Here is a 121,969-nt window from a genome sequence, read left to right on the forward strand (position 1 = left end):
AATACACCAGGGCAAAATACTGACAAAAACTTCGGAAAACAAATGCATATGCACGATCGTAAAAGCTAAATATAGAAACGGGAGGATACTGAACACGAGAATTATGAACAACTAGAAACATACAGCTGTTTTAAATTAAATCACTGTTTATTTATGTTTATCTATCGGCGATACTTCCTTCAAAAACATATATAAGTTTCCTTTCCCGCCTTTTTTTTTGATAAGCATAGTACATAAAACACATACATGCTTGTACTCGGGGCAGAAACGTGCAATTTGTTTTATACATATGCTTCGGCAAATCCGCCAAATTACTGACCTTTTTAATTGGATTGTGACGTCATCGACACTTTATTTATCTGTGCTTATGTTTGATTGGAATTGATGGCTGTTCAATTAAGCTTGCGTACCCCTAAAATATTTATAATATTTGTCCGTATTAGTCACAGACTCTTTATTATAAAATCACAGCAATAATTTCATGTTACCATAAAGTTCATTTTTATGTACAAGATTAGTTATTTGAAACTATTCATGGAAACCTAAGTAATTTTTAAAAAAAATTGTTTTAATAATTCAGAGCGTGGATGCCATATTGTTGGAACAGCCACTATTACTTTCTGCAAAGACATGCCAAGAAATATATCAGAGGAGTGCATGTACATTTCACTGTGGTGTTTGAGGCCCGATTCTCTCGTTGTAGTCGCAGGTTTGTCACCGAATTTGTGACAAAATTGTATCTAGTCCATGCAAGATGTCGTTTAGTCCAGAAATGGAACCCACCGACTGTCACGATTATTCGAATGCCAGCGGGGAAATTTCTGATGCAGGCACTCCGGGCAAGTTCCGACCGCTTGGAAGTTTTGACCAAGTTGGCGATGTTTTAGCGGCTGAGAAGCAGAACGGCGTCGACAAAGCCCCGGAAGAGGAATGCACGTCTGCCGCACTAGCTGTAGATGCACCAGAAAGTGATGATCGTCCTCAGACAAACGGAGAAGTCGAGGAAAAGGATGCCGAACAAAAGGATGTACACGAACAAGTTGAGGCCAGTGTAGCAACCATTGAGGCCGAACCAAGGCAGCAACTTGAAGATAAGATATCGGATGAGAGCCATGTCGAGGGGGCCAAAGAGGTAGGTGTAGACGTTGGTGATCTTGTCAATTCTTCCCCAGACGAAAAACAAAAAGGGGAAGGTAAAGTTGTTGAGGAGATTGTGGTTGACATGGAAACGGAACCAAAGGCCATGGCGCCGCCAGAAAATGGAACCCCACAGCAAAATGAAGCGACTGCAAAAAAGGCCAAGCGTAGAAGCTTTTTGGAGTCACTACATTTCCCGAAGTTTGACTTCTCACCAGGTCGTAGTAAACAGCATAGCATGGCCACCCAAACACCACATAACGATAAGGAGAGGGAGAAGGAATACAAGAAGGCTAAGGTTTTCAAAGAAAAGAAACCGAAAGAAAAAAAACAAAAACACAAGGATAAGAAAACGAAAAGCAGTGAACCCAAATCACCCGTCACATCAGAACCTGATACAGAGAAAAAAGATCTGGATGAAACAGATGAGGGAAAAAACAATGTTGATAGCAAAGATCTTTGTAAAGAAGAAGAGCCTGTAGAAGTTGCTAAGACAACAGATGATGAACCAGTATCATTGAATAATAAAGAGGAAGATATTTCTGCAATTGAATGGGATTTGGAAAAACAAATGAGGCTAGTTGAAGAAGAGTTTGCAAAACTAGATGAAGTCGCGGGAGACTTTTGTTTGGATGATGAACAAAGCAATGACGCACTCGCTACTACCCCAGAAAAAGATGATCAACCTACTCACATGGTGACGTTTGATGACAAAAAACCAGCAGAGGATGACGTCCCCAAAGACAAGTCTGTGCAGTTTCAGAAGCCAGAAGGTGGTGATGATGAAATTATCATGGCTGTTGTCGTGGAAAGAGAAATCATCCAGCCTGAGATGGCTCAAGTGCAGATTGAAAAACATGATACCTCCTCAACTAGTAGCATTAGTTCTGAGGAGAATAAAGAGACACCAGAGGTCACAATCAATGTTGAGGATACAGATGAAGATAAACAAAAGCCAGACACAGAGCCAGAAGCTGTAATAGTGGTACCTAGTACTAGCGATGTGAAAGCCACAGACTCATCAAAGGAGAAAATAAAAGAAGACAAGGGTAAAAAAAAGGAGAAGAAAGAAAAACAAAAGAAAATTCTGAAATCCAAGGATAGGAATAAAGATAAAAAGACAACCACTGAAACTGGTTTGGTAGTGGTTGGAAAAGATGAGAGGCCAATATCTGTGTCTAGTATCAGTACGGATGATACAAAAGAATCTAACACATCAAAAGAAGGTACATTAGAGAAAGGGAAGAAGAAGAAGGAAAAAGCAGTGAAAAAAAAGACACCGAAAGAGGAAAAGAAAAAGAAAGACAAAAAAGAAAAGGATGATAAGAAAGTGAAGGCACCTGTAAAAGAGGAGGCATCACATAGCAGTAAAGAGTCTGGAGAAACCAAGGAAGATCTTCCAAAGCCTGTTAAAGTACAAAAACGAGAGAAAAAGAAACCATCCAAGGAGAAAGAAAAAAATAGGAAATCTGTAATAGAAACTGGTTTGGTAGTAGTGGAAGTACCCAGTAAAGTGAGTGACGATCAAGTAGTATCATCAGGACGCATTGAAGCACCCAGTGACCAAGAAAATGTAGTAAGTGAGCCACAAAAGTGTGAGGAAGAAAACGTTATTGCTGTAGTCAGTCCAGATAAGGTAGATGAACAGGAAAAAATAGACGTCAGTGATCCAGAAAAAACTGCAGTAGTCGGTCCGGATGAGGTTGATAACCAGGAAAAAGCTGAGGTCAGGGAGCCAGAAAAAACGGAGGATGATAGCATTATTGCAGTAGTCATTCCAGATGAGATTGATGACCAGGAAAATATGGAAGTTTATGAGCCAGAAAAATTTGAGGAAGAGAAAATTATTGCCATAGTCCATCCGGAAGGAGTTGATGAACTAGAGAAAGTAGAAATCAGTGAGCCAGAAAAACCTGATGAAGAGAACCTTATTGCAACAGTTAGTCCAGATGAGGTTGATGACCAGGAAAAAGTGGATATCATTGAGCCCGAACAACTGGAAATCAGTGATCCAGAAAAACTGGAAATCAGTGAGCCAGAAAAACTGGAAATCAGTGAGCCAGAAGAAAACGTAATTGCAGTAGTAAGTCCGGAGGAAGTTGAAGACTTGAAGGAAATTGGTGAGCCGGAAAAAGAAGAAGCTGCAATTAAAGTAGTAAGTCCAGAGATTGACCAGGAAATAGTTGAAAAAGAAGAGCCAGAAAAAGTAGAAGTATTGCCAGTTAAAGTGGAAAAAGAAAAAAGAAAAATCAAGATACACAAAAAAAAGCACAAAGAAGAAAAGAAAAAAAATAAAGAAGAAAAGACGAAACCAAAAGAAGAAGAGAAAAAACCAAAAGAAGTTATTGAAACAGGGTTGGTTGTGGTCGATGAAGGTGGTCGACCTTTATCAATTACCAGTATTAATTCTGAAGAAATTACAGAGCATGATACAACAAAGGAGAGTCCAGATGCTGAAAAAGAGGAAAAACATAAAGAAAGCCCCAAAAAGAAAACAAAGGAAGGCAAAAAGGATAAAAAAGATAAGGCAGAGAAGAAAAAGAAGAGAAAATCACAACAAGATGACAAAGAGCAGGAAATTACAATAAAAAAAGAAATTATTGTAAAAGCAGAGGTTGAAGTTGAACCCAGTGAAGAACAGAAAAAAGAGAAACACAAAAAAATAGAAGCGAAAACTGAAAAGAAATCTCCAGATAAAAAAGAAGAAAAGAAAGGGAAAAAGAGGAAAGATAAGGAGCAAGCAACAAGTGAAAAAACTGAACATGGAAAAAGAAGAAAAGCCGAAAAAGACACACCAAAGAAGAAAAAAGATTCGTCATGGAAACTGAAACACAAAGAGAAGAGAAAAGCTGAAAAAAGTGCAGATGCTGAAAACCCAGCTTCACCAACATCTCCTACAAGCATCAGCAGCTTTGAAGATCCAGACGCTACCAAATCCGATGTTGACACCACACGATCTGACGATGAACTACGACCTCTAAGTATAACCAGCTTCTCCAGTGATACAGATCAGCCAACCACAGATGGGGAAACCTCACGTCCTGTAAGCCATGTGACTGTGCCTGAGGGTGGGGACCATCTTGTGAGTCCAGATGGAAGCCAGCCTGGAACTTGTAGCGACGATATTGAAATACGACCTCTCAGCCCGATCTCTATCTCTTCAGATTCATCAGTCCGTCCTGCTAGTCAAGTTATCACTGATGAGGAACTCAAAAAACCAGGTTAGCACATTTTTTTAAAATATAAAACTAATTATTTTTACTAATTTTGTAATTAATTCTTGTTTTTCCCAAGATTAGCGTATTTGCTCTGCTAGTACAGCTTGGTCTTACATAAATGACTGAGATATGCGTCTATACTCAGAATAAGTCATATTGTAATGACCCAGAATGCAATATATGCAAATTATTATTTATGTGCACTTCTATTGGAGTTGTATTTCTAATAGAACAAATATGGTAACATGATATAAACACTGATCTGATTTTATTTAAAAACAAAAGTTTGAAAATCTGTTTAAATAATAACACCTTTTTGTGTGAAAGTTATATGCCTACACTTCTTAGCATCATGATTGGTAGAATGATATATTTTAAATGTTACTATAGCAACCAATCTATTTGTGAATATTGTCAGACTTGGGTTCATATATGTTCCAAATATGTAGGATATATGTAGAACTTTTACACATAACTTTTTTTTTGGTTTCTGTCAGTTTTATAATAATTATTATGAGATTTGAAAGTATGAGGTTGACTGGTAACTTCTAAAAGTCAACGCACTTTACTGTCAGCAATGCTCTGGTCTGTCCATCTGTTTAAGTTAAGGTCCTTTAACTTAATAGATAAATTGAAGTTTGATTGTTTATTCATTTATAGTTTAGCTAGATGAGGTAGTTAGTTAATTTGCATAATTAATTTTAATAGCCATTTAAAAACTAAACTAAACTGTGACAAGGTATTCACCCTGTTTTTGATTGCAAAATATTTTTCAGATTACAGGTAAATTAACGCTTTGAAAATCATAATTTTTCTGTTCTGTTCTGCATATTTTTTTATAATCGTTTTCATAATTTTTAACCACATACATTGTAGTCATAGGTTTTTTTTGGCCACATCTGTATCATAAATTTTAAAAACAAAATATGAAAAAAATCCTGCAGGTTTAATTTATAAAATGTGATAAAAGTTCAAAGGTTAAAAAAAGGCAACAAAACAAAGATGATTGTGGGTAGTTACAGTTTGTATTAAAACTAAAAATTCAAATGATAATATTGTTTTCACACTGGACATATAATAACCCTAGATTTATGTTAATGCTATCCAGTTAACAACTAACCAATCACATTGGGTTGTTGCAAGACTAATTATTCATGCAGTTGGTATGAGAAGATTAAAATAACATAAGGTATTAACACATTGCAGGAAAAATATCATTTTATCAATGTTTTTTTTTTGGAAATGATTTTTTCGCAATTTGTTCATTCAAATTGTATATGGTAAATAAATTACAGTGTACAAATACAATATTTTTTTGGGGTAAAATCAGATATTATATTGTAAATACATTGTAATTATGTCAACAATTAAATATGAGCTTGTTTTTAAAACAATGACAAATTATGTCAGTTTTATTCCAAAATAAATGTAATCGCATGGCCATTGTAAATTTTCAACACTTTTTCTCAAAATTACTGTGATTTCAAAAATTTTATTTGTGCACATTCATGAAAGTCACTAAATATGCTTACTTGTGTTAGGGGCCTCAATGAAATATTCACTGCTACAATGTTCAACTTTTTTCCCCAAAAAATTGTTGTTTAGATTGTTAGGTCATTATTAGTAGTTCTGGTTTTCACAATCATAAGCATAAAATGGAAAAATTTGATCAAAATCCATCTGTAGTATTTCATTCTATCAGTTTGGTTTAACATTAACATTAAAGAAAATTACTGAAAAAGTACAAAAATTTACATAAAATTTTTTGAAGATAGAGTGAGTTGCCATTAGTTCCCAATATTGATGGCAGCTCCCTAAGTTATATTACAATACTTACTAGTCTCCTCAAGTAGGTGTTAATACTTTCTGCTCAAGTGATTTTGTAGGAGATGTGTAAACAGTTTATTGAACACTATAAACTAGACCATTAGTTATATTACATAATGCCCTGCAGAAATAATGATGTTATTTTTGTAATAGGTTTCTGTCAGAATTTTTGAAAAAACAAAAGTAATTTTTATGAAAAATTGAAATAAAAGCATATTTAAAAAAAAAATGTACACCTGCAAGTTTGGAAAACAAATTGACTAGAATGACTTTTTTTCTGGATTTTTGGCTGTAATTTACCAGGAAATTTATTGCTTTTTGAACAAATTACTGAGTCATACAGAGACTTTGCAGTGGCTGTTTGATTCATAACCAGGCAAAGTTGTTTACAGTTGTGTATATGTCATGTAAGGCCATTGTTACTTCCAAACAACAGTCTGTATAAAAAAAAAGTTATAATGTACTAATCTACTAACTTGATTGTAGTTGCATTGTTTTTGTTTACCGTATTTGATCTATTAGAACTGCATCTGCAATAAAAGTGCATATGGACTAAAAATTGCATTGCAGAATGCCACTTATTTTGACCAGGAGCACCTCTGTAATTGACATAAGCAAATGCACTAATAATATAGAAAATATATTACTGTAGAATACTTTATATTTGTTATTTTCCCTGATGGAATGATTCCGTGAAAATAAAATCCAGCGAATATACTTTTTTCCCTATACTTCACATTAAACTCATCAAAAATCAGTAAAAATAAATTCCATACAAAAAGCCTTTCCAGCAAAAATTAATTCCAGCAAAAATAAAATATTTCACAGTATATTATTTTATATGCATCTTATGCAACAGCTGCAGACGAATGTTTAACTTTCTGTGTTTTGCATGTGAACGAAACTATATATCAAGTCACACATTGAGTCACACAATGATTTGATATCCTGTGGTGCCATGGGTGTGGTTACTAACTTCAAGGGACTGTAATCTTGAAATTAAAAGCATTTCAGAAAGGATGTGGTGTTTGGAACAGGGCGATCAAATATATGTTTGGTAATTCGCCCACATCGCTGGAGTGGCTCATAAAGGATTTGGGGATTAATTTCACCAAAGTATGTTTCTGCGTGCAAGAAAATATAATGCAAATTGATCAGCTATTTCATTTCAACTTGTCAAATGTCTGCAGAAGTTAATTATGATGGACATTGGAGGTTGCGACAGGCATGATTTTTCAACCAATATGTCCGGCCCAATCAACTCGCTGTTTTTTTTGTTTTTTTTAATGAATAACATAATTTTGGTGCATTTTGTGCATTTTACATTTTTCTATCATATCACAATAATAAGGCCAGTTATGTGGGTTTATTTTTAAAAAGGTGACAAAGTTGCATTGGTGCTCGGTGATTTATGTCTCTATCAATAAGCCAGCTGATGTTGCATAATTTTTATCATGAAATGTTTAGAGTTATAGCAATCTTGTGTTATGTTCTATACTTGCTAAGGTTACCATAGTAACATCTGTAGTTGTATATGTTTCTATTCAGGCCTATAAACTGATAACAAAAATAAACTTTGCGTTTCCTGTTCCAATTATTGCTGTCAGTGACCTGTAGAGTATGATTGATAAAGCAGTTAGGGATGCCATTACTGGCCAAGAAATTCATTCAAGTTAAAGTAGGAAAAGTACAGGAGTGTGGTGGATACACACAAATGTTTGATCTATCCGTTTTAAAACTAATTTTAAAACTGTTTAGTTTTCTGTTTGATCCATCCGTTTTAAAACTAATTTTAAAACTGTTTAGTTTCTGTTGCTTTGTTGTGGAAAGACATTTTCGTCACTAGCTGTTTCGACATGTTGATGATTTTGTGAGGTTAGCACAAAAATTGTAATTAACAACCCTAGTGAATATCGCTAAGCATTTTAAAATAGTTCATGATTTTCCAAATTCACTAAAAAATTATTTCCAGTGAAATTAAAGTGGTCAATCCCTAAATCTTCCCGAAAATTATGTTTTGTTCATTTTAAAGTAAATAATGAATCAAAAAAGCATGTAATTTATTCAATGTTGTGATCACAAAATTAAGATTTCAAATTATGATTACATAATCTTTCAGATTTTCACTCACTGTTTGTATTCATGCATGAATGAAACACATGTTTCATGATTGGCTAGATTGGTATCGTCAGGTGACCGATGAGAGCCAATCACAGCCCATCTTCCTTTTGACTTTTATTCATTGAGCATTTCAAATTAAATTGAGCATTTTATAGCTTGATGACCTTGCTTTTCAATATATGACTTATTTTCAACAAAGACATGTCTGTCATTTGCATAAGCACTTGAAAATATTCGCCAGTTTTAATACATATCAAATCAATTTATTTATTTGAAGTTTACGGTTAATATACTTTAAAAGAATCGGAGATCTTTAATCATACTAACAGTTGAAAGCAGATGCAATATTAATATAGTAATTGTTATAAGCTTATCAATTACATTGTACACACTGAACCAATGTAACATGTTAGTAAAAAAAATGTTCAGATTATTTAAATTTCTTTAAAAATGTCTAATATATACTTTGTACTAAACAGATGTAATTTGATATTATAAGTCTGGGTTCTAATTGGGATGAAAAGGCTAAATTGCTGGAGTCTTGTACTTGAAATTGTTGGCACTTTAAGCAAGGTGATTTTTAGAATCACATTAGAGGCAACTGGGGGTCCATATTGTGTTAGCGGTCGAAATTCTGAGAAGATGACGGAAGTAAAGCTGTGCAAAATTTGTTTTCTTCACTTTGATTTGCTCTATTTTCTTTTACTCCAAAGATGTTGAATTTCCTGTAATTTTGTTTTTCCCATACTGTGGAATACTTTATTTTCGCTGGAATTAATTTTCGCTGAAAAGGCTTTTTGGGCGTTTTGCTTGGAATTTATTTTCACTGATTTTTTCATGAGTTTAATGTGAAATATAGGAAAAAAAGTATATTCACTGGATTTTATTTTCATGGAATCATCCCTTCAACGAAAATAACGAAAATAAATTCCAAGCGAAAATAAAGTATTTTACAGTAGTATGAAATACTATTTTTCCAAAGTTTCTACTTAGCAGTTTAGTTCTTGGGATGTCTAAGTTTTTTTTTTTTTTAATGCGTTTACCATATTGAAATTTTCGAGTCAGGTAGAGTTCATATGTCTAGAAATGTGCAGAGAGTTTAACTCCTGAGCCTGTGTCGTAATATTAGTTGTAATTTATGATTCCCACCCAAATCATGCGTAAGTAATGAGGCCACGATGTCATAAAAATAATTATTTGGTATTAAACCTGCAATTTTCAAATTTTTTTTTAGGAATTTTGGTCAAAATTTGTTGATTATGGAAAATTATGTCCATTTTGTCCAAATTAACCAAATTTTTTACATAGGAATTTGCAAAATGTTGAACTAAAATTTTGGGGGGATAAATTATGGTATTTACGGTGGTAGTGTATTCGTAATCGCTCCCAGTACATGAACTATGAGGTCAGATGATTTTAATTTAGTCTTCACTGGTCTACTAGGTTATTGTAATCAGTAAATTGGAACAGTATGCCTAAAGTTTCAACTTTTGACCTCCAAAACTTGTAAACAAATTGTTTAAAGTTTTTTAATGTGTGATAATATAGCCCGTTGTCAGTCAATTAAATATTACTGTGAATGAAACGTGCACGATTAAAACTGTCTCTGAGACTAAGTGGTGTTTTACTGAACTCAAAGTTAGATCACAAGTGAACCTGCATATATTTTTTCCAAAAATTTGAGCTTTAGGACAATGATAATGTCCATTTGGTCCAAAATTTACAACAAAATTACAGAAAAAATAAACATAAAAATGTTATTGCACTTTTCGCATTCAAAGTATAATATTAATAAAATTGATCATCAGCGGTGAGAGAGAGCAGTCAATATTTTTTCACCAAAAAAAAACAAGCACTTTTTACCCTAAAAAGCATTCAGAATGTATGGCATAAATGTTTTAGTTTGATTTTTTTCTTGAATTTGAAATTTTCAGCAGTACTGAACTGCCTAGTATAAAATAATTTGATTTAATTTCATTTTTTTATATGAGACTATCTTTTGTCAAAAATTTCATTTCAAATTTCTTTCGTCCAGATATGGAACAAATCCACTTTGAATATTTCAATGATTTCAAAGTACATATGCAAATAGAATTATCTCCTTAACTAATAATTTAAATTTGCATGAAGTCATAATTAATTAACTACAGAAGTTGAGACTGTAGCTAGAAAATTAAAATATAGAAAAAAATGCATGACTTTCTCCTGGGTTAGATTATTTCAACTCTCCTGTGTCAAAAGTCTATAAATATTTATGAATTGAAATCTGTTCTTAATAAATCTTCATCACAAATATGCCAGATAAAACATCTAAATAACACACATAGTTACACAGTCTGGTTCATCAAGAGTTTTGACGACATTATTCGCACTCGCACATTCTCCGAAGTTTAGGGGATTTCAAGACGTATACAAAACTAAGTATCGTGCAACTAAGTGGTTGGTTTTCAATACTGTTATTTGACGCTGGATCCAGCTAGTATCGGTTTACAATTAGACTATTTTTGCCTTTAAGTCGTGTACGTAGTCAAACACCGATCGTTGACTGGTACACATATCACTGGCATATCATCTTTTCCCCCCATACTCATTGATTATATCATTACGTGTTTAGTTTGTTGGGAAGAAAAAACGACACACATTACAAAGTGTTTCTGTATTGTTACGTGAATGAACTAGTATCATGTCGGAGAGCGGTTCTATCAGATGGCAAGGTAATCCAATTCTATTTCACTCTTAGCACAGCTGTGTACAGTAATTTATAAGGTCAGACCAGTGTTTAGTTGTAGACTCACTACTCTCATAAAAAAAAATCTTTATTCGTTTTTCCCTTAAACTATATCAAACCCAGCTTGACTTTCCAGATCTTAGAAATTACTTGGCATGTTTTTCTGTAAGGCCCAATCCTTCATACTTATTCACTATATTAACAGAGAGCACACATCCACAGCGAGTGGGACTCTTTGATTTCTAGGTATTTATATTCCATCAAGGGGTACCCATTACTTGCATTGAATGTACTGTGAATCCAATTAACCGTTACTGCATGTTAGTGTTAAATGAGACTGTTTTGTTATATGACCTGTACGTCTCTAGCCTGCTGAGTTATAAATTGACAGAATTAATAATAGAATATGAAGATATAACTGCATTCCTCAGTTTACCTCATGTTCATATTATGTCCAGAATTCTTTTTTCTTACTTTTCCCATAAGGTTAAAGGTCAAATGATTTTTTATTGTTGAGATCGCTAGAGGTTACCTCTCCAGACAGATTATAGCTTGCTTTTTTTTCCCATGGAATTTCCAATTGATGAGATTATATATTTTTTTTAACATCAACATGGTTTTTTTTTTGTGGCATCAACTTTTAAACTCATTTTTTCAACATGTACGTTAAGACAAGTTGTTACTATTTAGTTGTCCAAATGATAATTTTAATTGCTCCGGGATATCAAACTATCTTTAGTGTCAAGCTCTGCATGTCAAAGAGTTTGCAATTAATAATTTTAATTTGAATCATGCAGTTTAGAATAAGGGAAAAATTTACATCCCCACTGTGTATTATTAACCTTTTCACACCAGTTCCCTCTTTTCATCACAATTTCACAAAATAGTCCTGTTTATAGTCTGCACTTTCCATCAGAAGATTGAGACAAAAATAGCCAAATTTTTTCAGTAAAAATTGATTCAAATTTTTTCTGTTGGCTCCAAAATTAGGGTTCATTTTCAGAAATACTGAAGAATATAAGAAAAATGCATTAACATTTGGGCAAGAAAGTCTAGTGGTGAAAAAGTTAACACTGCTTACTGATTATTTGATCACCAAGAGAAATGATGGCCACAGATTCAAAAATATTGTAGACTGAAGCTAGCCTGCATTGAATGTTGGGATGTCTGAACGCCGAATCAACATAATTATCAATGTTATAATCACCCACGTTATTTTAGTGGTACTCCTAAATTCGATTTCAGGATTTTGTTATTAGATATGATTTCTTATGAATCTTCAAAAGCCAAAGGCCTAATGGTGGTTATCGGGTCAGGGAGATGTTTTCTGAGGAACATAAGAGGAAATTATGATAGAGCTGTTTTTTTTTTTAATTAGTTAAATTTAATGAGAATGCCTGTTTAGAAAAGTTTATAACTGATATGTTAGGAATGATTCAACTCAATTATTTCGTCATGATTTTTCATGCCAGTTTTGTTTTCAGTTAAATGAAGGTCAAAAGCCTATAAACAGCTGCATCCTGTAGTTTCAGTCAGTCATATAAGTTTCAGTATGGGGGGAGGGGGGTGAATTATACATATGACTTTTGTTTAAAAATAAAAGCATGTCATACTTATGGGATGTAATTTTTAAAATGGCACTCTATCCTACTGAGTGTTCTGGTAGAATGGTGTGCTTTTATTGTTAACTCTCTGTTTGAATCCCGGATACATTTGGGGTTGATATTAATTCCGGCTTCTTTATTTGGGGGTTGGTGTGTGGGCTTATTATACATATAGGGTAATTCATGACTCGCGCATTTCATTATAGTGTGGTTTCATTTCATGTGAACTCTATGAATAAATCAGTTGGCAACAGGATTTTGTCAAATTATAGTAGTCTAGTAAGGTCAAAAACCTAAAATAGATATCCTGCAGAATGTATCAAAAGCAAATAGTGACAAAGTTTTGGTTTAAAAATTGTGAAAAAGTAAATTTACCGTTAAAACATGGAGACATTGAGTTGATATGAAATATCAGGAAAAACTGATTATAGAAATGAACTGATGGTGATGTTCATCAAAAATCCTTGAAATTACAGATCTCATGAATTCTACAAAGTCGTTCATTAGATGATCAGCATGCAATGAAATGAAAAATACAATTTTGAATTTTTTAAAAATTATCAATTTGTTGAGAAAGTAATCTTTTACGGTCTGGTTCATGTGATGTGTTTTAATTTGAGTTGTATGAAGACTTTATATATACAAATTTATAAGAATTTATTAGTTGTACAAGTACATTTACACTTTGAATGTTAGGAATTAGCACATTTTTCTGTTTTTTCTTTCACCAAAATATAGTATAAGATTTTTGCCTGTTTTCATATTTTCTTTACATTTTTGATTATTTTTTTCCAAATGGTCGCAATCACTAATTGGCTACAATGTTAATCAAAATTTTAGAAAAATATGAAAAATTTAAGTGGATTTGATATTTGTGAATGGTGCCATAAATTGACTTGGGCACTTAAAGGATTAATTTGGAACAAATAGACTAACTGTAAAACCTTTTAAGTTCACAAACTTGGCGGAGAAACAATGAATTATTTTGTTGTTCTACATGAGGATTTAATTTAGCAAATTTTACTTATTAGTGAAAGGTGACAAAAGTATTCAGTCGATTTACGATGATGTGAGGGAAAGTAAATCTGTTCAAGTTATCTCCCATTCCTTAATGAAGGCATTGCCAGTCATAGATCAAGTCTATAAGGTCCCTGGGACCGCCACCTAATCATATCAAACCAAGTCTTCATTATACTTTCACTATAGTTGTGAATAGTGAACTGAATTATGATAACTACCAGCAGTGAGTTAGTAATTGTTTTTTTTGTAAAACTTCTGTTTTGCATTTATGATGTATACCGTATGTTGTTTCTAAAGCAAATGTATGTTCTATGATAATACCACATTGGGTACATGCATGTGTCATATTGTACTTCGTGTATTTTAATACTTTTATGCAGTCCCAATGGGTAGTCAGTTTTCACATTGGTTGCCAGGACAACTCCCAATGTCAACCCCTAGTGTAGTGTAAACTAGTTTGGTTTTTTTATTACCGCTCCTTGAATCTTGATTTTTATTGCAATTCTAGTCCAAATAATGATGAACCTAGGTTATCTGGACCAACCCCACCCAGTGTTCAATTTACCCAGTCAAATCGTTTAAGATCCACTGGATTTTATTTTCGTAATTTATAAATTACTTTCATATGAACATGTGCAATTACAGTAGAACTCTTTATTTGCAAAGCAAGTGAATATGTTCAAAATTGTGAGATGAAATCCCAGTTGAAACTAATGCCTTAACAGTGTTTGAATAATAGGGTTTCAGCAATCAGAATTGAAGGCTGAGTTGTTCCTTCTTCATTGCTATTTTTCTATAAGGTATTAAATATGTCATTTATCTAACTTTAATATTTGTAAATTTTTCACTTTTGGAAAAACCTTGACTCCTTTGACCATCATAGGCAACTTTTGACACCTTCGGGAAAAAAAACCCCAAACCTGCATAATGTTGTCTACATTTTTTCAAAACAATGTTGATCAAGACAAAGCCAGTGGGAAATTATTTTTATTTGATCCAAAATTAATGAAGAAATTACTGAAAAATACATAAACCCCTACAAAATGTTGAGCTAAAATACTGAGAAAAAATGGTTTCTTCAAAATGTCATCCAGAAAGTCTCAGGGAGTCTTCGTGTACTCGTCAAATTAAAGCAATAACTGCAATTTCAGTTCAGAGTAATTAATTAAAGCATAACCATGATACTGATTTTCACTGGGTTTAAATTTCAATTATTTACCATTTCAGGTATATTCTGTGGGTTTTAAATTAACGTTTTATCATTTAGACAATGTGTTCTATGCTAAATTTTACCTATTCACTGGGTTTTAATTTAGCGCATTTTCCAGTCAGCGAAATAAGCAAAATTAAAATGCAGTTAATAATTAATCCTTTTACAGTATTAAAGCATATGCCAAGACAATGAGATGTAAAATAAGTTATTACAAACATTGCTTAATTATTAATTCGTTAAAAAATGATAAATATAGTTGTGAAAAAGAATCCACAAGTTCAAGAACACTGAACAAAAGACTGACAAATCATGCACATATACCAAATAAACAACTGATTGGGTTACTCCTAACCGTTTGTTTGTAGGACTGTATCATCTTCATTCTCACCCAATGTAATGTGCTTACTGAAAACATTGCAACCATCTGTTTAAAGTTAGTAACATCTGCACAAATAACAGCAGCCTGTGGTATTGTTTTGAGTGAGTCTGTACTTGGTGAAAAACATATTGCATACCACATGTGAATGATGGATGAGTTGATTCATGGCGTAATTTAAAACAATTTTTTTCTGGTATTTCTTGTTTTGTTGCACATTTATCACAATGTTGGATGTACATGATGAGAGGCGATTCTTGTTTTGTTGCACATTTATCACAATGTTGGATGTACATGATGAGAGGCGATTCTTGTTTTGTTGCACATTTATCACAATGTTGGATGTACATGATGAGAGGCGATTCTTGTTTTGTTGCACATTTATCACAATGTTGGATGTACATGATGAGAGGCGATTCTTGTTTTGTTGCACATTTATCACAATGTTGGATGTACATGATGAGAAGCGATTCTTGTTTTGTTGCACATTTATCACAATGTTGGATGTACATGATGAGAGGCGATTCTTGTTTTGTTGCACATTTATCACAATGTTGGATGTACATGATGAGAGGCGATTCTTGTTTTGTTGCACATTTATCACAATGTTGGATGTACATGATGAGAGGCGATTCTTGATTTGTTGCACATTTATCACAATGTTGGATGTACATGATGAGAGGCGATTCTTGTTTTGTTGCACATTTATCACAATGTTGGATGTACATGATGAGAAGCGATTCTTGTTTTGTTGCACATTTATCACAATGTTGGATGTACATGATGAGAGGCGATTCTTGTTTTGTTGCACATTTATCACAATGTTGGATGTACATGATGAGAAGCGATTCTTGTTTTGTTGCACATTTATCACAATGTTGGATGTACATGATGAGAGGCGATTCTTGTTTTGTTGCACATTTATCACAATGTTGGATGTACATGATGAGAGGCGATTCTTGTTTTGTTGCACATTTATCACAATGTTGGATGTACATGATGAGAGGCGATTCTTGTTTTGTTGCACATTTATCACAATGTTGGATGTACATGATGAGAAGCGATTCTTGTTTTGTTGCACATTTATCACAATGTTGGATGTACATGATGAGAAGCGATTCTTGTTTTGTTGCACATTTATCACAATGTTGGATGTACATGATGAGAGGCGATTCTTGTTTTGTTGCACATTTATCACAATGTTGGATGTACATGATGAGAGGCGATTCTTGTTTTGTTGCACATTTATCACAATGTTGGATGTACATGATGAGAGGCGATTCTTGTTTTGTTGCACATTTATCACAATGTTGGATGTACATGATGAGAAGCGATTCTTGTTTTGTTGCACATTTATCACAATGTTGGATGTACATGATGAGAGGCGATTCTTGTTTTGTTGCACATTTATCACAATGTTGGATGTACATGATGAGAAGCGATTCTTGTTTTGTTGCACATTTATCACAATGTTGGATGTACATGATGAGAGGCGATTCTTGTTTTGTTGCACATTTATCACAATGTTGGATGTACATGATGAGAAGCGATTCTTGTTTTGTTGCACATTTATCACAATGTTGGATGTACATGATGAGAAGCGATTCTTGTTTTGTTGCACATTTATCACAATGTTGGATGTACATGATGAGAGGCGATTCTTGTTTTGTTGCACATTTATCACAATGTTGGATGTACATGATGAGAGGCGATTCTTGTAGAGAAATGCTATTTATTTTCTTGATTTTGAAATGATGAGTGTAATTTCCTCTTGGCTTCGGATCTTGTCAAAAATTATCCAGGCTTGTGAAAAATGACAAAAGGGTTATCTTTTCACCTCCAGTTCCTCTTTTCATCACAAATTCACAAAATAGTCCGATTTATAGTCTGCACTTCCCTTAAGAGGATTAGGACAAAAGTAGCCAAATTTTTTGAGTAAAAACTGAAAATTGACTCAAATTTTGTCAGTTGGCTCCAAAATTAGGGTTTATTTTTCAGAAATATTGACGAATATAAGAAAAAAGTGCTGACAAATTTGAGCGAGAAAGTCTGGTGTTGAAAAGGTTAAAGGTCGACTGTGTCCTACTTGTGAAAGGTGGTGTTGATTTGTTGAATGTTGGTGGTTGTCAGTAAAATGCTTTATTTATGTCGCTTGTTTTGCTTGTTCAGCGTGAACAAAATCTTTGTAAATGTCATCAAAACCAAAAATAACAAAGTCACACTGAATGAATTTGTTCAGTTTGACATAAAAAAAAATTGGATGAAGAAAGGAGTTTTTAATTTAAAAAAAGTTGTTCTTTGTCTACATTACTGCCTGAAAAAAAAAAAACTGTTGTTGATCCTTCTGGATGCTAAAAATTTACACTAACCAATCTAATAATGTTATAAATCAGTCATTTTCTGTGAAAAAATTACTTTGTGAACATAACTACAGGTAAATGCATGCATGGCAAAGCACCTTCACCTATTTCCATGGAAAATTATGTCTTTCTGGTCAAAAATTAACAGGGAAATTATTGAAAAATAAGGAAAATATGCAAAATGTTGCACAGAAATTATGGCGGGAAATATTATGGCGTTCAAACATTTATTTATTTATTTATATTTGCAGAAACCAAACAACCGAAGACTCATAAGTTCCGAACCTTTCCAAGAAGTAGCACTCCCAAGAAACCTAAGCGTAAAGATCGATATAAAGATCGACGAAGTTTAGACGCAGAAGATATAACTAGTTATATGGTGGAACCATCGATCCCGAAAAACCTACCTGAACCAGCTTCCAAACACCATAGAGTGGTCGTAGCTATTGACTTTGGAACCACATTTAGTGGATATGCCTACAGTTTCACCAACGATCCCGAGTATATTCATATTATGCGCAAATGGGAAGGCGGCGATCCTGGCGTGACTAATATGAAAACACCGACCACTCTACTGATGACCTCTGATGGACATTTCCATTCTTTTGGATTTAGTGCCCGTGATTTCTATCATGACCTCGACCACAGCGAAGCCAAGAAGTGGCTTTACTTCGACAAGTTTAAGATGACGTTACACACGAGCCAGGTAAGATTACTTTAATTTGCCTTTATCATGTGGCAGCCATTGCTGACCAATTTGCAATCCAAGCCTTGCCTTTAGATACCTTGCAATTATAAGATGTATATGATTCACCGCTAGTACTTTCCATCCATACAAAATTAAAACTTGGAATGCATATAGACAGTAATGGCACCCACAATTTGTTGGTTAATAGTATGATTCTTGATTGACACTGAGTGTGTTTAATTTCCTTCAAAGGCAAAGCTTTTTCAGTTTCACTATGTTTTAAGAACTTTCTTCAGTATTTTGCTAAAAAAACCTTTGGCATTATGCCAGAGGTTATTGAAAATAAACTGCATGTATTGTTACATCATTGTTTATAATCATTGTGTTTATTATCAATGATTAAATACAAAGTTTATAATTCCTGCTGCTTTCCGGTCCCCTTGTTTTGAAATTGGTTGACCACTGTTGTTTTTAGCCTGCAGCGAAAACATTATCTTCTGTCATTGCCCTGTTAGTGAAATCTTCTGTCATGTTGTATTTCCTGTATCCTGCATTTCCTGTATCGTGAAATACATTTGTTTCACTTGGAAATAAAATTAAGCGAATATACATTTTTTCCTAGATTTTATATTCAAAAATCAGTAAAAATAAATTCTATACAAAACATTCAAAATGTCTTTTCAGCGAAAATGAATTCCAGCTAAAGTAAAATGTTTTACAGTATGAGTATCGCTTAGTTACACTAATGTTCTAAATGTACTTACTAGTATTAATTTGTTAGTACTAACACTATGTGATTGTTGCAGTGGTAATTCTATGTTGCGTACGAGTGTGTTACACATCACTGTATCATTACACAATTACAAGCCACCCCCACCCCCCATGCATAGCAAATTAAAAACAGTGGACAGTTTTCCTTTCTATCTTATCTATGTCTTGTCTGTAAACATTGTTCTCTGTGAAACGTGTAAGAATTTTATAGATGGGCAAGGCGTTGACAGTTTCTTTATGTTCTTTACCCATACAAATAGATTCTCTTCATTTACAAGTAGATTTTCAAAATACTGTTTTCTTTCAATAATATGATTAAATAAAACAAAACATAACACGTAAACAAAAAATATTTTGCACAAACTAAATTTTACTGATTATACCATTCCTGTGCAAGTCCCCTTTTTCTCAGCTCCCTCTCATGATGTTCAGTAGGGGCCCCAATAAGGTTGATAGTCACAGCAATCTGGGTAATGTGATCCGAGTTGGATTAGAAGGAACTAGGAATTCTATAATGGTGTGTATGGAATGTTGTTGGAGCTGATTACAGATTGACGACACTTAATGATTGGTTCAACACCATAGGCTTGTGAGATAAAGAAACAAATTCCTGATTGCCATTATGTCTCTATAATGATTTGTATAATGTTTGCTTTTCCAATTTCTATGGTCTAAAAATAATCCTTTACATTTTAGTTTTAATTCACTGCTTTGCTTTGATCACTTATTTAGTATATCATTAAAATAGTTCGCAATTGTGAAATTATTATTGTTTAAAAATAAAATAATGAAAATTATTCACGGTAAAAGTTCCATTCATTATTGTTAATTTTATATTACATCTTGTAAATGCATTAATTATTCACTTTTTTACTGAAAATCCATAAATTTTAAAATCCAGCGATTATGATCAAATATCAAAATCGGGGAATTAATTACCAGTGAGGATTACAATTTTCACAGTAGATTGAAAATTCATATATTCTTCCTTAGAAAATGACTGAAAATAAAATCTGTTCTCACCAAATCTGAATGATCTGACAAAATAGTGAAAATAAATCACCAGAAAGTTTACTTAACATAACTTGATTCAAGGTTTCATAAGATGATGGTGAACAAGTGATGTGATATGTGTGGAAGATCTCGCATGAATTGAATAAGTCACACGAATTGTGAGATTCTCACAGAATCACACAACAAACTTATAAATGCCAATGCCTATGAGTGAGGTCATTGTTCGTCTTGTTCGTAGCTGTTTTTGCTAGAGTCCTTGCATATTTTCTAAACGTGTATACGTGTTTTGGAATACAGAGATAATCTTACTTGTTTGTGTTTATGCAACCAAACCTATCAAATCGTCCACTAATTCTGTGATGTAAAATGTTTGATTTGAATATTTTTGATTGACACGATTTTCAGTACTCATGGAGACTCACATTTTAATGGACTTTTTCTTCCAACATTGTGCTCTTTTGTAAAACTGAGATTGTAAGTAGTTTGAATCAAAGCTGATATTTTGAGATGGATCAGAATAATTTTTCACTTCATCTTTAAGCCTACATTTGATTACATATTTGCTCTATTTAAAGTTCATGAACTTTGGAACATTCTAGACTGTCTTCCATTCAATGGAATTGTTGATAATTTACATGATATTTTTCATAGTAACTGTAAATGTTTTCAATCCAGTGAAAGTGGCTGTAATACCTCTACTTGCGCCATTTTAAAGAAAAGTCACTGCTAACATGAACATTTTTTAAAACTTTGCTGAATTATTCTTTGTGATTGATGATTTTAGTAGTTCTTTATCATCAAAGAAACATAATTTTGACAATTGTTTTAATTTACTAGCTTGACTGCATGGGTTTTTCTAAACCGGGTAACAGGGGCGCACCACCCTGATACTCTCGGCTGGCGCCCTCTTACCGAATTGCCGATTAAACTTTAAAGTCATAAATATATTTCTTGGGCCGCGCACTTCCGCTCTGCCGTACAACATGAAATCTTTCTCAAATATATTTTTCTCTGAAAACGTCCCAGCAACACCAGCTGACAATGTGTCTGGACACCAAATACACGGAAATTACTCAAAAATATTTCAATGGCGATAGATACACCGTTAAAACAATGCAGAAACCTTCCGATATGGCGTTTCTAGGTCGATCCGCCATGTTGTTTCTGTGCTAGCTTGGCCGCTCCACTCCCTTGCCTGTGTGTGCTCCCTCTTGTTCATTTTTTCTAGAAAAACACCTGGACTGTAAATACTTAACTGGGATTTGACAGATAAAAACTGGCTGACATCAATATGTGAACATTTGTTGTGTGAGCTCTGCCTATACATATGTGCAGCTTTTGTCAACTTTTGGCACCAGCAACAAAATGATGTTGTATAGTCTGCTCCTCCACACATGAAATGTTGATAAAAATTAACAAACCTTTTGATCAAAAACTAAAAACAATATCTGAAACAGTTCATATGAACCAAAATGATGATGAAATTTATTAAAAACTTTACAAAATGTGAAAGTATTTGTACTGAATTTTGGATGCAAAAAACATCTGTCAGTCAAATGTAAACTGTTTGTATGTATTATAATATTGCAAAGAAATAGATTCTTGTGAAGCATATGATAGCATGAGTATTCAGAAAATAATTAATATGGCAGGTATAAGTTATGCGTGAGGCCAATCGGGCTTCTTGACAAATAAGAAATGGAAAATATTCTAGGAGAATCTGGCTCCAGGATAAATTTCAATTCTGTAAAAAAACTCTAGCAACAGTCAGCAGAAATTCATCTATTAGTCAATTTTAGTGCAGATTTTAACACCCATCTAAATGACTCTAATCCTTTTCTGAAATTCACTCATGCATGACAGATTATAAAAACTTTATTAGTTCAATTTAAAAATAAGGTAATTAACACATTAAATATGTACAACTATCTATTCTACTTTTTTGTACATTTGATAATATTTACAAAGAATTCATTACATTTTTGTAAAACCCACAGTGCTTGTTGAGTGAAGAGTGAACTTAAATGTTTTGACTATTGAGCTTATTTTATTATTTTTACAGCATTGTTGCTAAATCAAATCAATGTCTGTTTTTGAAAAACCTTCATGTTAGGAAGTTAGTTATGTTAGGAACTTTTATGTTGATCACACGACTATGTTAACCAAAATTCTTATGTTAACCACTTTTCTAAGTGATGTCTAACTTATGTTGATGTTTTGCTAATACACTTTGTTATTCTAATCACATATACTTTTAAAAACAGCCAAAGTAAAAATCCAAAACATGACAGACTCCTTGTATACACATATGAAGTGTGTGGTCCTTACTGAATAGCACTACAGGAGATCCAGTCATTCATTGACCAATCAAAGATAAAAGCTGACTCCCTATACAACTCTAAACTAATCACAGTTTCCAAAGACAAATAATTATGAGGTAGTAGCTACGTGCAGCAAATATGGTCAAATACATGAACTTGAAGTAGCAACAATTATATTTTAAAACCAACATCTTAGCTACATCTGGAATTGAGGACATTATGAATATAAGCAAAAACATAGCTAGAACATATGAGCTAAAGAGAGAGATTTAAAAGTATACACTCCAGAAAGTCAACTTTTGACTGCCATTATCATGAGTATCATCCACAAAATAGTACAACTTGGTATTTTTTCTTCTCAATTTTGAACTGACACTGTATTAACATATGGGAGGGAGGGGGTTTGAAATCGATGCAAATTACATAAACTATAGAAAGCTCATAATATTGTTCATAGCACACTATATTAAGATTCTGTGCCACGATTGGTCAATACATGGTCACATGGGTTATATAGATGAAATATTCCCTCTATGGGGATAGTTCAACAGACTATTCATCACTGCTTTTGCATGGCAGGCAGGGACAGACTTACAAAGTATTTAACAATGATTCACAACAGATTAAAACCCAATCACATTACATATGTATCTTATGAATCCTTATTCTTTTAGTATATTGTGTAATTACTGCATCAATGATGGCACCCCAGTAGGAGGCGTTGAGTGCGCAAGTAAAACTGAATGTTATGTGCTTCTACACTGTAAAATGTGTGTGGCAGAGATACTCACGGCTGTGTCTAAAAATAAACCTTATCAGTTACTGGGGGAAATGATATTGGCATGACCATGAACTTGGGGGTGTGCCAGGACTGTCTGTGATAATGATAATGAAGCTGCTGATGAAACAAGTGAGTTCAGTGGTACGTGCGAATGTGATGGGTACAGGAAAGTTTAGCTTCATTTATTGTAACTTTAATAATTATTATTTTTTAGCGCTTATAAGACTCTTGAAAACGTATTGACTGGACATGAGGACAATAGTCTATTTCCCTCTGAGGGATTTTGAGTTCCCCCCAAAAAGTAAGTCTACAACAGAAAATTGACTGATTTTGTGGAGGACTCAAAATCTCGAGGTGGAAATGGATATATACTATTGCCCAAATAAGGCCAGTCATTATAAGTTTTATATAACATCACATCAGGATTTTCATATCCTACTCAAATCAAGCACTGTATCGCCATAAGTTATAGTGTGCCGTAATTTTGCGATATTGAACTGGGTATCTTCATCCTACCATATTAGGAAATGCAAATTCCAAATATGGAGCAACTATGTGCCTCTAATAATAAAAACAAACATGACTGCCTCCAGGGTTTGACCGGACCCTGCACAAAGAAGTTTGCTAAATCTATTCTAAACGGTGTCCTCGTAATAGACTATTCAGAATGTATGTAATCCATATATTTTAGACACATAGCACTAGTCAATACAACATAATACAAATAAAAATAACAGTAATAATAGTTTTCCATATTCCGTTTTACAGTGTAGAAGCACATAACATTCAGTTTTACTTGCGCACTCAACGCCTCCTACTGGGGTGCCATCATTGATGCAGTAATTACACAATATACTAAAAGAATAAGGATTCATAAGATACATATGTAATGTGATTGGGTTTTAATCTGTTGTGAATCATTGTTAAATACTTTGTAAGTCTGTCCCTGCCTGCCATGCAAAAGCAGTGATGAATAGTCTGTTGAACTATCCCCATAGAGGGAATATTTCATCTATATAACCCATGTGACCATGTATTGACCAATCATGGCACAGAATCTTAATATAGTGTGCTATGAATAATATTATGAGCTTTCTATAGTTTATGTAATTTGCATCGATTTCAAACCCCCTCCCTCCCATATGTTAATACAGTGTCAGTTCAAAATTGAGAAGAAAAAATACCAAGTTGTACTATTTTGTGGATGATACTCATGATAATGGCAGTCAAAAGTTGACTTCCTGGAGTGTATACTTTTAAATCTCTCTCTTTAGCTCATATGTTCTAGCTATGTTTTTGCTTATATTCATAATGTCCTCAATTCCAGATGTAGCTAAGATGTTGGTTTTAAAATATAATTGTTGCCACTTCAAGTTCATGTATTTGACCATATTTGCTGCACGTAGCTACTACCTCATAATTATTTGTCTTTGGAAACTGTGATTAGTTTAGAGTTGTATAGGGAGTCAGCTTTTATCTTTGATTGGTCAATGAATGGCTGGATCTCCTGTAGTGCTATTCAGTAAGGACCACACACTTCATATGTGTATACAAGGAGTCTGTCATGTTTTGGATTTTTACTTTGGCTGTTTTTAAAAGTATATGTGATTAGAATAACAAAGTGTATTAGCAAAACATCAACATAAGTTAGACATCACTTAGAAAAGTGGTTAACATAAGAATTTTGGTTAACATAGTCGTGTGATCAACATAAAAGTATGATTAACACATGTAGTGTGTTAACGTAAGTGTGTGGTTAACATATGAGCGGTTAACTTAAAAGTATGTTAATATAAGACTATATATAAATGTATGAATAAAATAAAAAAATGTGATAAATGCATTGTTGACATAAGAATGGTTATCAAAACGTGTGTAAGTTTAAGGTTAACGTAAAAAGTATGTTAACGTAAGTGTATGTATTAACACAAAGGACTATACATGTATATTAACATAACAAGTTTAAAACAGATTTAACATAATTAGATAGCATAAACAGGCATGTGGTTAAAGGGCAGAGGTTGTCAAGTTCTGTTCGATATGGAACTCATGGTGAGTACACAATGCATGTAAAATACATTGTTTGTTTACATGAAATTGGAACACATGCTGCGTGACAACCACCGCCCTTTAAAATAAATCAAGTGTGCGCATTAGGAAAAAAACGTATATGCAAAATGAGCTCCCACCCTGTCTATCTCAGGGAGTGTTTTCTTGAGGGACAATTTCTAGTTTTTGTATGTGGGTTGCAAAAATAATATAATGTTACCATGTGTAATAACATCTGTCTCACAAATTGGGTGGGTCTCACATATTTTGAATTGCTTGTAGCTTTTTAAACACTGATAAATCAGTCATTCGTGGTGTTGGCATGTGACTTTCATAGCCTTAGGAATACTTAGTTGCTGAAATATAAATGTAGATCAATCGTAACTTTTAGTTTTAGGAGCAGGGCCATGTTTCAGTGTTGCCAGTTGCAATAAAAAAATAAACAAATAATTAAAATGTAAACTAAAATTTTGACTGACCAATGTGGCAACTCAAAAGTAAAAAATAGAAAAAAGAAAAATATTGTGGTTGTATACTTTACAGAGGATGTTCTATGGATGACGCAATTGTTACAATTGTGTGAAATCCATGAACAGTAAGGCGAGGGTAGCCGCTGGAGTGCTATCAGTAGATATAGGTTACCAGTTCATTTCAGAAATTGGTAGTGGAGTCAGAGCATATTTACAACACAAAATTTGATAGGTTAAAAAAAAATGTAGTAACAAACAAGCTGCTCTCTGATTGGTCAGAATGTTAGGTTTTAGGGTGTGTGTTGCTAATCAAGCACATTTTTATAACTACAAGGTTCGTTACCTCAAATTTTTTGATAAATGAGTTTTTCTGTTTAGCTCATCCAAATCTTAAAGTTGATATCAAACTTAGTTTACAAATTAAATTCAACCCACTAGAGAATTTGTAGTTTCTGGTGTTTTGATACATATTATCAAATTTCATTCCCAGTGGTAGAATTCAAAGCAGTCTCTGTAAGTCTGTCAGTCTGTAAATGTAAGTCTCTTAATGCACAAGTGCTAGATGAAATAGTTTGAAAAACAAAATGGTTGCTGTGGTCTTCAACTGTATTTGTAAAATGTATTTTGTTATAGTTATTGTACAAAGCATGTTCAGATTTTGTTCAATACGTCACAATCTCTTTATCCAAAGTTTGAACATGCGCGATAAGATGACCATTGTCATTTTGATACTTTCAAAAAATGTCTAAAATCAAGTTTTGTTAAATTTTACTGATTGATGATATACAAAACAACAGTAAAATATGATTTTCTGCTGAGCCAGCAAAAATAACGAAAATAGGTGAAATAAAAAGGAAAAAAAAAATGCATAGTAAAAAGGAAAAATTATACTGAAACAAATACCAGACAAAAAATACAAAAAAATTAATGGAATCCAGAGAGGAAAGCGGATACAAATGTATGCTGTGTATTCTCTAATGTTTATACATTGTTGTCATGGCAACCCTCATTACTTAACTTCTGACCTCCCCAGGTTAAAAATATTAAACTTTTAAACTCCAAGATGAGAATGCTTCTTTTGATCTTTTAGCTATTTTCCAAATATTCACGGTCAGAGGTCGCTGTCTGCCAATCACTCATAATCTTTGTTGACTTGCTTATTTCCAACCTTTGTTATTTTACTACTATTTTATCAGATACCATGTTTTGCCTTCCTGCGAAATATTTACGAGAAGTGTGAAGTTTCTCTCATTTATTTTAATCGTGGTAACTTTATGTTTGATAACTATAATTCTCAAATTTTCGAGTGCATGTTCTGTGTAAATGTCAGAACAGTGATCAAAGGTATCACATGCTGAAAATTATCTGAAAAAACAATCCCCACCTTAAAAAAATGTTGTGTCCTCTGTGTCTTGGAATTTTTGTTTCCGTTATTTCTTAAAAAGGCATAATCAGCAAAAAATTCATGACGATAGAATTTTTTCTCATAATTGATAAATTTTTGTTTACAATCTCATCAAGCTTAGTTAATTTTTTTTAATGAATTCAGAGAAAAATTATAAAAATATGAATTAATCTAAAACATGTAATATTGTGGTGAATTTTTCATTAAAATTCTCAAAGTAATAACAATATAAGTCAAACTTTGTTGTAGTCTGTGGGCTCTAAAATTAGCTGCTACTCTAGACAGATAGACAATATGCATTGTGGGCGTGTCTTGAACACATTCCAAAGATGGTGTACAACTACTAGTATCACAAACTAAAAAAATAAAGTGGATACAGTTTATCACTATAACCCCTTTAGAAACAACCCGGAGGCGATATTTACGATATTTGACCTAAAATCCAGATTCCTCAAAAAACAATATACTGTTATTGAATTTGGGAGTTACCAATTATATAGATGAAGGCAAGTTAGACACAAATTCCAACTATGCTATTATTTTTAGAATTTTTATTTATGGAAATGTTTTTTATTTATTTTTAATGACTGAGTTGATTGGTATGATGATGTTGTATGCTAGTGGGTGGGCAGTGGTAAAATAATCCATAGAGCTGATAGAAGCCATGTAGGGGGGCTTGTCTAAGGCAGACCAGTCTGTGATAATAAATGAAATGCTAATCTCCCTTGTATATGCTGTTTTGTTTTTAAAATTAAAAGTGTTGATTATTTTTATTTTATAATATTATATAGAATCATTAGTTCTGTTTATTTTTAAATCCTCAATACTTTCATATTTTTGCTAGATCTTATGAGGGTGTGGACCATTTGAGACATTTTTGCAATACTGTACTTATAAAGCAAAAAACAGGGTATTTGCTTTCTTATAAGCACATGTGCATACTACTATAAACTGCTTTTAATTTCATGAAAAACAAATTTTCACAAATTTCGCTAGTCACTGAAAATTGTGAAATTTGTTGGTATCGGTAGTAAAATTATCTTTACGGTCCTATGTCAGTGATTTTCGCAAAATGTTGTCTTTCCGAATGACATAGAATCCTGAATTCCCAAAAATTTTTATCAGTGAAAATTTACAAATTTACAGTATACTATTAATATACTATACTATTAATTACAATATACAATTAACCTACTAATATCTAATCCTTGGAATTTTACGGCCTTTGGTTAAAAACAAAATTTGGCAAAAATAACTGGCACTTTTTTCTGGTACAAAATTAAATGATTTTATATGATTCACCTTATTAGTGATGTTTATAATAGCAACAGTGTAATACCACATTAAATAAATAAAAAACAACATTAAATTGCCATTTTGTTGGCATTTAATTTACAGTTTTTTTTTTTCTCTCAAAAAAAATAATTTTATTGTTTATGTGTTTGAATTATTTAATGGCCATTGAATTGATTAGACTTTCGGTAATATATTTCAAAATGATTTTCAAAAATTGTTAATTCAATCTAAATTTGCATATACTGTATTTGCTCTATTGTGCGTATTTAAATTACATTGATATGGTCAAAATAGGTAATATTTTAATGATTCAATATACAACAAAAGCAATTTGGGTTTAATATTGGTGATGCGTTTCTATCAGAGCAACTATATATGGTACATATTTTTGACATACAATTATATGATTAACGAAATCTCACTTGTACTTGCACCTTGTTCATGTCAATCACCTTACGTTCATTTCAACTGTAGATTCATTACTATATATATAGTCCAATATAGTACAGTTGCAATGTCTTGAGAAAACAACCATAGTTCAAAGATCTCCCAATGGACCATACCACCTGTGGTCAAATACATGTTGAAAAATATTTGCTTCATGTTTTTTATTTGCTGCAGTAAGTATTCCGTCGGGTCAAAACTAGACCTGTGTTTGACCTGTTGCAGTGGGAATAGTTTACATCATAAATTTATGGACATTTTTAATGAAATATAAAGCTGTCTTCAACTATTTGGAAACTAGTCTCGCACTTAATGTAGTACCCCACAAGTTTTGTTCATAAAGGACATTCTACGGTCAAAACATAGGGTGTATGGTCAAAATATTGTAATTTTTATCGTGTCGTATCTTTGTAGATAAAAGGAAATGTGTATGAGGGGAAACAGTTTATCCTCATTCTTGTTGTAGATGAGAAATGCATTATGGGACCTTTCATTTCTCAGTTCAGAAACAAGGTATATTCAGTAAAACAGCTAGATGATGAGAAATGCATTGTGGGTACATTGTGAATATCAATTAATGCAAGGAATACCACGTATATAGTAGTGAAAATGTGAAGATGGTTTTTGTGTAATTAAAAAGTCAAAAAATAGAGGATTATGTGTTTCTCTTAACTGTCTGCAATGTCCATGGCCATTATTTTCCATGAAATACTTAACACAATTGACCAATGTGTTACCAAAAAAATATTAACATGTACAGATGTAAATATCACCTAGACAGCTAGTTATGTACAGATGTAAATGTCACCTAGGCAGCTAGTTATATACAGATGTAAATATCACCTAGACAGCTAGTTATATACAGATGTAAATGTCACATAGGCAGCTGGTTATGTGCACATGTAAATGTCACCTAGGCAGCTGGTTATGTACAGATGTAAATGTCACCTAGGCAGCTGGTTATGTGCACATGTAAATGTCACCTAGGCAGCTGGTTATGTACAGATGTAAATATCACATAGACAGCTGGTTATGTGCACATGTAAATGTCACCTAGACAGCTGGTTATGCACACATGTAAAAGACTCCTAGACAGTTATGTGCATATGTAAATATCATCTAGACAGTTATGTGCACATGTAAATATCACCTAGACAGCTGGTTATGTGCACATGTAAATATCACCTAGACAGCTGGTTATGTGCACATGTAAATATCACCTAGACAGCTGGCTATGTGCACATATAAATATTACCTAGACAGCTGGTTATGTGCACATGTAAATATCACCTAGACAGCTGGTTATGTTCACATGTAAACATCACTTAGACAGTTATGTGCACATACAAATATCACCTGGACAGCTAGTTATGTGCAATAGGAAGTTTAATTTTTGTTTATCAGTGGCCAGTGTCCTGGCATACTTGTATTACTCTTTGTTTGCTTAACACATTAAATGCCAAAGTAAACACAAAATAAATCGTGTAATTTTTTTCTTTATTTTTAAAGAATTTTGATCAAGATCTGTTGACAACATGAAATTATGTTTATCCGGTCCAAAATTAACAGAGAAATTGAAAAAAAAGTGTAATATGTTTCACAGAAATTTTGGCTTGGGGGTTAATGGGTGTATCAATATTTATTTCGGCAGAGTTACAATTTTCACTTTCCTGGGGAATTTTGAGCTTGTAACTTGGAGTAGTAAATCTAAAATATAGTTTGAAGGAAAATCACGATATTTTGTTGTGTATGTTGTTTTTGTTAGGATGATAACCCATAATATAAAGAGAAAAACAAAAAAATATGCATGGTGTTATCATTATGCTACGTGACTTTTGTCAAATTCCCAGAAGGTTGTTGACTTCAGCATGTGCACTTTTGACTTAACAGTAGTTGACGAACTCACTGTCATGCAGCGTGTCTGTGTTGTAATTTTGTCGCTCTCTGGTCATTAGATTTAAAACATTATTTTGCTGATGTTAAAGATAAGCGGGTGAACGAAAAACTATTTTTAGAATGTGATAGAACCATACAAGAACAACATTACTTCGTTATTGATGCTCTTCAGATTAAATTGTCACATAATGTCGTTGGCGAAGTTTGGAACCACAGCTCAGCTGTTAGCCAATCAGAAGGTGTTTATTAGTCGTTTAAACATCTGTAGTGATATTTTTTCAGTAAGAAGTATTGTGATTAGTTGGTGACCATTCTCACTATGAGAGATAGTGAATGTTCATATTTTGTGTGTGAATATTTCATTACTAGTATGATGTAATCACCTTATTTATTTGTAGTGATGATGAAATAATGTGTTATTGTTGTCTAAAATTAAAACACATAAAAACTAAGGACATGGTAAAGAAGTCTTTGGCTTATATTTATTTCATCAATGCTAGAAATGTTTTTTTTTTTAAAGTCATTCTAAATTCATCTCAATCCATTTTAATAATATGATTTTCCTCAGAAAAATGGAAATTTTTTTCTTAATTTTGGACCAAAATTGTCATGATTTCTCATTGAAAAATGTAAAAAAATTATGCAGATTTATTTATTTGAAAGGAGTAGTAGACCCCGTAAAATGGTTATGCAGAAAATCTGATATGCTTTCAAATTTTTCAAAATTTTGATTTAAAAATAGAAAATATTTATACCAATTTTTCTGAGCACTGATCGCTGTTGACATCTTGATAAATGCACAGTTCATTGCATTCCATACTTCAATTTCAACTGTGTTCAATGTTCAGAAAAGGGAGGAAAGTCAGCAAGTATTTCACTTTAATATATTTAAGTGAAGTAAAACTATTTGTAGAATATGAAAAAGAATCATACAAGAAAGAAATTACTTCGTTGTAGCTGCTCTTCAGACTTAATTATGCGTACAAAAAAAAGTAGGAAAGTCAGTAACACAAACTCTAGTTTGAACTTTGACCCGAATGACTTGTTTACGATAAAGTTTGATATAGGACTACATTCCTTGTTTTTGACAGCTATGGTCTGCATCTATGATTTAACCCAACCCTTCTTCTAAAAAGTGTGTCACATTTACTATAAATAAGAGCATCTTCATAATAACTTGCCTTCTTATGTTTGTCTTTGCTCAAACTTTCACATCTGTTGTATTTTTCCAAAAAGTGTTTATTCTTTTCACAATTGTTAATTTTGATGTATGATCAATAGTTTTTCTGTAGTTTAATTCAAAATTAACCCACAAATTTGAAAAATTTCACAATTTGGTTCAAAAATTCCAAAAATTTGTTTGAAAAGTTGTAGTCAATGTTGGTGAATTGTATAAATTTCTCATTGATAGTTTGACAGTTTTTAATAACTGCACTAAACAAAGGTTATTCATTTTGTAATGACATGTGTGGTATTTTAGTGACAGAAGCATTCCAATACAAATTCTTGTCATGGTTGACGGTCAAAGTCAGACAAATGTCAAGTCCGAGGAAAGAATTTTTTATAATGCAATTTGTGAGTGGTTGCACCAAGCAATGGTGGTTTTTCTGATATCAGAGTGTCATCAAAGTGACTTTACTTAATGCTGACTAAAAACTGACAATTTTTACAGAAAATTCTAGTTGCTGGTTGCCAGTCAGGTGCCTTGTATACGCAGTGAGTCACATTGCCATTTGCTTAAAGGGGAACCTTCCAAGCCCAGGGATTGCACCAAAAAATCATGGGACACTATTGTTTATGTTGTTTACAATGTTAATCTATCTTTTGTTATCCATTGTAATTTTAATCCAGAAAGTAAATTTGTTGTGAGATTAGGCTTAAATGGAGATGCCCCTTTAATTGTAACATTGCACAAATGCATAAGCATGATGAGCAATTAATTATTCATTGAGTTGCCTCATGTTGGGCAGTTACACAAGTACTTGTCTTGTCTTTGATGTTACATAATGGGTTACTAGGTGCCTGGCCTCAAAAATCACATTTTATAAAACAATCTTAGCCATTTGGGCACCAAATCTACCTTTTTCCACCATTCATAAAATAAAAAATATGTTACATTTTTCACTGATTTTTTTTCTGAAATTTTTTACCACCTACCGATAATAGAAAATTATGTCCATCGGGTTTAAATGATCAAAAAGAAATCATCAAAAATGTTGGCAAGAAAGAATTATGTAACGTTTGTAAATATGAATTTACAGAGAACTATACAAATTGCAAATATCTTCTTTGAATAGTTTGCCCTGGATAAAATCATTGTACATTTATAAAATCTGAAACAAAGTATTAAATGTCTGGTATTATGAGAAGTGACCATGGCGTTCCAGAAACCAGTGAAGGATGATGATCTTAAATTAGACACGTGTGCCAATCAGGCTTCACACTGGTTGGACTACTCAAAAGAACTATCTGTTATGCCCTGTGAATTGTTTTTCATTGGTGAATTGAGTTGAAATGGGAATGTGGTTAAAACCGTAAATGATGACACATGACAGGGTCTAAACCATGTTGCAACAGCTGTCTCCCATCTATTTCAAGTTCTTAACCTCTACCCTAAATGTGGTGGAATTCCAACCACACCTATCAAAGTGGGTCTAACAACAGGGAACATAATTGTTGATTAAGGACCTCGAAAATTACTAAAGTATATGTTTATTAACAATTACTGGTATTGAAGTTCAAGTTTATTAACCCAACTGCTGTTTCTAATATCTATTGTTTAAAAAGCTCCAGCAAGTAACAACTCATATTTTGCTGACATTCTGTCTCCAGTTACTATACAATTTTCTAATTCTGCTTTCATAGATATACAATGTATATTCCCAATATTAGAGAAGGACCCTCATTTTTACCCCGCCCAAATTTTATATATTTATTGGTACTATCTTTGTTAAGGTAGAAGCCTACTCATAATTTTTGTAAAAGTTGGTCATAAATTGCAATTTTTTCCCGGTTTCTTATGAAAAATCATGGAAGTATTTTCCCATAGCACAATAACATAGCATTCTTTTGTGTGTTGCTCCCAACTTTGTTAGCTCTGCTGCCGACTTTGTCGATCAGAGCTTATATATGAGTGATTGTCCAGTGTCGTCTGTGTCAACTTTTAACTTTTTCGACTTCTTCTTGAAAACTACAAATCTGATTGCTTTGATACTTGGTGTGTATGTATCCCGGGTAGACCTCACTTAGATTTGTTCATTTCATGATGATATCTTCAATTATTTAATTTTGATAAATATTTTTGTCATTTTTGGTAAAAAGTGACATTTTTGACTGTTTTGACAAGTTTGATGGCTTTGATAGGTACCTCATGTGAATTGATCACAGATTTGTTCATTTTGTCGTGATATTTTCAATTTTTTAATTGAAATGTTTATTGCTAACAGCACAGCTATCTCAGCTGAGAGGCTACTTGTTGAGTCAATATCCTCCTATTGCTATTGCCTGGAATACAATTTATTGCAAAACGAATAAATTCTGGATATTTGCATTATATGAGTAGGCTTCTATCTCAATTTTAGACATGGTCTGGTGACAAAAATTTCAACAAATAAACAAGCAGGAAAGAAACTCTTCTGTTATGGGTAGATCCTATTAGATTAATACAGTTAATATTTATTGACAATAAATAATAAATTGAAATAAAATGAAATTTTCATCAACATATGCTGTAAAAAAGAACAGATTATAAGACACTATTTTGTGGATGGCACCTGGCATTGACTTTGGCCTTCAGAGGATTGAAGTATAGTTAAAATATGCTGTATTTAAAATGCATTAACTATTCACTGGATTTTAATTTTGATATTTTTGCTAAATTAAATTAATGTGAACATGTAAAAAAACAATAAAACTCATTGTTTCTTTGACAAATTTTTGAAACTAGAACAGTGAATATACTCAAAACATCAAAATAGTGAAAATAAGTGTCAGTGAAAATAAATGGTTTTACAGTATTACCACAAGAGTACTAAATATCATGTACCACTACTACCACCCCTGTCAGTGCAAATAAATGGTTTTACAGTATTACCACAAGAGAACTAAATATCATGTACCACTACTACCACCCCTGTCAGTGAAAATAAATGGTTTTATAGTATTACCACAAGAGAACTAAATATCATGTAAACTCATAGTTGCTGTCGACATAGGAAGTAAAGTAAGCAAATAACACCGAATAAACGGCAAGGTAAAGACTATGTCTAATTATAGTAAACACGTACTGCGTGCGTGACTCGAACCGGCGCTCGCGTACGGCACCTAATCGCCTAGCTTCACGCCACTACACGTCTTCCCCTCGGCCACCGGGCATCCCCAAAAAAGGATGCTTAATAACCGAGCTTATTACGTGCAGAGAACATGAAACCCGTCCACGCGCCACGCGTGTGTGGCGCGGATCGCGTGGACGGGTTTCATGTTCTCTGCACGTAATAAGCTCGGTTATTAAGCATCCTTTTTTGGGGATGCCCGGTGGCCGAGGGGAAGACGTGTAGTGGCGTGAAGCTAGGCGATTAGGTGCCGTACGCGAGCGCCGGTTCGAGTCACGCACGCAGTACATGTTTACTATAATTAGACATAGTCTTTACCTTGCCGTTTATTCGGTGTTATTTGCCTAAATATCATGTACCACTACTACCACCCCTGTCAGTGAAAATAAATGGTTTTACAGTATTACCACAAGAGAACTAAATATCATGTACCACTACTACCACCCCTGTCAGTGAAAATAAATGGTTTTACAGTATTACCACAAGAGAACTAAATATCATGTACCACTACTACCACCCCTGTCAGTGAAAATAAATGGTTTTACAGTATTACCACAAGAGTACTAAATATCATGTACCACTACTACCACCCCTGTCAGTGAAAATAAATGGTTTTACAGTATTACCACAAGAGAACTAAATATCATGTCCCACTACTACCACCCCTGTCAGTGAAAATAAATGGTTTTACAGTATTACCACAAGAGTACTAAATATCATGTACCACTACTACCACCCCTGTCAGTGAAAATAAATGGTTTTACAGTATTACCACAAGAGAACTAAATATCATGTACCACTACTACCACCCCTGTCAGTGAAAATAAATGGTTTTACAGTATTACCACAAGAGTACTAAATATCATGTACCACTACTACCACCCCTGTCAGTGAAAATAAATGGTTTTACAGTATTACCACAAGAGAACTAAATATCATGTACCACTACTACCACCCCTGTCAGTGAAAATAAATGGTTTTACAGTATTACCACAAGAGAACTAAATATCATGTACCACTACTACCACCCCTGTCAGTGAAAATAAATGGTTTTACAGTATTACCACAAGAGAACTAAATATCATGTACCACTACTACCACCCCTGTCAGTGAAAATAAATGGTTTTACAGTATTACCACAAGAGAACTAAATATCATGTACCACTACTACCACCCCTGTCAGTGAAAATAAATGGTTTTACAGTATTACCACAAGAGAACTAAATATCATGTACCACTACTACCACCCCTGTCAGTGAAAATAAATGGTTTTACAGTATTACCACAAGAGAACTAAATATCATGTACCACTACTACCACCCCTGTCAGTGAAAATAAATGGTTTTACAGTATTACCACAAGAGAACTAAATATCATGTACCACTACTACCACCCCTGTCAGTGAAAATAAATGGTTTTACAGTATTACCACAAGAGAACTAAATATCATGTCCCACTACTACCACCCCTGTCAGTGAAAATAAATGGTTTTACAGTATTACCACAAGAGAACTAAATATCATGTACCACTACTACCACCCCTGTCAGTGAAAATAAATGGTTTTACAGTATTACCACAAGAGAACTAAATATCATGTACCACTACTACCACCCCTGTCAGTGAAAATAAATGGTTTTACAGTATTACCACAAGAGAACTAAATATCATGTACCACTACTACCACCCCTGTCAGTGAAAATAAATGGTTTTACAGTATTACCACAAGAGAACTAAATATCATGTACCACTACTACCACCCCTGTCAGTGAAAATAAATGGTTTTACAGTATTACCACAAGAGAACTAAATATCATGTCCCACTACTACCACCCCTGTCAGTGAAAATAAATGGTTTTACAGTATTACCACAAGAGAACTAAATATCATGTACCACTACTACCACCCCTGTCAGTGAAAATAAATGGTTTTACAGTATTACCACAAGAGAACTAAATATCATGTACCACTACTACCACCCCTGTCAGTGAAAATAAATGGTTTTACAGTATTACCACAAGAGAACTAAATATCATGTACCACTACTACCACCCCTGTCAGTGAAAATAAATGGTTTTACAGTATTACCACAAGAGAACTAAATATCATGTCCCACTACTACCACCCCTGTCAGTGAAAATAAATGGTTTTACAGTATTACCACAAGAGAACTAAATATCATGTACCACTACTACCACCCCTGTCAGTGAAAATAAATGGTTTTACAGTATTACCACAAGAGAACTAAATATCATGTCCCACTACTACCACCCCTGTCAGTGAAAATAAATGGTTTTACAGTATTACCACAAGAGAACTAAATATCATGTACCACTACTACCACCCCTGTCAGTGAAAATAAATGGTTTTACAGTATTACCACAAGAGTACTAAATATCATGTACCACTACTACCACCCCTGTCAGTGAAAATAAATGGTTTTACAGTATTACCACAAGAGAACTAAATATCATGTACCACTACTACCACCCCTGTCAGTGAAAATAAATGGTTTTACAGTATTACCACAAGAGAACTAAATATCATGTACCACTACTACCACCCCTGTCAGTGAAAATAAATGGTTTTACAGTATTACCACAAGAGAACTAAATATCATGTCCCACTACTACCACCCCTGTCAGTGAAAATAAATGGTTTTACAGTATTACCACAAGAGAACTAAATATCATGTCCCACTACTACCACCCCTGTCAGTGAAAATAAATGGTTTTACAGTATTACCACAAGAGAACTAAATATCATGTACCACTACTACCACCCCTGTCAGTGAAAATAAATGGTTTTACAGTATTACCACAAGAGAACTAAATATCATGTCCCACTACTACCACCCCTGTCAGTGAAAATAAATGGTTTTACAGTATTACCACAAGAGAACTAAATATCATGTACCACTACTACCACCCCTGTCAGTGAAAATAAATGGTTTTACAGTATTACCACAAGAGTACTAAATATCATGTACCACTACTACCACCCCTGTCAGTGAAAATAAATGGTTTTACAGTATTACCACAAGAGTACTAAATATCATGTACCACTACTACCACCCCTGTCAGTGAAAATAAATGGTTTTACAGTATTACCACAAGAGAACTAAATATCATGTCCCACTACTACCACCCCTGTCAGTGAAAATAAATGGTTTTACAGTATTACCACAAGAGAACTAAATATCATGTACCACTACTACCACCCCTGTCAGTGAAAATAAATGGTTTTACAGTATTACCACAAGAGAACTAAATATCATGTCCCACTACTACCACCCCTGTCAGTGAAAATAAATGGTTTTACAGTATTACCACAAGAGAACTAAATATCATGTACCACTACTACCACCCCTGTCAGTGAAAATAAATGGTTTTACAGTATTACCACAAGAGAACTAAATATCATGTACCACTACTACCACCCCTGTCAGTGAAAATAAATGGTTTTACAGTATTACCACAAGAGAACTAAATATCATGTACCACTACTACCACCCCTGTCAGTGAAAATAAATGGTTTTACAGTATTACCACAAGAGTACTAAATATCATGTACCACTACTACCACCCCTGTCAGTGAAAATAAATGGTTTTACAGTATTACCACAAGAGAACTAAATATCATGTACCACTACTACCACCCCTGTCAGTGAAAATAAATGGTTTTACAGTATTACCACAAGAGAACTAAATATCATGTACCACTACTACCACCCCTGTCAGTGAAAATAAATGGTTTTACAGTATTACCACAAGAGTACTAAATATCATGTACCACTACTACCACCCCTGTCAGTGAAAATAAATGGTTTTACAGTATTACCACAAGAGAACTAAATATCATGTACCACTACTACCACCCCTGTCAGTGAAAATAAATGGTTTTACAGTATTACCACAAGAGTACTAAATATCATGTACCACTACTACCACCCCTGTCAGTGAAAATAAATGGTTTTACAGTATTACCACAAGAGAACTAAATATCATGTACCACTACTACCACCCCTGTCAGTGAAAATAAATGGTTTTACAGTATTACCACAAGAGTACTAAATATCATGTACCACTACTACCACCCCTGTCAGTGAAAATAAATGGTTTTACAGTATTACCACAAGAGTACTAAATATCATGTACCACTACTACCACCCCTGTCAGTGAAAATAAATGGTTTTACAGTATTACCACAAGAGAACTAAATATCATGTCCCACTACTACCACCCCTGTCAGTGAAAATAAATGGTTTTACAGTATTACCACAAGAGAACTAAATATCATGTACCACTACTACCACCCCTGTCAGTGAAAATAAATGGTTTTACAGTATTACCACAAGAGTACTAAATATCATGTACCACTACTACCACCCCTGTCAGTGAAAATAAATGGTTTTACAGTATTACCACAAGAGAACTAAATATCATGTCCCACTACTACCACCCCTGTCAGTGAAAATAAATGGTTTTACAGTATTACCACAAGAGAACTAAATATCATGTCCCACTACTACCACCCCTGTCAGTGAAAATAAATGGTTTTACAGTATTACCACAAGAGAACTAAATATCATGTACCACTACTACCACCCCTGTCAGTGAAAATAAATGGTTTTACAGTATTACCACAAGAGAACTAAATATCATGTACCACTACTACCACCCCTGTCAGTGAAAATAAATGGTTTTACAGTATTACCACAAGAGAACTAAATATCATGTACCACTACTACCACCCCTGTCAGTGAAAATAAATGGTTTTACAGTATTACCACAAGAGAACTAAATATCATGTACCACTACTACCACCCCTGTCAGTGAAAATAAATGGTTTTACAGTATTACCACAAGAGAACTAAATATCATGTACCACTACTACCACCCCTGTCAGTGAAAATAAATGGTTTTACAGTATTACCACAAGAGAACTAAATATCATGTACCACTACTACCACCCCTGTCAGTGAAAATAAATGGTTTTACAGTATTACCACAAGAGAACTAAATATCATGTACCACTACTACCACCCCTGTCAGTGAAAATAAATGGTTTTACAGTATTACCACAAGAGAACTAAATATCATGTACCACTACTACCACCCCTGTCAGTGAAAATAAATGGTTTTACAGTATTACCACAAGAGAACTAAATATCATGTACCACTACTACCACCCCTGTCAGTGAAAATAAATGGTTTTACAGTATTACCACAAGAGAACTAAATATCATGTACCACTACTACCACCCCTGTCAGTGAAAATAAATGGTTTTACAGTATTACCACAAGAGTACTAAATATCATGTACCACTACTACCACCCCTGTCAGTGAAAATAAATGGTTTTACAGTATTACCACAAGAGAACTAAATATCATGTCCCACTACTACCACCCCTGTCAGTGAAAATAAATGGTTTTACAGTATTACCACAAGAGAACTAAATATCATGTCCCACTACTACCACCCCTGTCAGTGAAAATAAATGGTTTTACAGTATTACCACAAGAGAACTAAATATCATGTACCACTACTACCACCCCTGTCAGTGAAAATAAATGGTTTTACAGTATTACCACAAGAGAACTAAATATCATGTACCACTACTACCACCCCTGTCAGTGAAAATAAATGGTTTTACAGTATTACCACAAGAGAACTAAATATCATGTACCACTACTACCACCCCTGTCAGTGAAAATAAATGGTTTTACAGTATTACCACAAGAGAACTAAATATCATGTACCACTACTACCACCCCTGTCAGTGAAAATAAATGGTTTTACAGTATTACCACAAGAGAACTAAATATCATGTACCACTACTACCACCCCTGTCAGTGAAAATAAATGGTTTTACAGTATTACCACAAGAGAACTAAATATCATGTACCACTACTACCACCCCTGTCAGTGAAAATAAATGGTTTTACAGTATTACCACAAGAGAACTAAATATCATGTACCACTACTACCACCCCTGTCAGTGAAAATAAATGGTTTTACAGTATTACCACAAGAGAACTAAATATCATGTACCACTACTACCACCCCTGTCAGTGAAAATAAATGGTTTTACAGTATTACCACAAGAGAACTAAATATCATGTACCACTACTACCACCCCTGTCAGTGAAAATAAATGGTTTTACAGTATTACCACAAGAGAACTAAATATCATGTCCCACTACTACCACCCCTGTCAGTGAAAATAAATGGTTTTACAGTATTACCACAAGAGAACTAAATATCATGTACCACTACTACCACCCCTGTCAGTGAAAATAAATGGTTTTACAGTATTACCACAAGAGAACTAAATATCATGTACCACTACTACCACCCCTGTCAGTGAAAATAAATGGTTTTACAGTATTACCACAAGAGAACTAAATATCATGTACCACTACTACCACCCCTGTCAGTGAAAATAAATGGTTTTACAGTATTACCACAAGAGAACTAAATATCATGTACCACTACTACCACCCCTGTCAGTGAAAATAAATGGTTTTACAGTATTACCACAAGAGAACTAAATATCATGTACCACTACTACCACCCCTGTCAGTGAAAATAAATGGTTTTACAGTATTACCACAAGAGTACTAAATATCATGTACCACTACTACCACCCCTGTCAGTGAAAATAAATGGTTTTACAGTATTACCACAAGAGAACTAAATATCATGTACCACTACTACCACCCCTGTCAGTGAAAATAAATGGTTTTACAGTATTACCACAAGAGTACTAAATATCATGTACCACTACTACCACCCCTGTCAGTGAAAATAAATGGTTTTACAGTATTACCACAAGAGAACTAAATATCATGTACCACTACTACCACCCCTGTCAGTGAAAATAAATGGTTTTACAGTATTACCACAAGAGTACTAAATATCATGTCCCACTACTACCACCCCTGTCAGTGAAAATAAATGGTTTTACAGTATTACCACAAGAGTACTAAATATCATGTCCCACTACTACCACCCCTGTCAGTGAAAATAAATGGTTTTACAGTATTACCACAAGAGTACTAAATATCATGTACCACTACTACCACCCCTGTCAGTGAAAATAAATGGTTTTACAGTATTACCACAAGAGTACTAAATATCATGTACCACTACTACCACCCCTGTCAGTGAAAATAAATGGTTTTACAGTATTACCACAAGAGTACTAAATATCATGTACCACTACTACCACCCCTGTCAGTGAAAATAAATGGTTTTACAGTATTACCACAAGAGAACTAAATATCATGTACCACTACTACCACCCCTGTCAGTGAAAATAAATGGTTTTACAGTATTACCACAAGAGTACTAAATATCATGTACCACTACTACCACCCCTGTCAGTGAAAATAAATGGTTTTACAGTATTACCACAAGAGAACTAAATATCATGTACCACTACTACCACCCCTGTCAGTGAAAATAAATGGTTTTACAGTATTACCACAAGAGTACTAAATATCATGTACCACTACTACCACCCCTGTCAGTGAAAATAAATGGTTTTACAGTATTACCACAAGAGAACTAAATATCATGTACCACTACTACCACCCCTGTCAGTGAAAATAAATGGTTTTACAGTATTACCACAAGAGAACTAAATATCATGTACCACTACTACCACCCCTGTCAGTGAAAATAAATGGTTTTACAGTATTACCACAAGAGAACTAAATATCATGTACCACTACTACCACCCCTGTCAGTGAAAATAAATGGTTTTACAGTATTACCACAAGAGTACTAAATATCATGTACCACTACTACCACCCCTGTCAGTGAAAATAAATGGTTTTACAGTATTACCACAAGAGTACTAAATATCATGTACCACTACTACCACCCCTGTCAGTGAAAATAAATGGTTTTACAGTATTACCACAAGAGAACTAAATATCATGTCCCACTACTACCACCCTGTCAGTGAAAATAAATGGTTTTACAGTATTACCACAAGAGAACTAAATATCATGTACCACTACTACCACCCCTGTCAGTGAAAATAAATGGTTTTACAGTATTACCACAAGAGTACTAAATATCATGTACCACTACTACCACCCCTGTCAGTGAAAATAAATGGTTTTACAGTATTACCACAAGAGAACTAAATATCATGTCCCACTACTACCACCCCTGTCAGTGAAAATAAATGGTTTTACAGTATTACCACAAGAGAACTAAATATCATGTCCCACTACTACCACCCCTGTCAGTGAAAATAAATGGTTTTACAGTATTACCACAAGAGAACTAAATATCATGTACCACTACTACCACCCCTGTCAGTGAAAATAAATGGTTTTACAGTATTACCACAAGAGAACTAAATATCATGTACCACTACTACCACCCCTGTCAGTGAAAATAAATGGTTTTACAGTATTACCACAAGAGAACTAAATATCATGTACCACTACTACCACCCCTGTCAGTGAAAATAAATGGTTTTACAGTATTACCACAAGAGAACTAAATATCATGTACCACTACTACCACCCCTGTCAGTGAAAATAAATGGTTTTACAGTATTACCACAAGAGAACTAAATATCATGTACCACTACTACCACCCCTGTCAGTGAAAATAAATGGTTTTACAGTATTACCACAAGAGAACTAAATATCATGTACCACTACTACCACCCCTGTCAGTGAAAATAAATGGTTTTACAGTATTACCACAAGAGAACTAAATATCATGTACCACTACTACCACCCCTGTCAGTGAAAATAAATGGTTTTACAGTATTACCACAAGAGAACTAAATATCATGTACCACTACTACCACCCCTGTCAGTGAAAATAAATGGTTTTACAGTATTACCACAAGAGAACTAAATATCATGTACCACTACTACCACCCCTGTCAGTGAAAATAAATGGTTTTACAGTATTACCACAAGAGAACTAAATATCATGTACCACTACTACCACCCCTGTCAGTGAAAATAAATGGTTTTACAGTATTACCACAAGAGTACTAAATATCATGTACCACTACTACCACCCCTGTCAGTGAAAATAAATGGTTTTACAGTATTACCACAAGAGAACTAAATATCATGTCCCACTACTACCACCCCTGTCAGTGAAAATAAATGGTTTTACAGTATTACCACAAGAGAACTAAATATCATGTCCCACTACTACCACCCCTGTCAGTGAAAATAAATGGTTTTACAGTATTACCACAAGAGAACTAAATATCATGTACCACTACTACCACCCCTGTCAGTGAAAATAAATGGTTTTACAGTATTACCACAAGAGAACTAAATATCATGTACCACTACTACCACCCCTGTCAGTGAAAATAAATGGTTTTACAGTATTACCACAAGAGAACTAAATATCATGTACCACTACTACCACCCCTGTCAGTGAAAATAAATGGTTTTACAGTATTACCACAAGAGAACTAAATATCATGTACCACTACTACCACCCCTGTCAGTGAAAATAAATGGTTTTACAGTATTACCACAAGAGAACTAAATATCATGTACCACTACTACCACCCCTGTCAGTGAAAATAAATGGTTTTACAGTATTACCACAAGAGAACTAAATATCATGTACCACTACTACCACCCCTGTCAGTGAAAATAAATGGTTTTACAGTATTACCACAAGAGAACTAAATATCATGTACCACTACTACCACCCCTGTCAGTGAAAATAAATGGTTTTACAGTATTACCACAAGAGAACTAAATATCATGTACCACTACTACCACCCCTGTCAGTGAAAATAAATGGTTTTACAGTATTACCACAAGAGAACTAAATATCATGTACCACTACTACCACCCCTGTCAGTGAAAATAAATGGTTTTACAGTATTACCACAAGAGAACTAAATATCATGTCCCACTACTACCACCCCTGTCAGTGAAAATAAATGGTTTTACAGTATTACCACAAGAGAACTAAATATCATGTACCACTACTACCACCCCTGTCAGTGAAAATAAATGGTTTTACAGTATTACCACAAGAGAACTAAATATCATGTACCACTACTACCACCCCTGTCAGTGAAAATAAATGGTTTTACAGTATTACCACAAGAGAACTAAATATCATGTACCACTACTACCACCCCTGTCAGTGAAAATAAATGGTTTTACAGTATTACCACAAGAGAACTAAATATCATGTACCACTACTACCACCCCTGTCAGTGAAAATAAATGGTTTTACAGTATTACCACAAGAGAACTAAATATCATGTACCACTACTACCACCCCTGTCAGTGAAAATAAATGGTTTTACAGTATTACCACAAGAGTACTAAATATCATGTACCACTACTACCACCCCTGTCAGTGAAAATAAATGGTTTTACAGTATTACCACAAGAGAACTAAATATCATGTACCACTACTACCACCCCTGTCAGTGAAAATAAATGGTTTTACAGTATTACCACAAGAGTACTAAATATCATGTACCACTACTACCACCCCTGTCAGTGAAAATAAATGGTTTTACAGTATTACCACAAGAGAACTAAATATCATGTACCACTACTACCACCCCTGTCAGTGAAAATAAATGGTTTTACAGTATTACCACAAGAGTACTAAATATCATGTCCCACTACTACCACCCCTGTCAGTGAAAATAAATGGTTTTACAGTATTACCACAAGAGTACTAAATATCATGTCCCACTACTACCACCCCTGTCAGTGAAAATAAATGGTTTTACAGTATTACCACAAGAGTACTAAATATCATGTACCACTACTACCACCCCTGTCAGTGAAAATAAATGGTTTTACAGTATTACCACAAGAGTACTAAATATCATGTACCACTACTACCACCCCTGTCAGTGAAAATAAATGGTTTTACAGTATTACCACAAGAGTACTAAATATCATGTACCACTACTACCACCCCTGTCAGTGAAAATAAATGGTTTTACAGTATTACCACAAGAGAACTAAATATCATGTACCACTACTACCACCCCTGTCAGTGAAAATAAATGGTTTTACAGTATTACCACAAGAGTACTAAATATCATGTACCACTACTACCACCCCTGTCAGTGAAAATAAATGGTTTTACAGTATTACCACAAGAGAACTAAATATCATGTACCACTACTACCACCCCTGTCAGTGAAAATAAATGGTTTTACAGTATTACCACAAGAGTACTAAATATCATGTACCACTACTACCACCCCTGTCAGTGAAAATAAATGGTTTTACAGTATTACCACAAGAGAACTAAATATCATGTACCACTACTACCACCCCTGTCAGTGAAAATAAATGGTTTTACAGTATTACCACAAGAGAACTAAATATCATGTACCACTACTACCACCCCTGTCAGTGAAAATAAATGGTTTTACAGTATTACCACAAGAGAACTAAATATCATGTACCACTACTACCACCCCTGTCAGTGAAAATAAATGGTTTTACAGTATTACCACAAGAGAACTAAATATCATGTACCACTACTACCACCCCTGTCAGTGAAAATAAATGGTTTTACAGTATTACCACAAGAGAACTAAATATCATGTACCACTACTACCACCCCTGTCAGTGAAAATAAATGGTTTTACAGTATTACCACAAGAGAACTAAATATCATGTACCACTACTACCACCCCTGTCAGTGAAAATAAATGGTTTTACAGTATTACCACAAGAGAACTAAATATCATGTACCACTACTACCACCCCTGTCAGTGAAAATAAATGGTTTTACAGTATTACCACAAGAGAACTAAATATCATGTACCACTACTACCACCCCTGTCAGTGAAAATAAATGGTTTTACAGTATTACCACAAGAGAACTAAATATCATGTACCACTACTACCACCCCTGTCAGTGAAAATAAATGGTTTTACAGTATTACCACAAGAGAACTAAATATCATGTACCACTACTACCACCCCTGATCTACCAGAAGAGCTTTTTAAAAGGTTTCCATTTCTACTTAACCAAGCTGCCAAAGGGTGTTTAAAGTTTTTAAATCTCATACCAACATGGCTTTTAGCTTCATATTGTATTTTCTCTATTAGAAGCACATCTCCAGCAGTGGTCCATATAAACTAAAAATCTCATTGCCTGTACACTGAGTCATTAAAATATTATTTATTTTTACCATAGAGAAATCTATTCACTGGATTTTATATTCACTCATTCATCACTTCAGCGAATATTGCTAAAATAAAATCCAAGTGAAAATAAAGTATTTTACAGTAATATTTCAACGGTGCGTTTTATTCCTTTTACACAACCTGTGCTCTGAGTATCAATTTGTATGATCTTAAAGAAGTTTTACTGACATGTGGTTGCTTCAATGTGATATTTACAATCGAGTAATCGGATAGTGAAGGGTTTACATTAAGTCTGACATAATGTTATGGACCACCACTTTGTTCTACAATGATATCAACTGAGTTATGTTTATTCTTACATGACCCTGGTGTTTCTGCTTCCATTCATATCTGCTAGATCTCCAAATAACCTGCAGAGTTACTGATGACCTTAATTTTTTGTTGAGATTTGCCAAAAAATGAAAGATAATTCATGTATTCTCTTGTATGTGCACTTCTAGGGCTGCATGAAATATTAATATGTTTTTGTTTTATGGTAAACATGAAAACACTTCTTAATTATGAATATTTAATTTATCTTGACAATTTAACTAAGAAAAAACTTCAACATACAAGTAGGGTAGGTTGGATTTCTTCATTTTTCACTTAATAAAACCTATGATTAATATGATGTTTACAGTAAAGTCTTCCCCATTTTGGCCGAACTTCTGGACACTAAATTCAGTTTCATTGATATTGATCGATATTTTACTTTTTTTTCATGTTTGGCATTACATTTTGTGTGAAGTTGGTAGCAGAAGCTCACATACTTTTAACATATCTTCAAATTTATAAAATCTTTTAAGATCAACAAAAATGAGTCCAGTATCCTGTTTAAAACAAAGTAACTTTCCTCATCCTCATTTCTGTGTAATTATTATATCACTGCATAACCAAAAGTAAAATTCTACATTTTTTCTGTTCAAAAATACTTTAAACTAATAAAACATTAACTTTGTTAATTGGTAAAGGTCTGAATTGCAATACTACTTATCATAGATTAGTAGTTATCATGGAGTTATTCTCTGTAATTAAACACTGAACATTAAGACATTGTTTATTGGTGTCCTCTGTGGTGTTAATTAAGATAAATAAACCATTAAAACAAAAACCTTGTAAACAAGAAAATCATAGCTTTGTTACAATGACAGAAATTGATTGAAAATTTTCCATGTATTACACACAGTGATGCGCTCCAAAATGTTGTTATAATTGTCAAATCTATGAAACAAACATACAAAAAATATGAATGAGTATATACTGTAGAATACTTTATTTTCGCTTGGAATTTATTTTTGCTATTTTCGCTGAAGGGATGATTCCGTGAAAATAAAATCCAGCGAATATACTTTTTTTCCTATATTTCATATCAAACTCATCAAAAATCAGTGAAAATAAATTCCACACAAAACGCCCAAAAAGCCTTTTCACAAAAATTAATTCCAGCAAAAATAAAGTATTCCACAGTATGATGAAATAAATATGAAAGTAGCCATCAGTATCAAAAATTAATTTTTTTTTTTTTAGTTTTCTTCATAAGAATTCTGTCTATCATTGTGTTTGTCATTTCTTTGACGTTGCTGATTGTTGCACTAGACAGATGAGATCTTGGGTTGAATTCCTCGACCCCCACCCTGTGTGAGTGTACCACACAGACTCAATGGGGAGGCCAAAGCAACTTTCAGTGGTTTATTCACTGATGAGATGTTGGTGGTAACCTTGGTTACGGTGCTTATGTTTGGCCTCCTTTAGACAGCTAGAAAACATATTAATTATATTGCTGATTGAGAAAAGGCTGCATAGGAAGTATAAATTCAATCAAATTTGACATTTTTTGTAACATTTTTTTTTTAACTCACCCAGCAAATTCATGCTAAACAGGAGTTCTGTACCACCTTACACAGTTTGATAGAAACTGAAAAAAACAAACAAATTATTAAAAAAATGTAGAAACTTGAATAAGGATGTCACGGAAACTATAAGTATCACTTTGTTTTGCACCCTTCCCTGTGGTTTTATTGAAAAATGATAGCTTATAGAAGGACACTGTTTGTTTGGGCTAACACTGAGAAACCTGTCAAAATATGTCCTTAGTTTAAATATTTATTTTTAGTGGTACTAAATAGTTCATATCTAAACCTTGACTGTCATCTCACTAATTTGAATATGTTAATGAGCCAAACTGACCTTCAGTTGATTTAATCTCAATTTCTGACAACAGATTCTATGTCATACTTTACCCATAATCCTTTGCTTGAGAATCAAGATGGCTGACTACATTATACTGATGAAAAGTTGAAATATCTAGAGAATGAAAAGTGATAAAAAAACTGTAAATTGCATTCTCCTACATTTGTGGAGCTTTTTCTTGAGGGGTCATTATGAATTTCTTTATTAACTTTGAACCAAATGGACATAATTCAACATTTTCTACAAACCTTAATCACGATTTTTGAAAAAAAAATGAAAATAACTGTCAAAAATTCAATCTCATTCATGCACAATTTCTGATTTGTATATGTTCCACGATCTACATTGTTCTGAGATCTCAAGATATGTTTGAACCAGGGAACAAGACTCATCAAGACATCATCAAGACAGATAAAGTATTTCAATCTGAATACTATGCGTCTAAAAGGACATGCTTCTGTGGCATCCTCACCTAGGATCCTTTGGAGCAAGCGTGCCAGTTGTGGAACCATTCAAAAAGTGCACATCAACACCAAAAATAATTTGGTTGTGGCAATTCTTGTAGAATTACTGGTGGAAAGACTTTGACATTTGTCATCAGAACTAGTTGCCAGAAATAGAAAGAGGCAGACATAATAATATCCCTAGAGAGAGCCGTATTTGTCATTTGTGCCTGCAAGAAATTGATGATGAATATCATTTTTTACTAAAATGCACTGCATGGGACACAATCAGGAAAAAGTATCTTCCAAATGAGACACAACCCCCAAATTTGAATACTCTAGTACAACTATTAAGTTCCTCTAAAAGCCAAATCATTAACTCTTTGGCTCTATTTATTTATAAGTGTTTTTTAATCAAAGATCAAATGAGAATAACCTAATAAGCTTGTATGTATATATATATTAATATCCCCATCACATTATTATATAGGGCTTATATTATGTATTGACACACTCTTCATCTATATTTTCATACATATTTTGTAATGTAAATTTATTTCTTGTCAATAATTAATTTGCATGATTGTAATGGGCCGGAGGCCATTATACAATTAATAAAATTATTATTATTATCAGAACTAGTTGCCAGAAATGAAAGAATCTATGCCAGCCTGCATATGGCTTGAGGCATTTCCTCAATATATAAATATATATATATATAGGATAGAATGTTTAGAACAAGTTTATTATACTCTGTTGAATATTATTATAATATAAGAAGTTATTTGATAACATATGTTGTGTGAATTACAGAAATATAGTAATCTGTATTATGTATATAGTGGTGTCGCATCCATGGTAAAAATAGATAGGAGTCCAACTAATAACAGCAACCGTAGACTGATGTAATGTTGTCACTCCATGAAATCCACTCACTAATTGATGGACGTAGTTTTATGAACTGATGATGATCTACTTATTAAGCTACTTTTCAAATACTTTTTCAATATTGTTTGTTGCTACATACTATTTAACAAACAACACATGAAACATAAAAAGAAAAATGTATGCACTCATTGCTAAAGCCAATTTTGAATGACGATAAATTGATCACTCCGATAGTGACTGATACAAGGTCTTAACCTAGCACTGGAGTGGGTAAAAGGGACACAAAATTAGAAATGTTAGGATAACTGGATAACTAGGAAGATTTTCAAAATAATCATTTATTTTTCCAACCAAAATGTTGGTGTAACATTTTGCTTTTTTATGTATATTTCTATATTTTTTTGATAATTTTGAACATAATAGTATTTTAGTTACAGCTTTTGATCAAGATTTTGTGAAAATATGAACAAAATTTTGTGGGTGGATTTTGACAAAATTTGACTTTGGCATTCAAACAGTTAAACATTTTTTTTGATGATAAAAAAATAACCCATAGAATTATGGCCATATGGTAACAATGCCTCCTCCTATGTTATGTTACCATAGCAACCTTCTAATCCTTCATCTTTGATAAGAAGTTTTTGTGTTGCTTCTACACTCAAAATTCAGATTCAGATTCAGCAGCAAATACAGATATCTTTGATACAGATATCAGTGGTATTCACGGTCTATATTGATGAAGAGACAACAGCTGAAATGAAATCCAGTTATACCAGACTTGCTTATATAAATAGTTGATGCAGAAAAAAAATAATCATCTCATAGTATCAGGGAAAAATGATTTATTCATTGCTTTCTTAGCAAAGCCATTTCTGTCCATTCAACGTGACAAATGGGTAAACTAGACTGTTTTGTGTTATCTTGTCTTATTCATTAAATGGTGACACTGAATGTGTTGTGGTAGACTTGATGATACCCTAGTCAGTTACTACTGATGAGTTATTGGTGGTGAAGACAGTAACTTGGGTATGGTATTTTGGGTCATGGTCTCCTCTCAAGTTACATAATCTCAACACTGTACGTTTGTCATGATTGTAGGTATCACACCATCATTAGATGTACTCATGTGTCACTTACCCACAAATATATGGTGTTGTTTGCCGTATTATATATTAACCCTAGAGGCATGTCTATGATATAAGGGATATTTTAATGATCAAGTGTATGATATAAGGAATTTTGGAGTTATATGCGCTTCTATTAAATATATAATTCCCCCTCCCCTTCCAAAAAAATACTAGAACACAAAATATATACTTTTTAAAATTTACTTAAAAATAACACCTGATTCAATTTCTCCTTTCAACTTTCAAAAAAAAAAATTTTTTCAAAAATGTTAGTCAAGATATTATAAGTCAATATCAAATTATATTATATTTAGTAAAAAAAGGAACAAACTAATCATAATAAAAATAACATAAAAGTGTCCAAAATATTTCCCTAACAGTTTGCCGAGGAAAGGAAGTTCATGTAGATGATTTATTTGCACGAGTCTGCATGACATAAAAATGTGGACAGTTTGTATAAAGTCAATAAACTTTTTTTTTATTGGCAGAGCAGTCAATTGTTTGTCTGCTTGGTTAAAAATGCATATTTCATGAGTACCAGTTGTTGGCTGCTTAGCATAATTCATACCTTTTTTTCAAAGTGACAATTTTTCTAATCTTATATGGCAGCTTTTGCTTGACACTATATTGTATTTTAGTACCTCGTCTAGGCTGTCTAAGCTACAAATGCAGTTAATAGAATGTCAATCGGTTATGGTATTTCAGTTATGTTGTTATCGCCCAAAATATCATATTGGATTTCTGAAATATGAGCTATGAATCCTGTGCTGTGAATGACCAGGATATTTATCATATCTTATGTACTATCAGTTTTGTTGGTATCTTGGTGAATCATGTTGCCTCTAGGTGGCGCTTTTCTAGACAATATTGGCCTCTAGAGGATGCTGTTCTATGGAACACTCTTGCTATAATGAATGTACTGTAAAATACTTTATTTTTGCTTAGGAATTAATTTTCGCCATTTTTGCTGAAGGAATGATTCAGTGAAACTGATTTCCATACAAAACACCCAAAATGTCTTTTCAGCGAAAATTAAATTCAGCTAAAATAAATTATTTTACAGTATTTGTCCAGTGTGTACATGTCTCTCACACTCAATTAAACTCCCCACAGATGACAACATTTTCATGGTAGTTAGATTCTGATTTCAAAACCTACCTGGAGGTCGTTGACCCCTACTCTGGGTTTGTGTGCTTTAGAATCAATGGACAAAGCCACCAAGATTCATTCACTATTAATACAGATGCACCAAAGTCTCGCGAGAGCCATGAGACTTGTATTCACACTTCAAATAGTGTTCTAATCTCTTGTCATCACATCCATTGTTACTATGGTTACATAGGTCAAGGGAACAATGGACAAGACAACGAGAGAGAGTTAAATACTATAAAATGCACGAAAACTAAACTCATGGTGTCTCACTGTCAATGAGTTCTCGGCTGCCATTTTCTCTACGGTAAATTTTGCATTTTACAATTATTGTGGTCTCAATAACTTTATAAGGTATTAAACTTGAACATATTATTTGGCATTATAAAATTTTAACCATTTTGATATTTTTCTCAAATGCAAGTGCTTTTTTCCCCCCATTTAATTATGTATTATTACATAAATAAATTGTTTCTCTTACAGGATCTAAGCAACAAAACAGAATTGACAGCGGTGAACGGCAAAAGAAAGCCTGCGATAGAAGTGTTCTCCCATGCGCTACGTTTTTTCAAGGAACACGCCTTACAAGAACTGAACGATCAGTTGGAAGACCGGATAGAAAACGAAGACATAAGATGGGTGATAACAGTACCTGCCATTTGGAAACAACCTGCAAAACAATTCATGAGAGAAGCTGCATATAAGGTAAACAAAATAGACCATATGTGTGACCCTAAAAGGTCACACATCCTGGTACTTCTGGTGGTACAAATTCACTATAAATGAGAATTTGTTGATTTCATTTAAACAAATGTCTATTAACATATGTTGATAAAATATTTATTATGACAAAAATTAATGTATAAGATTCAAGATTATTGCTGTTATAGGACAATAATACCCCAAAATGACCAGGATGTGTGACTTTTAGTAGTCTGTGTGGGCACTCAATTCCATTCTATGAAATGCCCTCAGTGTTAAGAATAAAACTTATATTTGTTTTTATCTTGGAGAGAAACATAAATTTGGCATTTAGTATTATTTTCAATACAAGTTTCCGCCAATATTTTGGTGAAACATTTAAATGTATTTTTCTATATCTTCTCTATCTACCTTTTGATCGCCAGATATTTTTCCCGCCAAAAAATTTGACATAAATTTGTACCCATTTCACAAAATTTTCTTTGAATTTCAAATTAATTTTGAATCATACAAACAATATCTAACATTGGCTTTTAGTTTTTGATAACAATCTTTGTTAATTATCAACATTTCCTGTCAGAAGCAAACAGTACAGAAATATCTTGTGGATGGAACAAATAGGTGACAAGGACACTCAAAGATTTAATTTTGTTTTGATGGACAGAAATTGCAGTCAGCTGTAGGTCCTAATCATGAAAATAATAATGCAAAGATGGAAGGGAAAGGTATATTAAGGGAAAGATTTTGTCCGGCGTTGTCGTTGTTGTTGATTTTATGAAAAATAACAAATGTTCAAAAGTGTTGTTGAATTCTCTTTGTCATATTTTCTCTTACTATGTGTTTGTGTTTACACAAGTGTTTGTTTTAATGATACCCATTATATGTTGAATACAATTGTTGGTTTATTTGTTCTTCTATTGAATAAAACTTGGTATTTTCAGTAAATGATCTCTGTGACATGTCTTCTAAATGGTTCATATAAATATTAAAAAATGATATTTCTTCATTATGATTAATTGCAATCAAATCGGACTTTACAGAATGATTTCAAAGTTTACATTTTTCTTTATTTTTCATTTGTAGGCTGGTATCAGTTCCAAAGCTTTTCCAGAGCAACTCCTCATAGCACTGGAACCAGAAGCCGCGTCAATATATATCCGTAAGATGAAACTACATGAGATTATTCCAGACGAGAATAATCGACTTAGTCATTACCGTAGCGGTTGCCGCTTATCAATTGGACCAATCAATGTAGATTTCATGCATGGTAAGATTAATACCTATATTCATATTTTCAGCTAAATGTTATTTTGTTGTTAACATACTTCGTAATCCTTTCTACTGATTTTATTGAAAGGTGAGATCATTCCTGGGAATTTAACATAATAAATAGGGTTGACTAGATTCACAATGTTTTGGTTAATATGTGCTACGCATCAGCTATCAGCTTCTCAGTGATTTCCCACGGTCAAAACATTATTTTAGAGAAAATGTATCTGAAAACATGCAAAAATAGGGCATTTTCAGAACAATTTCTATTGAAACCATGTTTTAATAAAATTCATCAGAAATTCTAACAAGGAGTTTTTATAACTATATAATTTTTGCACTAAATACAACTAAACAAAATTGGAAGATTTGAAGAGCTCAAGATTTTATGATGATATGAGATGTTTCCGTGGAAATCAATAGAGAATGGCTCAAACATGTTTTACGCATGTTTAATTATAATTTCAGCTTGACTAAATACGAATTGTTAGAGTCAAGGAAATCTCTTTACTAATCTAACTCTTGACAAAGTCAACTTTTAGCTTTAATTTTTAAAAAAATTCTGATTAAGGGAAGAGTAGGAAATCAAACTCGCGGTTTACCGCGGTCATTACTGCGGTGGTGGTGGGTGCTCGCCGGTCGACCGCATTTTATGCAAATTTATGCATAGATTCCATGACCCCGGTTTACCGCGGTCGTGTGCGGTAGACTCGCATGGCAATTTACACCCTATTGTTAAGACTATGAATGGACACAATAGACTGGGAAACTAAAGGTTACTTGCCGCCAAGTTCAAATAATAAAAATCGAGTGGTACCAGGAGATTGGAAAAATCGTCTCTATTAGTTCGCAGAAGAACACTATTTTATTTTCACGAGTCTTGGTATAACATCGCAAAGCAACCCAGAATAATGTAGACCCCACATAATGTAAAATATTATCACATTATTTTGAATTTACATCATGTAGAGTCTCAGGATTTATTTTAAAAGATTAATGTTTCGCGTATACCAATATAATCGGGCGAAGTATAAATTCCAAGTGTAAAACACTCGAGAGGCCGCAGTTTACGTTACCTCGAGACTATGCACTAAGTAGGAAAAGGAAGCCGAAGTCGAAGAGAGAGTGTCACACACTTGGTGCTACAATATATACTACAACAACTGGGTGATCAGCGAAAAAAAGAGCGCACTTCTTGGCGAAACTGACTAATCTAATAAACCTTGGCCCAAGTTTAACCCCAAGTCACGCGCTGAACAAGTGGGTTGTTACCTTGGTGACCATTCGCGCTCCGCGCGTTGACCTTTTTCTTATACACATCCCATTACGCAAATTTTTACTGGCTCTGCATTGCCTACGTAAAAATTTTTACCGTTCTGGTTGTGAATATTTCACCATTGCCGACGTGATAATGCATTGCCTTCCTAATAATTACGCAAACTTATTTTCCATTGTTTACGTACTGGCTGTGAATATTTCAACTTTGCCGACTTGATAATGCGTTGGCTTCGTAATAATTGCGCAAACTTGTTTTTCATTGTTTACGTACTGGCTGTGAATATTTCAACTTTGCCGACTTGATAATGCGCTGCCTTTGCAATAATTATGCAAACTTATTTTTTATACCCCTGTCGACACCTCGAGTCAGGCTGCTATCACCCTTTCTATTTCAGTAATTGACGGTCTGTAGGTGTTAAGTTGTCACCTCCAACTGATTGAGCGGGCAATTAAATACGCGATAATACCAGACTTAGTTTTTCTACTTTAAAACTGACGGCAAAACACAATACAATCGTCCGGAGCCATCGAACTACGCGACTTAGTCGAAACCACGACTTACTGCCTCAGAGACGGGGCCACTGAATAACTGTTGTTGATAATGATATTGTAAACAAACATGCACACACAAAACATTAAAGCCAGAAAAGTCAAGTCAAGAAACAACATTTCAAATAATAATAATTATGGTTTGACATCTATATCATTTTGAAATAAACTAAATTTCATGTAAATAAAATCCATGCGTTACAATTTACTGTAATTTCAAACTCGGAGCAGCGTACTTTGAACGCAGAGTATTCGATTGCTTACATTTCGAGTGAAAAACAAAACAAAACAACGTCAGGTGCTTTTGAACTACGTGAGGTTGGCACAGTAACGGGCAATGACCTCAGTGGTTCACACGCAATGAAATTCTAATCGAGCCAGCTAGCGTTATCGTACGGTATCATAAACTCAATAATTATTCATTCAAAATGCCTTTCACACTCACGAGTACCATGGAACACGAACATGTAACAGAAAAATAACGTCTTTTGTTTAAAAAAGATTCTGTCAACCAAGAATACATGCGCAAGGCAAGATTTATGAAACGAAACAGAAAATAATCATGTCATTGTCAGTGCAATGGAGACAGCCTGACCTGTTTTGATTAGTTCGCCCGTTTCTCGTTTGCTGGCCATTTTTTCTGGAGTGTGACACAAATGGTGAACATGATACTGCCAAATCAATCAAGAACCAGGATACGGCTTGGATACGCTGAAACTTTGTAAATCGTCCTCTTTTCAATTGTAAACTTTATTCCAGTGTAATAAAGGTATACCTACATGTACCATGCAAAATTGTATCGCATCACTTTGGAAATTTACGCTAAATACATGTACTAAATACTAAACAAGCGCACATATCGTATTCATTTACAGCATCGATTTTAAAACAATGACTCGTGGAATCACAAAGAAACTGTTAATTACGTATTTCACACATTACCGAGGACCGCAGTAGAGACCGGTACAGCGGTAGAGACCCCTAATTATAAGCAGTCCGCGGCTCTCCCCGGCGTTCTGCGGTACACCGCGGTAATGACCGCGGTGCACCGCCCGTTTGATTTCCTACTCTTCCCTAAGACAGGTGATTATGAGTATTATGTTGATTTCGTTCATAATTAACAAACAAATTTTTAAAAAATACACTAAAATTTGGAAAGTATTACATAAAAAATTTGGAGGGGAAAATTCCAGCACTCAAAAGGTTAATGACATCCAACGACCTTCTGTTTTATTAGCAAAGACAAATATTATTTTTATTAGCTCCGCTGTCGACTTTGTCGAGCGGAGCTTATCATATGAGTGCTGGTCCGTCGTCGTCGTCTGTGTCACATGTTTTACTTTTTTGACTTCTTCTTGAAAACTACAAGCCTGAATGCTTTGATACTTGGTGTATATGTACCTTAGGTAGACCTTTCCTAGATTTGTTCATTTCATCATGATATCTTCAATTCTCTAATTTTGATGAATATTTTTGTCATTTTTAGTAAAAAGTGATATTTTCCACTTCTTGTTGAAAACCGCAAGTCTGATTGTTTTGATACTATACATTTTGTTCATTTTCTAATGATATCTTCTGTTTTTTAATTGAAATGTGCATTGCTAACAGTGGAGCTATCTCAGCCGAGAGGCTGCTTGTTCTTATATTCTTCAATATTTCTGGAAATGAACCCTAATTTTGGAACCAACAGAAAAAATTTAAGTCAATTTACCAAAAATAAATTGGCTATTTTTGTCCAAATGTTCTGAAGGAAAGTGCAGACTATAAACAGGACTATTTTGTGATGAAAAAAGGAGACTGGTGGTGAAAAGGTTAACAGCCTCAATGCTTGATATTTTACCATTCTTATTGACACAATTTCTGTCATTGTTGTGTTCAACTACATCACTCTATAAGAGATCACCTGATGTTCCTTTGGATCTATCGGGTCATCCAATTGGTTAGAATTGCTTTCCGTAATTTACATACTTATCATCAGCCAAACAAATTGTTAAGGTCCATGCTTATTTCAGTGACCATTATTTCACACAATTTTATATATTTGTAGGAACTAAGTACATGGTAGTAGATTGCGGCGGTGGCACCGTCGATATTACCGTACATGAACTGGAAGAGCATTTGGGAACACTAAAAGAGCTACATAAAGCCGCCGGTGGCGAGTATGGCTCCGTCAGTATAGACAAAGCTTTTGAAGATTTATTAGATGATATATTCACCAAAGAATTTCTTGACGAATTTAAGGTAATTACACAATTTTCACTGGTGACAGTTAGAATATTGTTAGTAAGGACAATTATCAAATCTGAAGGTGCATGGCTCTAATTAGATTTGCGTTGAAAACAAAATTCATCAGATTGTTTATTTCTACGATGGTAAAAATTCGTAACTATTTGAGCGCCAGAGTCAAATTTTGTCGCCATTTGCAAAATTAATAAACCCACATAATATTTTTTTCCAAAAATTATGATACATATTTTTAAGCGATAGAAAATTATGTCTATTTGGCCAAAATTAATTTTAGAAAAATACATACAAAATGTGGCTCCAAAAAATTGGGATGGGAAATATTCTGATGTTCTAAAAGTTAAAGCACCATGGTTGTTGTGTCACCTGAGAGACTGTGGACGTGATGACAGGACTTGCAATCCATGGGCTGAAGTGTTTGTTATCATTCTACGTTACTTCTAGCCATTGCTGCTGTTAAATTAAGTGAAAAATGACTAATTTTGATGTTGGAAATTATGATAAAATGGCTGAATAATATTGTTGGTAACAATCATAAGATCTTGCTTAACAACTGATAAATATAGAACTTGTGTAACCATAGAACGCTTCTCGGCATGAGAAATTGAACAAACACGGACAATAACAAATCTGTCAATCACATATGCATTTGTTGTAGGCTTATCATTTCATCATGAATCACTGACAGGGAAGATAAATACTGGAATGTAGACAAATTATGTCAGTGACACAAAAATTAAAATAAGTTTTTGATAACTGATTCATTTGTTGGAATCATTCATGCATATTCATAAGGCGATAAAGACGTGACAAGAACCATCAATATAAGTGCAATCTCTGATGTTTTGTTGATTCATTTCAGATGAAGCGACCAGCTGGTTGGGTAGATTTAATGATAGCCTTTGAGGCCCGTAAGCGTAACGCTAGTCCCTGGAAAAATAATCCATTGAACGTATCGCTACCATTTTCCTTCATTGATTACTATAAAAAATATACGAAAAATAGAACGGTAGAGATAGCAGTTAAGAAGTTCGGTGATAAAGATGTCACATGGTCATCGCAAGGTGAGTGGTGTTCTTGCATGTTGTGTGTTTGTTAATTTCAACTTTATTGCCGTAACGTCTCATTACGAGATATATGAAATAACAAATATCTTAATTAATGTGTTTTCATTTTTGTTATTTCTATTATTATTTATTATCTATTATTATTTATTATCATTGTTGAATATTTATTTCGTTAATTATTATTAATGCTGGTTTTTAGGCCAGATCTCATGAAATGTCTTGTTCCCAAAGTTCATGAAAAGAAAATTTCAGTGTCATGCTGATTTTGTATTTTTAATTTTATTATTTGGTTCAGTTGACAGAAATTTATATAAATAAGCAATATAACGATGTTGCCATAAAATTTCATCATCTCAGTTGCAATTTTGAAAAAAAAAGATAAATAACTAGGATTTGAGGAACAAGAGTTTATGTTAGTCTGGTTGATAGATTATTATTTGTTATTGTTTTATTTGCTTCTTTTTTTATTATTTATTTTCTCCTCCACTGTAGTCCTCTCTCCTCCCATCAAAAATCTTCTCATTTAGACATTATATAATATAAAAGATTTGGATACAATCAAAGTATATTCATAATTGAATTATTCCATGTTCAATTTATATTGTTTGTGGATCTGATAGTAACATGACAAAACTTCCTTCTTAATTTCACCTCCCCTCTCCTCCCAGTCAAGCCCCCCTGCCCCCCTATACATATTCCTAGTTGGTATCATAGTATTCTTCCAATTCATTATATCATTAGTTCTTATTCATGAATTTATTGTTGCTTTGACCTCATTTGACCTTTAATTCAGTAGACCCTTTCTTCATCAATCAAACCCTAAACTTTCCACTTTCCTGAGTATGTTTCAACCCATTTCTTTGATTATGTTTCGCTATTTTATTATATCATTTAAATTTATTATTTCAGTTATTCAACATAACATAAAGTGGCATAACAAAATAAATACTTAATATATCATAACAAAATACATAGCATAGCATAGCACAACATAGCACAGCATAGCATAGCATAGCATAGCATAGCACAGCATACCATCGCATAGCATAGCATCGCATAGCATAGCACAGCACAGCACAGCACAGCATAGCATAGCACAGCATAGCACAGCATCGCATAGCATAGCATAGCATAGCATAGCATAGCACAGCTTAGCATAGCATAGAATCGCACAGCATACCTTTGCATAGCATAGCATAGCATAGCATAGCATAGCATAGCATAGCACAGCATAGCATAGCATAGCATAGCATAGCATAGCATTGCACAGCATAGCATAGCATAGCACAGCATACCATCGCATAGCATAGCATCGCATAGCATAGCACAGCACAGCACAGCATAGCATAGCACAGCATAGCACAGCATCGCATAGCATAGCATAGCATAGCATAGCATAGCATAGCATAGCACAGCTTAGCATAGCATAGAATCGCACAGCATACCTTTGCATAGCATAGCATAGCATAGCATAGCATAGCATAGCATAGCATAGCATAGCACAGCATAGCATAGCATAGCATAGCATTGCACAGCATAGCATAGCATAGCATAGCACAGCATTGCATTGCATTACATCGCATAACATAGCAAAGCATAGCATAGCATAGCACAGCATAGCATAGCATAGCATAGCACAGCATACCATCGCATAGCATAGCACAGCATTGCATTGCATTACATCGCATAACATAGCAAAGCATAGCATAGCACAGCACAGCACAGCATAGCATAGCATAGCATAGCATAGCATAGCATAGCATAGCACAGCATTGCATTGCATTACATCGCATAACATAGCAAAGCATAGCATAGCACAGCACAGCACAGCACAGCATAGCACATCATAGCATAGCATAGCATAGCATAGCATAGCATAGCATAGCATAGCATAGCATAGCATAGAATAGCACAACATAACATAACATAACACTATTAAAACAACTTATAGATTTTTTGTGGTGGCAAATAAACATTAAATTTCTCTTTATTAATAAAAAGAAACTTTGTTCTTCTGTCACTCACCCTTCATACTAGTCATCTGAAAATAACCCTGTATAAACACTACTCAAATAAAAATGTAAAAATATGAAACAAAAATTTGTTTTTAATTTTCTTGGCATCATATCATTTTAACATTCTCATAAATTATGTCAGTTTATGCAATTAAGAATTTTGTAAAGCATAAAGAGCTGAATATGATACAGTAATTTGACAAACCAATTTTACATATTATAAGCAACAATAAATTTGTAATACAGCACTGATCAATTAAAATTGAAAAATCCAGAACTGATATTGTTTTGGTGAATTTGTTGTAGTATACCAACTGGGAATATTGTTTTTACTCCATTTAGAAGAGATTCTCTTTAATTTCAATCTTGAGTTCCAGGTATGCTTAGATTTACGCCCGAAGGAATGCGGCGACTCTTCTTACCAACCTTAGACCATATCCGACAAGAAATTGAGCTTGTCCTGCAGAAACCGAGTCTGGATCATGTTAACTATCTTTTCCTCGTTGGTGGATTTGCTGAATCACCACTCCTTCAGGAAGAAATCCGAAAGTCTTTCAAGGACAAGTTACGTGTCATTATTCCACAAGACGTGGGGCTTACGATATTAAAGGGAGCCGTACTATATGGCATTGATCCTAATGTTGTGCGTGTTCGACGATCTCCTTTGACCTACGGTGTGGGGGTTCTGAATAAGTTTATAAGGGGAAAGCACCCTGAGGAAAAGTTAATTGTTAAAGATGAGGTTGAGTGGTGTTCTGATATTTTCGATACGTTTACATTATGTGACCAACCGATAGCGGTTGGGGAGTTTGTTACTCGTAGCTACACACCGGCCAAGCCTAATCAGAAGTCAACAGTAATTAACATGTACTGCAGCGACAAGCAGCGGGTGCGGTACCTCACTGATGAGGGGGTTAAAAAGTGTGGTACCTTGCATATTGATATGTCTGATTCCACCTACATGCAGTTGCCAAGGAGACGGGAAATACAAATTACCATGTTGTTTGGGGATACAGAAATCAAAGTTAGTGCATTAGATGTTGCTACCGGCAACTGTGTGAAAGCCGATATTGATTTCTTTAAAAAATAATGAGTGTGAGATTTACTCCGAGTGAAAACCTAGAAGTTGAATAGAAACGCATAAATGTCGTTGGTGTTTGTTGTCCAGAATGAAAGATTAAAAAGTAAAAAAAAAGAAGAAAATATTGTTTTCAGACCATTGAATTTTTAAAAAGTTTAGCTGATTTGTTTTCTAAATGGCTACAAATAAATTACTGAGCACTGCATGTGGGTTCTTCTTGTTTTTTTTTTTTTCCACTCATAATTTTTTATGTAATGTTATATTTGAATGTAATGTTCATTGTTTTCTTGTGTGTGAGTTTACAAATTGTACGTCAAGTTTGAAGGCTCAGCGTATATATTCGTTTACTTATCTCAAGAGTTTCTGTGTGAAATTAATTCAATTGGCAATCTTATATTCAGGATAATAATGAATTGTGGGTTGTATGTTTCGATTAATCTACCGCACAATTTTTCGGTAGTTGGCATGCAATCCATTTCCAAACAAACTAAATTGCCAATGAATACTTCAAAAACAAAAATTATGAAATGGTATGATTGATGTGTGAGTAAGTGTTAAATTGAACAAGTTTAAAGTTTACCAAAGAAGTTTTTTTGGAAAAATTCCTATATAAATGAAAAAAAAAATGTCTTCAGTGTTTAAACTTTGTAGAGAAGTGTCTTTTTGAAACTCAAGGATTTAGTTATAACTTAAGCATGTAATGTAACATTTGAATATTGTATTGACGGAAAAGACATCGTTCCTGTAAAATGAAATTAGCTCTCACCAGTTTCAATGACAAGATGGCTGCTACTCTGCCAATTGCTTAACTGCAACTTTTATTTGTAAAAGCTGTCTAATTTCATAGTTTTTGAAGTCATTTTTAGAAACATATAGCAGTTTTAAATGCAATTTCATGTTGTAAAATCTATTGTATTCTAGTAATAGAATTATATAATAACTGTATTTTATTCAGTAAATGAATGAATGAAGGTTGATTTTTTTCAGCTTCTTTTTTTTTTTTCACCAAAAAAATCAAGAAGGTTAAATTTTCCAGTCTCTGTTGTAAGATTTGTAATTTGAAGGTTTTTTTTTCATGGACAAATTTTTTTTTAGTCTGCATGATTATGAGTGAGTTTGCTGAGAGATATTGTCGATGAGCAAGTGTTTCCCTTGAATTGCATTCTGGGTAATAAAATGGAATAACTTGCGTGCCCGCATGATACCCCCAAAATGAATAAGGCTCCTATAATGTTAGTGAAATCAGGCCATATTGATATTTATATATGTAAACCCTGCTGCTTTATTTCTTTAGAAACTATGTTATATGTATGAGTGTGTTCTGAACCAAAGCGTGTTCTATGTTTCATAGCCCTATTCTTGCTCTGTGCCAATCAAATGGTGACAGTTGTTGCTGCATATAATTTATTAAAACTCTCTTGTTTTGATCAAACACAATAAGTAATGCCCTCTCAGTTACTCCAAGGCATTAAGGTTATCGTGAGGCCATACAAGCTGGTTTCCTGAGAGATCGTTTCTTTTTCTGTTGGAAAATAATTCAGTGATAGAGCCATATACAAATTGCGATTGTTGTTACAAATCATCCCAGTGATCATGTGTGGTGTTTTGAATATTTCAATTACACTGTCTTTTTTGTTGTTACTGAGTTGCTCAGATACTCAAATAAGATTGTACCACAGTTCCTCTATAGATTGTAACATACTTGTATGTTAATTTGGATTGATGAATATTCAAATACGATTGTATCATACTTGTATGCTAATTTGGAATGTCACATGTCGGTCAGACACAGATTTTATTCATGTGTCAGGGCCAGCCATGTAACATGAATAAATGAGTGCCAAGTATGCAACTTATGTCTTCTCCAATAACATGAGAAAATGAATACTACAAATAATTTACAAGCAAATTACAAATATGTAACAACACACACAATCCAAACTCCATGAACACGACAGAAGTAAAATTGTTCAAATGTTCATGCACAGGTTCAAAACGCGCTTTTTTTTTTTGTATTAATATTTTTCTTCATCACCCTTGCTGCTCATAATAATTTATGATTTGTTTAAATTAAAATAACTTTCTTCAATAGTTTGATTTCTTAGATTGTTTCTGCCTTCATTGTTGGTTTGAATGTATGAACAAAATCGTCAGGTCCTTCTCTTTGCCATCCCAATTTTCAATTGTTTTCTGCACGCTAAATATAGTTACGTATTTTAGAATTTCATTTTTTCAATTCATTAATGTAAACATCTCAGCAATTAATGACGAGTAAAAAAATTGTTATATTCAAATATGTGTATGCATGTTTCATTTTCTTTCACTTCTCTGAAACTGCTGGTCAGATTAGTTTCATTTTGAATCAGCTAGACAGATTGCTTCTATAAATCATCATCAACCGATTCACAGAGGAGAGGGAGGCAAGGGGGGGGGGATAGCTGGTACAGGTTACAGGAAATATAAACATTTTTATTTAGGTATATTAAGGGAAAAATGTCTGTCTGCGTTGTTTTTGTTGTCATCGTCATTTATTAATAACGTGTGCACAATAACTTTACTAAATCTATTCCAAACTTTATCAAGCTTGATCACGTAATGCCACAGTATAAAATCTTCCCCTAGTTCGAAGGACAGATGTTCTGTGTGAAAATATCATGCAAAAATTGAGAAAGTAGTAAGTCAAAATCTGATAAAAAATTGTGACTGTTTCTACTACTGGTGATCAAAAGTCACTGGTCCCAGTGGGGATATGCATTGTTGTATGTGTTCAATGAAGTAAATCATTTATCTTGTAATCAATATCATTAATCCCTCTCCCAAATCCCATGGCAATACTAGATTGAGTTTCACAGGGTTTATTACACAGTCTAATACACATTTGCAAACATACCAAAAAAATACATATCTGAACAGAAAACAAGATGTCAGAAAATTGATATAAGCATTCCTCTGAATAACCCTTTGGGTGGCAAACTTTTGATAAGATCTATGGCTGATAGAAAATTATGTCTGTTTAGTCCAAAGTTATCAAAACAAAAATAATGCACTCCCTATTTGTTCAAATTTACATGCTATGTGTGTTGCACCTTGGTTCAATGCAGAATAGTACATTTGTGATTCAAGACCGAATTCATGGAAACCATACCTCCTCTGCAAATATTTTTGCAATTCTCTCCAAAAAATAAAATGTCCTTCACACTGTAGTCCAGACCTTTTAGTAGAGAGAAACATACAAATTTTGTGCCCTGAATCAACCCCTCCTCTTTTTCAGCTTTCAATATGAGCCATAAATTATACCCTCTTGCATGCAGATATGCTAACTCCAATATGTGCCAGAATTATACCCCCCTCACACAGAGATATGCTAATTTTATGTCCCCAATATGTGCCTGAATTATACCTCCTCACACAGAGATATGCTAATTTTATGTCTCCATTATGTGCCTGAATTATACCCCTCACACAGAGATATGCTAATTTTATGTCCCCAATATGTGCCTGAATTATACCCCCTCACACAGAGATATGATAATTTTATGTCCCAAATATGTGCCTGAATTATACCCCCTCACACAGAGATATGCTAATTTTATGTCCCCAATATGTGCCTGAATTATACCCCCTCACACAGAGATATGCTAATTTTATGTCCCCAATATGTGCCTGAATTATACCTCCTCACACAGAGATATGCTAATTTTATGTCCCCAATATGTGCCTGAATTATACCCCCTCACACAGAGATATGATAATTTTATGTCCCAAATATGTGCCTGAATTATACCCCCTCACACAGAGATATGCTAATTTTATGTCCCCAATATGTGCCTGAATTATACCCCCTCACACAGAGATATGCTAATTTTATGTCCCCAATATGTGTCTGAATTATACCTCCTCACACAGAGATATGCTAATTTTATGTCCCCATTATGTACCTGAATTATACCTCCTCACACAGAGATATGCTAATTTTATGTCCCCAATATGTGCCTGAATTATACCCCCTCACACAGAGATATGCTAATTTTATGTCCCCATTATGTGCCTGAATTATACCCCCTCACACAGAGATATGCTAATTTTATGTCCCCAATATGTGTCTGAATTATACCTCCTCACACAGATATATGCTAATTTTATGTCCCCATTATGTGCCTGAATTATACCCCCTCACACAGAGATATGCTAATTTTATGTCCCCAATATGTGCCTGAATTATACCCCCTCACACAGAGATATGCTAATTTTATGTTCCCATTATGTGCCTGAATTATACCCCCTCACACAGAGATATGCTAATTTTATGTCCCCAATATGTGCCTGAATTATACCCCCTCACACAGAGATATGCTAATTTTATGTCCCCAATATGTGCCTGAATTATACCCCCCTCACACAGAGATATGCTAATTTTATGTCCCCATTATGTGCCTGAATTATACCCCCTCACACAGAGATATGCTAATTTTATGTCCCCAATATGTGCCTGAATTATACCCCCTCACACAGAGATATGCTAATTTTATGTCCCCAATATGTGCCTGAATTATACCCCTCACACAGAGATATGCTAATTTTATGTCCCCAATATGTGCCTGAATTATACCTCCTCACACAGATATATGCTAATTTTATGTCCCCATTATGTGCCTGAATTATACCTCCTCACACAGATATATGCTAATTTTATGTCCCCAATATGTGCCTGAATTATACCCCCTCACACAGAGATATGCTAATTTTATGTACCCATTATGTGTCTGAATTATACCCCTCACACAGAGATATGCTAATTTTATGTCCTCATTATGTGCCTGAATTATACCTCCTCACACAGAGATATGCTAATTTTATGCCCCCATTATGTGCCTGAATTATACCCCCTCACACAGAGATATGCTAATTTTATGTCCCCAATATGTGCCTGAATTATACCCCCTCACACAGAGATATGCTAATTTTATGTGCCTGAATTATACCCCCTAGTACAGAGATATGCTAATTTTATGTCCCCAATATGTGCCTGAATTATACCCCCTCACGCAGAGATATGCTAATTTTATGTCCCCATTATGTGCCTGAATTATACCCCCTCACACAGAGATATGCTAATTTTATGTACCCATTATGTGCCTGAATTATACCTCCTCACACAGAGATATGCTAATTTTATGTCCCAAATATGTGCCTGAATTATACCCCCTCACACAGAGATATGCTTATTTTATGTCCCCAATATGTGCCTGAATTATACCCCCTCACACAGATATATGCTAATTTTATGTCCCCAATATGTGCCTGAATTATACCCCCTCACACAGAGATATGCTAATTTTATGTCCCCAATATGTGCCTGAATTATACCTCCTCACACAGAGATATGCTAATTTTATGTCCCCAATATGTGCCTGAATTATACCCCCTCACACAGAGATATGATAATTTTATGTCCCCAATATGTGCCTGAATTATACCCCCTCACACAGAGATATGCTAATTTTATGTCCCCAATATGTGCCTGAATTATACCTCCTCACACAGAGATATGCTAATTTTATGTCCCCAATATGTGCCTGAATTATACCCCCTCACACAGAGATATGCTAATTTTATGTCCCCATTATGTGCCTGAATTATACCCCCTCACACAGAGATATGCTAATTTTATGTCCCCAATATGTGCCTGAATTATACCCCCTCACACAGAGATATGCTAATTTTATGTCCCCATTATGTGCCTGAATTATACCCCCTCACACAGAGATATGCTAATTTTATGTCCCCATTATGTACCTGAATTATACCTCCTCACACAGAGATATGCTAATTTTATGTCCCAATATGTGCCTGAATTATACCCCCTCACACAGAGATATGCTAATTTTATGTCCCCATTATGTGCCTGAATTATACCCCCTCACACAGAGATATGCTAATTTTATGTCCCCATTATGTGCCTGAATTATACCTCCTCACACAGAGTTATGCTAATTTTATGTCCCCAATATGTGCCTGAATTATACCCCCCTCACACAGAGATATGCTAATTTTATGTCCCCATTATGTGCCTGAATTATACCCCCTCACACACAGATATGCTAATTTTATGTCCCCATTATGTGCCTGAATTATACCCCCTCACACACAGATATGCTAATTTTATGTCCCCATTATGTGCCTGAATTATACCCCCTCACACAGATATATGCTAATTTTATGTCCCCATTATGTGCCCGAATTATACCCTCTCACACAGAGATATGCTAATTTTATGTCTCCATTATGTGCCTGAATTATATCCCCTCACACAGAGATATGCTAATGTTATGCCCCATTATGTGCCTGAATTATACCCCCTCACACAGAGATATGCTAATTTTATGTCCCTATTATGTGCCTGAATTATACCCCCTCACACAGAGATATGCTAATTTTATGTCCCCAATATGTGTCTGAATTATACCCCCTCACACAGAGATATGCTAATTTTATGTCCCCATTATGTGCCTGAATTATACCCCCTCACACAGAGATATGCTAATTTTATGTGCCCATTATGTACCTGAATTATACCTCCTCACACAGAGATATGCTAATTTTATGTCCCATTATGTACCTGAATTATACCCCCTCAAACAGATATATGCTAATTTTATGTACCCATTATGTGTCTGAATTATACTCCCTCACACAGAGATATGCTAATTTTATGTCCCCATTATGTACCTGAATTATACCTCCTCACACAGAGATATGCTAATTTTATGTCCCCATTATGTACCTGAATTATACCCCCTCAAACAGATATATGCTAATTTTATGTCCCCATTATGTGTTTGAATTATACCCCCTCAAACAGAGATATGCTAATTTTATGTCCCCATTATGTACCTGAATTATACCCCCTCAAACAGATATATGCTAATTTTATGTCCCCATTATGTGTTTGAATTATACCCCCTCAAACAGATATATGCTAATTTTATGTCCCCAATATGTGTCTGAATTATACTCCCTCACACAGATATATGCTAATTTTATGTCCCCATTATGTGTCTGAATTATACCTCCTCACACAGAGATATGCTAATTTTATGTCCCCAATATGTGTCTGAATTATACTCCCTCACACAGATATATGCTAATTTTATGTCCCCATTATGTACCTGAATTATACCTCCTCACACAGAGATATGCTAATTTTATGTCCCAATATGTGCCTGAATTATACCCCCTCACACAGAGATATGCTAATTTTATGTCCTCATTATGTGCCTGAATTATACCCCCTCACACAGATATATGCTAATTGTATGTCCCAATATGTGCCTGAATTATACCTCCTCACACAGATATATGCTAATTTTATGTCCCCATTATGTGCCTGAATTATACCCCCTCACACAGAGATATGCTAATTTTATGTCCCCATTATGTGCCTGAATTATACTCCCTCACACAGATATATGCTAATTTTATGTCCCCATTATGTACCTGAATTATACCCCCTCACACAGAGATATGCTAATGTCATGTCCCCATTATGTGCCTGAATTATACCCCCTCACACAGAGATATGCTAATTTTATGTCCCAATATGTGCCTGAATTATACCTCCTCACACAGAGATATGCTAATTTATGTCCCCAATATGTGCCTGAATTATACCCCCCTCACACAGAGATATGCTAATTTTATGTCCCCATTATGTGCCTGAATTATACCTCCTCGCACAGAGATATGCTAATTTTATGTCCCCAATATGTGCCTGAATTATACCCCCCTCACACAGAGATATGCTAATTTTATGTCCCCATTATGTGCCTGAATTATACCCCCTCACACACAGATATGCTAATTTTATGTCCCCATTATGTGCCTGAATTATACCCCCTCACACAGAGATATGCTAATTTTATGTCCCCATTATGTGCCTGAATTATACCCCCTCACACAGATATATGCTAATTTTATGTCCCCATTATGTGCCTGAATTATACCCTCTCACACAGAGATATGCTAATTTTATGTCTCCATTATGTGCCTGAATTATATCCCCTCACACAGAGATATGCTAATTTTATGCCCATTATGTGCCTGAATTATACCTCCTCACACAGAGTTATGCTAATTTTATGTCCCCAATATGTGCCTGAATTATACCCCCTCACACAGAGATATGCTAATTTTATGTCCCCATTATGTGCCTGAATTATACCCCCTCACACAGAGATATGCTAATTTTATGTCCCCAATATGTGCCTGAATTATAGCTCCTCACACAGAGATATGCTAATTTTATGTCCCCATTATGTGCCTGAATTATACCCCCTCACACAGAGATATGCTAATTTTATGTCCCCATTATGTACCTGAATTATACCTCCTCACACAGAGATATGCTAATTTTATGTCCCCAATATGTGCCTGAATTATAGCTCCTCACACAGAGATATGCTAATTTTATGTCCCCATTATGTGCCTGAATTATACCCCCTCACACAGAGATATGCTAATTTTATGTCCCCATTATGTACCTGAATTATACTCCCTCACACAGAGATATGCTAATTTTATGTCCCCATTATGTACCTGAATTATACTCCCTCACACAGAGATATGCTAATTTTATGTCCCCATTATGTGCCTGAATTATACCCTCTCACACAGATATATGCTAATTTTATGTCCCCAATATGTGTCTGAATTATACTCCCTCACACAGATATATACTAATTTTATGTCCCCATTATGTGCCTGAATTTTACCCCTCACACAGAGATATGATAATTTTATGTCCCCATTATGTGCCTGAATTATACCCTCTCACACAGATATATGCTAATTTTATGTCCCCAATATGTGTCTGAATTATACTCCCTCACACAGAGATATGCTAATTTTATGTCCCCATTATGTGCCTGAATTTTACCCCTCACACAGAGATATGATAATTTTATGTCCCCATTATGTGCCTGAATTATACCCTCTCACACAGATATATGCTAATTTTATGTCCCCAATATGTGTCTGAATTATACTCCCTCACACAGAGATATGCTAATTTTATGTCCCCATTATGTGCCTGAATTTTACCCCTCACACAGAGATATGATAATTTTATGTCCCCATTATGTGCCTGAATTATACCCCCTCACACAGAGATATGCTAATTTTATGTCCCCAATATGTGCCTGAATTATACCCCCTCACACAGAGATATGCTAATTTTATGTCCCCAATATTTGCCTGAATTATACCCCCTCACACAGAGATATGATAATTTTATGTCCCCAATATGTGTCTGAATTATACTCCCTCACACAGAGATATGCTAATTTTATGTCCCCATTATGTGCCTGAATTATACCCCCTCACACAGAGATATGCTAATTTTATGTCCCCATTATGTACCTGAATTATACCTCCTCACACAGAGATATGCTAATTTTATGTCCCCATTATGTACCTGAATTATACCCCCTCACACAGAGATATGCTAATTTTATGTCCCCAATATGTGCCTGAATTATACCCCCTCACACAGAGATATGCTAATTTTATGTCCCCATTATGTGCCTGAATTATACCCCCTCACACAGAGATATGTTAATTTTATGTCCCCAATATGTGCCTGAATTATACCCCCTCACACACAGATATGCTAATTTTATGTCCCCATTATGTGCCTGAATTATACCCCCTCACACAGAGATATGCTAATTTTATGTCCCCATTATGTGCCTGAATTATACCCCCTCACACAGATATATGCTAATTTTATGTCCCCATTATGTGCCTGAATTATACCCTCTCACACAGAGATATGCTAATTTTATGTCTCCATTATGTGCCTGAATTATATCCCCTCACACAGAGATATGCTAATTTTATGCCCATTATGTGCCTGAATTATACCTCCTCACACAGAGTTATGCTAATTTTATGTCCCCAATATGTGCCTGAATTATACCCCCTCACACAGAGATATGCTAATTTTATGTCCCCATTATGTGCCTGAATTATACCCCCTCACACAGAGATATGCTAATTTTATGTCCCCAATATGTGCCTGAATTATAGCTCCTCACACAGAGATATGCTAATTTTATGTCCCCATTATGTGCCTGAATTATACCCCCTCACACAGAGATATGCTAATTTTATGTCCCCATTATGTACCTGAATTATACCTCCTCACACAGAGATATGCTAATTTTATGTCCCCAATATGTGCCTGAATTATAGCTCCTCACACAGAGATATGCTAATTTTATGTCCCCATTATGTGCCTGAATTATACCCCCTCACACAGAGATATGCTAATTTTATGTCCCCATTATGTACCTGAATTATACTCCCTCACACAGAGATATGCTAATTTTATGTCCCCATTATGTACCTGAATTATACTCCCTCACACAGAGATATGCTAATTTTATGTCCCCATTATGTGCCTGAATTATACCCTCTCACACAGATATATGCTAATTTTATGTCCCCAATATGTGTCTGAATTATACTCCCTCACACAGATATATACTAATTTTATGTCCCCATTATGTGCCTGAATTTTACCCCTCACACAGAGATATGATAATTTTATGTCCCCATTATGTGCCTGAATTATACCCTCTCACACAGATATATGCTAATTTTATGTCCCCAATATGTGTCTGAATTATACTCCCTCACACAGAGATATGCTAATTTTATGTCCCCATTATGTGCCTGAATTTTACCCCTCACACAGAGATATGATAATTTTATGTCCCCATTATGTGCCTGAATTATACCCTCTCACACAGATATATGCTAATTTTATGTCCCCAATATGTGTCTGAATTATACTCCCTCACACAGAGATATGCTAATTTTATGTCCCCATTATGTGCCTGAATTTTACCCCTCACACAGAGATATGATAATTTTATGTCCCCATTATGTGCCTGAATTATACCCCCTCACACAGAGATATGCTAATTTTATGTCCCCAATATGTGCCTGAATTATACCCCCTCACACAGAGATATGCTAATTTTATGTCCCCAATATTTGCCTGAATTATACCCCCTCACACAGAGATATGATAATTTTATGTCCCCAATATGTGTCTGAATTATACTCCCTCACACAGAGATATGCTAATTTTATGTCCCCATTATGTGCCTGAATTATACCCCCTCACACAGAGATATGCTAATTTTATGTCCCCATTATGTACCTGAATTATACCTCCTCACACAGAGATATGCTAATTTTATGTCCCCATTATGTACCTGAATTATACCCCCTCACACAGAGATATGCTAATTTTATGTCCCCAATATGTGCCTGAATTATACCCCCTCACACAGAGATATGCTAATTTTATGTCCCCATTATGTGCCTGAATTATACCCCCTCACACAGAGATATGTTAATTTTATGTCCCCAATATGTGCCTGAATTATACCCCCTCACACAGAGATATGCTAATTTTATGTCCCCAATATGTGCCTGAATTATACCTCCTCACACACAGATATGCTAATTTTATGTCCCCATTATGTGCCTGAATTATACCCCCTCACACAGAGATATGCTAATTTTATGTCCCCAATATGTGCCTGAATTATACCCCCTCACACAGAGATATGCTAATTTTATGTCCCCATTATGTACCTGAATTATACCTCCTCACACAGAGATATGCTAATTTTATGTCCCAATATGTGTCTGAATTATACCCCCTCACACAGAGATATGCTAATTTTATGTCCCCATTATGTGCCTGAATTATACCCCCTCACACAGAGATATGCTAATTTTATGTCCCCATTATGTGCCTGAATTATACCTCCTCACACAGAGTTATGCTAATTTTATGTCCCCAATATGTGCCTGAATTATACCCCCCTCACACAGAGATATGCTAATTTTATGTCCCCATTATGTGCCTGAATTATACCCCCTCACACACAGATATGCTAATTTTATGTCCCCATTATGTGCCTGAATTATACCCCCTCACACACAGATATGCTAATTTTATGTCCCCATTATGTGCCTGAATTATACCCCCTCACACAGATATATGCTAATTTTATGTCCCCATTATGTGCCCGAATTATACCCTCTCACACAGAGATATGCTATTTTTATGTCTCCATTATGTGCCTGAATTATATCCCCTCACACAGAGATATGCTAATTTTATGCCCCATTATGTGCCTGAATTATACCCCCTCACACAGAGATATGCTAATTTTATGTCCCTATTATGTGCCTGAATTATACCCCCTCACACAGAGATATGCTAATTTTATGTCCCCAATATGTGTCTGAATTATACCCCCTCACACAGAGATATGCTAATTTTATGTCCCCATTATGTGCCTGAATTATACCCCCTCACACAGAGATATGCTAATTTTATGTGCCCATTATGTACCTGAATTATACCTCCTCACACAGAGATATGCTAATTTTATGTCCCATTATGTACCTGAATTATACCCCCTCAAACAGATATATGCTAATTTTATGTACCCATTATGTGTCTGAATTATACTCCCTCACACAGAGATATGCTAATTTTATGTCCCCATTATGTACCTGAATTATACCTCCTCACACAGAGATATGCTAATTTTATGTCCCCATTATGTACCTGAATTATACCCCCTCAAACAGATATATGCTAATTTTATGTCCCCATTATGTGTTTGAATTATACCCCCTCAAACAGAGATATGCTAATTTTATGTCCCCATTATGTACCTGAATTATACCCCCTCAAACAGATATATGCTAATTTTATGTCCCCATTATGTGTTTGAATTATACCCCCTCAAACAGATATATGCTAATTTTATGTCCCCAATATGTGTCTGAATTATACTCCCTCACACAGATATATGCTAATTTTATGTCCCCATTATGTGTCTGAATTATACCTCCTCACACAGAGATATGCTAATTTTATGTCCCCAATATGTGTCTGAATTATACTCCCTCACACAGATATATGCTAATTTTATGTCCCCATTATGTACCTGAATTATACCTCCTCACACAGAGATATGCTAATTTTATGTCCCAATATGTGCCTGAATTATACCCCCTCACACAGAGATATGCTAATTTTATGTCCTCATTATGTGCCTGAATTATACCCCCTCACACAGATATATGCTAATTGTATGTCCCAATATGTGCCTGAATTATACCTCCTCACACAGATATATGCTAATTTTATGTCCCCATTATGTGCCTGAATTATACCCCCTCACACAGAGATATGCTAATTTTATGTCCCCATTATGTGCCTGAATTATACTCCCTCACACAGATATATGCTAATTTTATGTCCCCATTATGTACCTGAATTATACCCCCTCACACAGAGATATGCTAATGTCATGTCCCCATTATGTGCCTGAATTATACCCCCTCACACAGAGATATGCTAATTTTATGTCCCAATATGTGCCTGAATTATACCTCCTCACACAGAGATATGCTAATTTATGTCCCCAATATGTGCCTGAATTATACCCCCCTCACACAGAGATATGCTAATTTTATGTCCCCATTATGTGCCTGAATTATACCTCCTCGCACAGAGATATGCTAATTTTATGTCCCCAATATGTGCCTGAATTATACCCCCCTCACACAGAGATATGCTAATTTTATGTCCCCATTATGTGCCTGAATTATACCCCCTCACACACAGATATGTTAATTTTATGTCCCCATTATGTGCCTGAATTATACCCCCTCACACAGAGATATGCTAATTTTATGTCCCCATTATGTGCCTGAATTATACCCCCTCACACAGATATATGCTAATTTTATGTCCCCATTATGTGCCTGAATTATACCCTCTCACACAGAGATATGCTAATTTTATGTCTCCATTATGTGCCTGAATTATATCCCCTCACACAGAGATATGCTAATTTTATGCCCATTATGTGCCTGAATTATACCTCCTCACACAGAGTTATGCTAATTTTATGTCCCCAATATGTGCCTGAATTATACCCCCTCACACAGAGATATGCTAATTTTATGTCCCCATTATGTGCCTGAATTATACCCCCTCACACAGAGATATGCTAATTTTATGTCCCCAATATGTGCCTGAATTATAGCTCCTCACACAGAGATATGCTAATTTTATGTCCCCATTATGTGCCTGAATTATACCCCCTCACACAGAGATATGCTAATTTTATGTGCCCATTATGTACCTGAATTATACCTCCTCACACAGAGATATGCTAATTTTATGTCCCCAATATGTGCCTGAATTATAGCTCCTCACACAGAGATATGCTAATTTTATGTCCCCATTATGTGCCTGAATTATACCCCCTCACACAGAGATATGCTAATTTTATGTCCCCATTATGTACCTGAATTATACTCCCTCACACAGAGATATGCTAATTTTATGTCCCCATTATGTGCCTGAATTATACCCTCTCACACAGATATATGCTAATTTTATGTCGCCAATATGTGTCTGAATTATACTCCCTCACACAGATATATACTAATTTTATGTCCCCATTATGTGCCTGAATTTTACCCCTCACACAGAGATATGATAATTTTATGTCCCCATTATGTGCCTGAATTATACCCTCTCACACAGATATATGCTAATTTTATGTCCCCAATATGTGTCTGAATTATACTCCCTCACACAGAGATATGCTAATTTTATGTCCCCATTATGTGCCTGAATTTTACCCCTCACACAGAGATATGATAATTTTATGTCCCCATTATGTGCCTGAATTATACCCTCTCACACAGATATATGCTAATTTTATGTCCCCAATATGTGTCTGAATTATACTCCCTCACACAGAGATATGCTAATTTTATGTCCCCATTATGTGCCGGAATTTTACCCCTCACACAGAGATATGATAATTTTATGTCCCCATTATGTGCCTGAATTATACCCCCTCACACAGAGATATGCTAATTTTATGTCCCCAATATGTGCCTGAATTATACCCCCTCACACAGAGATATGCTAATTTTATGTCCCCAATATGTGCCTGAATTATACCCCCTCACACAGAGATATGATAATTTTATGTCCCCATTATGTGCCTGAATTATACCCCCTCACACAGAGATATGCTAATTTTATGTCCCCAATATGTGTCTGAATTATACTCCCTCACACAGAGATATGCTAATTTTATGTCCCCAATATGTGCCTGAATTATACCCCCTCACACAGAGATATGCTAATTTTATGTCCCCATTATGTGCCTGAATTATACCCCCTCACACAGAGATATGTTAATTTTATGTCCCCAATATGTGCCTGAATTATACCCCCTCACACAGAGATATGCTAATTTTATGTCCCCAATATGTGCCTGAATTATACCTCCTCACACACAGATATGCTAATTTTATGTCCCCATTATGTGCCTGAATTATACCCCCTCACACAGAGATATGCTAATTTTATGTCCCCATTATGTGCCTGAATTATACCCCCTCACACACAGATATGCTAATTTTATGTCCCCAATATGTGCCTGAATTATACCTCCTCACACAGAGATATGCTAATTTTATGTACCCATTATGTGTCTGAATTATACCTCCTCACACAGAGATATGCTAATTTTATGTCCCCATTATGTGCCTGAATTATACCTCCTCACACAGAGATATGCTAATTTTATGTCCCCAATATGTGTCTGAATTATACCTCCTCACACAGATATATGCTAATTTTATGTCCCCATTATGTACCTGAATTATACCCCCTCACACAGAGATATGATAATTTTATGTCCCCATTATGTGTCTGAATTATACCTCCTCACACAGAGATATGCTAATTTTATGTCCCCAATATGTGTCTGAATTATACCTCCTCACACAGATATATGCTAATTTTATGTCCCCATTATGTACCTGAATTATACCTCCTCACACAGAGATATGCTAATTTTATGTCCCCAATATGTGTCTGAATTATACCTCCTCACACAGATATATGCTAATTTTATGTCCCCATTATGTACCTGAATTATACCCCCTCACACAGAGATATGCTAATTTTATGTCCCCAATATGTGTCTGAATTATACCTCCTCACACAGAGATATGCTAATTTTATGTCCCCAATATGTGTCTGAATTATACCTCCTCACACAGATATATGCTAATTTTATGTCCCCATTATGTACCTGAATTATACCTCCTCACACAGAGATATGCTAATTTTATGTCCCCAATATGTGTCTGAATTATACCTCCTCACACAGATAAATGCTAATTTTATGTCCCCATTATGTGCCTGAATTATACCTCCTCACACAGATATATGCTAATTTTATGTCCCCATTATGTGCCTGAATTATACCCCCTCACACAGAGATATGCTAATTTTATGTCCCCATTATGTGCCTGAATTATACCCCCTCACACAGAGATATGCTAATTTTATGTCCCCAATATGTGCCTGAATTATACCCCCTCACACAGAGATATGCTAATTTTATGTCCCCATTATGTGTCTGAATTATACCCTCTCACACAGAGATATGCTAATTTTATGTCCCCAATATGTGTCTGAATTATACCTCCTCACACAGAGATATGCTAATTTTATGTCCCCATTATGTGTCTGATTTATACCTCCTCACACAGAGATATGCTAATTTTATGTCCCCAATATGTGTCTGAATTATACCTCCTCACACAGATATATGCTAATTTTATGTCCCCATTATGTACCTGAATTATACCTCCTCACACAGAGATATGCTAATTTTATGTCCCCAATATGTGTCTGAATTATACCTCCTCACACAGATATATGCTAATTTTATGTCCCCATTATGTACCTGAATTATACCTCCTCACACAGATATATGCTAATTTTATGTCCCCAATATGTGCCTGAATTATACCTCCTCACACAGAGATATGCTAATTTTATGTCCCCAATATGTGTCTGAATTATACTCCCTCACACAGAGATATGCTAATTTTATGTCCCCATTATGTGCCTGAATTTTACCCCTCACACAGAGATATGATAATTTTATGTCCCCATTATGTGCCTGAATTATACCCTCTCACACAGATATATGCTAATTTTATGTCCCCAATATGTGTCTGAATTATACTCCCTCACACAGAGATATGCTAATTTTATGTCCCCATTATGTGCCGGAATTTTACCCCTCACACAGAGATATGATAATTTTATGTCCCCATTATGTGCCTGAATTATACCCCCTCACACAGAGATATGCTAATTTTATGTCCCCAATATGTGCCTGAATTATACCCCCTCACACAGAGATATGCTATTTTTATGTCCCCAATATGTGCCTGAATTATACCCCCTCACACAGAGATATGATAATTTTATGTCCCCATTATGTGCCTGAATTATACCCCCTCACACAGAGATATGCTAATTTTATGTCCCCAATATGTGTCTGAATTATACTCCCTCACACAGAGATATGCTAATTTTATGTCCCCAATATGTGCCTGAATTATACCCCCTCACACAGAGATATGCTAATTTTATGTCCCCATTATGTGCCTGAATTATACCCCCTCACACAGAGATATGTTAATTTTATGTCCCCAATATGTGCCTGAATTATACCCCCTCACACAGAGATATGCTAATTTTATGTCCCCAATATGTGCCTGAATTATACCTCCTCACACACAGATATGCTAATTTTATGTCCCCATTATGTGCCTGAATTATACCCCCTCACACAGAGATATGCTAATTTTATGTCCCCATTATGTGCCTGAATTATACCCCCTCACACACAGATATGCTAATTTTATGTCCCCAATATGTGCCTGAATTATACCTCCTCACACAGAGATATGCTAATTTTATGTACCCATTATGTGTCTGAATTATACCTCCTCACACAGAGATATGCTAATTTTATGTCCCCATTATGTGCCTGAATTATACCTCCTCACACAGAGATATGCTAATTTTATGTCCCCAATATGTGTCTGAATTATACCTCCTCACACAGATATATGCTAATTTTATGTCCCCATTATGTACCTGAATTATACCCCCTCACACAGAGATATGATAATTTTATGTCCCCATTATGTGTCTGAATTATACCTCCTCACACAGAGATATGCTAATTTTATGTCCCCAATATGTGTCTGAATTATACCTCCTCACACAGATATATGCTAATTTTATGTCCCCATTATGTACCTGAATTATACCTCCTCACACAGAGATATGCTAATTTTATGTCCCCAATATGTGTCTGAATTATACCTCCTCACACAGATATATGCTAATTTTATGTCCCCATTATGTACCTGAATTATACCCCCTCACACAGAGATATGCTAATTTTATGTCCCCAATATGTGTCTGAATTATACCTCCTCACACAGAGATATGCTAATTTTATGTCCCCAATATGTGTCTGAATTATACCTCCTCACACAGATATATGCTAATTTTATGTCCCCATTATGTACCTGAATTATACCTCCTCACACAGAGATATGCTAATTTTATGTCCCCAATATGTGTCTGAATTATACCTCCTCACACAGATAAATGCTAATTTTATGTCCCCATTATGTGCCTGAATTATACCTCCTCACACAGATATATGCTAATTTTATGTCCCCATTATGTGCCTGAATTATACCCCCTCACACAGAGATATGCTAATTTTATGTCCCCATTATGTGCCTGAATTATACCCCCTCACACAGAGATATGCTAATTTTATGTCCCCAATATGTGCCTGAATTATACCCCCTCACACAGAGATATGCTAATTTTATGTCCCCATTATGTGTCTGAATTATACCCTCTCACACAGAGATATGCTAATTTTATGTCCCCAATATGTGTCTGAATTATACCTCCTCACACAGAGATATGCTAATTTTATGTCCCCATTATGTGTCTGAATTATACCTCCTCACACAGAGATATGCTAATTTTATGTCCCCAATATGTGTCTGAATTATACCTCCTCACACAGATATATGCTAATTTTATGTCCCCATTATGTACCTGAATTATACCTCCTCACACAGAGATATGCTAATTTTATGTCCCCAATATGTGTCTGAATTATACCTCCTCACACAGATATATGCTAATTTTATGTCCCCATTATGTACCTGAATTATACCTCCTCACACAGATATATGCTAATTTTATGTCCCCAATATGTGCCTGAATTATACCTCCTCACACAGAGATATGCTTATTTTATGTCCCCAATATGTGCCTGATTTATACCCCCTCACACAGAGATATGCTAATTTTATGTCCCCATTATGTGTCTGAATTATACCCTCTCACACAGAGATATGCTAATTTTATGTCCCCAATATGTGTCTGAATTATACCTCCTCACACAGAGATATGCTAATTTTATGTCCCCATTATGTGTCTGAATTATACCTCCTCACACAGAGATATGCTAATTTTATGTCCCCAATATGTGCCTGAATTATACCTCCTCACACAGAGATATGCTAATTTTATGTCCCCAATATGTGCCTGAATTATACCTCCTCACACAGAGATATGCTAATTTTATGTCCCCATTATGTGCCTGAATTATACCTCCTCACACAGATATATGCTAATTTTATGTCCCCAATATGTGCCTGAATTATATCCCCTCACACAGAGATATGCTAATTTTATGTCCCCATTATGTGTCTGAATTATACCCCTCACACAGAGATATGCTAATTTTATGTCCCCATTATGTACCTGAATTATACCCCCTCACACAGAGATATGCTAATTTTATGTCCCTATTATGTGCCTGAATTATACCCCCTCACACAGAGATATGCTAATTTTATGTACCCAATATGTGCCTGAATTATACCCCCCTCACACAGAGATATGCTAATTTTATGTCCCCATTATGTACCTGAATTATACCTCCTCACACAGAGATATGCTAATTGTATGTCCCCAATATGTGCCTGAATTATACCCCCTCACACAGAGATATGCTAATTTTATGTCCCCAATATGTGCCTGAATTATACCCCCCTCACACAGAGATATGCTAATTTTATGTCCCCATTATGTACCTGAATTATACCTCCTCACACAGAGATATGCTAATTGTATGTCCCCATTATGTGCCTGAATTATACCCCCTCACACAGAGATATGCTAATTTTATGTCCCCAATATGTGCCTGAATTATACCTCCTCACACAGAGATATGCTAATTTTATGTCCCCATTATGTGCCTGAATTATATCCCCTCACACAGAGATATGCTAATTTTATGTCCCCATTATGTGCCTGAATTATACCTCCTCACACAGATATATGCTAATTTTATGTCCCCAATATGTGCCTGAATTATATCCCCTCACACAGAGATATGCTAATTTTATGTCCCCATTATGTGTCTGAATTATACCCCTCACACAGAGATATGCTAATTTTATGTCCCCATTATGTACCTGAATTATACCCCCTCACACAGAGATATGCTAATTTTATGTCCCCAATATGTGCCTGAATTATACCCCCTCACACAGAGATATGCTAATTTTATGTACCCAATATGTGCCTGAATTATACCCCCCTCACACAGAGATATGCTAATTTTATGTCCCCATTATGTACCTGAATTATACCTCCTCACACAGAGATATGCTAATTTTATGTCCCCAATATGTGCCTGAATTATACCCCCTCACACAGAGATATGCTAATTTTATGTCCCCAATATGTGCCTGAATTATACCCCCCTCACACAGAGATATGCTAATTTTATGTCCCCATTATGTACCTGAATTATACCTCCTCACACAGAGATATGCTAATTGTATGTCCCCATTATGTGCCTGAATTATACCCCCTCACACAGAGATATGCTAATTTTATGTCCCCAATATGTGCCTGAATTATACCTCCTCACACAGAGATATGCTAATTTTATGTCCCCATTATGTGCCTGAATTATATCCCCTCACACAGAGATATGCTAATTTATGTCCCCAATATGTGCCTGAATTATACCCCCTCACACAGAGATATGCTAATTTTATGTCCCCAATATGTGCCTGAATTATACCTCCTCACACACAGATATGCTAATTTTATGTCCCCATTATGTGCCTGAATTATACCCCCTCACACAGAGATATGCTAATTTTATGTCCCCATTATGTGCCTGAATTATACCCCCTCACACACAGATATGCTAATTTTATGTCCCCAATATGTGCCTGAATTATACCTCCTCACACAGAGATATGCTAATTTTATGTACCCATTATGTGTCTGAATTATACCTCCTCACACAGAGATATGCTAATTTTATGTCCCCATTATGTGCCTGAATTATACCTCCTCACACAGAGATATGCTAATTTTATGTCCCCAATATGTGTCTGAATTATACCTCCTCACACAGATATATGCTAATTTTATGTCCCCATTATGTACCTGAATTATACCCCCTCACACAGAGATATGATAATTTTATGTCCCCATTATGTGTCTGAATTATACCTCCTCACACAGAGATATGCTAATTTTATGTCCCCAATATGTGTCTGAATTATACCTCCTCACACAGATATATGCTAATTTTATGTCCCCATTATGTACCTGAATTATACCTCCTCACACAGAGATATGCTAATTTTATGTCCCCAATATGTGTCTGAATTATACCTCCTCACACAGATATATGCTAATTTTATGTCCCCATTATGTACCTGAATTATACCCCCTCACACAGAGATATGCTAATTTTATGTCCCCAATATGTGTCTGAATTATACCTCCTCACACAGAGATATGCTAATTTTATGTCCCCAATATGTGTCTGAATTATACCTCCTCACACAGATATATGCTAATTTTATGTCCCCATTATGTACCTGAATTATACCTCCTCAAACAGAGATATGCTAATTTTATGTCCCCAATATGTGTCTGAATTATACCTCCTCACACAGATAAATGCTAATTTTATGTCCCCATTATGTGCCTGAATTATACCTCCTCACACAGATATATGCTAATTTTATGTCCCCATTATGTGCCTGAATTATACCCCCTCACACAGAGATATGCTAATTTTATGTCCCCATTATGTGCCTGAATTATACCCCCTCACACAGAGATATGCTAATTTTATGTCCCCAATATGTGCCTGAATTATACCCCCTCACACAGAGATATGCTAATTTTATGTCCCCATTATGTGTCTGAATTATACCCTCTCACACAGAGATATGCTAATTTTATGTCCCCAATATGTGTCTGAATTATACCTCCTCACACAGAGATATGCTAATTTTATGTCCCCATTATGTGTCTGAATTATACCTCCTCACACAGAGATATGCTAATTTTATGTCCCCAATATGTGTCTGAATTATACCTCCTCACACAGATATATGCTAATTTTATGTCCCCATTATGTACCTGAATTATACCTCCTCACACAGAGATATGCTAATTTTATGTCCCCAATATGTGTCTGAATTATACCTCCTCACACAGATATATGCTAATTTTATGTCCCCATTATGTACCTGAATTATACCTCCTCACACAGATATATGCTAATTTTATGTCCCCAATATGTGCCTGAATTATACCCCCTCACACAGAGATATGCTAATTTTATGTCCCCAATATGTGCCTGATTTATACCCCCTCACACAGAGATATGCTAATTTTATGTCCCCATTATGTGTCTGAATTATACCCTCTCACACAGAGATATGCTAATTTTATGTCCCCAATATGTGTCTGAATTATACCTCCTCACACAGATATATGCTAATTTTATGTCCCCATTATGTACCTGAATTATACCTCCTCACACAGATATATGCTAATTTTATGTCCCCAATATGTGCCTGAATTATACCTCCTCACACAGAGATATGCTAATTTTATGTCCCCAATATGTGCCTGATTTATACCCCTCACACAGAGATATGCTAATTTTATGTCCCCATTATGTGTCTGAATTATACCCTCTCACACAGAGATATGCTAATTTTATGTCCCCAATATGTGTCTGAATTATACCTCCTCACACAGAGATATGCTAATTTTATGTCCCCATTATGTGTCTGAATTATACCTCCTCACACAGAGATATGCTAATTTTATGTCCCCAATATGTGCCTGAATTATACCTCCTCACACAGAGATATGCTAATTTTATGTCCCCAATATGTGCCTGAATTATACCTCCTCACACAGAGATATGCTAATTTTATGTCCCCATTATGTGCCTGAATTATACCTCCTCACACAGATATATGCTAATTTTATGTCCCCAATATGTGCCTGAATTATATCCCCTCACACAGAGATATGCTAATTTTATGTCCCCATTATGTGTCTGAATTATACCCCTCACACAGAGATATGCTAATTTTATGTCCCCATTATGTACCTGAATTATACCCCCTCACACAGAGATATGCTAATTTTATGTCCCCAATATGTGCCTGAATTATACCCCCTCACACAGAGATATGCTAATTTTATGTACCCATTATGTGCCTGAATTATACCTCCTCACACAGAGATATGCTAATTTTATGTCCCCAATATGTGCCTGAATTATACCCCCTCACACAGAGATATGCTAATTTTATGTCCCCAATATGTGCCTGAATTATACCCCCCTCACACAGAGATATGCTAATTTTATGTCCCCATTATGTACCTGAATTATACCTCCTCACACAGAGATATGCTAATTGTATGTCCCCATTATGTGCCTGAATTATACCCCCTCACACAGAGATATGCTAATTTTATGTCCCCAATATGTGCCTGAATTATACCTCCTCACACAGAGATATGCTAATTTTATGTCCCCATTATGTGCCTGAATTATATCCCCTCACACAGAGATATGCTAATTTATGTCCCCAATATGTGCCTGAATTATACCCCCTCACACAGAGATATGCTAATTTTATGTCCCCAATATGTGCCTGAATTATACCCCCTCACACACAGATATGCTAATTTTATGTCCCCATTATGTGTCTGAATTATACCTCCTCACAGAGATATGCTAATTTTATGTCCCCAATATGTGCCTGAATTATACCTCCTCACACAGAGATATGCTAATTTTATGTCTCCATTATGTACCTGAATTATACCCCCTCACACAGAGATATGCTAATTTTATGTCCCCATTATGTGCCTGAATTATACCCCCTCACACAGAGATAAGATAATTTTATGTCCCCAATATGTGCCTGAATTATACCCCCTCACACAGATATGCTAATTTTATGTCCCCAATATGTGCCTGAATTATACCCCCTCACACAGAGATATGCTAATTTTATGTCCCCAATATGTGCCTGAATTATACCTCCTCACACAGAGATATGCTAATTTTATGTCCCCATTATGTGCCTGAATTATACCCCCTCACACAGAGATATGCTAATTTTATGTCCCCAATATGTGTCTGAATTATACCTCCTCACACAGAGATATGCTAATTTTATGTCCCCATTATGTGCCTGAATTATACCTCCTCACACAGATATATGCTAATTTTATGTCCCCAATATGTGTCTGAATTATACCTCCTCACACAGAGATATGCTAATTTTATGTCCCCATTATGTGCCTGAATTATACCCCCTCACACAGAGATATGCTAATTTTATGTCCCCAATATGTGCCTGAATTATACCTCCTCACACAGAGATATGCTAATTTTATGTACCCATTATGTGCCTGAATTATACCCCCTCACACAGAGATATGCTAATTTTATGTCCCCAATATGTGCCTGAATTATACCCCCTCACACAGAGATATGCTAATTTTATGTCCCCATTATGTGCCTGAATTATACCTCCTCACACAGAGATATGCTAATTTTATGTCCCCAATATGTGCCTGAATTATACCCCCTCACACAGAGATATGCTAATTTTATGTCCCCAATATGTGCCTGAATTATACCCCCTCCAAACAGAGATATGCTAATTTTATGTCCCCAATATGTGCCTGAATTATACCTCCTCACACAGAGATATGCTAATTTTATGTCCCCATTATGTACCTGAATTATACCTCCTCACACAGAGATATGCTAATTTTATGTCCCCATTATGTGCCTGAATTATACCCCCTCACACAGAGATATGCTAATTTTATGTCCCCAATATGTGCCTGAATTATACCCCCTCACACAGAGATATGCTAATTTTATGTCCCCATTATGTGCCTGAATTATACCCCCTCACACAGAGATATGCTAATTTTATGTCCCCAATATGTGCCTGAATTATACCTCCTCACACAGAGATATGCTAATTTTATGTCCCCATTATGTGCCTGAATTATACCCCCTCACACAGAGATATGCTAATTTTATGTCCCCAATATGTGCCTGAATTATACCCCCTCACACAGAGATATGCTAATTTTATGTCCCCATTATGTGCCTGAATTATACCCCCTCACACAGAGATATGCTAATTTTATGTCCCCAATATGTGCCTGAATTATACCTCCTCACACAGAGATATGCTAATTTTATGTCCCCATTATGTGCCTGAATTATACCTCACACAGAGATATGCTAATTTTATGTCCCCATTATGTGTCTGAATTATACCCCCTCGCACAGAGATATGCTAATTTTATGTCCCAATATGTGCCTGAATTATACCTCCTCACACAGAGATATGCTAATTTTATGTCCCCATTATGTACCTGAATTATACCCCCTCACACAGAGATATGCTAATTTTATGTCTCCAATATGTGTAGTTGTTCTGCTCCCATTATGAATTATATCCCCCTCCCAGAACAGATTTTCTGCCCCAATATGTGATGTTAATTATACCCCATCACAGACTATGAATATTAATTCTCTTGTAAAAAGATGTTCTGACCCCAATATAATTCTAAAACTTGTTTGTATTCAAAATAAATTATGACAATGCTTATGCAACAAACTATGATGAAGGAAATAATATTATAAAACAAAGGGCAAGGTCACCAGAGTTAAAGTATGTTTTTTTTAATGACAATGTCTTCTTCTTAAAAACTGCCATCCCAATTGCTGCTTTGATATGTTATATATAGGTTCATTGGGTGGTCCTCTATCAGATTTGTTCATTTTATGATGAAATCATTATTTCTCAAGTTTTAGTCCCTGTTTCAGGTGCAGTCAGACAAGGGGAGTATAGTTTTTATTTCCGGTTTCCGTTTGTGACAGATATCAATGAATCTTTGCAGGTTGATACACAAGTCTCTGTTGAATATGCATGTAACTGAGAGAACAAATGAGCATGCTCAGAATAAATAATTAGGTTAGATGGTAATGCTAGGGTTTTCAGTGATGTCATGACCTTGATCGGATTCAGTGAATGAAATGGACCACAATGAAATATCAGGTCACAAAATTGAAGATCAATGAAAACACTATGCAGATTATAAATTTTGTCGAGGCACAATGATACATGTGGTCTAAATATAACTTCAGTTGTCAGGCAGTAGATAAATGTGTCATACTATTACAAATCTCCGTGGAAACTGTAGAGGGGGGGGGGCAGGACTCCATTTTGATGGGAATTATAGTGATGATACTGAAAAAAACAGGTCCTAGTAATATACAAAGACCTGAATTAAAAAAGAAGTCAAGTTATTATTAAAGGTACATCAAGGTTTACTCAGATTTATGAATGCAGTTTCTTGAGCACGTATATTGGTGTATTTGCTCTATTAGAAGCACACGTGCTTATTGTAAATATATAGGAAAAATACCTTCAGCACATGGAAGTTTTTTGTAAGCGTTCAACAATCCGGCTTTCTAAAGCGTCTCTACAAACTTTACTGAAAGGCTTTGTAATTTTTTCAGGCAATTTTTATACTTTCAAAACAACTTTCTAAACTTTGAAGAAGCCTTTGTTCTCTTTTGATGTATTTTTTTGCTTCCAAATTTGTCTATGGCTTTCATGGTTTGTCATGAAATCGACTTTTCAAATTTTGCAGAAGCCTTTGTTTACTTTTCACTCAACTTAATCGCCTTTCAAACACACTTTGAAGATTGTTTACATTGCTTGGAATGATAATGATGTGGCAAGGTATAATGGTTATAATGCCCTCACCCTGATAATTATACCCAATTAATAGTTATTTCATTGAGGTTGTAGCCATAATGATACAAGTTTCATCATAAATCATAAATCACAGTATAGTTCACAAATCATAGTCAAGACGATCGCTAGTTTTATGACTTTTCACCTCCCAAAACGAATTTTGATTTCATGCTAGATAATTCTGCCACCTTCAAATGTTGATTTTCGAGTATTAGATTATTGGCAAATTCCACCTTTTCAAAGCAACTAATTTTGCTGACTTCAAATGCAACTCTCTGAACTCTCTGTTTTATTAATGTTCAGACGACTATACTTTTTTCAATAATATTCTTTGAACTTATCAGGCAACATTCTTGCCATCCCAATCGACTTTCTGAACTTTGCTGATGACTTTCTTGTTCGAACATTCTCACTTCCAAGGAAGATTTTCGAATTTACAGACAATTTTTATTACTTTCAAGGCACATTTTTTAGCTCTATAGAAACTTTTGTTTACTTTTCATGCCACCCCACCCCCATCTTTTAAAGCCACTTGTTTAAATTTGCAAAAGGCTTTCATGTCTGTTCAGACACATTTCTGTCATTCAAACAATTTTGTTTAACTTTGCAGACTGCTTATTTTGTTTAGATATATTTCTCATTTCACAACAGAACTTTCAGACAACCTGTGAGCCTTCTAACTCGACTTTTTGAACTTTTGAATGTGACTTTAGAAAATTTGCCACTTCTAAAGCAAATTTGTCTTCTTTAAAAACTACTTTTCTAACATTGCTGGTTTTGTGATGCCCAGAAAATATTATTCAATTCCAAATTTACTTTCGGAACTTTACAGAAGCTTCTGTTTACTTTTCATGCAACTTTCTCACCTACCAAGGCAACTCTTTCTGAACATTCCCTACATCTTTCATCGCTTTTTCAGGTAAATTTTCTTAAACATTGCAGACTTCTCAGGCAACTTTCCCACCTTTCAATTGTATATTCTAAACTTTGCTGATGGATGTCATATAATTTTAAGGTAACTTTTCCGCATGCCAAAGTTTGCCCACAACTTTCATGTCGTTTCAGGCAACTTTGTCGCCACTGAAGGCAATTCACAAACTATGCAGATGACTTTCATGACATTTTAGGCAACTGCATATTGGACTTTTTGTGACTCTTCAGACATCATCATCAAAGGTATATATTAAACCTAAACTAAGTGACATATTTCCTTATATTGACTTCATTATGATTCATCTGCTTACTATTTCTAATCCTTTTTCAGCTCTATGATTATTGAAAAAGTATGAGTTTTTGCTTTACTAACGTGGTGATCACAAATCACTACTCCAAATCGTCGTGTAGTGATTTTTAAGAACTAATGAGTGCCAAACAAGTAATTTAATTTAATGATCTGTTACAGAATTCATTATCTGTAAGTGACCCCAATTAGCCATAATTGACATGTGGTTTGTTGTGGAAGTGTGAATATTTCAGCTTACATCAAAGTAAATCACACCAAATTATTTCTTATTATGGCAGTGGTTATCTAGATATTGGTTAAATATCATACACGGCAAGAATAATTTTATGATTCATCGAGTCTGGCACACGTTTGATTGTACTGACTGAGTTATACATTTCAAAAGCTGAGAACAAATTAAACATAATCTCCTACACAAATCGCTGCATATGTAAATACATGGAAGCTGCTAACATATGAAGTGAACCAAGCAAATAACACAAGCGTTGAATGAACTATATTAATCGCGCGTGTTTATGTTATCTATCACAACATGCTCGAAATATACATATGAACATTTCTGTTTACAACTTTTTTTTTAATCCGTACCATACGAAACGTGTGAGTTTTGGCCATTCAGCTCACAAGCTAAATCGATAGAATAAACAGCGTGTGCTATATCACCCAATTGACCCGAGTGCGTTTTACAATATCTATGTTTGTCGAGCTGTTCGCAATATAATATTATTTCAGTTGTATTCCGAGGAAAGCTTAAATTCGCAAATGTATCCTTTATGTAAACTCTACTAATTTGTATCTGAAAATTTCCAGAGCCCAGAGATTATTATATTACCAATGCATTTACAACATTACATAGATTGGGGTAGCTTCAATTTATTTCATATTATAGTTACATCACATACTCTACTGTTATGTGACTGAATTGCCATGTACACATTTTATATATACACGTCTAACTTTCATACACTATTAACATGGCCATATTAGTTATGCACATCACATTCCCAGAGATCGATTCCAAACTAATCATTGCCTTTTAGAGCTATATTTTAAAGTTATGATAATAAAAATATAATCTCCCGCACAAGCCGCTCCACATGTAAACAAACGAAAGCTGCTAACATACGAAGTGAAATAAGTATTTAACACAAAATATCCGTCAAAAATAATTTGTTGTTAAAATCAGAACAAACGCCTATTTTTTATTCGCATGTGTTTATGTTATCTGTCGTAGCAGACGCGAAATAGAGTGAAATACACAGTTATTAATATCATGGTGTTTATATACAATGTTGGCTTACAACCAATGAATGAGTAAGGAAAGACACTATACTCTCGTACACATTTGATTGTACTAACTGAGTTTTAAATTTCAAAAATTGAGAACAAATTAAGTTTGAAAGTGTGTATTATATCATCCACTTGACTCGATTCAAAAGTACATTCGCCAAATAATCACCCAATTATTAGTACACTCAAACGGAAAACATAAAATTATTTCAAAGCATCAACATCTTTTGGCCACTGTGGAACACAGTTCATGGTGAACTTTAAAGGTAGTAGTATATATATAAAACACATTTATTAATGTGTATGTTATTTTTTCTTTAGAGCAACTTAAAGACAATATTTTATACTAATATTCTTATTTCAAAAAAAAATATTATCGATATGTGAGTGCAGATTTATTTTTATGGCATGTCTGTGTTTACTATTTTTCACATCTTCTCAAGTTAAAAAGAATCATGGTCACTTGAAGCAATGCATAAGATTTCATTTGAATAAAGTTCATAAATATTACCACCTTGTGTCAAAAAGAGCAGTGTTCGATAGTAATTTTATTATTTTTGATAAAAAAAGATTACAAAATACCAGATCTATGTTTAAAATAACAGGCATATAGTTTAATTTATTCAATAAAAGCTCGCATGTTACTGCTCATTGATATTCAGAAATTAAAGAACAAAATCGTTCTATGTGACACCTATCAATCGTATGCATTAGTAGACCAGTGGATTTAGGGTTTGACCCGGAATAAAATAGTACATTAGCAAATTTTGTTTCAAATGTTGGCTAAGGTCATTGAGAAACCAAAAAACCCAAGACCTAAGCCGTTGGGCATTTTTTTTAGAGCATGTTGAAGATTTATTGTTTTTTAGCACTGATTTTACCTACCGCAGATATCCAACCATGCAATAACCTCTAATCACCATTGAAATGTACAATCGATAATAATATTAACCGGTCGTCTTGCGCATGCGTCTGCATAAACAACGCCATTTTGTCTGAATTTCTATTCTCTTGTTTTGTTCAGTTTTATCGGTTTACCTAGCAAGACGTGACAGTTCATAGTTTGTCCATACTTTTCTACAATTCGTTTTGGGGTAGATACACAGCGAAAGTTATTAGTAAGTGTTCTAGACACTGTGTATATGACCCCGATCATTTGAATGAAAAAATGGCAATAATTATAATGCCTGCTCCGATCGTAGTTTTATACTAGTTGCGACAGCAATGTAGTAACGGAGATCGGAGCATTCGGATGTGACATCGCCTCAGTTTGTTGAATATGTGAATTATCCTACAATTACTATGAAATGTGGGTTAACAATTCCCATTAACAATTTTACCCAACCTCAACGTTTAACCTATTGAAAGTTGTATCACTCCACAAATCTTGACGTAATTAACATGTCTTGAATATTCTTTCCGGCTATTTCGTGGTAGTTGTATTGAATCGATGTGATACTGTCAGCACGCTGCCGTGTATACTGAAAGATAAAGACTGTCCGGACCCCAACACGACGCGGAATCACGGCTAAATCATGGCATGCAATTGTTAAGCTTCGATAGCAACGATTTTATTTCAAAAAAAAATATCATACCTAGATTGAATTAGGCATTGGGAGCATTGGGATAGATTTAAAGATGCAATTATTTCACAATATGACAGATGGCATGTAAGTAATAAAGATGAGTATAGTTTATATCAGTAGACATAATTCAGGTCAGGCAACTTGGGATGGTGCAGCTATGACTTATCATATAAGAATTGCAGTACATGCTGACCCTATTACCACTGCTGGTCATGGAGCCCATACAATATATGTATTATATAATCATCACAGATATTCTCAGTTTAGTCTTTTTAACACCTTTAATAATTGCATTTGAATTATTTACGGCATTAAAATATTTATAACTCGTATGAAATGTGCTCTTCATACACTATGCTTATCACCAGGCAAGCAATCCCAATAAAATAGAAAATAATCCACCCGTTACACGACGGTACATTTGTATCTATTACAAGTGTCTTTATCACCACTGTCACAGATTTCTCCCCACCTTGTCGATATGCCTGCCGGTATCCCCATGCCATGCTGTACTTGCCTATTGTGCTGAATAAAGATATATATAGCAAAAAATCCTTGTGCAATACGAACCAATGCTGTGTATGGTAAAGCCCATACTCCCCCCTTCCGTATGTATTGCTGTCCATTGAATTAACACATGGGAGCCTTTTTTGAAGCTATCTTTGATTAACGTTCCTGTGTAAAATGAACGTTTCAAATGGCCTTGTTTTGGTATAAGCGTTTCTACTTCCGGCGTTTTAAAGTAAAAATACATGATTATAATAAACACAATCTTTTAGTTAGTGTGTATGCAACAATAACATAGAGCTGGCATTTTTAAATTTTAAAAATGAATATAAGATAAATCGACCATTTTGAAAATAAAATTCAAATTATATGTATTGCCTTTTTGCGTTAGGATGAATTTATTTTTGGTCAAATGCACAATGTTAATGACTATCACATCAACGAAGTTATTCATCGGTAATAATATCCTTGGTCCCATAGTAAATATAACGTGCAATCTCCCCGATCGTATTATTCATTGTTTTAATATTCTGGGGATCTGGGAACGGCTGCCCGTTCGATTCTGTTAGTCTGTGGAAGAAGTGTATACTATATCTAGGGAGTTCCCAGTCCATGGGACTGAAATATTCCATCTGCCAGTCTTGACAGTGGTCTATGTTTCGATAAAAGCTGTATAGTTCTATGTGTAATAGATCCCTGTGCTCAAACGCTAACTTATTGGCATTTATTATCGATGTACATGCAAGACATTTGGGTTCGAAGTTCCGATAGCTCTCGTAGAAGAGGCGCAGATATTTTGAGTTTTTATTGGCTAAAATCACTCCGTTACAAAGTCTGCCACTACCGGGCCGATTTGCGACGTAATCGTAGTAACGTAACTGTTCGAATGGTCTAAACAGCCAAAAATCAAGATCGAAATATACACCACCGTACTGCAGTAAAGATTGTAAGCGCAGAACATCTGTTTGGTGGAGTAAATTGATGATTGGAATTCCAAATATAGTCTTGGGCCTTTTGTGGTGAACGATTTCTAATACTGGGATACGTTTTGCTTCGTCCCACCATGGTCCTTTCGGCTCGGGGTTACAGTCCGTATGAAACATCATTCTGTCTGGATTCATTGTACGGTATATACTAAGTATACTGATCAGGTTGTAGAATTTGAATTCCGGGCAGTTGAGCCAGGTGAAATGAGCGATATTGGGCACTACTGGGTGATTTTGAGGTTTCAGCTTACCGACGAACCATTCAATTGACTCGGGGTCGAAATTTTTTGAACTGTTCCATTTCAATATCCGATCTGTTACGCTGCCATCCAATGGAAATACGTTACGCTGTATACATCGCTTTCTAGCTGGAAGGTCTTTCGTTTTGTTGGTGTGCTTCTGTTCAGAGTTCATGTTTCCGATATTATCTTGTAGTCTTTTCTTGTCCCCATTAATAACACTAGCACCACCAGCACTGTCATTTTTAGCCTTAGTCATTGCACCATCTGGATAAGCGACATCGTGCTGGACAGTCAAATCGTATCCAACCATGTTTGTTTCTACCCATCTATAAAACATTAGCCGCAATGCTAGCACCGCAATAAGGCCAATAACAAGAAATATGTGAAATTTCATTGCGAAGTATCCGGTTATAATGTAGCGACGTGGTCACACACGGCATGTAATAATTTTTTTATCATGTAATACCTAGACTAGATGTCGTCGATTATCGTGAGACTTTGAAAAATCTACTAATAAGTGACTAGTGAATTGGCCTGGTGGGATGTGGGTGGGTCGTACGTACGGGTCAGTCTGCGCATGTGAGTTCCCATGGCAATGTACTGATGTCATGGGGACAGCCAATCAGTGATAACACAGAATTCTGTGTTTTACGTAGTTTTATTTACGTAGCGATTCATATGGCCATTCTTGGGTTTCACTGGGGGGGGGGGTATGACTGGATTCCAGGCAATGTGTTACATACTGTTAAATACTTTATTTTCGTTTGGAATTAATTGTCGCTATTTTTGCTGAACGAATAATTCATACCTTTTTTCCTATATTTCACATTCAACTTGTCAAAAATCAGTGAAAATAAATTCCATACAAAACATCCAAAAAGTCTTTTCAGCGAAAATTAATTACAGCTACAATAAAGTATTCTACAGTAACTGTTGGTTGGTAACGTATTAAAACGTTGTCGATTGAAAATTGCAATATGAGATGGCATTATATTTTGTTTATTATGACGTTTACACTTATGACTATGAGATGTGTTTTTAAGATGACATAACGTTATGTTATTTACTACTATGTTCATCAACTACCAGCTTCGTATTGTGTGTTTTATACTAATAATAACACTTCTATTATTTTAATAACGTTTTAAAATGACACTTCAAAAGAGCTATTCCAAAACATAGTTGTTGTGAACACAGTTATTAAAATCATTAACACTGTACTGGAACATCGGAACAATTTGATAAGACTGAAAAGTATCTCGCAACGAGAAGGATGTTTTAGAAGGTGGAATAGTTGTATTTGAAATCCAAAACGTTGCTTGTTTGCAATAAAATCATGAAAGTAGTTTGGAAAGATGGGAAAGAAGTTTACAGAGATTAAAATATTAATTGGGAGGGAGCGGTATATGTTAACGCCTAAAAACAAAGTTGGAAAAGTACCAAAATCAGAAATGTTTCTGTCGCTGTTGCTGTCTGGACCTTAAAAAGTAGATGCGAAAATGTGAAATTTACGTTGGATGTGGAAACATTGTATGTGATATCTACAAGTTGTCTCCAAAATGTACTATTGGTAGAAGGAAGTATTTTTTGGCGAAAAGTTGTGCTAATTATTTTGAAAATATTTTAGGAAGATGCAAATATTAATCTGTGAGGCCAACATATTATAATTGATGTCACCAAAAGTTTTAAAAATCCTGTGGAATGTGGAAAACTTCTTTTTGAAGTTCAAAATTTGCTTTTCAGGATGGCACATTTGTATTAATGTCACAAATCTTCAAGTTGTCATCAGAAATGTTTTCTGGTAAGTCTGGAAAGACTTTGTCGAGACATATTAATTACGTTTAATTTCACGCATAACGCGGGATCTCGCAATGAACGAAAAATAATTTGTATGTGCAGCAAACATGAAATATAATGCATATAATGTATTAATTCAACTTCACTCCAAGCGCCGAACACCACTGTCATCCGGGTACTTTGTTGCGCCCTCTAGCGGTGTGTTGGCGAGACCAAACAACTCGAAAGTCTAAGTTGCAGTTGAGGAGTATCCTCGGGGCGGACATCCGGGCATTTTCACCGCTTGGCAACCCTGGCGGTGAAAACAAAGGCCAAAAACTCTCAGAAAACGGTACTTTGGGATGGTGGTTGAGACTCCCCTGAACAGTATAACAAGATTAGCCCTACGTGTGTAACATATTTAAATTTGGTTGTTCAGGATTACTTCAAAGTTGAGTTTGTGTTGTTTTCTCGAATTTTCACCGGCTCTACCGGCGTTCCACAGCAGCGCGAAAAGAGCCCATAGAAATGCATGTACAGTGGTGCGCGTCTTAGCAACGTGGAACGTCTGTGACGTAGCTCCGCCCCCGAGGATAGTTCTAATTCAATTCTCCAATATGTGTAAGTCAGCGTTCAATTGCAAAGAGTCGAAATGTCACATTAACTTTGACATTGAATATTGTCAATGCATATGAAAAATACCGTTGATAAAATGATCAACAAGCATTGATCTCATGATCGAATGTGTATAGCGCCCCCAAATGCAGATTATTTTTCTGCTTTTTGTTCATTTTTCTTTGTGGTCAGACACTTCGTGTCGCAATTTTGAATTCTCGTTCGGGAAGTGTATCATATTTCATGTACTTAGTACAGGTATTTCGTGGTTATAACAGTGTTGTTCGTAGAAGCTATCCTGGCAAAACCCGTGATTTACGCACGTTCTACCACAGTCCCTCCATTGTTTTCATCTGTGTACTACTACTATACAAGTAGCAGCACAGGGAGCACAGAAACTATAATCAACTGTACGCAGTTCCTATGGGCGGGTGGAGGGGGGGGGGTATCGGCTGATATCTTGTGTAAGAAATAGACAAAGGATGAAGGCTCCAGCGAGCCCATATTTTTTAAACTGAAAAAACAACAACAGACGAAGAGAATGAAAAATAATGTGGTAGAAGCCTTTTACTTGACATGCCATGTCACTTGACATAGTGATTGACCCCGCCAACAGCTTGACAAACGCTCTGTGAACTATATATTCCAATTTAACCATGCACTCCTTTCAGGATGTTGTCTCTCCTTGATTTAAAACAAAGACATTAGAAAGAGATTGTCTTTGCTTAAAACTACTAGTACCAAGCCCTGAGTACAGTCCTGTAGGTTGGCCTCCTACTGCTGACCATCCGGCCCCCACAGTCCTGAGACTGAAGTCGTAAAGAACGGGGATTCGACACTATGTGTAGGGCTGCATCGGGCGATTTAGGAGGCATTCAGCTTTGCAGCTAAAAAAATAAGCAGGTCGGTACGTCTAACTATCCAAAATACCTTAACTGGAAGCGAAATTACAGAAGATTCCCCACTAGGGTCGATCAAATCGACATTTTCCAACGTCAACAGAAAATATACGCCGCCATCTTGTTCTTCACGTATCTATAAACAAACGTCGTTTCGTTGCATAAAACTAGTTTTCGTCAACATCCCAATACTGTAGGTATATGTTTCGGCCACAAAAGGTATTTATGATTGCTACACTGGTCAATATACCTTTTTGGCTGATTACAATCATGAAAACTGCAAAAAAGCTCTCCGCCATAAATGTGTAGTTGTGTGTCAAATCCCCGGTCTATACGACTTCACAGGACTGTGGGCCGAACGAATAGCGGTAGGAGACCAACCTACAGAACTGGACTCTGGGCTAGAAACTTCCGGGTCTTATACAACCTGTGAAATCCTGGGCTCCGCCATATTGCCTTTAGCGCCCTCAAGGTTTTGAACCAAGCATGTGGTTTTACGGTCGCGTAGTGTTCATTTATAAATGACGTTAACACAAATATTAGATTACCCTCATTTCCACCAAGTATCTGTATAAATAATTAATATACCCTGAGCAAGTTTCGGATCAGAAATTCTTCGAATACTCATTATTATCCGACTGCAAGCAGTCAGAGCATTTAGCTCGCCGTGATCGTCTAGTGGTTAGGACATTGCGTTGTGGCCGCAATAACCCAGGTTCGAATCCTGGTCTCGGCATTACTCCACAGGTGTAATGACATGGCATCTCTGGCTCTTTTTTCTCGTATTGAGAAGAGAGATTATCAATCATTCCTTTGCAACAAACCAACGTATCAATCATGTACGTATCTAATTAATTAGCGAATTGTAGTCAGTAATATGTGAACTTGTTCTGTTCATTGCCACCAATTTGTTCAGAAAATGATATTCAAAAAAATTGCCAGCTTCAACAGAACCATGGAGGTATAAACTGTATATACCTCCATAATTGAACACACTAAAAACTTGTTTTGACAATTAATTATTTGGCCCATAGAACAGCGACAGATATTTCGTGTCAAAGTCTCTACGATTAACCGTTTTAGCATTAGTCAACAATGTGATGATAGATGTAGTCTGACAAGCTTAACTAATAATTTGAAACCAGTGAATGTATTTTTAGTTTCGATACTAATTTTATGACATGTACGTGATGACATAACCATACAGTAATTTGCATAATCTGAATTATCTGCCATCCAAGGTATATGCAAAGTCAAGCTGTTCAGCCTGAGTGGTTTGGACTCAGACCACTAATAAAATCGCGGTCTGAGGTTTTGAGAAGGCGAATATTGGTTTGCACCTGAAATAAACCTTTTATGTAAAAATAATATTATAAACAACATATCTAAGACAGACTAAGAACCACCCCCATCTGGGATAGGAATACAATGCTGTCAATCAATTTCCGTATATTGAAGGGTAAACGTGTCAAACAACTCTTTGACACAGGAATTTTATGAAACTTTAACTGGCAATTTAAAAAAATAAACGAAGACAAAACTGAGACAAAAACTAATTTTTATATCATGAATAGGGACTGTGGTTCAGCGCACTCATTTACGCCACAGCGACGCTTTGTCGCCAGAGGGCGCAACGTCTAGGAAAGGAAATAATTGGTTCATCTTTTTATCGCTGGTAATATAACCCACTGTATAGAAACTGACACGTACAATCGGCAGACGAATATTGTCATTAGCGACTTTATTTTGGCATGAAGCTAAGTTACAAATGTATTTAGTAGTACAAAAGACAGACACAAATAAACTGAATATTTATCGGTTCCACCCTGGATCGGACACTGACATGAAGGCGTGACCATGATACTGAGTCAACGAGTACTCTGACAATGCCAGTTTTCGAAAATGCTAATTTGTACTAATAATAATAATAAATAAAGTTTATTTAAGTACATAGGCCACCGGCCTTTAAGTACAAATCAGATATAAATGATATATTATTCAATACCGTCCAAATAACCTGAAACCTGTCAGGTTTGTAAGTGACTCGTCTTTCAATTTGATATATTCGCTGCATTGCATTGAAAGCTTCGCAAGGTCGCGTGAGTTGCGCCCTCCGCGGTGCTCCAAACCAAACACACAATTAGAGGGGTCTGATGCCGTTCGGTCGGCGAGGGCGCCACTCACGCGTACATGTCAGGCTATTTTTGGACAGGCAGTTTAGTTTTCGGACAGTGAGTGTGCTTCATTTTACCACGCTTTTCTAATAGTTGGATTTCCTCGCATAGTTGTATTATTATATTCTCGAGATAGTCCAGAGGCAAAATTAACAAATCTGTGTGTACTAGTATTTAAAAGTTGTGGAGTGAAATGTTTGCACCGTATCTTCATAACAACATCACGGCCAGGGAAGTTGAACAGGATCATACGTCTGTAGTTTAAGTAGTCCACGTAAGACAATTGTTATTTTATGTAATTTTAGTTCTTAGTACTTCTTAGAAAATGTTATACTCTTATCCGGAAAATCGAAGAGATTATTCAAGTTGTCATATTACTTCTGAGTGGGTACGTCAGTTCAACTCAAATCGGGATTTTAAAAGACAATTCGTTAGCTTGGAACAACCTGAAATTTATCAAGCAATGCGTTTTCTATATCAAATTGAAAATAAAACATTCGATCAGAAAATATTTTTCACAAAATAAGAACGAGCGTTCAAATATTTGACAATTACACACGACAATTTTATCATGCAACTAATTTAGGAAAATGACTTATAATCAGTTGCCGAATACTGTCATCTCGTATTTATCGTAAAATATGATATTCAGCATTGTTAAAAATAATAATATTGTAAAAATATAAACAGATTAACCCAGTTATCTTCAACGTTGACGTTTTAAATATGCCCAATCCCGAATTGATTCGGAGCTCGATTCGAATCCGTGTAGTCGTTCTGGTCGGCTATAAATGTTTGAATGGACACCATATCTTCGTCGTCGTCGGACGCGTCCGATTGTTCGTCGGGTTCAGCCGCTCTCAACTCGGCGAGTTTCGCTTGTTGAGCTTCGAGGTTTTGTTTTCTCCACTTAATACGACGGTTTTGAAACCAAACTTTGACCTGAGCCTGGGTAAGGTTGAGTTCAGAAGCGAGATAGTATCTTTCGGTGCCCACCATGTACTGTTGTTTGGCAAATTCTTCTTCAAGTTTCTCCAGTTGCTCCTGGGTGAAAATTGTTCTAACTCGCTTTGGTTTGGATATTGGCCACGTGTCCTTTCCGTCCTCGTTCCCATGTACATTTTCTGAAACAAGAATTAAAATATATTAGTTTGTTGTGCTTTATGTGAAATGCCGTGAAAAAATATTATGAAATGCTTGATAAGGTAATTTCTGGAAATGATGATCTCTTTGATCGAACGTTGTCGCCAGTTCGTTCAGTTCCTCCGATAATTTGCTTGACAATATCTTACATATGACGTGCAGCATGCAACGGCATAATTTCGGGACCAAATCTGGCATGTGAGTCATATACGAAAATATCGAAAAATTGAATACTTTTATATAAATTATGTCTAAAACATAAAAGAAAAAATGTACGTTAGTGAATAAGGCGATCGTCTCGGGTATACTACGCCGATTTATTTCCTAATTAATTAATTAATTAATTAATTAATTAATTAATTTATTTATTTATTTATTTATTTATTTATTTAATTATTTATTTATTTATCTATTTATTGACTTTATAGTTTATTTATTTAACATTTATTAAGAAATTACAAAAATATGCAGTTTTATTAATGTTGTTTGATACGGCATGTTGAATATATGATATAAACCCCAAATTATGGAGGTTCACAAACATTTTTTGAAACACGAGCCTTCTTTTTCATTCAGCAAGCATTCTCTCTCTGGTTATGTTGATTGTGGACCCTAAATCCGATACTTACAAAAACTAAAACTAAAACAGGATATTTGACACATTCAAAAACAAGAAACCCGACACAGTATTTCGCGGCGACGCAACAAATACGTAATTACGTTATTTTGATGTCAATTTTACACTCAACGACACCGGACAACGTATCGTAATAAACGTACTTGAAAATACATCCATCAACATTAAGTAAATATACACACGAAAACACATAATTTCGCCGTTCCTAATGAATCTGCTTTGTTAACATGAAAACACATGGAAATTGTTGACCGCGCTCTCATGCATGGGATTGCGGTAACTGAATAGCCATCGTAGAACGTCTGATCATTTCAATACAATCTGTAACCATTTAATATCACGCTTTGCACACAGCTCGATATTCATTATTGGGAATACTTATTTGTTATTATGAGAATCGATTAAATATAATTGGCGCGTAATAAATTTTCTCGTTAACGATATTGGTAGTGTTTTTTTTTTCGAGGAGCACACGAGTTTGTTGAGTAATACGATAAAGTGGGGATTCATACAGGTGTTAGGCCTTGTTGGTGATCGCGTGGCACAGACAGTGAAAATGATAAAACAGACAAGCTGAATTGTAAATCTATTTACATTTACATTTCTCGTGTCCATCAAAACCACACATAGCATAACCGTATACTTATTTACTGTCATCGACTCGCATACTATGAATTTTAACTAAGCAATATCCGCTACGACAACAGCCGTCTTACTGACAAATTCCGCGCTATTCGCATCACGGGGATGATATTGCAGCGACTGGTTTTGTTTTCTTTTCATTTAAAACTTTAAATTATAATTTCGATTTTATACACTTATAAAGTTAGCTCTTTAAAAATAATATTTGTGTATAAAACGTGTGTATGTTTTTTTCCATCATTAACAAATTCATGGTTTCTATGGTTAGGTTAAAGAGAGATCCGATATATACGAAGACGTTTATTTTTTTGAAAGGCGGTAGTCGACGCGCGTTGATAAACAGTGATTTCCCAACAACCCAGCCCAACTAACTCAATTTACACTCGATTGTTTTTAAAAACATAAATTAATATTCAGTAGATCAGCGCCTCGTTCACTCCGTCAAAAATATGTTTCTAGTACGCAGTGTTTCTAGTACGCAGTGAAAATGTTTGCGTATTTATATCGTGGAACGTCATGATATCCTCGGTCACCTCTGGTACATGGAGGGAAAGTAGTAATGTCCGATGACGTAATAAGAATCATCTAATGGCACCATCTACTAATAAAGTGGTTGCAATCACGTACACTCCCGTTTTTACCCAGTCATTTTATTTGTCCAGATCGTTGTCGATGGGAAGTGCCAGTTTCCAACTGAAAGAGAAACCGGCTGGTGGTTCGAGAGGGCTTTCAATTTATCACGTGGTTCACTCATCGTTTTTGACAGCTTCATCCATTTCCAAAGTTTACTCAATTTTAATTAATCAATATGCTGACATGTTACCATCGGCACGACAACCAGGGAAGTGATATTTGCTATAGCGTATTGCTTTCGTCCAGATTCAACAGTTTGCCTATTATACAATTACGCGTGATACCCGAGGCATATCATACACGTGGGAAGTTTCTTATTTTAATTCGTTATTCTTCTACAGGTTCCCAGGCTATGTCCATATATGTATACCTATATGGACAATGATATCAACATGATATTGACATTCACAGATGTTAAGCCGTTTTAGTGGTTTTGTTTTGTTTTTGTTTTAAAAAGTAAATATTTAGTTCACGTTAAAATTGCTTCGCTGTGAAGTTATGACAAGCGTTTTCTTCGTCTATAGAGGGCGCAAGTTGTCGGTGAGAAGATTAGAAAATTGGAAAAAAAGCTTACTCAATGATGAGATTACATCAGAGTTTGTCCATGTGCCTGAAGTACGCGGAGTATTCATTGGCTCAGTGGTTTATGTGAAGCATGTATCCTCGTTCGCATCATTGCTGATCTTTGAAACAATCGTAAAATATTAAGTTTGAAACTGTTTTAATTATTTCAATTTTAAACACAGCAGAAAATTAGCATTTGAATTAATTATCAACACATCAAGAGTTAACAATAGTAAAAAGTAAAACTATTCGGTGATTAGTGACGATGGCAAACTTTGAAGTGGTAATAACTAAGAAATCAAAATTTATATTTCTGGGAACATTTTTAGTGCAAAAAATATGAATTCAATTTGAAAACTGTCAAGCTATAAATATTGTACGAGCAATTTAATATCCCATTTCTTACATAGGCAAATAGTAAGTTACAACTTTTATAATAATTGTGAACTGTGAATATTTGTTTAATATCAACAGATTCTTAATTTGACTCGGAATTTAACATATTTATTAATTTATTTATTCGAGTTTAGCTTGTTTATTTATATTTATTTACACATGTATACGATAAAAAACTCATGAGCTAATCAACATATATACTCAGTAAGAAGATTTTAATTACTAGTAGATAAAACAGTCTTAAACATATTAAATGCAAAGAAATATTCATTGATGGGCAGTATTTATATAATGAGTTGTTCAATTGTTCAGTAATACGAACCATGAGTAGCGGAGTACACTACTGTCAACGAATCACGCTATGTGTTCTCAGCTATAAGTCTTGAAATATCAATATTCCTACTAGTAAGTGTTCGTGAAAATAAGAATTTTCGATTGAATGCCAGTCCGTATTTGATGTGTTTTGCTATCTCTTGTATTCTGTGTTATATGTGTATTGTTGTCATTTTGACTAGCTAATGAGGGCGGATATAACAAGGAAATTCACGGCATAAAACCAACGTGACCGCGCCCGGCGATCACGCAGTTGGTAAGTCCCGAGTTAAAATCTCTTCTCGGTGAGTGTGTTATCAAGGTGAAGCAACTGGTCGAAATTCATTTAGCTGGCTGGTGTATTGCTTTCGGGGACCATTGTTATGGTCCGCACGGACGCTTGTGTTCAATCGATGGCAAGTTGGTCACACAAACCCAACACGCAATGCCAAACATAGACACGGGTTCAGTACAGTTCGCGCTTACAAACTCGCAAACAAGAAATTCAACAGTGATATTCAGTGTACCCGTGTCACCTGCTGCCACTATAATAACGTGCTTTGTATATGCTTATGCGTTGGTAATATCATAGAACCTGTTTGAAACTAAAAAAAAAAAAAAAAAAAAAAAAACGATAGTTACTTGCTTTAGATTCCAAATGTGCCCAAGTCTAAACTTCATATAGTCGTTCATCTATACGCTTTATTTTAGTTAGATTATCGTAACGCGCTCCTTCTCGAATTATAACTTTTTAGCATTCCGTAGATCCAATCTCGACACATCGCAATTCGTTCTGATCTCGGCATATCGCTATAGAGAATGTCATTTTGACACAGGTTTAATACTGTACTCGTCCGACTTAGGGCCAGATTACTCACAAAATCGTGCCTTCAGGAACACGGCGCTTAGTCGAGCACTCCAGTCAAATAAAATTGGTGAAAAGTAAATGTTCGTTTACAAAGTGGCAGATTAAGTAGAATAGTACGTCGTATTTTGGTGGAATTAAAATTGCGAAATGAGTTGCATCGTCATTGATTTCTATGTTCTGATTATTCCAGGAACTGGAATATTTATAACATACTAATACTTAGAATAATTCGAGACCGTAGACAAAATTTAATGGTAATCCAAAATATTTACAAAGTGGGTGATCATATTTTCTACATTATCTACCTTATCTCAAACGACAAGCGAAGTTTTTTTTTGTGCGGTGGACACAATGTCATTGTGGCTTGCGGTGGACTTGCAATGGATAATGATAGTGATTAAACAAAGTCTAATTATTTATTTATGTATCTATATCTGACTCGGTTCAGCAGATCTCCTATCCAGATCGGCTCTATTCCACCAAGACTGTTCGTTATGGTGAATGGAATTTTCGGTACGGCATATTTATTTATTTACTAATAAAAACTGTACCAGTTAAAAGTAAATATATGTAATTATATATAACGACGAAAATTCAATCGATAAGATAAAAAAACATGCATATTTTAAAACACCTACATTTGTCTGTAATTGACGTGGATATATTCATTTATTATATTTAGTGTTTCGTTACGATTGCATATACATTGTATGCACTGGTCTTTCGAAGTCCAATGTGACGTTGTATTACAATGCTATAATCCCACAAACAAAATACATAAAAGAACTATGTTAATATCTACGATTTTATTTTTCAACAATATTTAAAAAAAAATAAAATTGAAAGTACAATGACATGTTTCGAAATTTTAAAATTATAATCAACTAGATTACGATACACTAAAAACATCAAAAAAGAATCGAATAATTTGAAAAGCGATGGTAATATATATACAATAATAATATATATATGTAAGTATATATACACTTACACTCGGAAAGCCCATGCAGTTGATTTACAACGAGCTGACGAGAGAAAGAACACACAGACACACATAATCTTTCTCTAATTTATACTGCTGAAGGGATTTACGACTCGCTTGTGTATTTCCGACACATCGCAAGGAAATTGTGCAAACTACAGTAACCGCAAAATAGCAACTCAGTGACATCATTAATAGTTATATTAATTTTATGTTACTGTTATGTTAAAATAGAAGTTTAAGTTATGAGGAAATTTTATAGCACTTGCTTTGCAAAAAAGTAGTAAAACTACTATCATTTACGAAAAGGTTTATTTTAGGTATCCCTCTAAAAAACACCATGTGTTCCCGTTTTACAAGGAACGCTTATACGAGTAGTTGGTAACCATGGATACATACCAGTCTCTGTTCCTCTGTTCACACCGTAATGGTCTTCTCTTGTGTATGGTGAAACCAGATTCTGCCGAAAATACATCTTCGTCAATTCCTGGTTGTTGTTTTTAAAATGTTTGACCCTGTGGTGTCCCTGGATGGGATGGTGTGAAGGAACGGGTAAATTGCCAGTCGCCTGTGGGTGGAGATCTCTTCGTTTGACTGGATGCCACGGTATGCTCTGCCTGCTGCCTGCCCCGCCGCCTCCGCCAGTGCGTCCGAGGATTGCTTCTATGGTGAACGGTAACTTCACTTGCTTCAAATTCGCGGTTCTGTTGACGATCGTTGTTGCTGGCATCGGCACTGGATGCAACCGCACTGGGTATGCCATACTAAGATACGGATGGAAAACTAATTGGCGATAGTGCATGCTTTTCAAATTCGAAGATTCCATAACGATGACGGACGTATGCAAACAAAAACTGAAACCGTTCACAAACTCGAAGACTTGTTGCTTCCAGTGTATAGGAAAGTTATTCAATGTACTCACGGTGCTCCTCTGTGGTAATACGCTCTTTTCTTCGGGTTAATTGTTTGCGGTTATCTGTCGTTGTCTCCTTTTTGCGGGAAATTAGAGCTTTAGTGAGGCGTTATCAGATGAGAGGTTGCAATCCCGCTGCTCTGAATGGGGAAGAATTCTCTTGTTCGTGTCGTTTATAAGGGTCGCTCATCTAATAGCATACATCCACTATTACGTATACAAATTAACGCCCAACTGAACGCGCCGAGAAAATAATTTTCCAATTCGCTCGGTCTCTATGGTAAAATATTTACCGATTGTGTGTCATTTAATTGGTCGGTATTTGATGTTGAAAATGTCAATCATTTTTCACTTCTATGAAGGTGCTGATTTCTATAACATATATTTGCTTCTAGCATAGCAACAAGGCCGCTAAGCATGTCGGGAAATATGTTTTTCAATATGGTGAGTCTTTCACCCAACGTCCGCGATGTCGCGTTTTATTTCATCGCTCAAATAGGCGAATTTGAATTCCTATTTTGCCATAAAAGCGTATCATTATAACAATTTAATAGACATCTTTATTTAAACGCGTTTCGCTGTGATAAAATGACCATATTGCTTACGATATCAATATGTCGATGAACCAGTTCCAATGTGTCGAAGAGACGAGTCTACCGCAAATGACAAAGCACTAGAGAGCGCGAATTCAATGGAGTTGCAGTCGAACAAGACGGGCCACTGATTTGTTCCACGTCATTTTTGTTGAGTTTGTAAAACATCGAGAAAGCTTCCTTTAATCTACGCTCCGTCGTAATATCATCGTACAAAACATTTCCTTTCATCATAAACATCTGGCGGAACACTCACCTAGAACAGCATAATCCTTTTCATACTAACTCTGGTCTTTTTTATTTGATAAAGTTTAATATTGGACTAATCTTTTCGATTGCGATGTGAGTCACGTGCTATTTAGTTACTTTTTTGTGTGAAAAATGATTCCGGGCATCAGACAGTTATCATTCGTTTTCATTTTTACCAAGAAGCTTTTCTAAACTTCAGACTGGTTGCAGTTCCCACTGCACGTGTTTTTCACTTGTTTTCGATAAAAAATAAAACGATAGTGGAGACCGCGCGTGCATAGGGTTAATGTCGCGCCTTATGGTGCACTGCCTAATGCTTCCTCTGCAATTTTAATAACGATAAATTGAATTTAACTTCTTGGAAAATGCAACTCATACGTCCTGCTGTTCACCGGATATGCGTTTCATTTGAGATATTTGATCCTTGATTTTAAATACATATTAGATGTAAAGAAGGAGAAGCGTAAACAACGTAAAGACACGTGTAATCTTAAAGCGTGGTGGTCGTCGCGCAGCGCGTGTTCGAATTTCATGTAAATAAACAATATATTTTGCACGTGTTGTTTACGTCGCTACGAGTCCCATATTGAACTGGACGCGGCACGACGACTGCCGCAAAAGTTGTGGTACAGCTCGCGTTTGGATTATCACGTATTCTTGTGGTAAACATCCGGGCATTTGCACCGCCTGCAAACATCAACTTCAAGTTGTTAGATTTGTTAAGACTCTTCCGAGCAGCGTAATTGCCCCTACATGTGCAATACTGTAAAAAAAAAAAATATTTTAGCTGGAATTAATTTTCGCTGAAAAGTCTTTTGGGTGTTTTGTATTGAATTTATTTTCACTGATTTTTGATGAGTTGAATGTAAAATATAGGAAGAAAGGTATATTCGCTGGATTTTATTGTCACTGAATCATTCCTTCAGCGAAAATTAATTCCAAGCGAAAATAAAGTATTTTACATATATCAATTTAGTTGCTCAGGATTATCTCAAAGTTGAGCTTGTGCCGTTTTTTTTTACTGTAGCTATAGTCACCGTCTCTTTCGAAGCAAACCACACCGGGCCCATAGAAATACATGATACAGCGTTGCCCGCCCGAGCAACATTTTCTCGTAAGCTATCGATAAAGAGCCGTTACTCGAAACATCTACCTATTTTGAACAGTTACTTAAGACACGATTAACAAATATTATCTGCTACATATCATGTTCAGTTTCGTCCCGGAGATTACGTTAAATGGTATCCATTTTGAACGCGACGCAGTTCGACGACCATTACGCTGTTACATAAAAAAAAATAACGCAAGATTTATCTTTATTCATTCCCTAAATACCACTATGATAGAATCACACTTTTTATACTTTTAATCTAAGCGTCAATACTCAACAAACAATTAACTAAACTTTTATTTAATCTAATAATATTTTATCTTATTTTGTTATTGCCAAAAAATCACGCTATGCATAGCGGGCTCAAAATGTGTGTTGTTGCGCCCTGCTATTGTTATCACTTATGACATTTTTGTTCAGACTCACTGGTGGACGAGTTCACTTGAAACGATTCATACCCGTGAAATATGCTCATGGTTTACAATAATGGAGGCCAATTTGATCATTTCGTTATCATTATTCGAGAGCGACTTCTGTTAGAGCGGCGATGAATAGAACACGTGAGTAGACGAGCGTGCTTATAACTGACGAGCACCGAAACTACTTGTCCATTTGACACGATTTTGTTAAATCTGTGGTTTTCTCATCAAATCATCGTTTAAGGCAAATATAATTGAAATCAACAGTAAGAATTCAGATTGTTCGTTGCTATGGCGATGTATGTTACCCGCCGCCCCATCTCATCCCCAAATATACGGTTTTTTTTTTCTCTCAGTTCGCGCAATGTTTAATATTAATTGCCGTGTAGTGTATTTTTTCATGGTTGTCGCCGTGGAACAACAGGTGTCTGTTAGTATCCGAGGCTCGCGTGTTTCGGGTTCTGGCATAGTTTGTTTGTGGAGAAGATTGATTGAACATCAACATTGCTGATTATGACATCGTGGTGGATAATCATGACATCATTATGTTTGAGGGCCGTGACACAATGATAGAAAATGTTTGATCCAATGTTTGAATATTCAGTTTCTATTCTGTTTTACAAAATAGGAATTGTTGTTAGGATACAGTACTGTAAAAAATAAAAAATTCGTATAAAACTGCAACCCCCTAAAATTAAATTTCGTTATTAAAATTGAATTAAAGTTGCATTGCCATTGAGTTGTCATTCGATCAAGTGACCAAATAGATGGTATTATGTTGTCATATGAGCATGAACAAATAATATCTAGCTTTGTGGATGACACAACCCTTTGCATGAGAAACCAAAATTCTGTTCGTACTGCTCTATCCATTCTAAAACAGTTTCATGATTTTTCTGGTCTAGAAATTAATATGGGTAAAACAGAACTACTTGTGTTGGGTAAACTTAAACATAATTGGCAAAAGATGGATGTGATAGCCCCAACCCAAAAACCAATCCGTTACTTGGGAATTTATATAAGTCACGATGTTAAGAAAAATTTAGAGCTTAACTTCCACCAAAAAAATTGAAAAAATGAATAAAGATAACTTGGCATATGGAAGTCACGTGACTTGACTATTGGTGACAGAGTTACACTTGCAAAGGTTTTGGGGGCTACTAATCTGCTCTTTGTAATGAACTCCATTTCTATTCCGCCAAAATATGTGTGCGAAGCCCGGGCTAGGTTATTTGATTTTCTGTGGAACGGGAAAATACACCATATAAAAAACAACACTTTAATTGGGGATATTGAATATGGTGGTTTGCGCATGACTGATTTGGAGTTGTTAAACAAAGCATTCAAATTAGCTTGGGCTATAAGGATAATGGAAACAAATGCATCATGGGGAGTTATTCCAAGGAGCTATTTTAGTAGATATGGGGGCTTGAAATTTTTATTGAGCTGTAATTATGATCCTAAAAAAATGCTTTTTTCTTTACCAGCTTTTTATTCTGACATTTTTAGTTTTTGGTATGAACTATGAACTATTCTGTCATGGGCCACCCAGTAATTCAAATGAGGTCAAATCAGAAATACTGTGGAATAATAGATACATTTTTATTGGTGGAAAACCAGTGTGTTATTTACACTGGCTATATAATGGGGTAAAGTGCATACAACATTTATTAAATACAGATGGTAATTTTATGTCATATGAACAATTTATAGAGAAATACACAATTAAGACAGATTTTGTAACTTTTAATGGTATTCTGCACGCAATTCCAGTTTATTGGAAGTCCAAATTAGTTGCTGGAAATATCAATGCGAATTTAACTAAAAAAATAAATGATACAGTTTTTGGTGGTAAAACAAGAATAAGTTATTAGATGAGAAACGTTTTGAAACGCGAACATCCATGTCTAAATATGAAGCAACTGTATAAGTGAGTGATGCAATTGATTGGGGATGTATCTGGAAATTAGCGTACCAAAATGGAAGAAAAACTGCGCATTTTTCAGTTCAAAAAATTGTATCGAATTTTGGCAACCAACAATTATCTTTTCCAAAATAAAATCCGTTTGGACAATTGTTGTAAATATTGTAAACAAAAAGAAACAATTGAACATCTCTTCTGGGAATGTACAACCACAATTTCGTTTTGGAAATTATTTCAAAACTATTGGTGGGGGGAGGCTATACCAGGAAGTGATAATATACTAGTAGTTTTAAGTTGTGAACGTATTCTCTTTGGATTTCCCCAAAAATGTATACTATTAAACCATCTTATTTTAATAGGTAAATATGTTTTATATATATGTCGCTTTACAAATGTAACGCCTTCTCTTGATTATTTTATAAAGATTGTCAAAGAAAAGAAATCTATTGAAAAAAATGTCTTGAACGAAACAAAGTACGTTTTAAAATGGGGTGCGTTGGCACCGTTGTTGGAATGATCATCCCCTGTACTAAACTTGTTTGTAATGTTTTGTATGTCGTGACTGTGACGTTTTTACTGTTATGTGAACATTGTAATTATTATTAGAAAATAAAATTTCATGTAAAAGAAAAAAAAAGTTGCATTTCCTCTTTGTTTGATCTATATAAAACCTCTCCCCGACATCTGTCAGAATCACAAGAGCTTTGAATCTTGTACAATTAAAACAACATCCTGAAATCAAATTTATTATCTAAAATACGAGTAAATTCTCAGACACCTCAAATACGCGTCTGTTTGATTCAACATTAACCACGTGACTTCCGAACTTCCGGGGTCGAAACGTTTAGTGTTCCAAAGTACAAACCACACATAGTGCCCATTTATGTTTATGTTCACTTGCAACCCGTTAACTTTAATGCGATTTTATTAAGTCTTGCTGCAACAGTGAGCCCATTTTTGTAAAACTGAGTGGAACTCTATCCAAGTTATAATAATAATAACATATTGCACTTAATACTCAATAATTTCAACATCATTTTATCAACAAGTTTGATACCTGATAAAACATTGCCAGTAGGACGTCAATCAGGTATTCGATTATGTTCTGCAAATGTCCACTATGTCGACCTTTTCTCGTGATGCAATGCAATGATATTGCAAGTGAGAATGCACAACTCAAGAACTAAAAATAATTTTGATTTTATGCTTGCAATAAATAATAATAATAATAATAATAATAATAATAATAATAATAATAATAATAATAATAATAATAATAATAATAATAATTACTCGAGAAGGCTCGTTCTGTAATATTAGTACACTTCGCGTTAGAATTCTTGTAGGGAAAACTTCAATTGGCATATTTCCCATCCATCTGACTAGTTGTTGTTTGAAATGTATGCACAGGCCCGGGGCATTCTGTGTTCAACCCGTTTCTTCGATGGGACGCTGACTAAAACATATATGTGGTTTTAGAAACCGTGCACAGGGCACTGACTAATATGTGATGCTATTGTAGCCAAAAAACAAACAAACTATGAGAAGGGAGACAATAGGAAATCATGCTGCAGCAAAAGTTCCCGTATTGTCGTGATGTTGTATTTTATACATGCTGAACACGTCTGATATCACTATTGTCGTACCTTCGTTCAATATGTTTTGCCCAAATATGACGACCATTGTGGCAAGTTAGGCTACGATATCGAACTGTTTATACTTTTTTTTAAAGCAGCCGTAAACATTCTGGCCACGGGGGTACTAACGCGCGGGCTTTCAATAGTCGCCGGTTAACATTGCCTTGTGTAGCGATCTCCGTACCGGCACGCGACTCATAGCGTACGCACGCCACGCGAATCAATCGAGAAATTCAATGAATCACACAAGCCCGACAAACTCAACTGTTTAACCGACACTATACCGGAAATACCAAATGTCCTTTTCTCATCTATATTGATTGAAATATGTGAGCCGAGAGTGTTAAAAAGTGTTGTTGTTTTTTCGAACGACTATTGCTACAACAGTGCGTTTTTTTAATAATAAGGTGTGGTTTCGCTTATTGAGCAGCTCAACCACTATGTACCGCGTCACCCGCTTGTTTGTAGAGGCGTCTGGGTTCTGAGCAAATGTCACGAAATGAATCCGCATATTTACGCATCTGAAATTCGAACTCCGTCATTGGTTCGATCCTAGTATTCTCAATTTAGGCTGTTGAACAAACAATGCAAAGAGCCGATGAAATCTTTACCCTGTCTGTTTATCTTGGGAAATAGATATTGCTTAACTTCGAAATTTGTAGAGCTTTGGCAAGCACCCCAAGCACAAATGAAATGCCTTCAAATCACAATACTGCCACGGAGAGCACATACGTGTCTTTGTTCATTGGTGGACGTGACAATGCACTTGTCCACGTGTCGTCCACCAGACAACCTGTAGACTTTCCCACAAGTGTTTACATTTCACACAAATCATCGGTTGTCATCATATATCGTCCACAATATTTCCGTTGTCCAAGTAACCCGGATGTAGTAGCGGTCGTGAACCCCCGATAAAGCGGGGACAACCAGCGTTTTACCAATATCATACATAATAAGTGCGAAGGTTTTATGTATTATGCCTTGAATGTTTGAAAAGATTGCTAATAGCGAAAACGAATATCGATATTTTCGATGTAAATACTTTTTTCGGCCACACAACACGAAAACACAATTTTCCCAAAAACAAATTGCGTAATGTTACTCACGTACATTTACAACAAATCTAATGGTTAAAACTTTGCTTGTGTCTGAATTAGACATTCGATTTTTTGTATAAGACAGCACTATATGCATCAGATCCTCAGTCACCTTGCCCGATCCCTTCCTTCTTAGTTTTCTAATAGTCTGATATCTGTCTTTGTAACCTTTTGACCAGCCAGCCTGAGTGTACTGTGCACCCGCGAACATACTGAATACTAATACTAATACTGAGTACTAGTATATACTGTTCATCCGTTCATTGCCTGCTGTCACACGATGTACCATTTCACCCACTTCTTTCACTAGCAATAGTTATCATACAAAGATTGAGGGGTGATTGGTGCGCAAACTTAAAGAGCAAATTAAATAACGCATAATTACAGGTAACATTTTGACCAGGAATGCAAATTGTAAATTTAGTAAAAACTGGGCGTATCAACAGTTCTTCTATCACGAAGGAATGTGACGTATCTTACTGGGCTGAAACATATTTAGAGTTTTCTTTGAGAGTCTTCCCTGAATTACATATTTCTCCCAGGTTGCATAACTGCCAAAGAAATATAAACGGTTCCTTTATCTGTAGTTTCTCTAGTTTTCGCATTGTCCAGCGTGTAGTTATTTCGGATGTGCTGCATAAATTATTGATTCAAACATTTATGTAGGTTATTTGTCCCGATAAGCGGTGTTAAATTTACAATTAACAAAAACGTGCTAAGGGTGAAACTGAACCCCAATTTCACGGTAAAATAACCAAGTGTCACCAAGTTTTATTAGGAACTGTCAGGTACTAGTACTTTGCCAAGGGCTGTGACAGTCAAACACTATATGATCGGTTTAATAAACCGATTGACCTCGGAAAAATGTCTACAAAAGGTTTCTCAACAGTACTGTTAGACATTTGGAACAACATACTTAAAATCAAAGAAAATCGGTCTTTCAACTTGAAAAAGCAGTTATTTTAAATATTGTATTTATTGTATTTAACGATTTTGACTTTTGACGCGCCCCATCCACCTTGTGAAAATATTCTAAAACTTTGGTTGGACTAGCAACTGAATTCAAGTTTTACCCGTTATCAACAATAACGGAAGCTTCCTAAGCAAATATTTACAAATTTGACACGCATTTCCAGTCGCAATGTACGACACATTCCAAATGATCACGATAAGGTCCCAAGTTTTATGGATTTACATTAAAGTGTCGTAGCTTTCAACCCTCGTGTGGTTGTAATCACAGAGATAGTATTAAATGCGAATCTTCAGGTTTCAAACTGCCTTGTGAGTTAAAACATTGATTTCAATATTTGTGTTCTATTTACGGATAGACCACGTACGTCAAAAAAAAAATGATCTTAAACATTGTTACCTCATCGGCGTATCCGTTTTACTCGTGAATGAATATCGATATGTGACACACTAACCCAGAGGGAAGCCCGTTTTACTCCGAGTCGTGAATGAATATCGATATGTGACACACTAACCCAGAGGGAAGCCCGTTTTACTCCGAGTCGTGAATGAATATCGATATGTGACACACTAACCCAGAGGAAAGCCCGTTTTACTCCGAGTCGTGAATGAATATCGATATGTGACACACTAACCCAGAGATAAGCCCGTTTTACTCCGAGTCGTGAATGAATATCGATATGTGACACACTAACCCAGAGGAAAGCCCGTTTTACTCCGAGTCGTGAATGAATATCGATATGTGACACACTAACCCAGAGATAAGCCCGTTTTACTCCGAGTCGTGAATGAATATCGATATGTGACACACTAACCCAGAGGGAAGCCCGTTTTACTCCGAGTCGTGAATGAATATCGATATGTGACACACTAACCCAGAGGGAAGCCCGTTTTACTCCGAGTCGTGAATGAATATCGATATGTGACACACTAACCCAGAGGGAAGCCCGTTTTACTCCGAGTCGTGAATGAATATCGATATGTGACACACTAACCCAGAGGGAAGCCCGTTTTACTCCGAGTCGTGAATGAATATCGATATGTGACACACTAACCCAGAGGGAAGCCCGTTTTACTCCGAGTCGTGAATGAATATCGATATGTGACACACTAACCCAGAGGGAAGCCCGTTTTACTCCGAGTCGTGAATGAATATCGATTTGTGACACACTAACCCAGAGGGAAGCCCGTTTTACTCCGAGTCGTGAATGAATATCGATATGTGACACACTAACCCAGAGGGAAGCCCGTTTTACTCCGAGTCGTGAATGAATATCGATATGTGACACACTACCCCAGAGGGAAGCCTGTTTTACTCCGAGTCGTGAATGAATATCGATATGTAACACACTAACCCAGAGGGAAGCCCGTTTTACTCCGAGTCGTGAATGAATATCGATATGTGACACACTAACCCAGAGGGAAGCCCGTTTTACTCCGAGTCGTGAATGAATATCGATATGTGACACACTAACTCAGAGGGAAGCCCGTTTTACTCCGAGTCGTGAATGAATATCGATATGTGACACACTACCCCAGAGGGAAGCCCGTTTTACTCCGAGTCGTGAATGAATATCGATATGTGACACACTAACCCAGAGGGAAGCCCGTTTTACTCCGAGTCGTAAATGAATATCGATATGTGACACACTAACCCAGAGGGAAGCCCGTTTTACTCCGAGTCGTGAATGAATATCGATATGTGACACACTAACCCAGAGGGAAGCCCGTTTTACTCCGAGTCGTGTATGAATATCGATATGTGACACACTAACCCAGAGGGAAGCCCGTTTTACTCCGAGTCGTGAATGAATATCGATATGTGACACACTAACCCAGAGGGAAGCCCGTTTTACTCCGAGTCGTGAATGAATATCGATATGTGACACACTAACCCAGAGGGAAGCCCGTTTTACTCCGAGTCGTGAATGAATATCGATATGTAACACACTAACCCAGAGGGAAGCCCGTTTTACTCCGAGTCGTGAATGAATATCGATATGTGACACACTAACCCAGAGGGAAGCCCGTTTTACTCCGAGTCGTGAATGAATATCGATATGTGACACACTAACCCAGAGGGAAGCCCGTTTTACTCCGAGTCGTGAATGAATATCGATATGTGACACACTAACCCAGAGGGAAGCCCGTTTTACTCCGAGTCGTGAATGAATATCGATATGTGACACACTAACCCAGAGGGAAGCCCGTTTTACTCCGAGTCGTAAATGAATATCGATATGTGACACACTAACCCAGAGGGAAGCCCGTTTTACTCCGAGTCGTGAATGAATATCGATATGTGACACACTAACCCAGAGGGAAGCCCGTTTTACTCCGAGTCGTGAATGAATATCGATATGTGACACACTAACCCAGAGGGAAGCCCGTTTTACTCCGAGTCGTGAATGAATATCGATATGTGACACACTACCCCAGAGGGAAGCCCGTTTTACTCCGAGTCGTGAATGAATATCGATATGTGACACACTAACCCAGAGGGAAGCCCGTTTTACTCCGAGTCGTGAATGAATATCGATATGTAACACACTAACCCAGAGGGAAGCCCGTTTTACTCCGAGTCGTGAATGAATATCGATATGTAACACACTAACCCAGAGGGAAGCCCGTTTTACTCCGAGTCGTGAATGAATATCGATATGTAACACACTAACCCAGAGGGAAGCCCGTTTTACTCCGAGTCGTGAATGAATATCGATATGTGACACACTAACCCAGAGGGAAGCCCGTTTTACTCCGAGTCGTGAATGAATATCGATATGTGACACACTAACCCAGAGGGAAGCCCGTTTTACTCCGAGTCGTGAATGAATATCGATATGTGACACACTAACCCAGAGGGAAGCCCGTTTTACTCCGAGTCGTGAATGAATATCGATATGTGACACACTACCCCAGAGGGAAGCCCGTTTTACTCCGAGTCGTGAATGAATATCGATATGTGACACACTAACCCAGAGGGAAGCCCGTTTTACTCCGAGTCGTGAATGAATATCGATATGTGACACACTAACCCAGAGGGAAGCCCGTTTTACTCCGAGTCGTGAATGAATATCGATATGTGACACACTAACCCAGAGGGAAGCCCGTTTTACTCCGAGTCGTGAATGAATATCGATATGTGACACACTAACCCAGAGGGAAGCCCGTTTTACTCCGAGTCGTGAATGAATATCGATATGTGACACACTAACCCAGAAGAAAGCCCGTTTTACTCCGAGTCGTGAATGAATATCGATATGTGACACACTAACCCAGAGGGAAGCCCGTTTTACTCCGAGTCGTGAATGAATATCGATATGTGACACACTAACCCAGAGGGAAGCCCGTTTTACTCCGAGTCGTGAATGAATATCGATATGTGACACACTAACCCAGAGGGAAGCCCGTTTTACTCCGAGTCGTGTATGAATATCGATATGTGACACACTAACCCAGAGGGAAGCCCGTTTTACTCCGAGTCGTGAATGAATATCGATATGTGACACACTAACCCAGAGGGAAGCCCGTTTTACTCCGAGTCGTGAATGAATATCGATATGTGACACACTAACCCAGAGGGAAGCCCGTTTTACTCCGAGTCGTGAATGAATATCGATATGTGACACACTAACCCAGAGGGAAGCCCGTTTTACTCTGAGTCGTGAATGAATATCGATATGTGACACACTAACCCAGAAGAAAGCCCGTTTTTGTTCAACTCTAGTTAAGATTTAAAATCGGATCTATGGATTCGATGCAATACGATTAAAATAAAATTGTCTTTATTGTTTTTTTTTTCCAATGATTTAACTTATTTTATTGTTTATTTGCTGGCAGTTTTTTTGTTTAAATTTGGTAATTGCGAAATCCCACAAGAATGTACATGACGATAGTTAACATGATAATAATAATAATAATAATAATAATAATAATAATAATAATAATAATAATAATAATAATAATAATAATAATAATAATAATAATAATAATAATAATAATAATAATAATAATAATAATAATAATAATAATAATAATAATAATAATAATAATAATAATATCAAATCATATCATAATCAGATCGGGTTCGATGTAACTATCACTACGCTACCGGATGTCGTATTTGATCACATATTTGTTAAACTTCACAACTGCTAGATCAATAGCAAATTGGTAATTTATTCAACAAAAAATGTCAATTTTGTCACATCTTTTAAGCCATAATACTAAACCAAAGTAGTACCAAATTCCGTAAAATAATAGAAAATACGCAAAGACAGCACCTATACAGCTAGATATCAGTGACATGTCACTTCATTTAATTAATTAAAACTTATTGTAACTAAACAATTATATTTGTGTATAACAGTTAAACCAAATTACCCCACTATGCGTCAGTAAGGTACAAAAACATAACAATAATATATTGATCAAAAGCAAAATCAACGCCACTTTGTTTCAATTACAGTTCGTTACAATTGCCTTTTGCAATATCCGGACACACTGAGTTTACAATAGTGTATGCGTTGCATTGAAAAGTTGAGATAAGATGTCCCTATTCTTACGAATGTCTTGTCTATGCTACATGTGACCAACACACTACGTCTTACACGTAACGGATACATGCATACATTGGGCTGCCTCGTTTATATGAAAGAAACGATCCCCTGGTCAATTCAAGGGTGGGGGGATGAATGAGGTTAAAAACTAACTAAGAGGGATGGGCAACGCAACTTTGCTTTACCTATATACGCGCAATCTGAATTGTATAACTGTATGCCAGGCAGACATACAAGGCACAGAGAAACTTGTTAAGGTAGCGAGAAGGGTTTGGTGACGTTTTTGAATAAAGCATTCTCTGTCTGTGGTTTCATTCATAACCGTAATTTAGCGTATATATTTCAAAAGCTTAAGTATAGAAGTTCGCACAAACTGGACAGAGTATCCAATACAATGTACGTTATTATCCTGGATATACACATTCATTATAGTATTAAAACAAGTGTTTGCGTTTCGTGTAAAATTATATATAAAAATCGAACAATGTTTGAAATATTGATCTACCTGTTTATTTCACCCACGGGAAAATCAGTTTGCTGATTATTATGCTGATTCGGGACTTATCAGGGTAG

General features: G+C 35.3%; 2 protein-coding genes and 1 non-coding gene across 3 annotated transcripts; 2 read left to right on the forward strand and 1 right to left on the reverse strand.

The window, feature by feature from the left end:
• Nucleotides 1-622: 622 nt before the first annotated feature.
• Nucleotides 623-65,550, forward strand: LOC100375775 (uncharacterized). The gene is made up of 7 exons (XM_085504222.1): nucleotides 623-4,358; nucleotides 17,856-18,310; nucleotides 53,535-53,756; nucleotides 54,837-55,020; nucleotides 58,897-59,090; nucleotides 59,956-60,157; nucleotides 62,553-65,550. The coding sequence occupies exons 1-7, from the start codon at nucleotides 755-757 to the stop codon at nucleotides 63,263-63,265; spliced, it is 5,574 nt and encodes a 1,857-aa protein (XP_085360348.1). The 5' UTR covers nucleotides 623-754; the 3' UTR covers nucleotides 63,266-65,550.
• Nucleotides 65,551-100,238: 34,688 nt separating this feature from the next.
• On the forward strand, nucleotides 100,239-100,310 carry TRNAH-GUG (transfer RNA histidin (anticodon GUG)). Its single transcript has one exon. It is a non-coding gene; the product is annotated as a tRNA-His (tRNA).
• A 2,158-nt stretch (nucleotides 100,311-102,468) lies between these two features.
• On the reverse strand, nucleotides 102,469-108,688 carry LOC146737848 (uncharacterized). Its single transcript, XM_085504836.1, has 2 exons — nucleotides 108,325-108,688; nucleotides 102,469-102,872 (listed from the first exon to the last, which is right to left on the reverse strand). The coding sequence occupies exons 1-2, from the start codon at nucleotides 108,686-108,688 to the stop codon at nucleotides 102,469-102,471; spliced, it is 768 nt and encodes a 255-aa protein (XP_085360962.1).
• Between the last annotated feature and the right edge of the window lie 13,281 nt (nucleotides 108,689-121,969).

This window comes from Saccoglossus kowalevskii, chromosome 10 (assembly GCF_978046115.1).
Source record: "Saccoglossus kowalevskii chromosome 10, keSacKowa6.1, whole genome shotgun sequence".
NCBI lineage: Eukaryota > Metazoa > Hemichordata > Enteropneusta > Harrimaniidae > Saccoglossus > Saccoglossus kowalevskii.

What these genes read in the sequence shown, in the direction of transcription:
- LOC100375775 (XM_085504222.1), top strand. Translation starts at nt 755, where the DNA reads ATGTCGTTTAGTCCAGAAATGGAACCCACCGACTGTCACGATTATTCG. An exon ending in TGAGAGAAGCTGCATATAAG is followed by an intron (nt 53,757 to 54,836) that starts GTAAACAAAATA and finishes TTTCATTTGTAG; the next exon opens with GCTGGTATCAGTTCCAAAGC. An exon ending in CAATGTAGATTTCATGCATG is followed by an intron (nt 55,021 to 58,896) that starts GTAAGATTAATA and finishes ATATATTTGTAG; the next exon opens with GAACTAAGTACATGGTAGTA.
- LOC146737848 (XM_085504836.1), bottom strand. Translation starts at nt 108,688, where the DNA reads ATGGCATACCCAGTGCGGTTGCATCCAGTGCCGATGCCAGCAACAACG. An exon ending in GAACAGAGGAACAGAGACTG is followed by an intron (nt 102,873 to 108,324) that starts GTATGTATCCAT and finishes TTCTTGTTTCAG; the next exon opens with AAAATGTACATGGGAACGAG.